This window comes from Astyanax mexicanus, chromosome 20, assembly GCF_023375975.1.
Source record: "Astyanax mexicanus isolate ESR-SI-001 chromosome 20, AstMex3_surface, whole genome shotgun sequence".
NCBI classification, from domain to species: Eukaryota; Metazoa; Chordata; class Actinopteri; order Characiformes; family Acestrorhamphidae; genus Astyanax; species Astyanax mexicanus.
This window is the reverse complement of record NC_064427.1, coordinates 14,225,285-14,369,463: the sequence shown is the minus strand read 5'-3', so window position 1 is coordinate 14,369,463 and position 144,179 is coordinate 14,225,285. Positions and strand designations below refer to the sequence as shown.

Genomic DNA, 144,179 nt, shown 5'->3' with positions numbered 1-144,179 from the left:
TAACCGCTTAGCTAGCTAGCTTTTTCACTGTTCAGAGATCAGTATTTTCTAAATTTAGCACTTTTAATACTGCTGGAGCAGTATTATTAGAGTTAGATGCTAATCGCTAAGCGTTCACCGTTCAGAGGTGAGTTATCGGCCTGTAAGTCTGTGCTGCTTTGCCTGGCTAGCATTAGCTAGATGCTAAGCGCTAACTCTCTCAGAGGTGAGTTTTATCAGCCTGTAATCTGCTTGTTTACCGTGTTAAAACAAGCTACGGGGGACGAATCGCTAGCTAATATCTCACTGTCTTACCAGAACACGCAGGATTACTCAGTGTAACGCTGTCGTTTAAGTTTGGGTTAACTTTACTAGTTTAGGTGACTAGCTAGCGTGCTAGCGGATAGCTATGCTAACGCTGGTGCAGCAAGCCTTAGTGGACATCTGGAAATCTAAGCTTACTGTAAATAAACTGAAGCACGTTACTCACCCAAATAAACAGTTTTCAGGAGAGGAATCTGTGTAGATTAATATCCAGCACTCGTTTGACTTTGAAAGAGCTAGATTTGTATACGGAGACGCTCCACCGGCAAGCGACCACCCCCGGTGGGGGAAGGGAAACATGGCGCCACCCCTGTTCACTTTGATATAGGCACCCTTTCTAGTGTCACTTAACGCGCCTTATAATGCGATGCGCCCTATGTATGGAAAAATAGCAGAAAATAGGCGTTCTTTGATAGTGCGTCTTATAATACGCGCCTTATAGTCCGAAAAATACGGTACTTAAAATGCCTCAAATCAGGTATAACACATCAATTCAGGGTGATTAAGAACATCTTTAAAGAAGATTTAGGTTTCTATGAACTTTTAGATAAAAAGAGCTCTCAGGGGCTTTTAAAATGAATTGCCTCCATTCATAACAGCTTTATTTCTGTTATGTTGGTGGGTTTCCTCCCATAAAGTGCTCCTTCAAGTCCTTTCACCACATTTCTACTGGATAAAGATCAGGACTCCCTATTCCCAGGCCCTATTCCAAAACCGTACCCATTTGTTTTCTTTTAACTATGCTTTGATAAAACCTCGTGTACCTAAGGTTATCGTCTTAAGGTATCGCAAAGTTAGCCGTCGTGAAAAAAAACAAACAAACAAAAAAAACATCTACCCGCATGTTTCACAAGGGGCATATGTTTTTTAAAGCTGAAATGCAGTGTTTTCGGTTTTCTGGCTTTCTGTGTGAGCACTACACTGTAAACCCATACGTTGTTGGAACTCAAATGATTTAAGTCTGTTTTAAAATTGGAGATTTCTAAACAATACTCAACCATTTTGAGTTAGTTGAACTTTTGTGGGCACACATACATTCAAACTAAGATCTGAGTTAAACCAACTTATAATAACTGAGTTATTAAGAAAGTTAAACTTAACTTATCCAGTCTTACAGTATAACAAAAATTTAAAAAGTTAAATCAACTTCTAATAACTTGATGTTTTAAGTTATGCTGATTTAAGTTTTCATTATCTTTTACTTAACTTTTTTTAAGGCAACAGGTTTTTAATTTTTTTAAGTAAATTCAACTTATCCGGGCTTACAGTGTAGCAATGCACACACGGACAGCAACTTCCTCCTAGCAACCCTGCCATGCACACTATTGATGTTCCGTGTTCTCCTGATGGTCAACTCTTGAACATGCATGAACATTAACCATCAGACAATGTGAGAAAGACCTTTAGTTGCTTAAAGGTTTGTGACATCTGAGACTATTAAACACCTTGACTCTTGGTGTGAGCTTTGTTGGTGGAAAAAAATGGGTGCACAAGCTTCAAGCACCACTGAATATCTGACAGGAAAATATCTCAGAACACTTAGAAACTAGCTGTTTTAACAAGTATGTTAACTGACAAAGTTGTAAATCACATCCAGGTCTCATCCGCTGTTGTTTCTTAATGACTTTATTATAGCCTTTCCCTGACTCGTGGGTACGGATCACTTGTGTTTTACAGTTGATCTTCAGACAGTTTCTAAAAGGAAGGCCATGTTTGATAGGAGCTTAATAAAAGCAGTCTTATTTCTTTTGTCCTCAGCCCGAGTGAAGCACCTCAGTAAGAAACTGATCCATTCACAAGAACACAAGACCAGTGACTCGGTGCTTTGTGAATAGAGTATGATTATTACAGTGTTCTCTTTGTGTAAGTGGGATGTCTGTGTGGGTGAACAGAAGGAGCTACGATTGCTAATATCAGTGGTGTGCAGTGAGGCCCTTCTAACCCTTCAGAGAAGGGTAGACAAAAAGTGCATGTAAATAATTACAGTAAGTATATAATATAATTATTGTAAATGTAAGCATTTATTTTATAAATGAACAAAAAACAACAACTAATTCAAAACATTAATCTGTGTTTTTCAGTTGCTACAGGACTCTTATTTGACTGACAGCAGTTAACCAATCAAAGCTTTTTAAAAAAGCTTCTGCCCCCGCGTGACTGCGTGCCTCTGTTATTGATTTTTTGAAGGGTGTAGTAATGAGTCTATTAGAAAAGTCACAGGACAATCTAACCAATCCGATTCATGATTTTCACTCCGGGGGGCGGGGCAATGGCTGCCTAGCCCCTTCTCTGCGCTCGGATGAAGGAGTTACGCTACGTGCATTGATTAGTCGTAAAACAGAGCGCTCATGCTGGATTAATTCAATACTTAGCTAACTATCATGGAAATAAGACTGATATTGTGTCATATTAAATTAAAATGTCTTTTTAAAGGCTGCCTTTCAACATGAAACTAAGTAATAGGCTGCCTGACTGGTGAGTTTTTCTGTGTACTTTTGGCATGTTTTGGCTGCTCTGGCGTCTTGTAGGCATACAAATGAGTGATATTTGTTGAGCGCCTGTACTTATAGGAAAATTAAGCATTGATTGTTGGGTCTATTATAAACTTTTTTGGTTTGTAGCTGTATTTTAGTGGGCTGTTTATGTGTATTAAGTTCATATAACTTAGTCAAGACAGAGAATAGTTATTGTAGTATTTATCAATGTGTCGGTCGGGCGGGGGGCGGGTGGTTGCAGAAGAGGTACCCACTATATTCACTGCACCCCACTGGCTAATATGCACCTCAGTTATTGGCACACTTGGTAAAGATGAACGAAAAAGGCTATAAAATTGCAGGTTTAAAACACAAATGAGGAAAGTCTAACCTTTCAGACAGAAAAAATATGAAACAACTATTCAGTGGTACCTGTTGGCAGGGGAATATAGATCCTCTTTTCCAATCTCCTCCTCAGTGCTTCATCAATATCCCATGGGAAGTTAGTTGCAGCCAGAACCATCACCATTTTAGAGGGGTCGTCATTTTCTAACGCACCTCCTACCCCTGCATAAATGTTCCTGAAGTTAGATTGCTCATAAAATGGCTGAATTTCAAAACTGTTTGACATTGCTCTTGACCAGTCTATTTCTTACCATCCATCTGTACCAGAAGCTCAGATTTCACTCGGCGACTTGCTTCATGTTCATCTGATGTGCCACGTCTTCCACAAATAGAGTCAATCTCATCAATAAAAATAGTGGTAGGGGCATAAAATCGAGCCTGTGAAACACAGGAAATCACCAGTAAGTATTTAGAAACATTAAACTGAAAATTAACTGACCTTTTCAGTCCCGCTTAAAGACATAATAAATAAGTGTATTTTTATTATTATTTTTTTTCGTAAAATAAATGTAAATAAATAAATAAATGTAAAATAAATAGTATACATTTAAAGTTAATGCAGATTCACAAACACTAAATATAAATCTGGCCAATTTACCCATTTTAATAATATTAATAATACACAGACAAAAACCCTAAAATCAATCAACCAAATAAAAAGAGAGAAAGATTGCCTTATACATCATGTTTTCATGATGCTCTCTTTTTTGTTATTTTAATTAACTGTTTTAAAATTATTCTTTACTGTTGTCCACAGACCTCCTTTATGACTGAAGTTTTATTCTCAAACCATTTCCCAACACAGTGCCATAAGTTCTTAACTTCCTGAACAACCTCACTTTTAAACAAACTTTTTCATATGATGAACCATGTGGCGTCTTGCCTTTTCTTTTTTTTTTGCCTTTGTTGTTTTTTTTTGAGGCCAACAACTATAAAAGGGAGAGAGTTCTTTAAGCACACCTGAAACTCTGACATTAGTGTATTACACATGTACATATAAACAGATATACATTTATATTTGCAGTTATATTTGACTGTAATAATAAAAAATAAACAGCTAAAATCATACACGAGAACTCCTATATAGCACAGATAAAATGTCACGGAAAAGAAATGTAGTTGTAGTTGTAAGAGTGAGCAAACCAAGAGAATACCATTTCAAAGAGCAGCCGCACAAGCTTCTCAGACTCTCCCCGATACTTGGATGTGAGTGTAGAAGATGATACATTGAAGAAGGTGGTGCCACACTCAGTGGCTACAGCTTTAGCCAGCATGGTCTTGCCTGTACCAGGGGGTCCCACCATCAGTACACCCTAAACCACAGTATAAAGGATGTGTTGTTAGAAATTCCCAAAATTGAGTACTTTTATACACACTGGGTGTGTGTCATATAACAATGTATATGTACAATTGGGTGAAAAAACATTACATTTAAGGTTATATTAATATTGGAAAATATATTATGACTATTTATATAAACAATAGCACTGTATTTTCTGTGTTGCTATTTAGTTGGATCTGCATGCTTCTCTTTTACACACACTGTTTTTTGACAAAGTACCTCTATTATAATTATTGCGATAATAAATTATGACACACTGCTAATAATTGTTATGCATATTCAACACATGATCTTATTACATTACTACTGATAATTCAATGTGTATCATACAGCCAGGATAGACTTGTGATATTCTTTTAAAGTTTTAAATGTATGGAATTAACAGCAAATATTCAATGGCCATTCTTTAAAAAAAAAACATTGTGATCATATGTGTGATTATATGAAAGCAAATATATATATATATATATATATATATATATATATATATATATATATATATATATATATATATATATATATATATATATATATATATATATTTGCTTTCATATAATCATTTGCACATATTAATCTTAATAACTGGGACAAACAATGATGATAATTATGGAACAGTGCCACCAAGAGGGCTGATTTAAATGTTGCATCTTTAGTACACATCTAAACAAAGTTTATTTCTTCGATTGACTGTGCATACATTGCTGTGTCTCTTAAATCCTTGTATCTCATTTTATGTATCTCACATTTTTGGCTAATTGTATTGTACGTACTTGAAACAGACAGCTGTAATTTTAATTCCCTGATGAATGGACAAGCAGAAATAGTACAACATTTTTGCCAGTGACCTGTATTGAAAGTTTTTCATCCTCCTATTTGCTATTTTGGAGAAATTATTTTCACTAGGAGACAGACTTTACGGAGAGGGAAAAAATGGTTTCCAATTTCCAATATCAAATTTTGGTTTAAAAAATTAAAATGGCAAACATTTAGTTATATTAAATGGATGAAATGTTTAACAACTAAAGCTCCTAATGTTTTTGTGAATAATCAAATATGTCACATATGGGTGTCTGAGCCCTGTTGGCAGGGTCTAACATATTAACCTTCCATGGGCGCCGGATGCCCTTGAAGAAATCTGGCATCCACATTGGCAGGACCACAGCCTCTCGCAGCAGCTTCTTGGCATCCTCCAGATCTGCTATATCATTCCTGCATGAATCATGATACAAAACAGCTTGTATGAGTCACAGTCCAGCACTGAGTCATTCACCACCACACTGACTGACAGCTGTCACTCACACTGCAGGAGTCCAGCACAGCAGAACAACACAGATCAACATGACATTTTAGTGATAAAAGTCTACATTTAAAGCAATCATCTCTTACTGCATGAGGAACAGTCTGCTAAAGTTAAAGAGTCAGAAACATTCTCTCGTGGTAGGGAAAGTTAAAGAGAAACCGAAATCAGTATTTACCAGTGGATATTGGGATTTCTTGACACAATGTCTCTCTCCAGTGCATCAACCAAGTCACTGTCGTAACCGGTACCATAAAATTTCTTCTGCTCTCCATCCCCGACCCCCTCCTGGGCTCCTTTTCTGCCCTGTAAAACAAAGTAATATTATTTTTGTTACAAAAAGACCTTGTAAAGATCTTTTAAGGTTTCTTTGCTCACGCAAAGTGCTGCGAGTAACAACCAACGCAGGTTATCTGTGTGTGTGTGTATAATGGACTATTTGGCTGTAACTGCAGCACTGATTTAAGACATATATCCCTAAACAGAATTTAAAGTATCTGCTTTTTTTCTGCATTGACTTGAGTTACTGACTTTGTCTTCTTTAGCTTTTGCAGTGCGGGCATCACGGGCACCAGGTCTGTCCTGTTTAGCATTGGGTTGGCCCTTCCCTGCTGGCCCACGGTGCTGCATTCCAGGTGAGTCCTTCCTCTGGGGCTTCATTCCAGTGTTTGGCCTCTTCACCTGGGCAGGTACCCTGAGAGACAAAAACTGTATGTATCTATTTTTAATCTATTTAAATTCAATTCAAATCAGTTCAGTACATTATTAAATTACACATACTGTAAAATCAATGGTGATAATTCATCAGCATTTTAAACTTCCACAAACATCACACTTTATATAAACAGCATGTAATATGGTTAAATAATGTATATATTAAGCATGTATGTGCGTACATACCACAACAAATCGGAGTGATCAGTGGCACAGGATGTCAGTGTGCACACATTCAGACCCATATGTGAGATCCAACATATTAACAGTATTGTTTCAATTATATGATTATTATGCTAGGTTATGCTGGTTAAATTCAATAGCACAAATCACATTTAAGTTGGGCACCCTTTAAATTTTCTCTTACTGTAATTAGTAACGAGTAAAGGGTAAATGACTCCAAAAAAGCACAAGGATAAACATTAAAAATACATTTTTAACATTACTAACAAGATTAGTGTATTAAAAAGTACACCTGGTAAGTATGGGGTGGATTGATCCTATTATGGGCTTTGGTTGCAGCCAATGGAACAGGGAACATTTTACTTGTAAGTAAAAGAATTGATTGGGCCAGTAACGATAATTACAATAAATGGACACAACCTCTATTAGATAATCATAGTCTATAGTGTTTATTTGTATGTTTGTTTACCTACATAACAGTAAACAATATTTTAAGCAGTCATGCAAAGAACAATGCATCAATAAATATATTTTAACAGAAATTTTAGCCAGGCATTCCCACATAGTTGTATGCTGCTGCTAAATGCTGTTACTACATGTTAAAAGAAGGTTTTACAAACCAGATGTACTGGGAATAAAGAGTTTCATATATTACAAAGGGAAATTACACGGAATTATAACGGTTATCCTACCAGACAAAAACCTGCTTATGTATTAATTTGTTAAATAAATTATAAGCAGCTTGTATAAAACAAATTAAGGCATTCATGACAAACACTGCAGGTACATTTCTGAAAGCAAATGATATAATTAAAATGATGAATATAAATAGTTTGGCAACAGTAAATGTAGGGTTTTGTAGGTTATTCTATTATATCATGAATAGAATATTTATTTTAGATCAAATTAATCATAATACATATCACTAATAACACACTGCTTAAGCACATCACAGTACACTGGTAACCATGACATATTTTAATTGCTTTTACATTACTTAGATATAAAGTGAGGCTGTGGCATGTGCTACATGTGCACAGTGTATACATGCGGCCAGCTATATCTATGTTCTGCAGGTGTATACATATGGCCAGCTTTACCTGTGTTCTTTGGGTGTATACGTATGACAAGCTGTACACGTGTTCTGCGGGTGTATACGTGCGGCCAGCTATACCTGTGCGGGTGTATACGTATGGCCAGCTATACCTGTGTTCTGCAGCGCAGATGTATACGTATGGCCAGCTATACCTGTGTTCTGCAGTGCAGATGTATATGTATGGCCAGCTATACCTGTGTTCTGCAGTTTTATACGTATAGCCAGCTATACCCGTGATCTACAGGTGTGTTCTGCGGGTGTATACGCACGGCCAACTATACCCGTGTTCTACAGATGTATACGTACGGCCAGCTATACCTGTGTTCTGCGGGTGTATACGTATGTCCAGCTGTACCTGTGTTCTGCGGGTGTATACGTATGTCCAGCTGTACCTGTGTTCTGCAGGTGTATACATATGGCCAGCTATACCTGTGTTCTGCGGGTGTATACGTATGGCCCACTGTACGTGTGCTGCGGGTGTATATGTATGGTCAGCTGTATCTGTGTTTTATGGATGTATGCGAATGGCCGGCTGTACACGTTTTCTGCGGGTGTATACATATGGCCTGTTGTACGTGTGCTGTGGGTGTATATGTATGGCCAGCTATACCTGTGTTCTTCGGGTGTATACATATAGCCAGCTATACCTGTGATTTGCAGGTGTATACGTACAGCCAGCTATACCTGTGATTTGCAGGTGTATACGTACAGCCAGCTATACCTGTGTTCTAGAGGTGTATACGTATGGCCCACTGTACGTGTGCCACGGGTGTATACGTATGACCAGCTATACCTGTGTTCTGCAGTGCAGATGTATACGTATGGCCAGCTGCACCTGTGTTCTGCGGGTGTCTATGTATGGCCTGCTGAACATGTGCTGCAGGTGTATACGTATGACCAGCTATACCTGTGTTCTGTGGGTGTATACGTACAGCCAGCTATATCTGTGTTCTGCGAGTAGATACGTACAACCAGCTATAGCTGTGTTCTAAGGGTGTATACATATGGCCCACTGTACGTGTGCTGCGGGTGTATACGTATGGCCAGCTACACCTGTGTTCTGCTGGTGTATACGTATGGCCAGCTGTACCTGTGTTCTGCGGTTGTATACGCATGGCTAGCTGTACCTGTGTTCTGCAGGTGTATAGGTATGGCCCGCTGTACCTGTGTTCTGCAGGTTTATACATGTCCCGCTGTACCTGTGTTCTGCGGGTGTATACTTATGGCCAGCTGTACTTGTGTTCCGTGGGGGTATATGTATGGCCCACTGTACCTGTCTTCTGCAGGTGTATCTGTACGGCCAGCTATACCTGTGTTCTGCGGGTGTATACATACGGCCAGCTGTACCTGTGTTCTGCAGGTGTATACAAATGGCCCGCTGTACGTGTGCTGTGGGCGTATAGGTATGGCCCGCTGTACCGGTGTTCTGCAGGTTTATACATATGTCCCGCTGTACCTGTGTTCTGCGGGTGTATACGTATGGCCAGCTGTACTTGTGTTCCGTGGGTGTATATGTATGGCCCACTGTACCTGTCTTCTGCAGGTGTATCTGTACGGCCAGCTATACCTGTGTTCTGCGGGTGTATACATACGGCCAGCTGTACCTGTGCTCTGCAGGTGTATACATATGGCCAGCTATACCTGTGTTCTGCGGATGTATACGTACGGCCAGCTTTACCTGTGTTTTGCAGGTGTATACATATGGCCAGCTATACCTGTCTACTGCAGGTGTATCTGTACGGCCAGCTATACCTGTGTTCTGCGGGTGTATACGTACGGCCAGTTGTACCTGTGTTTTGCAGGTGTATACATATGGCCAGCTATACCTGTGTTCTGCGGGTGTATACGTACGGCCAGCTGTACCGGTGTTCTGCAGGTGGATACGTATGGCCTGCTGTACCTGTGTTCCACGGGTGTATACGTATGACCAGCTATACCTGTGTTCTGCAGTGCAGATGTATACGTATGGCCAGCTGCACCTGTGTTCTGCGGGTGTATATGTATGGCCTGCTGTACGTGTGCTGCAGGTGTATACGTATGACCAGCTATATCTGTGTTCTGTGGGTAGATACGTACAACCAGCTATACCTGTGTTCTAAGGGTGTATACGTATGGCCCACTGTACGTGTGCTGCGGGTGTATACGTATGGCCAGCTATACCTGTGTTCTGCTGGTGTATGCGTATGGCCAGCTGTACCTGTGTTCTGCAGGTGGATACGCATGGCTAGCTGTACCTGTGTTCTGCAGGTGTAGGGGGTGGCCATACAGCAGGGTCCCTAGGGCATTCTTCTGGCTGGGGATTGGGAAAGTCAACTGGCTTATCCACCTTGAAACTCTCCAGAGTGTTAACGATACTGCTGACCTGCTCATATTCCTCCTCCAGCTCCTGTCGCACCTGCACTCACCAGATAAAGATATCAAAATTAAATCAAGTTAATTAGCTATATCAGATCAAACATTTAACAATCATTTGACAGATAAGGCTGTATAATTGTATTACGTTTTACATTTGTTTTATGGACCTGTTCTACATCATTTAACTTACAACAACATAGTTCACTGATACACAAACTGTGTGCTCACCTGCTGCCACTTAACTTTCAGTGCAGGATCTCGAAGAGAGTGACAGTGCTTGTGGATCTGCTGGAGAACACCCTGATAGTACACCATGGAGGAGTCATAGTTGCCAAGCAATGCATATTCTCTTCCCTTCTTAGCATTGTCACAGATCTCAGTCAGATTCATTTTGTAAAAATGTGTAAAGAATGTGAGGATCCAATCTGAGGGCTTGGGGTTGCTTGTGTTGAAGGTGCTTTTGTTGACGCGAGTCCCTTAAAATAAGCCACAGCAGTCAGAAAGGGGAGGACAATAATTAGGCCACAGAAAAGCTTCAGTTAGGAACTGTGAGTAAACATATTCAGCGCTGATTGACGCCAACAGGACTAAATTATTAAATACCCGCTTACAAAGAACCAAGCCGTATTTAATATTAATTTTTAAAATGTAGCTTAAATAACTAGTTAACCTAGCTAGCGTTTGGTGCATTCAAAACTAATATTTAAACCTGTGAACGCGCAAAACAATAAGAATATGCATCAAATCAATATAAACACAAAAATACGACCGAAATCAAACAGCACAATACAACGACACTTTCAAAACGAGCTAAATTTTGACTTGGGATTTGTAGTTTAATCGACGGAACTCTCTTTGACAATTGAGTGATTCTTTCAGTTAATGGACTACAATTCCCATCAGGCGCCCCCGGTTAGGCCAGCAAAAACACTATGAATACACATGGTAAAAAAAAGGCTTAAATTTGATTTAGGGTCAAGCACGCCTTAAAATCTCAGTTTAACCCTGTACTATACGATACATTTAAATAATGTAAAAGCTTTTACCTCAAATATAACCCATAATCTCTCTTACCCGCAGACCGTAGCGCCCTGTTGTTACCATGGCCGCGGAGAGACGCCGACTGAAAAACGTCGGAAGGCGGATAGAGAGGCGGAGCTTCAGAGAAACGAGGCCAAACCGCGGTGACCGCGAGGCCTTCAACTTAACAGTCCTTTATTGCTGCAAAAACTGGAAAATAACTATGTATCTATATATATATATATTTATCTGGAACCAGTTGTAAAATATCCTAAACCTGACTTATTTGGGAGAACAAGTAAATGCATGAACCCTAAATATCCCTAAAAACCCATATGACGTCATTCCACTGCGTTGTTACATACACAAACATGTTGAAAGACTTCAGAGAAGTCATTATCACAAAACTGAGGCGAATAGAACTACAACAGAACAGAACTTGCCACGAGAAGCAAATACAGTCTTTATATGTGGATAAAATGGACTTTTAATAATCATGTTGCCGAACTGTGATACATGAGATGAACCTATTATCCTCTTAAGTTGTGATGTTTGTGGTGCAAGGGATATGAAAAAAATAAATGCACAAATCACTAAAAATCTTAAATGTCTAACCATCAGTTTAAAGCTGAAAAGAGGATTTTACAACAGAATAATTAGACAGACAATAGGCTTATCTCAAAATACATAATAGACCACCTGAAGAGACACAAACAAGCTTCTGGTATGACCCTCAAGTTCCCCTGTCATTTTTTTATTAGAACTAGACAAGCTGTTCGTGCAATGCAACTTTAGAATATTCTAGAAGCTAAGGTCTTCTGCAAAGAAACATGGGGGAACCCAAGACTTGGGTAGTAAATGCAAGCTATAAACAGGGCATTCCTTAGTACATACTCTGTAACATATCAATACTTATCACATCAATCATTTATTTTATTATTTTGTTTTTTTTTGTAATTGGCACAGTCACTATAATCAAAGCACATCACACCATGAGATAAATAAAACCTGAGCTAGACTGAAACAAAATCCACTAAAACACTTGCTGTTTATTTAATTTTTGTTTTTTACTTAACGCATTGAAATATTTAAAAGTGTGATGTCTGTAATATGATTAATCAGGTCATTGTTATCCCTCATTTACAAAATAAGCAAGGTCAGAAAGCCTGACACTGTATGTGGTCTGGTTTGAAGAAGCCAACAGCGGGTTGCCGTTTATTCGGAATTAATACATATTTTCTTGCTTTTATAAACACATTTCAAGCCTTTCAGTAATATGAAGCAATATCTAGATTTAAACATATACACCACACACTAATACATTAGACTTATCTTTCACTTACCCTTACATTAATGCTCATGACAGTTATATATACACATAAATTTAAACTTAGATTATTCTGTGACCCATGAATTTACTATATAAAATGAATATTAAAAGTATTCTCATTCGCTTAAAAATAATTTAAAAGAAAAAAAAATTATTAAAAAAAAGGTTTATTGATGTCAGAAGCTTACCAGAATGTCAATGAAACAATTGCATTTTTTTCTTTTTTTTAATCATTGTGGCAATTACAGTGGTATTCAAAGTACAGTAAAATAACTGTATGATACGGTAATTTACTAATGATAGTGATGTGAAAAAAAAAGAAAAAATAAAGACATTAAAGATATGAACTACAACCTCACATTAAACTAGGTTGTGTGCTGCACACCTCTAAAATTCCATCAACGCCAAGCCATTTTTTTTCAACCCCCTTAGACTGTACTGGGCAAGGACAGTGGCATAACTACCGTTACATAAGGAACTTTATAAAAATAAAAAATAAAAAAAATAAAAATTTGTGTGTGTGTGTGTGCGCCATATATATATATATATATATATATATATATATATATATATATATATATATATATATATATATATATATATATATATATAACAGAGAGAGAGAGAGAGAGAGAGAGAGAGAAAGAGAAAAATCAGGGAAAAAAATACAAACAAACACAAATGACACTTTTGTAGTGTTACTATACAAAAAGGGGAAAAAAGAAAAACTGTACAGCTTAAAACCCATATCATATGCACAACCATAATTTTATTTTTTTCCCTTTAGTTTTACCTCATTTACCCATTTTATGGCCTCAGTTAAGTGTGTACAGGGGGGTTAAATGCTTTATAAACAAGAAGCTAAGCTCTAATTTGTAACCAATTTATTCATCATCATCATCCTCGTCATCATCATCATCGTCTTCCTCATCGTCGTCGTCATCATCGTCGTCGTCATTGGCTTTGTCCGGCTTACTGGGGGCTTTTGCAGCACCCCCCACAACTTTTCCCTTCCGATATGCAGCAATATCCTTAAAAATGTATTTAAAACTTGGGTCAATCTTAATTAAAAAAAAAAACTAAAATCTCAACGTCTGACGAACCATTTAGCATAGGCTAAAATAAAAATATTCTAATAGGATTATCAAAAAATACAACGCTTTCAAATATGTATTGTTTATGAGACAACAATAATACTGAAACGTCTAATCAATCTAATCAATAACTAGGTTATTTAGATTATTTAGTGATATTTACCTTCTCATATTTTTCCTTCAGCTTGGCTGCCTTTTTCTCATAAGGCTGCTTCTCTTCAGCAGAAGTCTTATTCCACATTTCTCCAAGCTTCTTGGCCACATCTCCAATAGACAGACCTGGGGTCTCTTCCTTTACCTTGGGCCGGTATTCCGCACAGAAAATGAAAAAGGCTGACCTAAAAATAGTCAAAAGTGCGACAAAATATGTTTAGCATAGTTCTGACAGTTGACATTGTGAACTGATGCATGTATGTCAGCCAAGACTAAAAACTAAAGTAATATAAGGTTCTTACGGGGGTCTCTTAGGGGCATTGGGGTCCTTAAACCTCTTCTTCTTCTCACCTCTGGGAGGAACATAGTTCTTCATCTCCCTCTCATAACGTGCCTTGTCAAGTCTAGCCATTTCCTCAAACTTGCCTTTTTCCTTGGCTGACATAGTCTGTGTAGGACACAATAAAGTTTTTTTTAATACTCATGCAGGTGAGAAATTAATTTTGCTTAGAGGTCATCACATACATAGCTTCACACATATAGCTCACCTTCCATCGCTCAGAGCACTTTTTAGAGAATTCTGAGAAGTTGACTGAAGTGTCAGGGTGCTTCTTCTTATGTTCCTCTCTACAGGTCTGAACAAAATAGGCATAAGAGGACATCTTTCCTCTTGGCTTCGTTGGGTCCTTCCCCATCTTCAATATATCCCTAAAACGGAAAAAGAGAGAATTCATATTTTGCATCATGTCATCCATCTGTACACGACCACAGACACAGACTCTTCACCTGAGACCTCCGTGCACCTAGTGCTTCACATTTCAGCAAAGTCTGTGTGTAGAGAGATCGCAAGATTTTTTCCGTTTCCTTGAATAAACATAAACTTGCAATGGCAACAGATCAGCTGTTTACCATCCCGATGTTGCGAAAAGCTTCATATTAATGTTTATAAAACACAAAAAGTTGCAATAAAAGCTAAAATTAAAGTAATGATAACATCGAATAAAACTAAGATCCGAAGTTGAAAATGGGTAATAAGAGTAAAAACAACCAAACTGATAAAAATATTGTGCGTGCTAATCTAGGCATAACATTGTACAAGTGGTAAAAAACTGTTAAAATGTTTTAAAAAAAATCCAATATACTGTCCACTGAAAAGAGCGATTTCTTCTATGTACTCATATATAGCAATGGCGCACAGGCTGTCTTGTTGAGGGAAAGGAGGTCAACAACGACAGCAATATTTCTCCTTCCATTTTGTGAGAAAGCCTTCTTCATGAAAGAAAGTCCTCCTAAAATGTCTCCACCCGCCTTCCTGTTCGCTTTTTAATTCGACAAATAACGGCGAAAGTCGGTGTTCTTGACAAAATTTCTCCTTCATAAAACCCTATGCACTCGCCCGGTGTATAGTAATACACTAGGTCTGTAGTAAGTCTATGTACGGGCTGTGTAGAGTTTGCTGTGGGCTCGGAATGGCCGCTTGTCTTCATCCACTAACACTGAGAATATGGCTCCTTCTCTTTGTGTCAATGCTCAGCCATTACACTGCATGCAATAGGGGGCAGAGCGACCGCGGTACCCACCTTATTTTAACTAAGATTTTAACAACGTCACTATACACGGAAAAATAAAAAAACGCATTCACTGCAACAACGAAAGATTGAATTTTTATTTTCTGGCGAAATATCTCTCGGTTAAATGCAGATACCAATAGAAAACACGGTTCGAAAAAGTTGAAGTGAACTGCGCTTGTGTCAGGCTCTGTGGCTTCGCCTTGTTTCCTATGCGAGTACAGTCAGCCATTACAGTAAAGCGCAGATCCTGAGGTAATTTTTTTCATCAATTTCTTCATCATTACACAAAAACCGATTACACGAACAAACAAGCACCCAGCGCACGATTCAGCTCATTTTTTACCTCAGTACGTTTTTTATTTCTGTTTATTTCCCACAGCCAACTCTCTTCACATGTTTGACATCTCCGGCTATGCACTGCAATGGCTAGCTAGCAGGCTAACGCTGACTTGCTAGCTTGCTAGCTGCCAGTAATACCTTCCATAGACCTTGTTTGTACGCAATTCACTCACCTAGCTTTGCACCGAACGTTAGTTTTAACGAACACATTTAATACATGTAGAAATCTGGCAGTCAAGGCTTTAAATATAATCAGAATTAGGCAAGACTGTTGTTTATTTTTTTTTACAGGAAAATGTAAATCTAGCAAAGATTACGCTTATTTCAATAAGATGATAATACACGGTCTAAATTCACGGAATTTTTTTTAACGTTTATAAAATTAAATATGCAGTTAATCTCGACATTAGATTTTGCTTAAAATTTACACAAGGTTTTCGTTATCCATACAATTCTGTACTTACCCACACTTCCAAATTTATATAGCTGACACTTTCCAAAGGCTGGTGCTGATTCTCAATGCACTGCAATGGCTGTGTGGAGGTAATAGCGATACGCAGTCTTCTCACTCAGCTCTTCGCTCTGTAACATTACTCTCAGTAGGGCTCGCATCCTATTGGCTACCGCCAAGCCGAACGTTCTGCCGATTGGTCGAAAACTTTCCATTGTCCTAATAACAGACCCACTCGGATTGGCCGTCTTTTGTGAAACGTCACGAGTGTTTTAAATGGCGGGTTAATACAAACTACGCTGTGTTTCTGTGCTGAACTTGAAGCAGTGTGTTGGTAGATACCGTGCACTGTGTAAGCTATAGCATTACTAGGTTCTGTGAGTGCCATACGGAACACTGAATCAACGGGTCTGTGTGGAGTGTGGTAGAGAGCGCTGTAATGTGATACAAAATACTGAATGAATGCGATCTGACTCCTCGCTGAACTCGCCCTCCATACACTGTTTAGTTCAAATTAACAGAGTATGTAACTGTATTAAAAAATATTTTTATATCACAGATTTCTATATTTTAGTGCCAACACGCCAAATGTGTTTTAAATAAAGTAGTATAAAAGATGCAGCCATTAACAGAACAGTTTCAATCAAATGCTTATGACTGTCCGACGTGATTAATAAACAAATGCAGAAAAATAAGATATACACCGATTATTCCTTTTTCTTTTCTTTTAAACATACTAGTTGAACTGAGTCAATGTATGGGCACTCAATACATTTACATAAAAATTAGTTTAGTTGCATTAGCATCTGACTGTTTTATTAGATTTATTAAATTCAACAAATGTTCAAAAGCATTGAGAAACCTACAATCTTTTACTGTAGAAATTTGACTGTAGGCCATTTTTGCTGAATGTGTGTAAACTAATGCACCTTTACTAAGAGAATTCACTAAATAAATTAAAAACTAAATGGTGAATTTTAAAGTTTAAGTGTACAATAATAACAAATATCAGTTAATATGTCAGGCTTCCTGTGTGCTGTCTGTCTAGCTATCTGTCTTTGTGTCAACCTGCACCTCACTGTCTGTCATCAGTTAATAGATTTTTGTTTACTGATTAATTTTAATTTCAAATTATATTAAAGCATTGTCTCTGGAAAAAAATATTATTTGTGATTATACACATGCATACAACTGTCATTGTAATGTACGTGATATCCATAGTAAATACTTTACAAATAGTTACATTTTGTTCATGTTTTCTTTGTAGAAAAAAAGTAATCTGAGTAATTTATCACAATAATTTAACACTATAGGCATACAAACAATAAATAAACAAGCTAAATAATCTGTAAAAGAAAAGAAAGGCTAGTGCATGTTAATTAAAATTTCTTGGGAAAATTATGCAAATGAATATTGTTAGGGACTACGGTGACAGCAGTATATAAGAAGCAGGGGGAGCCTGAAGGGGAGCAGTAGCCCCTCTGTGCTAATGTTTTTTTGATGAGCAGCTGCAGCAATCTGCTTGCCTTCAGAACAAACATATGCGCATGTACACACGAAGCACATGGTGTTATATATTGCAGACATTGTGTGTGTGTGTATCTGTGTGTGTGTGTGTGTGTGTGTGTTTGGGGTGCGTTGACAGCTTGATTAATGAAACACAAGTATTATACATTTTTTGTTAATTTAATTTCCTGATTGAATTGTGTTATTTGAGCAGTGTATGTATAATTAAAAAAAACGTTTATTTTTTATGTATGGGAATTGCAGTCACATTGAGGCTCTGGTCCTGAGGTTACAAAATAGAACATGAAAAATATAAAAAAACAACGAAAAATGTGTGTGTATTTTTTTGCTTGGTTTGTTTATGTAGATCCTCTTATTGCTGTGGGTTATCTGCAATACACATAAGTTACACGCGGTGGCGCTGAAGTAGCTTTTTGCTGTCGCATTGTAGATCCTGTGGTCTGCCGATTTGTAATATCTTGTCAAAATTCGCTACCATAAATTATTATGAGTAAAGCTGTCCTAATGCAATAGTGGGCGAAATATTTAATTTGGCTAAAAGCAGCATATGAGAAAATGCTCTTAGCAGAACAAAGGTAAGATATTTGGATGGCTTAAATCACCATATCAGATAGACAGGTTTATCCTGTTAATTAAACGAGGTGTGATAAAAGTTGTTTTTGTATTTTTAATTCTTCATTAATTATTTTGTAACGCACAAGAAAATTATAACAGTAAGTTTTGATTTAGTAACGCACCATTATCAAAACATCAAATTGGGGGTGCGCGCATGCGCAGAGCTGCGAAGTTGAACATGGTTGGGTAGCACATCTCGACAGAACACCGGATGTCGAACGCTGAAGTTACGTCGGGGAGCGCACACATGGCGGCTGTTCATACCGGTGTGCTGCTACTCTTAGACACGCTCATTTCTGACTCGCTCACTTTCCTGGTAAGTGCAGTAATTTAGTAATAGCTGTGTTTGATCTGCAGAACACAAACGGAATATTTATTCACCCGTTTAATATCGGCATATCTTAGATACTAACTCGTTAGCGTCCTGGTCAGCTTACCTTCTGTCTTCACTCTGTGCTGCAGCTGATACAGGTTAGGCTAGCTAGAAGCTCAGCCTTATTACCTAGTTTAATACATAACCTAAATAAATCTACAACGCTCAGAGTTTTAGGGACATTTCTGGTTATTAACTAATTGTCTTATCGATATAAATATAGTGTTATGTCCTATCGCTAACTGTTTTAGCCTTCCTGTGCTGTGTTAAACCCATAGCTAAGCTAACTAGCTAGGTTAGCTGACATTCGTGTTAAGAACAGGTTGTATTTGAAGTTTATTGACAGTAAAGCTGGGTTTTCACACACGGCAGAACCTGCAGCTCAGAACCTGCATTTCCCTGATTTTCTCCTAATATAAGATACAATTGTTTTGTATAACCTACGTTTTATTGACTTTAATCCCAGACTGATTAATCCCAGTTATTCCCCTGATAGCAAAGCTCATTGAATAACGTTAATATTCTGTCTCATTAACTACACTGATTTCCTTTAAATAATAATAATAATAAGTTAAGTTTTAAATGTTTCTTTACACACTGCAACAAGAAAGTACTAAATATAATAATGTCATAAAATAATACAACTAACACATGTAAACAGCAATGTTGAACTAGGGGTGGACGTTATGGCCTAAAATAATATCACGATGTTTCATGGTATTTTTGCAATAACGATATGACATTTAATTTAAAAAAAAAGGATTTCATAAATACAGTACTGCAACAAAACAAAATGTACATTTTACTATTGCATACGATATGAAACAGCACACCCCTAACCGAGACATTAAAAAAAATAAAAGAATTTTATCAGATTTGTAACAAAAGTCAATGATCCAGAATGTAATTATACTAATAATGCACTCCAAATATTTCCATATAATCCAGAATTAAAGTAAAATAAATTATACTGGACAGATATAATGTCTCTAGTAGATATATAATGGGAAATGAGAGCAGTGTGAATTTTTCTTTTGCTTAAAAACAGCAAAAAATAGTTCCCTGATGTGATAATTAGGGGTGGGTGATATGGCACGGTATTTCAGAGTATAATATTGTTCACAGTATAATAAAATGTTGGTGATATTTTTGTATACCATACGATATGGCACATCCCTATGTTGAACCAACATAAAATCCAAATGCACAAATAAATTGATTCTGATATCTGAGATCACTTTAGGTCAATAGAACAGGAAATATGAATGTTAATTCACATAGTATGTTATCTGGGTCTTGATTCAGATTTATTCTTGGCGTTTTCATTCTATTTTCAGTTGTATTCAGTTCTTTCAAGCAGTGCTGTTTGTCGTTACAGTGTCTGTGAACCAGCTGGTCGAGGCACATGCTTATGGAGGATTGCAGCCACATGCGGTGGATAAGGTGGTGACAGCGGCGCTCATGAACGGTGAAATCCACGGCGCGGGTTTGAAAAGCCCAGCGCTGGTGGGGTGTTTGGGAAAAGTCAGTTGTTACTCAGTTCTCCCTGTCTGTCACATGTGCAAAGCTATTTGCTCATTGCTCAAAGCTATTGGGGTGGGGGTCAAATTTCTGCAGCCCCTCAGCTGGTCAAAACAAATATATTAGTAAAAGGCGAAAGTGGTACTTTTTTGGATCTTGTGTAGCACTTTTCGGTAGTAATGAAAGTGCTTATTTTAAATGCACATCGATACTCTCTTTCTCTTGCCATGTGAGGCTTTTGAATGTTTTCCTTCAGTTTTTGTATTCTTTGGTAATTTTAACCCTGTCATCACATATTTTGTCCCTCAAGGCTGAAGAGAGAATAACTGAAGATTGCCCTTGGTGCTCTGCAAAAGGACAGAGAAGTGCTCTATGCTCATATGCCATCAACTTTAATGAATCCATCACTCTGTGCAGCAGTCCACTGGTAGGCCATGCCATGTTAACACTAGGTTTCTTTTATTGTGGTTTACATGACACACACACAAATAATATACATAATTTGTAGCTGTAATTTCATCTGAAGTATTGTATCATAGCGTTTCAACTATTCCGTTTTGGCACGCATAAGCTAACAATTAATGCTGTGTAAACAACATAAATGAAAGCTGTATTTGTGCAGTTGGTATCAGAACTAGAAGTATGTTAAGTTGCCCTTTTTGGATAATGGTGTGCTGGGTGTTTTCATATTGACCTTATTTCATTCTTCTTCCTGTGCAGTGCCTTTTTCCTCTTGTCAGCCGACCTTTGGAGGATATTCGTGCAAGTCTTTATTCAGCAGATGACAAAAAGGTGTGCAAGAGAAAGTCTCACATGTCCGAGTCTAAAGTTTCATCTCCCAAGCATCTGAAAAAAGAGGAGTCCTGCATTGTGCCTGAGGCCAGTGACTGCAGGGTGTCCAGTGAATTGTTAGAAGTGAAGCGGTTTCCTTATAGACAAGAGGAGCAGAATGTGGTTCAGAATAATATCCAGACATGCCCTGAGGCCCCCGCTGCCAACAATGAGGATCAGGTATTGTCAGATACAGCACAGACTGAGAATTGTGTATCCAGCACCCGGAAGGAGACAACTGAGACCACGTTGACAGATGGAGCTACGCAAGATTTGATCGAGATGATGCCCTACCAGCAACACTTATTCTGGAAAAATAAGGACAACCTTTGTTGGTTGGATTCGTTGCTTATTGCACTCGTACACTTTGGTGTATTTAGCGAAGTAAATTCTGGCAGTAACAGCTTTCTTAGCAAAAGTTGCCATGTGAGGAACTTGTGCACAAGATACAGGAAAACATGTACATATCTGAAATCCAAAGGGAAACAATGCCAAGGTAAGTGGGTGCATGTTACAGCATTTTTCACCTTTTGAATCATGTAAAAACATTTCTCATGTTTTCTGGTACCTCCTGTTCAAGGTTGCAGAGGGTCCAGAACTTGCACAGAACCACACGGTACCAATTAATTGTAGGAATTAGGACACCATATTAAATATTTTTTTATTTTTCAAATTTTTTAAAATCGCTTTTCATACTCTGCATCTACAACATTTTACTAAAGTGCTTGATTAACAATTGAGCAAAACAAACTTGCTTTCCCTGCTAAGATTAATTTGCTCTCATCCTGTTTGCAGGAAAAACTTTAAAAACACCTAAATGTGTCTAAACAATCCATATTAGAAGATTCACTTGGTCAGACCATTCTGGGGCCGAGCAAGACAATTAATACAGGAGGAAGGTCCTGTGTACTTGTGCTCGTAAACTGCACCATTTAGCCATTTTATTTAAACTTGCAGAAATGGCTTGGTCAAATTGAGGTCAGTTCCTTTCCCAACACAAACTGAACATGCCGGCCTGAGGCCACCTCCTTTCAAGGGTCTCAGTTCAGTTGTTTTGGTCTGCATTTCAGTGTGATTCCCCTATTCACCCCTGTTCAAGTTAACTGCACCAGGGAGAAAGATGGCAGATTTAACAGGACAAGCTCCATTTAAAATGCTGTGTAGTCCAAGGCCAAATGCCTCTCTGGAGAAACTGCCCTTAAATATAAGTTTAAATGAAATGGACTCCTCTTAAAATTCTACCTATCCTTAATTTTTGTAAAAAAAAAACAGCTGATGTTGTATACTTGTTTTTTTTATATTTTAGGCATGTTAAGTCTATATGAATGGAGGCATTTTTCCTCACTAAGAAAATATATTTTTTTAAATTTTATGACTCTAAAGCGTTGCGGGAAAAAACCCTGCATGTACAAATCTGCCAGTGTCTGTCTATGCCAATGTATGCATATATAACTTATAGAGACTAGACGTCCAGGTATATATTTATAACTAAAAAAACTAATAAAAATAAATGAGAAAATAGTTTAAATCATCAATGAATTTTAAAGTAGCACTGCCAGTCTTGGCCAATTGTAGTGGTGCGGCCAGCGGCACGTCGATCCTCTTCGGCATACAGTAAATATATCAGCAAATGTTGCTTTGAAATAGTGTCTCTGGATTTTACCATGAATTTAGCCTCAGTTGGTGGTATGGCATTAAACAATAATGTTGTTAAAAAGATCAGTATTCTTATTTGGGTTATAAACAGCATGGTTTTATGGTGTCCTAATTGTTTTACATGACTGTATTTGACAGGTGGCTTTTCCATTTTGGCAGTTTCATTATGAATAGACCAATGACCAAATATAACGTATCCAAAATGATTTGTAATGAAAGCTTTTGTTTTATAATAAAGATTAACCATGACCATAACTGTCATTTTGCCTTATGCTGTTTAATGAAATTTTGTGTGTTTTTGTTTGTATTTATTTTAGTGGAACGTGTTGTAAAAGTCCCTTCAGATGTCCTGCATGAAGCAGAGAAAGAGCTGGAATCCCTCCGAATGTGCATCTTCCAGCTCCTCCAGCCGAAACTCCAGTGTGAATTGGGTAAGATGTTTTACTCTTTAGTTAACCCTTTAGTTATGTAAATCCAGCAATGTAGGATTGGTACAGGAAACGGGGCAAAAGGCTTTGTTTTTTGTGTTTTAAACGTACTTTTTAATTAAATGAAATCGCTCTAGTTGCTCACTGGTGCAGTATTGGTGTATTGTGTTATTTTATTAAAAATACATTCAATATGCTTTAATATAATGAAGTAATTGCTTGAGAAGCAGTGTCGTCAAATACACTGCATGGCCACATATGTGAACATTTCTCATCAGTTGCCTGCCACACCACACAGATTTTCCCAGTTCACAAAAACTCTCAGTACCTGACAGGTGATCCAGGCACTGGAGCGAGTCTGATATGCATTATTATTAAGTGAGATCAGTGAAGATATATAAGATGGCAAATGCCCAAAGAGTGATTTTATAGATAAAAATTAGCCAATGAGATTCTCTTTGTGCAGCTAGCGAGAACCAACCAACTCTATCAGATAGTGTGCAGTGGTGAGTAGTGTAAGGGTCACCAGTAATAAATCTCAGAGCAGAATGGTAGATGGTTTGAGAGCACTGGCAGACGCTTTTGCTAGTATGGTTGCTTCCACTATTCTTTTTCTGGCGTGCACGGGTAAACAGGATTTATTCTGATAAAGGAATCCAAGCTTTTGTCTGCACTTAATGGCGAGTTTGTTAATGTGGGATTTAAAAGAGTTTTTTATCGAGCCAGATGCCAAGATATTAATATTCGCTAACTTGTTCAATGGTGGATCCGGTCAGAATAGTAATATTTCCAGAATTTAAAATATTTGGAAATCTGGAAAACAGCATGAATTTGGTTTTATTCGCATTTAAAACCAACTTGAGTTCAAATAGAGCAGTCTGTAGAGTGTTAAAAGAATGTTGAAGTTTTACTATTGCAGCATGTGCAGAGTCTGCTGAGCAGTATAAGATTGAATCATCTGCATAAAGATGTAATTTGCAGTCTAAGGTAGAGGTGGCAAGATCATTGATAAAAATATTAAATAAAACTGGACCCAGGATTGAGCCCTGGGGCACTGCATTTGTTATGGGCTGTAGCTCTGATTTATGGTAACCAATAGACACACATTGCTTCCTGCCAGAAATGTAATCCTGTGCCCACAGGGTTGCATTATTGCTAAAACCGATCTTATGTAAAGAACACAATAGTAGATCATGATCAACAGTATCAAAAGCTTTTGTGAGATGAATAAAAATGGCAGCACAGTACTTCTTGTCTAGGGCCATGTATAGATCATTTAAAACCAGAGTGGTTGCAGAGATGGTACTACGTCTTTCTCTAAATCCAGATTGATAGTTATACAGGATAGAGTTTTCATAGAGAAAAGACATGAGCTGGTTATTCACTAGGGATTCTAAAATTTTAGATAAACAAGACAGTTTTGAGATTGGTCTGTAATTATTTAGATCTGCCGCATCTCCCCCTTTATGCAGAGGAATAACATGAGCTGATTTCCAGATACTGGGAATTCTACAAGATAAAATAGAAAGATTAAAAATGTATGGAATATGTTCTAAAATAACTGGGGTTGTGAGACGAAGAAGGTAGGGGTCCAGACCGTCCTCACCTAGTGTTTTCCGAGGATTAATAGAAGAAAGTAAGAAGAATACTAAGTTGCACAATACCTACTGTGAAGCATGGGGTGGAAACATCATGCTTTAGGACTGTTTTTCTGCAAAGGGGACACAACAACTGATCCATGTTAAGGGGAAAATGAGTGAAGCTTTGTATCATTAGATTTTTAGACAAAACCTTCTTCCATCATTGAGTGCATTGAAGATGAAACGGCTGGGTCTTCCAGCATGACTATCCCGAACACACCACTCGGGCAATGAAGTAGTGGCTCTGCAAAAAGCATTTCAAGGTCCTGGAACGGCCTAGCCATTCTCCACACTTCAACCTCATAGACAATTTGTGAAGTGAGTTGAAAGTCTGTGTTGCCCAGCAACAGCCTCTAAACATCACTGCTCTAGAGGAGATCCAAATGGAGGAATGGGCCAAAATACCAGCTACAGTGTGTGCAAACCTGGTGAAGACTTACAGGAAATGTTTGACCTTTGTCATTGCTAAGAAAGGTTGTTACAAAGTATTGAACTTTGAAGAGTTGAACTTTTGTTATTGGCCAAAGGCTCATTTTTCACCATAACTCATAAATAAATACCTACCTCATAGTTGAATTTTACCTATGATAAAAATGACAGACTTCTCTGATCTTTCTAAGTAGTAGATTTGCACAATATGTTGCTGACTAAATTACTTTTTTGCCCCACTGAACTTTACTGTAAAAGTACCAAGTAGTCATGCAACGAGGAAAAATAAATCCTATGTAGAAGATGCATTGATGATAGTCTCATAATCGCATTGCAGATCTTTGAATCGTAATCAAATTGAACCATACCTTGCCTAGTGATTCCACCCTAATAAGTGGAATGCTGCATATAATCAAGTATATTTTTGGTGTTTGAGAACTTTGTTTTCTCAGAAAATGTATTCAAGTGTAAAAAAAAGGCCTGTGTATATATATTTTATAGTTAGTGAATGTATTGCTGACTGAGAGTCTCTGTATAGACTTAATGAGTTTCACATTTTAAACTGGATTACTGAAATAAAGTAACTTTTCAATGACCTTACAATTTAACAGCTTTAAACCTCTTTTTTCAATGAAAAATGACACAATAAATCAAGTGAAACAAAAAAAAAACTATTAGCTTAAATCAACTGTACAGCTCTGACTATTTAGTGTGGAACAAAAGTCCTTGTTAGTTGATGGATAATGTCTTTGTTTCTTTTAAACAGGTCAGAAAGAGACTCCTGTCTTTGCCCTTCCTCTACTGCTCAGGACGGATGAGTGGGCTTGTGGGCTTTTTGAGCATAGTGGGCAGTGGGAATTCTCATGTACATCTTGTGGTTATACTCTCAATACCAGGTACATGCCATTACTCTCGCTGCTGTGTGCATGCCACATTTTGTCTTTTTTTCCTTTACATACTGCTTATTTGTACCAGTTCATTTGTGCCAGTAAGTGAAACTTCATTTGATACTTCATGGATTAGTCAATGCACAGTAATGCAGAACTTTTCAGGACATAACCTGTAGGTTTATTTCCTCTAAAATTTATTTCAGTGGCAGGCCCACACTCTGGCCCCAGAAAAGGTCAAATACTGATTTGCGTGATGTCCATTCCAGATGCCTCTTTACCCTTTTTTTATTATATATTTAGGTCTCAATCCATCGTTATCTCTTTCATTTTAAAATGCCTAGTTGTGTTTCTAGTATAAATGAATGCCATGTGAGCTGGTCTTTGTGGGAAAAAACTGATCTGGTGATCCTGTTTAACGCTGCTTTAGTCCCATGGAGGAGTGGGTGGGGAAGAATGCCAGTTTCGCTCTTGCTCATGAATATTCATACAAGCAAACATATCTCCTCTGTTTGGCTAACAGCACTGTATGCCTCTCCAATGATCTGCAATAATGTTATTTGCAGAAATAACAGAGAAACTAACTTGTTCTTTGTTGTTGAATACTAATTCATTAGTTGATGTAGACACAAAGTTTTCCTTTTACTAGCTACCTTCTGTATTTCACAAAGAACAAGAAAAGTGGATTTTAATGGAAAGACACCCTTAAATATAAGGATCAAGTAATGCTTTTTTATTTAGTTTGTCACTTCCTAGTCTTCCTAAATATTTTGCTCTACTTTGCATTTATTCTTTTAATTCTTTTCAAATAAAAGTTTGAAAGAGATTACATGCATGTTTCCTTTTTGCAGTGTGGAGAAGACTGTAACAACATTTACACAGCTTGTGACTGACTGGCACCCACTCAAAGCAGTCCACCGAGCACAGTGCAGTAACTGCAATCATAAACATCAAAGAAGGAAACTGGTCTTTCAAAAGTAAGCCACTAGTTCTTTTTTTTTGGTTAGTTAAAGACTCTTTAGGTCTTTTTAGGGATTGTGGACGCCAAACCCCTTTTTTTTTCTATGTAATTCCATATGTGTTCCTTAATTGTTTTCATGTCTTTAATATGTAAAGAAATATGGTAAGTAAAGAAAAACATTAAATGAAAAGCTGTGTGCAAACCTTTAACTGGTACTCTATTTACCCCCTATTTTCTTTTTTCCCCTTCCTAGACTATCGTCAGTGCTTGCCCTGCACTTTGTGGAGGGACTGCCAAGGAGGGATGTCTCTAGATACTCTTTTGATTTCCAAGGCAATCACTACGACATTAGGACTATTATACAGTACAATGAGCAGCTTGAGCACTTTGTCACATGGATCCACCAAGCTGATGGTGAGTGTTTTAATATTGCTGGTAATAATAAATTGTATTTGTTGATATCTGCCGTATTCATCACAGTTCTCAGTTGTTTACTGTATCAACTTAACCTTGATTAGCTTTATTTGTTTATCCAATACAGGTGATTTGCCCTTTTTAATCAGTATTGACTTTCAGAATAATAATGTTATTTCATTTCATTTTTTCCTCAGGGTCATGGATAGAATTTGATGATTTAAAATACCCACACTACATAACTCATAAACGGTTTACACTACGTGCCAGTCAGTTCCACCTTGTCTTCTGGGAGGCGGAGTCCAGAGAAGATTCCCAGATTTTTATGTCGAACCCAGAAAAGGAGACACCTGTTGTGGAAAGGGGGAATGAGAGTGTCTGCTTTGAAGATGTGACCAATTCTGTAACCAGTGACACCTGTATTGTAGAGGCCTTAACTGAAAATGAAGACCTGAAGGAAGCTGCCATTAACCTGGATTCTTCTATAGGCAGTACAACCCTTCTTGATGCGTTTGAGGGGCTTTCTCATTCTGATATTGTCACTCTTACTCTGGTTGAGGTGAAAGAAGATGATCGGGCAAAACCTCTTCCAAATCCCCAGGAAACGGTAGAGCAGGCTGTTGAAACTAGTCTCAAGAAATTACCTGCTCCACAAACAAATACCTCTATTTTTCAAGTTCCATCAACTCCAAGAGACAAAATAAATGATGCAAAGAATGTGACCTCTTCACCTGGAGCTCCTGAAATTGTTCTTCCATCAGTATTGAAAACTTTACCTCTAGCCACAAACAAACTTCCAAAAGTGAGCCACCATCCACCTGCCTGTCTCCCTTCCAAACACAGTGTCTCCAACCTGTCATTCTTAGTGCAGCGGCACCCTTCCCTCAGTTCTACCCCACTGAGAGTAACATGCCCTACTTCGCAACCAAAGCCAGAACTTAGGTGTGAAGTTAACGATGCCCTTCCAGCCAAGCCTGCTGAGCATTTTGGTGGCTTCAGAACCAAGAATTCTCAGGATTCTGATCTTCCAGAAGTTCTAAGGCAACCTCTCGCAAAGCTACCAGCCTCTCAGCCCACTGTTCCACTTCCACAAAAGACTCTTCCCATTCAGGCATCTAAAATTCTGAAGTCGGCTGGTAAAAAAACCACACATCTGTCAGCAAGCCAGCCTGCCCTGTCCACTATTGACGCCCTCAGACTGAAACTGATGAAAAAATTAAAGGCTAAGAAGAAGAAGCTGGCAAAGCTAAATCAGCTGCTGGGCAGATCTGAAGGCCAATCCCCCGCTATACCAGACAGCACTGACCTCAACTCCCCATACTCTGTCACATCCAGCACATCGGTGTACAGCAGCACAGCATGTGATAATTTTTTTGCTGATCTACTATCTCCTGCCACAACCAGCAGCAATCATTCACCTGATAGCACAGGCCTCCTGGAAATGATGAACAACAGTCAGTGTGGTGAAACGTCAGACATCAGCCCTCCAGAGAAACTAGCACTATACAAGTCAGACTTTTCAGCCTCTTTGCATCCAGGGCCCCCAGTGAATGATCCTTCCTCTGCAAATGACAACTTTCTTGATGAATTCATCTCAGGATCAGAGGCACAACAGTCTGCGATCGAGAACACTGATTTTAATACACTTGAAATGTTCTTTTGATCATTGTGTATGGTCTTCTGATGCTCAGTCATGCTCTGCTTCTGTATCCATTAGGGTAGAAAGTGCTCAAACTCAGATTACAAGAGCGACTGATAAGAACCTTGCTAACCATATGTTTTATAAAAAGGGGTTTCACTGATAAAGTTGGTATGAAAGCAAGGTTCTGTGCATGTGCACTGTGGGCAAATTGATCACATTTCATCTGAAAGATTTGGGAGGGTAAATCAGATTATATATCAGCAAGTCATGGCTGAAACTTTTGTTTAATATCGTTTTAGGTAGGTTATGTTTTGAGATGCACAAGTTTGTTGTGGTTCAAAGTGCATAAATAATGTAATGTTTTGTATAGATTTGTAAAATGTGTACAGCATAATAAATTGTATAATTCCTGGAAGGCCTTTTCTGAGCAATTAATAACTAGAAATTAAAAATAATATAATTAGTAATACCTCTAGAGGGTGCTCTTTTACCATGTTGGTTTAAGTTTTATGTGGAATGCTGAGAGGTGAATTTTACTGTAAACACATCTGTTTACCTTTCTGAAAATATGGATAATGCATCCTTGTCAACATGGACATTCTTGAGTCTTTTTCTTTAAGTATAGGTGCTTACTCTACAACTTAGTTCATTAATCAAAGTGTTTCCCACTAATTTAATAAGTTGACAGGTAAGTAAGAGGTTAGGAAAGTAATGTAAAGGAGTTAATGATATAGAGCAGACCACAGCTAGTAACGCAAACGGTGAGTGGAGAGGCACTGTTTTCAGGTACTTTCATTACTTGCTTTTTTGGTAGGGTTAACTAGTACTTTGAAATAGATGGATGGTAGATAACCCTAGTTTTACGTTGAACCATAATTCTTCATTTAGTCCCTGAGAGAGTCTAAAATTTTATTTAGCCATGCATTCAGATTCCTGAGTTTTGAATGTCTGCTGCAGTGCTTATTGATAAATATGGCTTAAAGCAAATGAAACCCCCAAAATCAACATCTCAGAAAATTTGAGCATTATAAAAAGTCTTTTGGAAGTGTGGGCAGTGCACTGACTTTGGATTTGATATAACACAGTGGACCAACATCAGCAGATGAAATGTCTCTCCAAACCATCACTGATTGGTGGAAACTTCACACTAGACCTCGAGCAGCTTGGACTGTGTGTGTCTCCACTCTTCCTCCAGACTCTGGTCTCTTGGTTTTTCAAATGAAATGTAAAATGTACTGATGATCAGTGATTGTTTGGAGAGTGGCCAAACGTACCAATTGGTCTTATAATATTCTAATTTTCTGACATACTCATTTTTGGCCCGCTTAAAATAAGTCACTCTGTGTGTAATATATCTATGTAATATATGCGTTTCAAATTTTGAACTGAAATACAGTAACTTTTTAATGATATTCTAATTATTTTAAATGCACCTATATGTATGGGGCAGTTTCTCAACAGAAACTGTCCAAAAACTGAATAAATGTGCAAATTTTTGTTATGGAATTTTACAATGCATTTTGCAATGCAAACATTTTCAGTTCCTTGTTTTTTTTGGGGGGACTGTTTGCAAACAGTCTTGCCATTAATAAGTAAAGTGCATGACCAGCGTGGCACTGTGTGAGCAACAGTAATTGGCAGTAACAAATAAATTGTGATTTGTTATTGTACTTAATTAATGTGTTATTTAATGTAATTTAATGTGAACCTTTTACAGGGGACAGCACCTGTGAATTAGCTTTGACCAAATACAAAAATATATGGTTTAGTGGTTCAGTGCAGCAGAGTATAATTGTGGCAGTGCCCTTGTCTGCATAAAGTCTGAAATATATGGAATATAAAGATGCAGTATAGTAAAGAAGAAAGTTATTAAACTTGGGCTTGTACACAAATTGCAAGTGAACTGTTTACTTGATTCAACCTAATAGAAATTGTTTGCCATGAACATAGGGTTGCCACCTGTCCCGGTTTTCCCAGGACTGTCCCTCTTTATAATATTTGGTCCAAGGGAAAAAAAATCTCATTTAATGTCTCGTTTTTAATAGGTTACTTTATCTGACTATTTAGACTTTTTTTCCCTGTATTAAATCTCTTTTTTTCTCGCTGACGTGCACCATTGTGCCTCATTGGTGCTGTGGGATCATGTGACTTTACTATCCAATCTGTACAGGTGGCTCCTACGGATAGTAATTCAAATATTAAGGAGATTCGACATCACCACATTTAAAACAACCCTCTAGGCATTTACTGTGTATAATCCTAAAAGATAAAAGTGAAGATAAGAAAACGCACTTAAGCCTGAAACACACATTATAAGCATCTCCCTAGTTTTCCATCTGGTGTGCTCTCCCTCCTTAACCTTTTTGCCAAGAGGGTGCACAGCTCACACCAGTACTTAGATAAGCAGCTAAGCAGCGGTTCCTTCTCATAATTAATGTATTTGAAATATTCATAGCTTTAAACAACCCTACTATCCTGCTGCTAATAGTAGTCGTACTATTAAGAAAGACAAGTTAGACAATTTCACTGGTAGTAAAAGAGATTGGTGACACCGTTAATTTATTTTCCATCATATACAAAAGCTTATACAAGGTCATACAAAATGAGTTAATGAGATAAAATGAGTTAAAATTCTTGTCACATTAAATCTTTTTTCCTCTACACCAGTATGGTGAGAATCAAACTTTAAAATGTGCTCTTCCTGTATTTGCAGGCTTACCAGTAGTTTGCATCTTGTGGTAAACCATTTGAGATCTTGCTAGAGTGTTCTGCTCATAGATGTCTTTGACACATCTATGTATTCATCCTGGTTTGGCTTTTTTCTGTGACTGAAAAGCCTGTATTCTGTGTAACACTGTGCCATAACAACCATGCTTAGCAGTTTTGTCCGTGTTCTCGAGAATGAAAGCCTTGCCTTCACTCCTCTCAACATACCTTTGGTCACTGTGGTCAAACACCGTGGTTTTGGGTAATCTGATCATAAATCATTCCTCCAAGAAGGCTTTGTTTTTGCTGTAACATACTTCCCACAAGCTTCTGCATTAACATTTTTCCACAATCTTGTTGATGGAAGATGTGAAGGTTTCTCAGTTGGGTTCAGGTCTGAACTCTGGTGGCCAATACATTTGTGAAAGCCCATTGAATCCTGGCGTTGTCATCTTGGAATATGTCTTGGGTCATCAGGAAAGAAAAAATCCATTGATGGAATAACCTGACCTCATTCTTTCAGCACATACTGTTGCTGAACTTAAACCTGACCAATTGTAGCAACTCCAGATCATGGCACCGCCCCCACATGCCTAAACAGTAAGCACTTGGCAGGATGTGTGCGTCACTTCACCTGCTGCTCTTCTTACCGTCCAGGATAAATCTGGACTCCTCAGACCACATGATGATCTTACATTTCTCCACAAGTTCTATCTTAATACTCCCTAGCAAATTTAAGCATTTTCGTCTGGTTGACATTAACTGACCAGTGGCTTTCTTAAGGCTACGCAGCTGTTTAGTCCTAATCCCTTTAGTTCCCTTCACATTGTGCATGTGCAAATGCTCTTACTTTCAGTATTTAACATATCCCTGAGTTCTACTGTTGTTTTTCTACCATTTAATTTCACCAAACATTTATGTGATAGCCAAGCATGATCAATCAAGATTTTTTCTGACCACATTGCTTATGCAGAAATGATGTTTTCTCACTGTCCTGTGTTGGACAGTTCTTAGCCTGATTTTAGTCATTTCAACAATTTCCTTCATGTTTTTTTCCTTTTGATGCATGCCATAAATTTGACCCTCTGAAACCGATCTTTTCCTTTAACCACAGAATTTGTCTTTAGACATGATTGTTTAACAAATGAAAAGCTACTCACTGCATTAGTTATGGTTAAATAACTTGTGTAGTTATATATTTTTTATTCAATGGATTTAAAATTGAAAAAGGGTGCAGAAATTCTACAAAATGACTGTTGGTGACCTAAAATAGTATTATGAGCTTTTAGTAAAAAAAAAATATATATATATATATTTCCATCAGCAAATCCATTCTTCAATAAAGTATAGAAAACAGTAAGTTACATTGTTTTATATAACAATGTAAACAATTCACTTTTTACTAAATTCTTCTTTTAACTTTACCTTTTATGACGCAGTAAAACAACGTTTTGAAAGAAATATAAATAATTATTAGTCCTAACGGGCCTACACTATTAATATTTTTTCAAGGGTTACTCAAACTACCAACATAAATTATTGCACTAAATTCTGCTTAATCACAACAATCACATCCAGCTTCTAGCTAACTATTTAGCTAAATTAATTAGTTAATTAAAGCTTACAGTTAAAGTCCTGCAATCCTAAATTAATAAACACAAATGAAATAGATATTGGCTGATCAGGAACATCAGGGCAGGTTACACATTATATATATATATATATATATATATATATATATATATATATATATATATATATATATATATATGGGTCAATGACGTATAAGGATTTTCCACATGCCAATTTTAAAATACAAAAAATAAGAGTATCTGTTGCAATTGTTCAAAAATTTAAAATGTTGTGAACACATAAACTCATAGATTGAGTGATTTTAGTGTATTTTCATGTAGAAGAATTGGCCTTGGCCTTACAAAATGTCATGTGGTGCGACCGTGATTTATGTTAAAATTAATACATTTCCTTAATATACTTTATTTTTATTTTACAAATTCCCACTAATATAAAGTGTCTAGAAATAAAGTATTTGCATTATTTTTTAGTTTTTGTAAATAATGAGCTCAATTTTGTTCTATAGTGTCACAATCACTGGCTTTAAATGTAGTTAACTTCAGCATACAGTATCAATAGTTAATATTTTAACAACAGAAAATGGATACTTTATTTTATATTCAATACAGTTACTGTTATTATAGGTTGCACCACATGATGGTTGGTCGCTCCAAATTACATTAAGTATCGTATCATTACTATTTAACTATTTAAAGAGATCAATAAACAATAAATTCCATACAAAAATAGAATTAGAATTAGATTTTAATTTTCATTATTTAATTAGAATTCAATTTTTTCCCATTTTCTCCACAATTTACATGACCAATAACCCAACTCACTCATTAAGACTTCCCCTATCACTAGTGATACCCCAACACCAGTGTGAGTGAAGACTAGCACACGCCTCCTCCGACACATGTAAAGTCAGACTTTGCCTCTTTTTAAACTGCTGCTGATGTAGCATTGCCGAGTAGCATTACAGCGCTAATGCTCAGAGGAAAGCGCAGCGACTCGGTTCTGATACATCAGCTCACAGATGCCTTACGCTGATTAACATCATCCTAGGAGGGATAAGGGAAAAGAGCACCATCTACCCACCCAGAGAGAGCAAGACCAATTTTGCTCTCTCATGGCTCCAGCAGCTGATGGCAAGCTGCATTACTGGAATTTGAACTGATGATCTCCTGATCATAATGGCAGCGCTTAGCCTGATTTAAACCAGATTCAATTAAAATATCAAAGATTTGACATGAACACAAATGGTTCATAAAGTTTTTTTTTTTTTTTTTTTACAAAAATCTCATCACAATGTAATATGTGTAAAACATAAGTGTTATGATTTGTTGTAAGTGCAGCAAATATCATGGCTTTATTAAGGACATTTAATTCTAGAATTGAATAAACCAGGTTTGAGGGTGCATTGTGTCAGTACATAAACTATGTTGGAGAAAGCTTTTTAAAAGTTACTAAATGTTCTAAATGTTTGCAATTGTTTTTTGCATTTTCTAGTTGCACTTTACCACTATGGGGGAATTTAAGTAAAAACAATATAAATAAGAACTAGTTTTATCCATTTCTTTAATATCTGTAGTTTAATTTTTAGTTTTTAAAATCTAATAAAAACTTTTGGGGGGCCATATTGCCCAGCTCTACACCTCCCTATAACTAATTTGTGCATCATCTGAGGAAAAACCTGGTGAATTTTAAGATGCCTCTAACAATGGTTAATTTGCCTGGAATCATTACATCATATTTCTGAGCGCTCTCGATAGCAAGTAATAGTTGACTGATTTTTTGGCTAGCATCACATCTCAAGTCTAATTGCTGCGGGATTAAAATTAACACGCCTATGGCAAGTGGTTTTTACTTTGCTTGACAGTTGTAAAAAAAAATGCATAAAAGTTAAAAGACATGCTTGATTTTTTTTTTTTGCATTTTTATAATTATATTTTACAAAAAATTAAACATTATCTGTAATTTTGACTCAAAATCACTCAAATTGCATTAAAATATTTTACAAAAAATACTAAAATATAGTACTTTATGTGTACATGTCATCAATTAAATATAAAAGCACAAAAGGTGACAATCTAGCCCATATATCTATCATGGAAAACACTCTGCAATGGTCACACCATATGACATATTCAAGTCAAGTTCAACATTCAACATTCAACATTTCAGTTCAGCATTCAACACCATCATCCCTCAGCATCTGATGGGAAAACTGAGCTTGCTGGGCCTAAACTCCTCCCTCTGTAACTGGGTTTTAGACTTCCTGACTGAGAGACTACAATCAGTCAGGATTGGAAACAACACCTCCGGCACCACCATACTGAGCACCGGCGCCCCCCAGGGCTGTGTGCTCAGCCCACTGCTGTTTACTCTGCTGACTCATGACTGTACTGCAAAGTACAGCTCAAACCACATCATAAAGTTCACTGATGACACAACTGTAGTTGGCCTCATCAGCAAGAACGACGAGTCAGCATACAGAGAGGAGGTGCAGTGGCTGACGGACTGGTGCAGAACCAACAACCTATCTCTAAACGTGGATAAAACCAAGGAGATGGTTGTTGACTTCAGGAGAGCTCCAGGTGTCCACCACCCGCTGAACATCAACGGCTCTGCTGTGGAAATTGTGGATAACACCAAGTTCCTCGGTGTTCACATTGCAGAGAACCTCACCTGGTCCCTCAACACCAGCTCCATAACCAAGAAAGCCCAGCAGCGCCTCTACTTCCTGCAGAGACTGAGGAAAGCACATCTCCCACCTCCCATCCTCACCATGTTCTACAGAGGGACTGTAGAAAGCATTCTGAGCACCTGCTTTACCGTCTGCTTTGGGAACTGCAACACCTCAGACCGCAAGACCCTACAGCGGATAGTGAGGACAGCTGAGAAGATCATCGGAGTCCCTCTTCCCTCCATCACCGAGATCTACACCACATGCTGCACCCGCAAAGCCACCAGCATTGTGAATGACCCCACCCATCCCTCACACAGACTCTTCGCTCTGATGCCGTCCGGCAGAAGATACAGGAGCATCCAAGCCTCCACTACCAGACTCTGCAACAGCTTCATCCACCAGGCAGTCATACTCCTCAACACACAGAGACAGAGCTGAACCTCACCCCACCCACCACTCACCCAACACACTCACACAAAACTGAACTGAACACCCCACCCCCCCTTTACACTCACAAAGACTGAACTTCACCCACACACACACCCACTCAGCACACAGAGACTGACATGACTTTATTCCTTAAGCAATATTTGCTGCACTCTTAAAAACTATAAACTATCTACCTCAGTAACTGCTGTGATTATATATGTTCTATATGTCACAGTATGTCACACATCTCTGCACCTTATCCTCACTAAACCCTCTATTATACCGTATCGGTACTGCACTGTCCTGTCTTAAATTGTCTCGTCTTTTGTATTTATTGTATTTATTGTTATTTAGTGTTATAATTGTATATTTTATGTTGCACTGTCGTCACTCCTGCACTTTATGTTGTCTATTGCTTGTTGTTCTATGTTGCACCATGGTTCCGGAGGAACGTAATTTCATTACACTGTGTACCTGTACAATAAAAGCATTTGGTCGCACCACATGATGTTTTTAAGTTCAGTCAGAATTTACAGGCAGAGAATTGGCCACTTTAACAAAATTAGCTAACTTCCCACAAAATGTCACTATGAAATTTATAATCAAAATATGTATTTGTAGAAATAACTTAATATTCATTTTTTTTTGAGGTCATACCACATGATATCCAAACTACATACCAGCCGTTAAAAAGGTTATTTTTCATCAAATTTGAGAGAGAGTTACAAACATGCTTGCAGCTTCCACAGGTCCCTGGCAAACTGGTAAATTATGCAACTTCCTGTATTTAAATTGTTTTTTTACCTAAAGGTCCCAAAGTAGTAGTTTCTTGATGGTCGCCTGACATAATATTCTATAAAATGGAGATTATGGGACAAATTTTGCTTGTATATTACGATGGAAATAAAATTACAAATGTTTTGCAATTTTGTACAGGACTAAAAAACACTTTGAAAATCATGCTTAAAAGGGCAAAAAAAAATAAAATATATAGGTTAGGAGTAATTTTAAAGAAGTTTCCAAAACAGTAGTCATGGTGGGACGGTCGCACCACATGATATTTTGACACTTTAAATAACCAAAACTTTCTGATGAACAAATTAGTTAAAGTAAGTACAAATGTGAGAGAGAGACTAAATATCTATGACAACTTTTTATGCTTTTAAACCTTTTTGTAATTGAAAAAAAAATTAGTTGGACACAAAATTTAGGCATCACATCATTGACACACAATAATATATTTTTTTGACCATCTATCTAGCTAATTCCATAGTTAAGCTAACTGACTACTCACAAGCTGCATTTTATTAAGCACACAGTGGGTTTGATCTGTGTGTTTTGACTTGTGCCTTTCTAACCAGCTATCAGATACTGCAGCTTCCGAAACAATGTCATCACAGTTTACATGGTTAGCTACTGTTGCATTTGTTTAAAAAACACACATATGTATATCTCCCCCTTACCTTGAAGTAGCGCAACTGGGTGCCTATTTCCAGTCATGCAAGACCAGCCTTCCATCTGTTTGAATGGGGAGAGACCAAAATACTGGAAAGCGAGTGCTGGATTACCATTTCAGAAACATTTTAAATCGCTGATATAATCTGATAAAAAAAACTTGTTCAGTTTATAATGTTCGACTCAGTAATGCATAAAAAAGTAGTTTTTGTTTGAGTGCATCTGATTTTTAAATAATTATCAAAAAATCCCTATGATGGTTCATACTGTACATCATGTTGGTACTGTTTGACACTGTCTTAGCAGTCAAGCATTACCTTTTCAGTTTACAAACTTGATTCTGTTATCATCTTGTGAGTTTTCTAGTGAGATGTTCCACTTCGTTATTCACCAGTCTGCTTTACATTAGGGACGCCCCAACAGCCTTTTTAAAATAGCTTTTACTGGAAGCTCTTCTTCCACATGGAAGTTAATATAGCTGGTGTTGATACTGCAGAATTACAGTAACGAAGTTAAACAAATACTTTCACACCTATTAGTGATAAACGGCAGAGTTATACTGGGAAGTATACAAATCAGTGAAGAAGAGGAAAAAGGCTGTGTCAACACAACAGGAAATGCATCACTCAGAGTTTAAGAGATAAGAGACATACTGTCACCCACACTGACTGATCATCATCACTCTGACTCCCCATCAGCAACGAGAGACAGTCAGGCTGCATTCTCACTGAGAAAAAGATGGAGGAAATGGTGATGGAGAATATATTCCTGCTGGTGCTGGTCACTCTGCTCAGTGTTGTGCAAAATGGTAAGCTATTTAATCACATCTCCCAATATAATATATATATATATATATATATATATATATATATATATATATATATATATATATATATATATATATATATATATATATATATATATATATAAACAATTAAATACATAAATATGAAGATTTCCTTTAAACTCTTCTTTCATGTCTTCATGTATCAAAGCATTTTTTGCTCAGAAAGTTGAGAAGGAGTGTAAGGCACATGATGGCAAAACACCTGCATTTGAACGATTATCTTGCGCCAAGTGAGTATTGTTATTATGTACTTTTATTATTGTTGTTGTACTAATTTTAATCCCCAAACAGCAAAGACATCTTTAGACATTACTTGCTCAAACTTTTCTAATATACAAATACAAATACATCTGTTGTGTATAATATAATAATAATAAAGTGGTTTGTATTTGTGTGTGAGCTCTTTTGCATAATCCAATGTACTTTCCCTAGTCAGTGAGATCTTTCCATGTGATTTGCCTAAACATGTTTGTTGAAAACAGACAACATGAACTTCCCCTAAATGAGCACCAGACTCTCTAATCATGAGACATAGCTTAGTCGTTGCTTTTACAAATGACACATTTATATAAAATAATCCTTGTGTAATTGGCAGCTCTGCTAACTAATGAAAGTAGACCTGTAAGCTGTATCTGTATTTGTAATCTTTTCATCTTTACATCACAATCATGATCTAGCTGAAATGTTTCATAAACCAAAGAGGAAATTCTGCTTTCAACAATTTGAGGGGTTTCTCCACATCCTGTTCTGTTTCGCAGGCCTAGAGAATTTGGCAAATACATTTATTGATGAAAAATGAAAGGAATCTATTTAAGCTGTATATGTGTGAATACTTGTGATTATATATGTAAGTGATTACAAAATTAGAGCGAAAGGCCAAGATTTAATGTGGAAAACTGATTTAGTTTTCTGTTGGGTATAGTCACCTCTAGACTGGATGAGCTGGAGGAACACAAGTTCCGTATGGCATCCTGCTGCTTATTTGCCCACAGAATCTGTAAATACCGCACACAAAAATGTTGACAATGCTAACATCACCGCTGATCACATGAGTTCTTGATTGGTGATAAATCTGGCGATCTTGGGTAGGCCAAGTAGGGGTTGCAATCTAGCAGGCTCATTCCTGGGAAACTCTTTCTGTGTGTGAGTGAGCATTATCCTGATGTCAGCTAAAAGCCTTGCCATGTGAGGCAACACGTGTTGAGCTGTTAGTGTCCATCATATCGCTACTGGATGTGACTGACTGTCGTATGGATTAGCTACCCAGATCATCGGACCAGCAATTAGGGCGATGTATCATTTCTCAGCAAAGGCTTGCTGCATCCCAAACAGATAGAGCATCACTATTTGTGACGAGACCCTTTGTTTAATCAGATCCCACCTTTAATAACTACACACAGAGATTTAAAGCAATTTAGAGTGCATTTGTCAATTTATAATTAAAGTTATTATACCATAATTCTTATGCAGTGTGCATAAAAAATGACAGGGAGCTCAATTGTTCAAATGAACCTAAATTGATATAGTTGTGTACTGAACAGCATGTTAAAAGTTAAGATGTGCTCTGGTAAGTGAAGCACGTAGGACGTTTAGCGTAGCAATTTGGTAGACATAAGAAATATTATTAAATCATTTAAAGTCATATTATAATGATAATTATTTTAGAAAATTAACATTTATTTAAGCATTTATAGTTGCTTGTATTTGCCTAAGTACTTGAATTGCATTTAGGTGTTTAGGTGCTGATGAACAAAGATTTTATTCTTGTTCTTTAAATGAAGTTGTTGTTCCTCATCTCTTAGTCGAAACTGTATGGATGCCTACCCAACCTTCCTGGCAGTAATGTGGTGTGCTGGAATCTGTCTGAGTCAAGGTAAATGCCAATAAAATTAAATATTTATATTAAAAATATATACATTTTATATATATACTGTGTTATGAAAAGGTTTGGGTGCCCCTGACCTTTTTCATAATTTTCTTTTTATAAATAAGTTTAATATATAATATAGCAGATGAACACAGTGATATTTTAAAAGTGAAATAAAGTTTATAGGATAATATTCAGGTCTGGGGACTGAGATTATCATTCCAGAACAGTGTACTTGTTTCTCTGCATGAATGCTTTAGTAGATTTTAAGCAGTGTTTAGGGTCGTTGTCATGTTGAAGTATCCAGCCCTGGCTCAACTTCAACTTTCTCACTGATTCTTAAACATTGTTCTTAAGAATCTGCTGATATTGACTGAAATCCATGCGACCATGACAACTTTAACAAGATTCCCAGTACCTGCACTGGTCACACAGCCCCACAGCATGATAAACCAACACTAAATTTTACTGTGGGGAGCAGTAAAGTGTTTATCTTGGAATACTGTTATTTTTCCATCATGCATACCGCTCTCCACAAAACTCAATTTTAGCTTCATCAGTCCACAGCACCTTATTCCAAAATGAAGCTAGCTTGTTTAAATGGGCTTTAGCTTTAGCATACCTCAAGCGACTGTTTGTATCGAGTAAGCAGAAAAGGCTTCTTCTACATTAATATCCCACACAGCCTCTCCTTGTGTAAAGTACACTGAATAGTTGAATGATGCACAGTGACTCCATCTGCAGCAAGATGATGTTGTAGGTGCTGGAGGTCTGTGGGTTGACTATAACTGGTCTTACCATCCTTCTCTGCGTATCTGAGATTTTTCTTGGTCTGCCACTTCAGGTCTTAACTAAAACTGTGCCTGTGGTTCTTTCATTTTCTCAATATGTTCCTCACAGTGGAAACTGACAGCTGAAATCTCTGAGAGAGCTTTTTGTATCCGTCCTCTAAACCCTGATGTTGAACAATCTTTGTTTTCAGGTTATTTGAGAGATGTGTTTTGAGGCTCCCATGTTGCTACTCTTCAGAGAAGATTTAAAGAGGAGAAAAACTTGCATTTGGTCTCCTTAAAACCCTTCTAATATTGGATTCACCTGTGTATGTAGGTCAAGGGTCAGTGATCTTACAAAACACATTTGTGTTCCAATAATTAGCACTAAAGGTATTCAAATCAACAAAACGACAAGACTGAGCACATTTATGCACCTGCCTAATTTAGTTGAAAGAATTATTGCACACTTTCTGTACATCCCATAAACTTAATTTCACTTTTTAAATATCACTGTTTTCATATGTTATATGATATATTTAACTGAAATTGCTGATTCGAACAACCAGTGATTTATAAAATCAGGAAAGTCTTGAAAATGATTCATGCCACTGTATATAATATTATGTTTTAATGATGTAACATACTGCAGTACATTTCTCCACTATATTCCTGCTCAGCTCCAGCAGCATTTGCTGGGATTGTGTATCTTGTAGCCAGGCAGAAATACTTTGTTGGATATATGGGACAGACGTGTCAAAGGTAATAATCAGAACTTCTTATTTTTAAGTGTTCAATATAGATATGGATAATATATAAATACACCACAGCAATGTTTTATTGTATGTTGTTTTGAGTATAATTATTCACATTTCTGCATTTTATTCCCCACACTTCAACAGTACTCTTAGCACACTTTGCAAAACTACTGCCAGTAATGACTCAATAACTTTTGCTCAACTACCTCAAAGCTGCTCCTGTTCATGGTATATACTTATTTGGTGTTGTTTCAGCACTCCAGGTTTCCTGTTTGGAAAGCGTGTGCTGTTCTTCCTGTCCCTGATGTGTGTGGTGGGTATTCTGAACTACCTGCTGGTGATGTATGGGAGCAGTGACTATAAAGAGTATATCCAGACCATCACAAAGGCTGCTTCCACTCTCCTGCTCATTCCTTAGCCAATGCCAAAACTGTACATTCACATGCAGTTATATTATATACATTACTGGTGAAAAGTTATTAAACACTCACCATGTAATCAACCAAAATTTTTTTCAATATCTTAGAAATCATGCAAACAATAGAGTGTAAACACCTATTTAAACAAATTGCACTGTCAAGTATGGTCTGTTTGCTATTATTGCAATCAATAATCCATTTAATCTATGGCTCCATTGTTAATTACATTATATTAAAATGTCTCTTTGACCCTGTCTATTATTCTGTTGGATTGTTTATTTTGTACTAAAGATGTTGACATGTGAGTGTGATTTGCGGAAAATTATTGACATTTGATTCATATTCTTCTTATTATTATTTCTTAAAAGAGTTATCATACAGGCTTTACTGCGAAGTTAAGGCTGCGGGTCCACTGTAGAACTGTCCAATAAGATTCCTTTCCAGCAGCCTATATTGTTCATACATATATGAATAGTCTCGTGGTGACAGCCTCCTATGACAGAGAAATGCAGCCCACCTCCGCTGCAGCCTGGACTTTGGAACACAGCTACAGTGTTTTGGTCCTCATTATTACTGTATTACATTAAGCAAGTAAAGTTATCCATTTCACCTTTTTAATGTTTGTAATGTAAGGTCATTTGTTATAGCTGGTCAGTGTATATGTATTTAGGACAAATTTCTAATGAGCCAACATACTTTTGAAATTATTGCATGTTTATTGTGTATTAAAATATACAATATAAATGATGAATTATATCAAATGAATAAACAGAATATGATTTATTTTTTAGAGTTGTCATTGTGAATTCTAAACTAATGTTTAATTTCTTGAGATATTTGTGTAAGTAGACACATGGTACATCATTAGGGTCACCACCATGGGGGTCCTACAAAAACATTTTTTGTATTTTGTTTTTTACTAATTAATCAAAAGTAAATTAGTTATTTATATGGGATATTTAAATATTGCTCATGTATAAATATATCTCCACAATAATAACTTTATATAAGTTGTGAATGTTAGAGCATTTAAAATTCTTAAGCCATCTCAATTATTCTGCTAGTCATTCAATTTAAGCTTAAAAAAGATTTAAAAAAATAAACAGTAAATAAAACTGTGCTAAAAACATATTCTTCTAAATGCTATTATGTCACTTTTGACATAATAACATGTTACATTTAACAAGAGGTAATTGTTGTTTTATTTTGTGTTGTTTTTACTTTACACATTCAGTGGTTGGATCTTTACACTTGAAGCTTGACAGTGCGCAGACAAAGGAATATCTTTTCAAAACCTTTGATCTAGAGAATAATAAAACAAACCAGCAGACTCATATTAACAGTGAGTGCAGCATTCTTTAATAACAGTGGGTGTGGTCTAGTCCAGACTCTTCCTAATTTCCATTCAGGACAACCGATGTATTTCACATAGGAAATATAAATATAAAGCATGATATAAGAAAAGTGTAAATGCAAAATGAGTCTAAATTACATGAAAACAACCTGTTAGAGTCTTTGTACTTGGGTGTACAGATTGATCGATGTATCAGTAGTATCGATAACAATGTTTTATTGAAGTAGTATCAATAGATGTTTTAGTTTACAGCTGTAAAATAAAACCTTGTAAACTAGAATGTATGTTTTACATCAATCATTGTTCTCCCATATTCTTTTTACAATTACAGAGTTCAGTTATTGAACGATCAATCTTAGCGATTACCGAACTAACTAACAAATGACATGAGTAAAGAACGAGCCAGTTCTACGAGTGTTTCCCAAATATATATATATATTTGTACACAGACAGGTACACACAAAATGATTTTGTAAACAAAAAAAGGTTTAAACTAACCAGAATATACTTTATACATTTATCTTTGAGGACAGATCTGCACACTGGTATTTTAATCTCAGTGTCTTTATGAGGTAGATTCACTTGGAATAGTTTTCTCCAGCTTATACCAATCTCATTTGGGTTTAGGTCAGAGGATTGTGGAAAATAAATTAAACAAAACAAAAAAAAAAACACTGACTGAGACTGTACTCTATATATGTTTGCAAGTTGACACACCCCAGAGTTTGTCCAGATAAACAGCCACAATGTTGGTTAGAAGCACCTCAATTTTACCTGCACATTCACCGCAGAGTAATCTTTACCATACGTGTAGGTGTGATTAAAGACACCACAAGTGTCCTGTGCACCAGTTCTACAACACCAGGGATTTTCCCAATAGCATGGAAATATATTGTGTGGTGCTGTTATCCTGGCCTGGTGGGAATTGTGTTTAGGTGCGTGTATGCCACAGTAACAGCCTGGTTACCGAATGCACAGACATGGAGACAGCAAATTTGCTTGGACCGTGAGCATCATATGCAGGAATTCATTTATTGTATTCATTGCAACATTAATGTCAAGAGCTTTACAATGCTTATCTGGATTTTAATGATTTATTCGTGGGTTTGATTGGTTAAAAATGCCCAGTTAGACTTCAAGCTACATTCAAAGTTGGCATTATGATATAATATAATATAATATAATATAATATAATTTAATATAATATTTCAACCACAGAAAAATATATATTTGAATGATGAATGATGTTTTTCCACTGGATTTCCAGTTTGTCCACTAAGTGTACTGTTTCAACAGTAAAAGTGCAGTTTGTGTATTTATTAATAAATTATTTACATTTCCATCAAATAACAGCAACATAGTTTAGTTATTTTAGCTATTGTTCACTTTAGCAAAAGTAATGTGATATAATATTCAGGATGAGAGTATGAATGAATAATAAACAGTTCTGTGGTAAATAAAAGCAGTTGTTTTCTATGTTCTGTGTTTAATATATTCGGTGCTAATTCTTGTTTTTTGTATGTTTGGGGCATTATATTAGAGTATTTCTCTGATTAAAACCCTGCTGTTGGGGGTTTACGTATAGATTTATTGAGAGGTTAAGTTTTATTTCTCTACAGTAGCGGCCGCGTGGCCTGTAGAAGGAAAGTGACGTCACCGAGAAGCTGCGCACCACAGGATCTAGAAGTGTGTCGGCGCGGCAGGAGTTAACCCACATGTTGATGGACGGAGAGCGCGGTGAGTGTGTTATTAGAGTCTCGGGCCGGCTGATGGCTCTGGGCTCTGTGCTGAGAGAGACACAGTAACAGCAGCAAGAAGCAGGAGTGGTTTTAGCTGCTGAAATGCGGCAGCACGGCGGGCCGCGCAGTTAACGCCGTTGTGCGCAGTGTTGTCCAGGGTTGTAGCTAATTAGTTAGCTTAGCTTCATAGTCCGCTGCTAGCCAGTTTATAGCCTGTATTTCGTGTTGTGCTCATTAGATAAGTAACGGCTGGTTATTAATTACAGAACTGTTAGTTAGTTTCTGTGTAAAGGCTCGGTTTCGCTTACTGCTGTTGTGTAGATATATTACCCTAGTGTTCTCTGATTGGCCGCTCTGGTTAGTGTTGAATATGTAGCGTAGACTAGTTTCACTGAACTGAGTTAATGAAGTTTTTCTCTCAGAATAAAGGTATTGTTAAGTAACAGGACTGCGAGCTGCTGTGTAATGTGAGCACCGTTAGCTTCTGGCTAATTGCCCGGGTTTAGTGGGGCTGATGAAGCTGAGCGCGCCATTATCTGAACTCTCCCGCCGATCTGCCGCCGCTGCTGCTGCCTCCTCGGTTTAAGGGCGGTCAGCTCGGTTATCGGCGGATTTGCAGGTTGTTTTGGGGTTAGGATTTCCACCAGTTGATACGTTTCAGACTAGAGACCAGGACGGATGCTTTTGAAATAAGCTTTTTCCCATATTGTAGTCCTCGTGCACTCCTTTTCCTTACATTCCTCTTTTTCAGTGAGAGAAGAGAGCTTTAGTTTGTCCTGACAGGATTTTAGGTGGACTGAAACGGTGTCTGGGCCATTTCCATACACCTGTGAATATGCTTGTTGGTCAGTTCAGATTTAAGTGGGTTTGTCTGTTAGATTTGTTTTGTGTTGTTGTGGTGCTTAGCGCTGCAAACAACGGAGAACAGTTGGTTTAGAACTGCATTTAGGAAGAATTAACACACATGACTGTCCATTCCTGGTTTAAAAGTTAGTTTTAGTTTTTCCTTTTTAACAGCACACAATCTGGATCAGCATTTGCTGGCTTTCTTCTCTGATTGCTGTTTCACACTTTGTATCACCCCTGTATGAGCACCTCTTACATAGGTCTGATTGACTGCAGAGCGTCTGTCTTTGGTAATATTTGCAATGCATCTGATTTGATCTGTGAGTTTTTTGGGAGCACAAATCCTTTACTGGCTAGAGAAGTGACACCTAAATGGTCAGGATCAACAAAGGAGTCTACAAATCTATAAATGTCAAGTATAGAGTTCTTCAACCCTAGGTTACTGAATAACATGACTGACTACCTTAGGGATCTGGAACACAATTTACTATTAGTTAGACATTACAGAAGATTATTCTGCTGTGATATTTTTAATTATCCGATTTGTGCCATTAACAGAATTTGGACCGGATTTTCAGCCCTGCAGCTAACAATGAAGAAAGAAATTGCGGCAGTGGTGTTTTTCTTAAAGCGGTTGATCAAGAAGGCTGAGAAGCTGGATGTGGAGAAAGTGGATCTGTTTGTGGAGCGGTTGACTGTGGCTCTGCAGGAAAAGTTCAGAGGTCACTGGTATCCAGACAACCCTAACAAAGGCCAGGCTTTCAGGTACAATGTATGGAATGGATGCAATGGGAACAGTTTAAGACTGGGTTGGGTTCTTGAGAAAATGTTTGCACCACCAAATTAATGTGGTTTACCTTGTTTAAATTGAGGTTACTGCGTTCTTCAGGTGTATTCGCGTAAACCGGTTCCTTAAAGAAGACCCAGAGCTACTGAGAGCCTGTGCTGAAAGCGGTGTGCAGTATAAGGACCTTGGTCTTCCCAAAGAGCTCACATTGTGGGTAGATCCAGGAGAGGTGTGCTGCAGGTGAGTAAACACTGAATAATATACCTATTCCTGGTCCAGGAAATCTACCATTTTGCGGCAATCAGATCAGCACACTATATTCAGCTAGCCCTGATAACCCTCAGTACCGTAATCAGATAAGTTAAAGTTGAATCTGAAGGGTGGTAAGTCATGAGAAGCACTATTGGACACCTTTACCATATGCTTCTTATGGTCAAAGTATGATTATTAAAATACCTCTATATATATATATATATATATATATATATATATATATATATATATATATATAATGTGTGTTTATACATTTTTTTTTTTTTTTTTTACGGGTTCTGTATAAAGTGTCTGATCCTAATGATGTTCAATGTAAAGGTTAAATGTACAATTTATATAAAACAACATTTGGAGCAGAATTGATTCTAAACTATTAATTTTAGCTATTTCTTATTACTGACTTTTATTTTTGTAATACTCAGATATGGTGAGAGGAACCTTGCCTTCACTGTTGCCAGTTTTTCAAGTGAGGGTGATGATGATGACAAAGAGGATGTGACGAAGAAGGTAACCAGTGCTGTAGAGAGAGTGACCTCAGATTATCATTCAGGATCTTCTTCAGATGAGGACAGTGGCTGCAGAGAGTCCTGTTTCACTCCAAGTTTCACTCATAATTGTCCCCCTTACCAGGTACTAACTGTTGGTCAACACATTTACATTTGCATGCAACTTAAATTAACTGAAAATGTCCTCATTAATGTGAGATACGCACTGTTACACAGTTAAAGAACTGTAAATTAAAATTAAATGATAAAAGCTTTTTTTCTTTTCTTCCTTAAAGTTCATCTACCCCGGTGCTCCTGTGTGGCATCCTGTATCCAGAAAGAAGCTTGGACCAGGGAAAGGACATGGCCCGCCACGGCCAAACCATTTTTTCCACCCTCCTGGGAGACACAGCCACTCCTTTAAACCAAACAGCTGGGTACCGAATAGCTACCGAAGCAAACATGGTTACTGGGTCAACATGCCCAACATGGTCCACCAACATTAGTTACTAGTGTAGCACTGGTAGTTTATGGTTCTGTGAAGGTGGAGGTTTTTGAATATACCACTAAGATTACTGACCAAATTTTTAAAGTATTTTTGTAGTTCAGTTGTCACTTTTCAAATTTGTGACCTTGTATATTTTTAAAGAAATATAACAGTAAGTCTTTTGCACTTTAGAGGGTTTGTAATCAAGTGTTTATAACATAATCTATATGTATTGGATTAGAAGTATTTGGACATTTTTATAGGAATTGTACTGTTTGTTACGTGGGATCAATATTTGATTATACTTTACCCTAGTGTTTGTCAGTTGTGTTTCAATGACCATATGTTTTATTTATTCACATTAAAGTATCGTTGAGAACAATTAAGTTATAAATTCCATTAAAACACATATTTTCTAATCAAAATGATTTAAATGTTTTTTTTGGAGAAATAAATGTTAATTGAAATAGAAACAGCCACTAGGTGGCAGCAAATGTAAACATGTTTGCTAAATTAAGTCTCAACTCCTGTACCAGTTTGATATTTTACTTACTTAAGAATAGTCCAGATTGAGGTTTGATTCAGGTTGATGCATGTTAACATATATATTTAAATACTAGTAAGTAAAAACTAATTATGAGCACTAGATTGAGGGCAGGTGGCAATTTGGGATTCAGTCTTGTTCTTATTGCTTTTCCAGGCAATTAGTAACAAAGAAATATTTCCTTTTTTTACATTTATGATTAAGAGCCCCCTTTTCTATTTTTATACTCCACCCACCCAGTCACCTCCCTCAATCCTACACAGTAGTACCTCTTGACAGGTGCCCACCCCACTCAACCCCACCCCAGCATTTAATGGCTTCTTAATTCAATAGGAAAAAAATAAATAAATAAGGGGGAAAAAAGATATGGGTGGATTTTTTAGTGTCTGTTATAGATATATTGTTGTCTATATAGGTTCAAATTTGTGCCCAAGTAGCCCCTAAGGGTATTTTTTTTTCCCAACAGAATAAATTGCATCAAGTCTCTAAGCCACACAGAAGCTTTTGGAGGGTATTTTGATTTCCAGTGTAATAAAATTCTCCTACGAGCAAGAAGGGTTGTAAAGGCAATGATTGTTCTTTGACTTTTGTTCTTTAAAGAAAGTAAAACATCTGCTAAAAACACTATTTAACTGCCATTTGGCAGTAGCAGATGTTTTACTATTGTATTTAGTAAACAAAATTGAAATAGATGTGTGCAATGCTCAATCTCAAGGTAGAATAAGGCTCACCCGCAAGATTAACTGTTGAGAACTCTTTGGTAATGCTGCTACATCCAAGTTTTGAGCTAAGCAAAATTATGCCAATGTCCAGGCTAAGGAGGAAATGATTGTTTCATTAAGACACCCACCCAAAACAAACCATAATCTCAATTAGTAAAATGGGGACCGCCTCAGGGCAGTGAATGTGTTTCAAGGGAAATCAGTATATATTTGCTATATTTATGTCAGGTGCATGTCTCCACAAACAACTTCCCTACTATAAAGCATGGTGGTAGCAGCGTCATAGTGTGGGGATGATTTCTCATCAACAATGCTAGAGAGAGAAAATGAACACTGCTAATTATGCAGAGGAAATCCTTAAGGATTCATTTCATTCAGTCTAAAAAAGTTGGAAGATTTGTTTTCCAACAAGAAATTGACCCAAATTGCAAATAGAAAGCTACACAGAAACATTTAAACAATAAGGTAAATATGCTGGTGTCACTTTATCAATCCCAGACCTCAGTTCAATAAAGAATTTGTGAATTGATCTTAAAGGTTCACTCCTAATACCTGAGCAACCTTAGTTTTGATGATTGGGCCAAAGGTGCAGCTATAAGATTTTTACTTGGTGATTATTATTAACATTAATGTGGCCGTTTCTTGTATTTTTTATATACACTGCTCAAAAAAATAAAGGGAGCATCAAAAAAACATTCTACATCTCAATGAATAAAATATTTCAGTTGAAAATATTTATTACATTGTGGGATGCGCTGAAAACAAAATAACAAAAATGATTCATGTAAATCAAAATTATTATCCCATGAAGGTCTGCCTTTGGAATCATACTGAAAATCAAATTGGAAAATTAAATGAAAGGCTGATTTAACTTCAGTGGAAATTCCACAAGAAAAATTAAAATGAGGTTCAGTAGTGTGTGTGGCCTCCATGTGCCTGTATGACCTCCCTACAACGCCTGGGCTGCTCCTGATGAGGTGGCGGATGTTGTCCTAAGGAATCTCCTCCCAGACCTGGACTAAAGCATCAGTCAACTCCTGGTCTGTGGTGCAGTGTGGGGTTGGTGGATGGAGCGAGACATGATTTTCCAGAAAAGGGCAGGACAGCCCATAGCATCACTTCCTTCATCATGCACGAACTGCTGACACACTTCAGCCACATGAGGTATAGCACTGTCCTGCATCAGAAGGAACCCAGGGCCCACTGCACCAGCATATGGTCTCACAATGGGTCTGAGGATCTCATCCCGGTACCTAATGGCAGTCAGGGTACCTCTGGCGAACACATGGAGGTCTGTGTGACCCTCCAAAGAAATGCCTCCCCACATCATTACTGACCCACTACCAAACCGGTCATGCTGAAGGATGTTGCAGCAGCAGAATGTTCTCCATGGCGTCTCCAGACTCTGTCACGTCTGTCACATGTGCTTAGTGAAAACCTGTTTTCATCTGGGAATAGCACAGGGCGCCATTGGTGAATCTGCCAACCTTGGTGTTCTCTGACAAATGCCAATTGCTCTGCACAGTGTTGGGCTGTAAGCACCAGCCCCACTTGTGAACGTCGGGCCCTCATACCATCCTCATGGAGACTGACAGTTTGAGCTAAAACATGGATATTAGTGGCCTGCTGGAGGCCATTTTGCAGGGCTCTTGCACTGCTCCTCCTGTTTCTCCTTGCATAAAGAAAAAGGTAGGGGTCCTGCTGCTAGGTTGTTGCCCTCCTACGCCCCCCTCCATGTCTCCTGGTATCTGCTCCATGCTCTGGACACTGTGCTGACAGACACAGCAAACTGACACAGCTCGCATTGATGTTCCGTCCTGGATGAGCTGCACTAGTTTAATTCTGTGGTGAGAGAACTGACAAAATGCAAAAGTGATCAAAACATCAGCCAGAAAGGATAAGAATAGAGAAAGGGGTTGTCTTGCTAATTGCCTCTTATTTTTACCTGTTGTCTGTTCCGTTTGCACAACAGCAGGTGAAATTGATTCACAATCAGTGTTGCTTCCTAACTGGACAGGTTGAATTCACAGAAGTGTGGTTGACTTGGAGTTACATTGTGTTGTTTAAGTGTTTCCGTTATTTGTTTGAGCAGTGTATATATATTTAATTTGTGTTACGTTCTAAAAATCTGTTTTATCCTTCACATTAAAAAAGTATAATTGTTTTGCAAATTATTAACTTATGACTGATTCCTTTTATAAAAGCAATAAAAGAACATCCAACTGTATATCACTATTCTGACACTGATTAGCAGCAGTACTTTGTTCAGTTTTAACTGTTTATGAATTGTACACAGCTGAGAGTGCAAAAAATGGCAAGTGTTCCAGTATATGGATCACGCACATTATCTGGAATGGCACAGGAAGGAGAGTTGCTGACTACTGAAAAAATGGTTCTCTGGTTGCAGAAGAACTAAGCTGATGCTATCTACTATTGCACAAATACTTTCCTGGTACAGCAATAGACAGTCATGCATCATCAAATGCACTTTCAACATACTGTACTCCTTGACAAAAAAAATGCACCAAGAAGGAGTTGGAATCGAACGTCACATGTTTAAAAGTAATTGTGATACATCCAAAAACAGAATGAATATGTGTATTGTGGGGAAAAATAATTAAAAGAAGGCCTTAGTACTGTGTTGGGCTGCGTCTAGCTTGGATACAAGATGGGATGTGGTTAGGCATGGGATTACATCTGGGCCTAATGGTCCTTCACACTGGTAGACTGTTGAAGCAGATGTCAAAGCTGGTCCCATAAACTTTACATTGTTGATAAATTTGGTGTCCTGTTGGCCTAAGTGTTCAAGTTTGCTGGAGACATTCCTGGGAAACCCTTGCTGTGAGTGGGTAAGCATTATCGTGCTAAAAATGCTATTTGAAGCCAAGGCATCACACCAGCAGCTGGGGCAGTGTCTCAAATGCATTGTAGACGCATATCTATCACCAAGAGGTAATGTTACAAAAAACTCTGATCTCTAACCAAGAGGTACACAAAATAGCTTCTGACAGCCTTTTCATATAGCAGCACAGGTAGCATTTTTACTCCCTTTTGTGGCAAGACCCAGTGTCGAATTAGACCACACTTGTAATCATTTATATATCTACCTTAGAGATAACTCCATGATTTAAAGTTTTGCAGCAATCAGGAATGTCTTTTTGGTTTCACTCGGTTTCAACGAGTGTAGTTGACATATGTTGAGCCTATGGGTGGTCTGCTGTTCTACACAGCCTGGTGTGATGAATAGCAGTGCTGTTATAAATAAACTGAACTGTATTTTAAACGTGTTAAAGGGTGTAGACTGTGTGTGAGGTAAAGGAAGTGTGATGAATACTGAACTCCAGCTCTTATTTCCCTCTCACTTCAGATTCCTGCCCTGAAAAAAAATCATGTCGGAAGTGACGTCAATTCACGAGGACGCATGATGTGGCAAAAAGCAAAGGGCGAATTGTAAAGAAGTAGTGCCTAATAAAAGTTTCCACTGCATAATTTGTGAAATTGTCGTTTATTAAAATCGTTTGTATATATAATATAAATATATTTAATCGCTTCACTTCAAAGTGATTTACGAAGCGACACGTTTATACCTAACAAAAAAGCAGTTTTAGTATCCATCCGCGTCGTGAAATTCCGGACCCGCTTCCGGAGCGCTTTCACCCCGGAGAGATTCCGCCGCCATTGCAGCTTCCGAGAGTTACAGAGCAGCAGCGGCCGCCTCTCGGCGATCTGGAGCACAAGCGCCTGTTCTTCACCCGTTGGGCGAGCAGAGCATCAAGCGCGTCCTTCGGCTTCACACCACACAGCTCCCCTGTCGGTTCGGTGGGACTCACGGCTAGCCGTCCTCGGAGAGCCCGGCTAGGACCTGAGAGAGAAGCTGCAGCGGGTTAGCGGTTAGCGGACAGAGGGAAACGGAGGAGAGGGACGAGGAGCGACCATGGCTCAGATTCTGCCGATCAGATTTCAGGAGCACCTGCAGGTACGGATTAAATACCCCAGAAACGGCCCGGACTGCTGTTTTAGTGATTAGAGAGCTTTTTATTAATCCACGTGTAATTCTGTCCAACCTGTTCGGTGTCTACTAAGCTAGCGTTAGCGTAACTCACTCCCAAAGAGAAAATGACCTCCTATCAGCGGCGGGCCAGCTCACCAGCTAAACTACCTAACCTAACTATCCTTCGCTCACCGCCATGTACAGATTCGGCCCAGTCTCGCTAGAGCAGCTGATTTAGTATATTAGCTAACGCTGTCTAACCCAGCACACTGTGGCCTTTAAGTGTATCTTGTTTATTTAGCTGTAAATTGTTTGTTTAGCTCCGTGTCACCGGTGCGGTTTTCACTGGTATCTGCTGTTAGCTGTTATCAGTAAAGACTACAGTGGTCAGGCTCATTGATTTATTGGTCGACAGATTCCCTCAGCAGCCTGATGTCTTCCTCTGTCAGCTGGGAGAGCAGTGGTGCAGCAACCTCGACAAAAATCTTGACTTCAGATTAGACATTTCACTGCAAAATGATTATGAAGAGCTTTCTGACATCCTTTTGTAGAGAAATCTCGTCCTCTGTAACCCAGGCAGGACCTGTAATAGCCAGTTTTGTTTTTGAGGCAGTGCCTGGGTGGAGAGGGAGGCAGCAGGTACATTACACTGCCTGCCACACCTCTGGACTTATGGCCTCAACTAAACACACAACCATTCTGACTGATTATACAAACTGCTGTATGATTTGTTTGATTAATTAACAGTTGCCTGACTTTAATTGTTAAGTGTTCATCTTTATTAGACCAGTTTTTGTTTATGAATGAATAATAGTTGAGAAGTTACCTTTTAGCTGGGTCACACTGGTGTAATGTACTACAGTTTTGTTAAGCAGAATATTAAATAATTTTATAGAAATGAGTGACTTGTATAATAGCTGGCTTATTCCACTATTAGGGTAGTTTAATGCTGCTTTTTTAGTTATTAGTTATTTTAGATATTTTGAATCAAATGTTTTTTTTAACATTTTGCCACATAATCAAACACCTTATTGTTGGGTTTACATCATTCTTTTTTGTCACTTCACCTGTTGTTCAACATTAAGTGCATCGCTAATATTTTTAGGTTGTTAATACATTTTGTGTTTGTTTACCTCAGAATGATCTGTGTATCAGTAGTATGGCATTGGAACATTGGTGTGTAAATAAATGGTCTGTTCTTTTTTTAAGTTTACAGTACACACCGATAAATTGCTTGGCATTTGGTAGAACTTTTATTTGATAAATATTGCATTTTTTCTTTAAAAGCTTGATGATTGTGCTGCTAATTGTGATTTGTACATCTTTTGTAAATGCATTATTTATAGACCTTTTTAAGTGAGAAGTACCCCCCCAACAACATTTAGACATACTGAAGTTAATCAAATTTTGTGCAACTGACACTAATTAATCCATAATTCCTGGTATTTGCATATTTAGCTGTATTTTATCCTCCATGGTAAAAATTGAGGGCATGAAGGATCATAGAGTATTGTCTTGCGATTTATTGAGTATTAGAGGTGTGCCAAAAAATCGATTCACATAAGAATCTTGATTCTCATTTACTACGATTCAGAATCGATTTAAAATGTCCCAAAATCGATTCTGAGGGGCGGGTTTTAGACTGATTTTGGGCTGGGTATTTTTGTTGGACCTGGCAACCCTGGGGATAGCGCTTGTCCCTTCAAACTGAGATCTTCCAGACACACACAGAGCGTAGGTGTTTGAGAATCACCGGTAAGATGGCAGAACAAGCACTATATTACCTTAGATTAACGTGTAGTTTTAATGTTTTATGGCAGAATGCTTCATAACAAGCATAAAAAAGATCGCTAGTAGTTAGTTTCAGTAACTGTTAGCTAGCTAACTAGCTAACTTTCCAGTTCCACCTTAAATAACGCTACAGGTGGCAGCGGGCTGCAGCATTTAAGGCGGAACGGAAAAATAACAATAAGCTAATCAGAGCTAATTTCAGCTCCTCATCACAGAGGAATTAAGGAATGGACAATATGAATTAATTTCTCCACCTCCTGCTCCCTTTCTGAAGAAATACAACGACCTTAAATTAACTAGTTAATCAGCAGCTGCTCCTGAACTTTAGCGCTCCAGTGCTATCATCACATCAGCCCAGCAGCGTCACCTACACACCACCGCTAGTAGCCTGGTAATAAAGCAGTGTTATTTATTATTTATTTATTGTTCATTAACGTCATTGTGATATCCCAGTGATTCCTCTGTCACTGAGGACCCACATTCCTGCACATTTTATTGTTTTTGTAACACATTACCTGCTTCAGGATCAGTGTATATTTTGGAGGCTTTTTTCAATAAGATTCATAAGCCAGAAGCAGAAATTTTTATAAATCAAATCGTTTTGAATCAAAAATCGATTTTGAATCGAATCGTGGCCCCCAAAATCGGAATCGAATCGAATCGTGAGATAGTAAACGATTCCCACCCCTATTGAGTATGACAGAATCACAGTACTGATGATGTTGTTACTGTTGCTAGTGCATTGTGATGTGACATCGTAAGATGCCTTCCTGATTCCCACCTATTTCTCAATTAGTTCTATAAAGGAATAGAGTGTGTATCACTTGGTTGTCTGCAATAATTATTTGTAAAATCCTGGGCCTGTGTCCTTGCCTCGTCAAGGTCATTTTATATGACAAACAAGCACTCCGAGGCTGGACGCTGCTCTTGATATTTACGTAGTCTGGAACATTCCCTTTCTCCTGACTGTATTGATACTGACCTGTCTTTGTTCACGCAGCAGCAATATAAATATTATCACTGCTGCCCTTTATCACTATTGTTTACTATTTAGAATAAATATGTAATAGTAAAATTGGATTAATGGTAACGCACTATACAAACAGCCTTACTGTAAAATGCCTAGCTCTTATGTAGCTGACATTACTTAATGTTCAGATTGTTATAATGGTTTGGCTTAGGAATGTAGAGTTGCGCTTGAATATTCAGGGATGGGGGCAAACTATTAAAGGCAAACTTTATTTCAGTTTGGTATATTTAAATATTGGTTTAACTACTATGTGATAAATGTTATATGTTTAATATATATGTAAATCTCTGCTTATGCTTGTCTAGCTTGTCCTTTCATACAGAATTGATATGTAGAGCTAACTGTGAACAGATTTGGTTAATCAAAATGGAACCATCTTCGTCTGAGCATGTGGTCCTGTAATGCTTCACATTAAAACATGCCATAGATGCTTTGTTTTTTGAAACAGAAGCAATTTATCAGACAAACACACTCATATATGCCCAAACATGAATACAATTGCAGTGCTAATGCATCATGTGATTTTGGTGGAGACACAAATTGAAAGACCCCAATGAATCCTTTCACTTGGGGTCAGGCTAATGCGTGAAGAAATGGAGCTTACTGAAGCTTCAGGATAACTCAATAGCCATTGTATATAGTAGTAGGATGAATGAGAAGATTTCCACAAAGATGCGGTCACTGAACTAGTATAAAGTTATAATTTTGACTAGATGGATGCTTCTTGACCTTGTAGATGATAGATGTAGATGATAATGACAGAAAATGTAGTGAAAGGCATTTTTGTGGTAACAGTATTTATCATGATGCAGTGTTCTTTAAGCACTAACGACATTTGCGATATATGAAGCCTTCTTTAGGTAGCTGCACATTAAACAGAGTCTTTTCAGTCAGGAGAATGTCATGTGGCTGTGAGGCGAGTAGTGAATATTTAATGTTTTACAGCAGTAGTATGGGGTTTAATACTTCACTTTAAAGCACTAGAGTGCATTTGATCTTTAAACTCTCACCTGCTAACCTGCTGACAACTCATGACTGCCTCATGTGGATGTAGCCTGGCGATTCTCATTGGTCTCCCCAGCAGCATTAACCTATGTCAGGGAAGCTCTTTGAAAGCGTTTGGGGATGACAGACGCTGTGTATGTATATGTGCATTCCAGCTTTTCCTTTCCCCTTCCCTTAACTCTGTCTTATCCTCTGCTGCTCAACTAGTCACATGTCCCCACCGGTCCCCTGGTCACCGTGGCGACTGCTGGGGATGTGTTGTTTCAGCTCAGTAGACAATAGATGGCCGCTTCCTGTTGTGGAGCAATCGTGGCAAAGCGCTGCAAGCCTCAGCACATTGCATATCCTTCCCTGCCCTTCCTTGATCTGTAGCTGGTGCAGGACGCAAGGTTATGTGCTGAGCAAGGTGCCATTTTTCCCTCGACAGCCTTAGAAAGGGGCAGAAAACAGCCGCTGGATTTCCTGTGGGATATTGGTAGTGGTGAAGAGGATGTGCACTCAGCGCTTTACAAGCCATGAATTTAAATGATGCACCTACTTATCTGTCCAAGATTAGGAGGCTTCTGAGTGCCACGGTGCTTCTCTCCAAAGGCTTTATGATTAGACTAAGTTTTCCTTTGTCTTCAGCTGACCTTTCCACGTAAACTGATTTCTGGGTGTGGAGGTGTAAAACGTGCTAACTCAGCTAGAGTTGAGTGGTTAACCCTGGCACACACTTGCTTTGCTTCATCTGTAGTGAAAACTCTCACAACGTGGTAAAAATGAAGGGATTATAAAGTGTATGTGGACAGGCAAGCTCTACACCCTGTACAGTGCAAGTGAGATTCCGCAGGCACAGCCTTATGTAACTGATGTGCGTATTTGAAAGGAAGCACCCTTTTCCAGGGTGTCTGTCTCCTTACCAGTGAGGATTTATTTTATGGATTGACACTTCATTTGAATGTGTTATTTAGTATATTAAGGCGTTATGTGAAAACCAAAGATGTAATCCCACCCAAAGATGACTCTCCAGCGTACTAAGAACAAAGTGATTCCACTATACGTCTTATTACTGCTGTACTAAATTGAACACAGACCTAGCTGACAGCTTCAGTTGAGTGTAAATAGTTAAACCTTAGTTAACGCGTTACTAGCCCAGTCACATTTTATTTTACCTTTCAGATTTTGGCTTGATAACAGGGGATTTGTTACCCCCTTAACAGGCCAGCATTTCTATCTATTTTCTGCTTGATATTACATACCTTAATCTTAAAGATTTATGTTCAAGGATAAATACCTAAAAATGTTTCATGTTTGATAATGTTACTACAAATCCTAATTGTAATTGTAATAGAAATTATTAAAAAAAGGAAGTAAATCTGCAACTTTAAAAAAATTATAAATAACTATCATATACAATTTTCACTTTCCTAAACTTCATTTTAAAACCAGTATTTTGATTTGTCTAGTTTTAATGTCTTATTTTCAAACCTGCAGAATTTGGGTCTGTTTCCTGTTACTGATATGAAATTATTACGTGGTGTAGAGAGTGAACAGCCAGCTTCTCCAAGTTACCTGTAAGATTCTTTAAAGAATGTGAATAAGTCATTTTGCCCAGTTGACAGGCGTTTAGAGAGGGCACATGATTGGACTGAGGGAAGCAGGATGAACGTGGCAGGGCACTTATATCCCCTCATGCAAAACCAGCGTGCTATGTTTGAATGGAGAGAGACCAAAACACTCTAAAACTAAGATATAATTAGCATTAAACAACATATTTCACATCACATTACATATGTCTGACCTCAGGAACAGTTGGGAATGTTTGGCTCAAACAAACCAAAAAATGGGCTTCCTCTCCTGCTACAACACTGACTCTCCTCTGCTCTCCACACAGCAGCAAGCTAACATAAACAGGGCCATGATTAACATTGAGAGATCCCATTCATACAGCAGTCAATGGACTGTCTCTGCCATCACATACAAACAGGCCGTCACCGCTAGTGGTGAAAAGAGGGACACTAACAGCTCACTGATGTGTGCGGCCACCTGTGTTGCCTCTCATGGCAGGGCTTCTAACTGGCATTTTTCAGCAGGATAATGCTCACAACAAGGATTTCTCAGGCCTGCTCAGTTGCTAGATTTATTGCCAACTAAGCTTTTTTGGCAGCCCGTGAGTGTGCAGGATGTACAGGCCCATCTGCTACATCTGTTGGCAAATATGCCACAGGACGATTCGTCAGTTCTGACTAAAATACTTTACTCTCCTCTCAGCCCTTTATTCTGTACTATTCTGTAAACAGTTATTGTTAAGCTGATTGATGAATCACTATACCACACAAGTTTCCGTTTCAAAGTGTTTCTGTCTTGATATTTTTCTTGTTTATGTGCATTCCGTTTTAGCACTCAACTCTGATGTGGAAGGGTCAGGAGAAGAACACAAGCAGTTTTAATGTGTCAGTAACTTGCAGTAATCTGTACTGGGTGATTGAGGCTTGAGAATAGGTGCTCTCTCTTTAAAATACAGTAGGTTAGCTTTAGGATCAGCATCCATAACCTGTTAGTCAGTGTAAAGCAAACAGTTGTTCCTCTGGTCCCTTTTTGTTACTGCATAATTTAAATTCCTACCTGGAATTGACACATGCCTTAGTTGAAGAGTTTCAGGGGGATATCGGTATTGGCCAGTAATTTTTTTTAGTTTTAAGAAGCAACAGGAGTATTTCAAATCGAAACTTGCTGACATATTTATTGTATGCTGGTCATGCTACTACAACTGACCAATTACACTGACCACGCTACTTTAAAATGCATTGATTAAAGCTAAGATTATTTAAGCTACAATTAAAAAGGTTTTCCGAGGTGTCTAAAATTAATAAATATGTATGTTGGCATGAGCATTGTACACTGTATATGTGTGTAATATCTGATATTGCCATCAGCCTGGAATTCCCTCATCAGTGTATTCCTAGTTAATATCCCATTTTAACATATTCTAATGGTTAACGTTACCGAATAGTCTTCCTGCTCAGTTGCTCAGTGAGGCTTTAGCAGTGTAAAGGTGGAACTTCTTGCTCCTGGTGACGGTGGAATTTGGGTGTGTATTTTGGGTGTGTCCTTCTGCTTTCTTATATTGATAGTGTTCAGTTCTGTTGAGCTCTTCTGAGGAACTAGGTCCTGTTCTCTGAGTTGTAAACTTAATCCAGAGAGTAAAAGTCTTAAAATGCAGTCTTTATAAGGATGTGTTTGCAGCCTTAGGTCACTACTTTATCTATTGAACTCTAAAAGGCAAAACTTTCAGGACTTCTATTTGATATATTCCAGTGTATTATAGGCCTGTCTTACCAACTATTCTAATTCAAACATTATTTTGCATTTTTTTAAGTGTTCTGCTACTGCTACAATCATATAAAAGCAAAATAATTAAGTTACAACATTTAAAAGAGCCGTACACTTTTAAATTAAGAAAATTCAGACATTGGAGTTTAGAATATTAAATAAAATGTTTAGATATCGTAAATAAATTCAAATTCAATTGTAATTCATGTATTGTAAAATAAGTTGATAATGTGATTATTGTGACAGGCCTAGTATTGTTCACATCCTCTGTGAATACATTCCACACTGTAAAATAAAATAGCTATTAACATGTACTTATGTCTGTATTACAGTACATGTGCTTGTGGGTAATACCATGTATTTTTAAAAAGCAAGCACTTATTAGACTGAAGAAAAAAAAAATAATAATAATAATAATAATAATTTATTATTATTATATTCTAATAATAAAGCGATTGACTGTAATGTTATTATTTGGATAGTATAAAGACAAACACAAATTTTAGTCCCAACTAATGTTGAAGTGTAATCAAAAATGTGTTTTATATCTCAGGATCCAGTGTTATCTATACTCTTTACTGTTACTAAATCAGGGAATTACCGCTCTAATGCCATTCCCCTGAAAAGTGCAAGCGTCTTTCTAGAACTTTCCCCACATCTGCCATGGTGTGTACTGGGGTGGTACACATCAGCTCCTCTCCTTGTACTTGGTAATCTGTTTGACCTAAGATATAGAAGGCGTGGCTTTGGCTGCCTTTCAGTTTTGAGAGCCACTCCCTCTCAGCCCTTTATTCTATAAAAGCCCTCTGTGCAGTAATAGCCTACGTTGTAAGTTAATTCTGATAATTGTCACACAATTCTCTGTGATTCTCAATGCAGAAGACATGTTCACACTTCTGTGCCTGAACTCCTTCTTTAGATTAGGGAAGCTTTGGCCCAAAGCACATACCTCCACATTAAACACTGTTGCGTCAGTAAAGAAGAGACCTTTGGGATGCAGCCATTCTGCCAAAGCTCTCAAACATTTTACAGCTGAAGTGGTCCAATGTCTTTGAGGGAAAAAAGTAACAAGCAAATACATAATTTGTCATCTTTCAGAGTGCTAGAGAATAGTATTTTGCCCTTATTTTAGATGCTCACATTTTAAAGGTATAAAATAATAAACTTGTGATTTACCGGTTTTCAGTACTAGTATTAGAAAAGCAAGAGATCATGCTTTTCCAGCTTGATATGTGTTGAGGTGTCTGTTTAAAATGCCTTATACCATAATCCTGACCAGGAGGCCCATAAGACCGATGGAATTTCAGAAGGACTGCATGATATTGGGGTAAAAACTGCCATACTTTGCTGTTCTGTGATTGTATTGCGATAGTAAAAAAATACAGGGATTTCATCAAAAGTCAATTATGCAACGTAAAATTAATAACATCCTCTGTGTGTCCACAATTGGAGTAAAATGTAAAATAAATTAAAATACCAATGATATATTGAAAAAATAGGGGACGAGATTAGTTTCTCAGGGGGAAGTCTGTGAAAAATATCACACTTTTACTCTGTGATAAAACTCTTGCATCCGGACTGCAATTGAACAAACAGGAGGAAGAGTGAGATTTTATTTTATTATTTTTTTATTTTGCCTTTCTTGGTCTCACTCCATTTCCACTCGATGTTGTGTTTACATTGATCTCTGTGGAAACACGCACCCAAAGTGTAATTACAGTGCGTGGCCTATTTTATTAAACGTGAGGGATGAAACTCAGAGATGTGCATCCGGTCGGGATTAAAATTACCGGAGGACCACGGAGTTCAGAGAAAAACAGTAGATAATTCAGCCTGTAATTTTCTCAGAGGACGTCTGAGAAAAACACGTACATGGTCCATCCGGACGGGAATAAAATCACAGTATCACAGCTGCAGTATGTTCTTGCAGACTGCCTCAGGCTTTGTAGAGGCTGTACACTGCGTGGCCTTGAGTTCAAGGGTGAGTGCTAACAATGATCTGTTCTCTTACTAGATGGTTTAGCAACTAACAGTTTACCAAATGCACTGATGCTCATCATTTGTCTACTGATATTGCCTAATTGTAACTTTTAAAAAGAATTATTTATCTTGACAAGTCATTCTATTGTTTTTTTTTTCTCCTCACAGCTCCAAAACTTGGGCATTAACCCAGCTAACATCGGGTTCAGCACCCTGACGATGGAGTCTGATAAATTCATCTGCATCCGGGAGAAGGTTGGAGAGCAGGCGCAGGTGGTGATTATTGATATGGCCGACCCAAACAGCCCTATCCGTCGACCCATCTCTGCAGACAGCGCCATCATGAACCCAGCCAGCAAAGTCATCGCCCTGAAAGGTACCGTTGTCTTATTTTTATTTTGTACAGTTCTTTGGGTTTTGACTATTAATGAAAGGTTTTGTAAGTAGAAATGTGCTGTACAGTGGTGTTTTATTCGGTATCATTGTTTCAGAACTTTTTTTTAGTCTCGCTAAGCCTCATAGTCTCATTCATGCTTGCGTATGTAGTTATTATGTTTTTTATTTTTCCCTTCATACTATTTGTAAACAAATCTTTATACAGTACTTTGCTAGTCAACATTTAGGTTAACAGTTATTATTGATAGTTTGATTTTTGTCCTGCAGTCATAATTGCTTTGTCTGTTTGTTTTTTTGTCTGTTTTTGTTTGTTCTTGTTTTATTACTGCTTTCTTATGTGTATGCAGACGGTGAGTCAATATTTAAGTACTATATCTTGTGGAAGTTACAATCCTGTTTTTAAAATTGCTAATTAATTTACTTCCTGTGTACATATTTTGGACAAATGTTATTTTACACAAATGATTTACCTAGGTTGAAAATTAGTGCTAAAGTGCTTACACTGACATGCAATAAGTGATGGGACAGCAGTGAATAAATTGATAATTACCTCAGGGGGATGCTTGAGAAAGCCCTCATCTGTTTAAGTTTTGATGGCTTATCTTGTGATTGGGATTAAACACTGGCCCGCATGCTCTTATATTGGAGGAAGAGTGAGGTCTGATAGTGTGTGCAGATCAATGGGACATTCCATTGCTGAAGATATGCAGGCATTTACCATTCCTTTATCAATGTCACCTGTGTAAAGAGAATATGTCACAGAGGGCATAACCACCCACAGTGGACAGCTCAGTGGGTCATAATGATGGTGTCAGTGTTCTTTAGCTTCCATAGAACATGACAAAAATCAGGAGTACTGGTTCCTGTCCCGTGATGTGGCATGTCAGTGTATGTTGTTTATATAGTTTTATTTGGATTAAAAAATATATTAATTGAACAGAATGTGATGGTTATTATTCAGAAAGTAATGATTATGTTCTGAAATTACACAAAATGTAAGAATTGGACAAGAAAATGAATATTTTCACATATACTTGTTGGACTTATGTGACATTTATTTTTGTTTTCCATTTCTCGTTTTCTGTAATAGTCCTGTTATTTATTAATTAATTGTTATTATTTAATTAGAATGTAGATAGATGTGTTTGGTCTGCTTGAGCTAAACAGGATTTGACTTTCACAATTTTCACATCGTGAATGTGCGCATCATATTGATTTCCTTAGACATGTAATTAATGCTACATCGGTTGGGCCGTTAATGTGTCGTCCGTTTTCTTCTTTCTTTGTTTAATTAAAGTTTTCATTTTACAAATTTATTTTGCTTGCCATTTTAAAACCTGTCTCTCACCTTCTGAGTGTGACTGTCTGAACAAGCATAAACGTGTATGTGTTTTACAGTAGTTTCATAGATATATAGAAGGGTTTATGATTTTATGGTTCTAGTTCATAGTCCTCATAAGCAATGGCTTGTAGCTCGTCAGTAGTTCTTTGCTTGTGGTAATGATTGGTGCTCATTAAAGGGACAGTATGTGTTTAATGGCTGCCACAGTCCAATTTCAAAACCATGGAGAATTGTCTATCCTGCTCCCTCCTCCTTAAAGCTCCCAACTCCTAGCTTACATGGGTTGCCAAGTTAAGGACACTGCATCTACACAAAAGAGATGAGTTCAGGTATGTTATCTGTTGCAGTGTATAATTTTATTCTTGGCTAAATTGAGTCAGTGGTTTTTGTCGCATATTGCTGTTGCGCTGGTTGCAGCCAAAGCAATAAACAGTTTTGGCCCAACTGCTCCTCCGTTGTGACTATTAGCAGTATATGTTTGCATGCTGTAGCCTAACAACGCTAGCCAACACTAATCTGGATTACTTTACCTATCTCAAAATAACCCAAATGCACACGGACGACCGAGCACGCGAATGTAGAATTCTGCACTATATATCGCTTGAGCATCATCACTGCAGTGTGCACAAGCGCAACAGTCACATTGCAGGGCATGAAGTGTGTAGGGACCTATGATAAATAAATATTACATTTTCTATTAATAAATATATACATTTTTAATTCTGAATCATTCTTAAAACATATTTGAGGAAAAAATAATATTTATAGGGTCCTAGCAAGATCTCAATTCTCATTTTACCTTATATTTCATGCCACAACTTGCCAATGTAAAAGAAACATGAATATTTTTCATGACCTCTACCAAAGGCAGGTTATATTTGATTAGTCCAATCTTTGATACATGGGGCGCATTTTTAATATCATGACTGGGAATCATTAACGTTTGGAGAAATCTGGTGAAAATGATTTTTAATATTGCAATATATGTTGCATTGTCAATGTTTTTCCAGAATTGTAGCACTACTTAAAATGCCCAATACTAGTGATTTATACTAGTATAAAAAAGCTAGCTAAGGTTAGGTAACCGTAGATAAAAGCTCAGTGCAGTTTGCCAGCTCAGCTCAGTTTTGGAGACAGTTAGACAGCTCAGCATCTGTTTTGTGGTATTTCTGAGCTCTAAGCTTTTACTGGCTTTCAAACACATTGTCTACTTACTTACTTTTTTCTCACTGAGCTTGCTAGAAGGATGCAGAGGCAGCAACATCTTGTGATGTCCTGCTTGTGTTCTATACCTGGCAACCTGGAGCGTGGAAATAGGACTGGGGAATGGGCAGTGGGTGAGATCAGAGATTTCAGTTGAGTTGGCAGTTTTAAACTTAGCGTATTTCCCTAATATCTGAGGACACATCCTGATCATTTTGAGTTCTGGGGTTCTTTTTTTCTCTGCAGTTAAGTGTTTGAGGAGAATTTTACACCTTTAGTACACCTTTTAAAGTTCTTCTGAAAGGCACACAGTGTGGTTGTTGTGTTTGTGCAGAAGCAGAATAATCCTTTGAACAGTTGTGGGTAAAAGTTCAAAACTATCCTGCATTTTAAACTGCGTTCAGAGGATGTTGATTGGGGACAGAGCTACTAGTGATTAGTCCCTCTCTGTAGTGATTATTTCTTGTTCTTTGTGCTTGAGGAGGCATGTCATGTGATCATTGGGTGATGCTGAAATCATATACTCACATGCCTTAAACATGTTAATCTGCTTCAGTCAGTCTGTCCAATCATGACTAAAATGTTGCCTGTTAATGCTTCGGTTTACCCTACTCTGCAATGATTTTTTATGATCTTAAACCGAACAACCTGGCCTGAAATGAAACGCCACCTTTGCATAAAACAATTCTTGCTGCTAATATAAATACATTTGCAGTCTTGTGGCTCTGCGTCCCCTTTGTACGTTTGAATACAAGCTTTTAAAAAATCTGAATCGGATGACTTGTAAGTGTAAATGTGTGTTGGAACTAAGACAGGTGAGTGGAATAATTTGCATTGTTTCTCTTACTTTAACACAATTGATACAACTGCTGTATCACTGTATGTGGCAATATATTAAGATAAAATTGGCAAACAGTGTCTCTAAGACATCCTTGTTTGTTCTTGTAAAATGTCTTCTACCTGAATGCAGATTTATATATTTTTTCTTTTCTCTATCCATTGCTTTGTTACTTTTCATTCTTTGCCTTGTTTCTATCAACTAGGGTTGCAACGGTATGAGATTTTCACAGTATGATAACCGTCTCAGAAAATACCACGGTTATCACGGTATCACAGTTTGTTACATATATTATTAAACTGACCCTTAAAGAAATTACAACAAAGGTTTTTTGTTCAATTAACTATTTATTGTAGAAACCTGGAACAATTATATAGATATTGTCTCCTTAAAAAAAATAAGGTGTACACCATCAGGTGAAGGAAACCAGGATTTTCCACTACTCTTAAGGGCATTAAGAGTGTATATAAAAAAATATATATATATATATATATATATATATATATATATATATATATATATATATATATATATATACACACACACACACACACACGTTATACACATTACATGTACTCTAAGAAGTAAAGATCCTGTATTTAAAATATTCAGTACAGTTATTTAAGTTTAAATTATTTAATATCTGATAAACTGAGCCTGGGTCAGTGTCTTTTCAACAACTGTTGTAAACGTCCGTTTTACTGCCAAGTTGGTATATAAGCAGATACTGCAGAAAGAGGGGATTTATTTCTGACATGATCCTCACAATAGAGATTTCTATTTTAAGGCTTTCACACGGAGTCTGGTTTTAACATATGAAAAACAGGCACGTCAGAATTTGAAAATAAACGCATGTAAATGAATGGCGTCTTTCACATCCAGTCCGGCCAGGACCTTTACACGGACACGTAAATCCATCGTAGCACGCACTTCACTCCTGTACCTGCGTGCCCAAATTTCGGATAACTCAGCGCTTTTGCGGGCGCTTACCGCATGGGTTGTGCACGACTACAAAGAGGTGTTATTTAGGTTCAGATTAAAATTATAAACTAAACACATACTTTGCGCTGCACAGCGGGGTGGTGTTCTCGGAGATGGGAGAACAGGTTTGATGTATGTCCACCTTTAGCTGCGACTTTACGGCCACATTGATTACAAATCGGATACCCATCCTCGGGTGCGTTCGGCGGGTATCCGAAATAGTCCCACACTGCTGATTTTAGTTTAGCCTTTTTTTAGGCGGATGGAGATTTGTTTAGTCTGATGCACTTTCTGCTGTTCTCACCGCTGTGTGCTGAGTAGCTGAAGCGGAGCAGAGTTGCGCATGCGCGGGTGAGTTTCTCCGCTGGCTTTCCTGTTACCGGTATGATAACCGTGCATTTTAATACCATGGTATACCGTGAAACCGGTTACCGCTGCAACCCTACTATCAACCCACTGTCCCAAATCCTTCTGGTCATGGTATGCTTGCCTGATGCCATAGCTGTCAGTTTGTTCTACCTTAATTTGGTGCTTTGTGGAATTTGTGTCTTATTTTTTAGTTGCTGTTGAGGTCTGTCAGACTCCCTTCAACTTCTGTGTTCTGAATTTCCTCCTTTATAGCTGCCAAAACCCTTCAAATTTTTAACATTGAGATGAAGAGCAAGATGAAGGCCCACACCATGACAGATGATGTGACTTTCTGGAAGTGGATCTCTCTGAATACCGTAGCCCTTGTGACTGATAACGCTGTCTACCATTGGAGCATGGAGGGAGACTCACAGCCGGTCAAAGTCTTTGATCGTCACTCCAGTCTGGCAGGCTGCCAAATCATTAACTACCGCACCGATGCCAAGCAGAAATGGCTCCTCCTTATTGGCATCTCGGCTCAGGTACCTTGTTTCTGCAGTCGTTTTTTATGTCATGGAACGTTTCTGTAAAGCTGCTCTGCAACGATATCAGTTGTAAAAGGACTACATAAATAAACATCTTGTTTAGTGTATTTAGGAACCAAATTGTTAACTTGCAGAACAAATGTAACATTTAAAAAAACTATTTTGTTGCAGCAAAACCGTGTTGTGGGGGCAATGCAGCTGTACTCTGTAGACAGGAAGGTGTCTCAGCCCATTGAGGGCCATGCTGCCAGCTTTGCTCAGTTCAAAATGGAAGGAAACACAGAAGAGTCAACTCTGTTCTGCTTTGCTGTCAGGGGCCAGGCTGGTGGAAAGGCATGTCTGTTATCTTTTATTTTAATTCAATGATGACACTGGCACACTGTTTTATTGCAGTTTATTTATTTAGAGGTTTAAGCATGAGCAGTTTACAGCCATTGTAGTCCAAATGTTTTGCGACATGTTCAGAAAATACTTAAAGTTTATGTATAGTTATTTGGGTAACAGTAGCATGTAATAATGACCTATATATAGATTTGAGAGTTAAGCACTTTGTAAGCTTACTCTTAACAAATGTATAAAAATGAATACTAAATGAATAGTAGGAAATTGGTGTAACTACAGCTGTAAAGATGTTCTGAAGAACACAGATCTAAACAATGAATTATGCTCTTGTCTTTTGTGATTTAGCTTCATATAATTGAAGTAGGAACACCACCGACTGGCAATCAGCCTTTTCCAAAGAAAGCCGTGGACGTGTTCTTCCCTCCTGAGGCTCAGAATGACTTTCCAGTGGCCATGCAGGTATGTAGATAGTGTGTAATATGTAGCTGTAGGTTGGCTGTTTATTAGCAAATACAGTAAAGTAGGAGTGTCACAAATGCTGTTACCATATTTTTCGCACTATACGTCTATTTTCTGGTCTATTTTTAAAACAAGATACCTATATATAGAACAATGAACTTTAATAATTATTAAATGTGTAAATATCCTGCATAAATACAACAAAGCCACCGGTTTTAATGCCAGCATACCAGTTATTTCTTATTAATGTGGTCTTCTCAGTAAATACTAAGCACAATAGACAATATTGATTGCTTAAAAATGATTGAGGTTCAATAATGTAATTATTGTGACATGCCCACAATGAATTGTTATGATCTATAGTAGTTTTGATATTGTCTATCATTTTAAACAGATCAGCCCCAAACAGGACGTAGTGTTCCTCATCACCAAGTATGGCTACATCCACCTCTATGACCTGGAGACGGGCACCTGCATCTACATGAACAGAATTAGTGGCGAGACCATTTTTGTTACGGCTCCTTATGAGGCCACTTCTGGGATCATAGGCGTCAACAGGAAAGGACAGGTATGCATATGAATCATGAAATGCTTGCCAGTATGTATATTACTCTCTCTTGCACAAATCTATAATGATGCCATTTCGGTTTACATTTCATAGATTTTTTTTGTGGTTGTGTTGTAGTTAGATTTTGGTAAAAATGATTGGATAAGCTGTAATAATACTATTACAGTGTTCCACATGTTTTTTTCCCCTCGTGACTGAATAAAAAAAGAAACAGAACTTTCTGAGAAATGTTTGCATTCCTGTAACTGCTGTATCTGAAAATGTGAATAAAGAAAACAAACACTATTTATTTTATCTACCAGTGAACACACACACACACATACACTCACACACACACAGAGCCTTCAGGTGCGAGGGAGGTGAAGGTAGAATCCAAGTTCGTAATAATTACTCGTATTAACATTTTTTTGACAGACCTGAACATCTGAACATGCCATTAACAGGGAGATGGTCAGGTGTTGTGGTTTTCAGGTGAAGCAGCAGCAGGACCCTTCTCATGCTGAATGCCGGTATGGGAGAAATCTTTCTGTAGCTGGTCTGCTCAGGCTTGGCCATGAATAATTTAGTGCTATCAGAGCTCCCAAACTCCAGTGTTGTCAGAGGGTATTGTTTCCCTGCTCAATAATACACACATTCTGTCTGAGACAACTAGTCGTTCCACTCCAAGCCACAGCCAGAGCCACAGAGTGTGGGTATTGTTAGTAGCTGTGTGTGTGTGTGTGTGTGTGTACAAGTGTGCGTGCGCGTGAGAGTGTGCGTGCGCGTGAGAGTGTGCGTGCGCGTGAGAGTGTGCGTGCGCGTGAGAGTGTGCGTGCGCGTGAGAGTGTGCGTGCGCGTGAGAGTGTGTGAGTGTGAGTGCGTGTGTGTGAGAGTAAATATAGTTAATTGGTGGTTTAGCATATTTAATAACTGTTTGGGTTCAAGGTTTAGTTATGGAGCTTAATCTGTCAGACTGAGCTTGTGACATGACAAAGGCTTGTGATGTGCTTTAATCTGTGTTTATTATTATTATTATTATTAATATTATTATTGCTGAGTTCACTCCATCACAATAACAGTCAGGGCTTGTAAGGGGAAGTTCCAGAGAGAGGTGTGTGTGTGTGTGTGTGTGTGTGTGTGTGTGTCATGTGATCTTGCCGTGGGTGGCATTGACTTGCAGCCCCAGTTCTTTCAGTTTGAGCAGAGGGAGGAGCCTGATAGTGAACCTCCACCAATCACATTACATGGAGACTAGAGCACGTCACTCAGCACGGAGGTATCATCCTCCACCCCGTCTCCACTCTGCCAGGATTACTACAGTGTGTGTGATTCCCAGCCTGTGTTACACACTCTTTCAGTAATGTGATCTGTTGAATTCTTGGCCCTTGTTTATTGTAGCTATAGTGTGTGTGTCCTTAAAGAAAACACTGATCACCCAGGCACCAAAATAATCATTAGTTGTTGTATAATAAAGTGAGTTCTCCCTGTAGAGCTGTAAATCATGTCTGCCTGGGAAAGTTGATGAAGTGTAACGTTGTAACTGGTTGTTACTCGGGGTGACTCACAGCTCTGCCCAATCATTCTCTCTATGCCTGAAGCTTAAATTGACGTCACCGATCCTTCCCCGTTGCCTACTGCTCTACTACCATTTCCCCCTACTCTCATTCTATTTTCTTTTCTTTCCTTTCCTTTTTTTTTTTTTTTTTTTTAAACTGCCCTCTCACATTCACACGGGCACCTATTTCCCTCTCCTTTTCTATTCCTTTTCTGTGGCTTTTCCTTTTGTACTGGAAAAGCCATTGTGCTATATTTACTCCTCTTTTCTCTCTCTGGCTATGAGTTGACCCATATTGTTGGGGATGGGTGGGTGAGTGGGCTGCGGTGGGTTGGGAGTGCCGAGCGCAGTGTATTCACGCGGAATAACAGCTGTAAATGTGACCCTGCTGAGGGTGATCTAGGTGAGCCACTGACTGTTTGTTTGAACATTAGCTGTACACGTTCTGCGGGCTCTGTCTCAGTACTGGTTTAGCTGTTGGAGCTGCTATTTAGTGTCGCCTGAATGCTGCTATTAAGAGCAGAACTCCCAGTGGGAATAATTTTTTCCAAGTCTATTTTAAGACCAATGCTGGGTTTTGCATGGGTGATAAAACTGCTCTTGATTATAAACGTAGCATAGCCAGAGCTCTGTTAAAAGAAATCAGTGTTATGTAAAATTTTTACCTTAAAATAGCAGCTTTAAAATCATGGAGTGTAATTGGCAATAAATAATTCAACACCCTCTTAAAGCCTAATTAAATTTTGCTAATTAAATTTTTTCAGACACATAATTAAAATACAAAAAAGTACAAGACATGTTCATAAATTAAATAAAAACTCTGTTTTTGAGCAAAGTAGACATAGCGGCTTGTTTGTGTTAATTTGCTCTACTCATCGATCCAGTCCCAGTGTTCCTGCAGTGGAGCTGCAGAGTGCACTTTAATCTGTATATTATTTGTTCATTTTATATTCAGTTGAGAACCAAAATCGGAAAATAAAAAAACAATTCATTATTTTGTTTTCGTTTTTAAATGTAATACCAAAAAAAATAAAAATAAATAACGGCTAGTATTTTCATATTTTTTTATATGATTCAAACAAAAATGGGAAGTTAAAAAAATGTATCAGAAGCCGGACTTGATTTAGATTACATCCAAGCCATTAGTGGCGCTATTATACTCTTGAATATATAAAACCTATGTGAATGTATAAAATACTTTTTTTAAATTAATTTAAAAGCCATTTGACCAGTGGTAGGATGGTCCCCCCTTAAATGTGAGTCTTGGTCCTCCCAAGGTTTGTTCCTCCTCCTGCAGCTCTGAGGGAGTTTTTCCTTGCCTCCGCACTCACTGGGGGTTCTGTTTTCTGTATTTTCTATGTTTAATCTTTTGCCTGATTCTTTTTCCTGTGATCATGTTTCTTTACAGCTGCTATGTGCCAACACCAGTTAAAAAGCGCTATACAAATACATTTGATTAGATTTTTCAACAGCATTTATTCGGATTACTGTTCCACCTTAAATTCTTACTGCAGTAATACAACAACAGTCATCCCTCATCAGTAAAAGCTTTATTTACTTTATTCATGACCGGGATTTACTGTATTTATGTTCCTTTCTTTGCAAATATATATCTTCACGTTCTTTTATATTCTTTCTCATCTGAGCTTGTGTTTGTGTTCTCGAGGTCTTGTCAGTGTGTGTCGAGGAGGAGAACATCATCCCCTACATCACCAACGTTCTGCAGAACCCGGACCTGGCCCTGAGGATGGCTGTAAGGAACAACCTGGCCGGAGCTGAGGAGCTATTCGCCCGCAAGTTCAACAACCTGTTTGCTGGGGGCAACTACTCTGAAGCTGCCAAAGTGGCTGCCAATGCTCCAAAGGTGTGGAGGGTGGGGGGCTGTTTCAGAATGGAAACAAGTTAGACCAATTTATAAGAGAGTTTTACTGACTACTGCTGATGCTGTTTGTTTATGAATGAGTATTATTTGATTTATTAGATTTATTGGTATCTAAATTGTTAATATACAAACTGGCATGCCAGACGTCGTGTGCCATAAAGAATGTTGTGCTGACCTGCGTGATATGCGTGAAGCCTTCAGGATTGAATGTGTGTGATTTCTGCCAGAGTCAATTGTCTGTTGGCACAGGCGGTTCTGGGCAGATTCTGTCCACTGTGGGTGTTAATGCCACACAGCTTCAAAAACTATCCATCTGCACCCTTACTCGATCTCCAGTAATTTACGTCGTCTTGCCATGAACACACTGTCCAGTGTTTAATCTCACCTGTAAGATGGCCTCTCGCAACTCATACACATGTTGCCATCCCCTGAGGTGATCAATTTACATACTGCAATCACATAACTTTTGGAAAGTAAATTGTCACAACTGGAGAGGAGGGGAAAACACTCACAGTGGAGAGGCTTTATTCCGGGGTGAGTGTGGAGCCTTTCTCTTGTTCCATTTCTAATGGAATTCTGGGTTGAACACAATGTAGAGAACTACTGCCAGATTCCAGATGTCAATGCTAAGAAATTGCAAAAATAGTGATTTTGCGTGACAGTAATGAGAGAAGTTACTGTGTTTTGTATGTAAAAGTCTGACCCACTTTTCTCTGTGCTGCGTGTTTGTTTGGATCAGGGGATTCTGCGTACTCCGGACACCATCCGGCGCTTTCAGAGCGTGCCGGCTCAGCCAGGCCAGACCTCTCCTCTGCTGCAGTATTTTGGAATCTTACTGGACCAGGGCCAGCTCAACAAGTTTGAGTCACTGGAGCTCTGCAGGCCCGTCCTGCAGCAGGGCCGCAAACAGCTGTTGGAGAAATGGCTCAAAGAGGACAAGGTATGCAAATGGGGGGGAGAGAGAGGGGAGATTAGAATCAGAACACACACCCTACCGGAAAGCTCTTCCTGTGGGAGTGCATCTGTATGACTGGGCGTATACTTGTGTATTTGAGAGGGTGAGAGAGGATGTTATCTAAGATGTTTGTGCTGTTTTACGTGTGAGGTAATGTGTTTGTTTGAGGGTTGTTTGGGTTTTTTCGTTTATTGGAAAGAAAATATCTACACTTCTCAAAACCTGGCCAGTAAATGGGACAGTTAATTGATTCTGGTCCTGTTAGATTGATCTGCAAACACAAATGGAAAGCACTGATCCATTTAGTTCAAGCCTGTCTTCTTTATCCTGCTCTATTTATTAGTAAACAAGCAATTATACAATCAGAATTGGTTAAAGTGTGTGATTGTGTGCGTGTGATTGTGTGCGTGTGATTGTGTGCGTGTGATTGTGTGCGTGTGATTGTGTGCGTGTGATTGTGTGCGTGTGATTGTGTGCGTGAGATTGTGTGCGTGAGATTGTGTGCGTGAGATTGTGTGCGTGAGAATGTGTGCGTGAGAATGTGTGCGTGTGATTGTGATTGCGTGCGATTGCGTGCGCGTGCGATTGCGTGCGCGTGTGATTGCCTGTGATTGCGATTGTGTGTGTGTGATTGCGTGTGTGTGTGTGTGTGATTGCGTGTGATTTTTGATTGTGTGTTTGTGTGATTGTGTGCGATTGCCTGTGATTGTGTGATTGCCTGTGATTGTGTGATTGCCTGTGTGTGTGATTGTGATTGTGTGTGATTGTGATTGAGTGTGATTGTGATTGCGTGTGATTGTGATTGCGTGTGATTGTGATTGTGTGTGTGATTGTGATTGTGTGTGATTGTGATTGTGTGTGATTGTGATTGTGTGTGTGATTGTGATTGCGTGTGAGATTGTGATTGTGTGTGATTGTGATTGTGTGTGTGATTGTGATTGCGTGTGTGAGATTGTGATTGTGTGTGATTGTGTGTGATTGTGTGTGTGATTGTGATTGCGTGATTGTGTGTGATTGTGTGTGATTGTGTGTGAGTGTGATTGTGTGTGTGTGATTGTGATTGCGTCTGATTGTGATTGTGATTGCGTCTGATTGTGTGATTGTGATTGTGTGTGATTGTGTGTGTGTGATTGTGATTGCGTGTGATTCTGTGTGATTGTGATTGTGTGTGTGTGATTGTGATTGCGTCTGATTGTGATTGTGATTGCGTCTGATTGTGTGATTGTGATTGTGTGTGATTGTGTGTGTGTGATTGTGATTGCGTGTGATTGTGTGTGTGATTGTGATTGTGATTGTGTGTGTGATTGTGATTGTTTGATTGTGATTGTGTGTGATTGTGATTGTGATTGCGTGTGATTCTGTGTGATTGTGATTGTGTGATTGTGTGTGTGTGATTGCGATTGCGTCTGATTGTGATTGCGTCTGATTGTGATTGTGATTGCGTCTGATTGTGATTGTGATTGCGTCTGATTGTGTGTGATTGTGTGTGTGTGATTGTGATGGTTTGTGATTGTGTGTGTGTGATTGTGATTGCGTGTGATTGTGTGATTATGTGTGTGATTGTGTGTGTGTGATTGTGTGTGTGTGATTGTGTGTGTGTGATTGTGTGTGTGTGATTGTGTGTGTGTGATTGTGTGTGTGTGATTGTGTGTGTGTGATTGTGATTGTGTGTGTGTGATTGTGATTGTGTGTGTGTGATTGTGTGTGTGTGATTGTGATTGTGTGTGTGATTGTGATTGTGTGTGTGATTGTGATTGTGTGTGTGATTGTGTGATTGTGTGTGATTGTGATTGTGTGTGTGTGATTGTGATTGTGTGTGTGTGATTGTGATTGTGTGATTGTGTGTGATTGTGATTGTGTGATTGTGATTGTGTGATTGTGATTGTGTGATTGTGATTGTGTGTGTGATTGTGTGTGTGATTGTGTGTGTGATTGTGTGTGTGATTGTGTGTGTGATTGTGTGTGCGATTGTGTGCGATTGCATGTGTGTGTGATTGCCTGTGTGTGTGATTGCCTGTGTGTGTGATTGCCTGTGTGTGTGATTGCCTGTGTGTGTGATTGTGTGTGTGTGTGATTGTGTGTGTGTGTGATTGTGTGTGTGTGTGATTGTGTGTGTGTGATTGTGTGTGTGTGTGATTGTGTGTGTGATTGTGTGTGTGATTGTGTGTGTGATTGTGTGTGTGATTGTGTGTGTGATTGTGATTGGATTGTTTGTGATTGTGTGTGTGTGATTGTGTATTGTGATTGTGTGTGTGTGATTGTGTATTGTGATTGTGTGTGTGTGATTGTGTATTGTGATTGTGTGTGATTATGGTTGTGTGATTATGGTTGTGTGATTGTGTGTGATTGTGATTGTGTGTGATTGTGATTGTGTGTGTTTGTGTGATTGTGTATTGTGATGGGTATTGTGATTGTGATTGTTTGTGATTGTGATTGTTTGTGATTGTGATTGTTTGTGATTGTGTGTGATTGTGATTGTGTGTGTGATTGTGTGTGTGATTGTGTGTGTGATTGTGTGTGTGATTGTGTGTGTGATTGTGATTGTTTGATTGTGATTGTGTGTGTGATTGTGATTGTGTGTGTGATTGTGTGTGATTGTGTGTGATTGTGATTGTGTGTGATTGTGTGTGATTGTGTGTGATTGTGTGTGTGTGATTGTGTGTGATTGTGTGTGATTGTGATTGTGTGTGATTGTGTGTGATTGTGTGTGATTGTGTGTGTGTGATTGTGTGTGTGTGATTGTGTGTGTGTGATTGTGTGTGATTGTGTGTGATTGTGTGTGATTGTGATTGTGATTGTGATTGTGATTGTGTGTGTGTGATTGTGTATTGTGATTGTGATTGTGTATTGTGATTGTGTATTGTGATTGTGTGATTGTGATTGTGTGTGTGATTGTGTGTGTGATTGTGTGTGCGATTGTGTGCGATTGCATGTGTGTGTGATTGCCTGTGTGTGTGATTGCCTGTGTGTGTGATTGCCTGTGTGTGTGATTGCCTGTGTGTGTGATTGTGATTGTGTGTGATTGTGTGTGTGTGTGATTGTGTGTCTGTGTGTGATTGTGTGTGTGTGTGTGATTGTGTGTGTGTGTGTGATTGTGTGTGTGTGTGTGATTGTGTGTGTGATTGTGTGTGTGATTGTGTGTGTGATTGTGTGTGTGATTGTGTGTGTGATTGTGATTGTGTGTGATTGTGATTGTGTGTGATTGTGATTGTGTGTGATTGTGATTGTTTGTGATTGTGATTGTTTGTGATTGTGATTGTTTGTGATTGTGTATTGTGATTGTGTATTGTGATTGTGTGTGATTATGGTTGTGTGATTGTGATTGTGTGTGATTGTGATTGTGTGTGATTGTGATTGTGTGTGTTTGTGTGATTGTGTATTGTGATTGTGAGTGATTGTGATTGTGAGTGATTGTGATTGTGATTGTTTGTGATTGTGTGTGATTGTGATTGTGATTGTGTGTGATTGTGATTGTGTGTGATTGTGATTGTGTGTGTGTGATTGTGTGTGTGTGATTGTGTTTGTGTGTGTGTGATTGTGTGTGATTGTGATTGTTTGATTGTGATTGTGTGTGTGATTGTGATTGTGTGTGATTGTGATTGTGTGTGTGTGATTGTGTGATTGTGATTGTGTGTGTGTGATTGTGATTGTGTGATTGTGATTGTGTGTGTGATTGTGTGTGTGATTGTGTGTGTGATTGTGTGCGATTGCATGTGTGTGTGATTGCCTGTGTGTGTGATTGCCTGTGTGTGTGATTGTCTGTGTGTGTGATTGCCTGTGTGTGTGATTGCCTGTGTGTGTGTGATTGTGTGTGTGTGTGATTGTGTGTGTGTGTGTGATTGTGTGTGTGTGTGTGATTGTGTGTGTGTGTGTGATTGTGTGTGTGTGTGTGATTGTGTGTGTGATTGTGATTGTGATTGTGATTGTGTGTGATTGTGATTGTTTGTGATTGTGTGTGTGTGATTGTGTGTGTGTGATTGTGATTGTGATTGTGTGTGATTGTGATTGTTTGTGATTGTGTGTGTGTGATTGTGTATTGTGATTGTGTGTGATTATGGTTGTGTGATTGTGATTGTGTGTGATTGTGATTGTGTGTGATTGTGTGTGTTTGTGTGATTGTGTATTGTGATTGTGTATTGTGATTGTGAGTGATTGTGATTGTGATTGTGTGTGATTGTGTGTGATTGTGATTGTGTGTGATTGTGATTGTGTGTGTGTGATTGTGTGTGATTGTGTGTGTGTGATTGTGTGTGTGTGATTGTGTGTGATTGTGATTGTGTGTGATTGTGATTGTGTGTGTGTGATTGTGTGTGATTGTGATTGTGTGTGATTGTGATTGTGTGTGATTGTGATTGTGTGTGTGTGATTGTGTATTGTGATTGTGTATTGTGATTGTGTGTGATTGTGTGTGATTGTGTATTGTGATTGTGTGTGTGTGTGTGTGATTGTGTATTGTGATTGTGTGTGGTTGTGATTGTGATTGTGTGTGATTGTGATTGTGTGTGATTGTGATTGTGTGTGATTGTGTATTGTGATTGTGTATTGTGATTGTGTGTGATTGTGTATTGTGATTGTGTGTGATTGTGTGTGTGATTGTGTGTGTGTGATTGTGTGTGTGTGATTGTGTGTGTGTGATTGTGATTGTGTGATTGTGATTGTGTGTGTGTGATTGTGTATTGTGATTGTGTATTGTGATTGTGTATTGTGATTGTGTGTGATTGTGTATTGTGATTGTGTGTGTGTGTGATTGTGTATTGTGATTGTGTGTGATTGTGATTGTGTATTGTGATTGTGTATTGTGATTGTGTGTGTGTGTGATTGTGTGTGTGTGTGTGTGTGATTGTGTGTGTGTGTGATTGTGTGTGTGTGTGTGTGATTGTGTATTGTGATTGTGATTGTGTGTGATTGTGATTGTGTGTGTGTGTGTGATTGTGTGTGATTGTGTATTGTGATTGTGTGTGTGTGTGTGTGTGATTGTGTATTGTGATTGTGTGTGATTGTGATTGTGTATTGTGATTGTGTATTGTGATTGTGTGTGTGTGTGTGATTGTGTGTGTGTGTGTGTGATTGTGTATTGTGATTGTGTGTGATTGTGATTGTGTATTGTGATTGTGTATTGTGATTGTGTGTGTGTGTGTGATTGTGTGTGTGTGTGTGTGATTGTGTATTGTGATTGTGATTGTGTGTGATTGTGATTGTGTGTGTGTGTGTGATCTGTTGTAGCTGGAGTGTTCAGAGGAGCTCGGAGACCTTGTGAAATCTGTAGATCCCACCCTGGCACTCAGCGTCTACTTGAGGGCCAATGTCCCCAACAAAGTCATCCAGTGCTTTGCTGAAACTGGCCAGTTCCCCAAGATTGTTTTGTATGCCAAAAAGGTAAGACAAGTTATTGTGAAAGACTATAGTTTGTAAATAGTTTGGTGTTTTGTTTGGATTCTTTTTTAATGCCTTGTTTATTGCCTCATCTTAAACCCTAAAATCCTGTATGTGAACCCATATAATATATCAACCTTAATCACAACTTAAATGTATGTTTTTATTTTATTGCAGAATAAGCAATCAATTTTGAATAATCATAGATAGCTGTGTAACTGTAAATTACACACAGATGCTCTAGGGTTAAGTGCCTGTCTAAAATTATACAAATTAAACTAATATATATATATATATATTAGTTTTTTTTTCCTCTTACAACTGATGACTTGTTGGTGGTTTTTCCTGTTTTGTTTAGGTGGGCTACACTCCAGACTGGATCTTCCTGTTGAGGAATGTAATGCGAATCAGTCCAGATCAAGGCCTTCAGTTTGCGCAGATGCTGGTGCAAGACGAGGAGCCACTGGCTGATATCACACAGGTGAGAAGAATACCTGTGCAGTGGGGAAAGTGAATGATTAGTTGGTCTTTTTTAATGTTATCAACAAAATACCATCATTAGTCTGTGAATAACTAAATATTTGAGTATTGTATGTATAAGTATTGTCCTTTAGCATAAAGCCATTCTTGGGGGAAACACTTAAGAAAAGTTATACCATATTTTTCGCTCTACAAAGCGCACTAAAATTTAACAAAAACAACAGAAATTGACAGTGAACCTTATAATCCATTGCGATTCATGTATGCATTTATCCAGGTATTAAGGGTATTGTAACAGATCTACACTGTTCATGAAAATACTTCTTGCATTTTCATCCAACTACTTGAATAGAGGTATATTGCTTTATTGCTTTTTTCTGACTTATACTGTGCCCCCTCTACTGTATATCTTTGCTTTAGATCGTGGATGTGTTTATGGAGTATAACCTGATTCAGCAGTGCACCTCATTCCTTTTGGATGCTCTCAAAAACAACCGTCCCTCAGAAGGCCCTCTCCAGACACGTCTCCTCGAGATGAACCTTATGCATGCACCTCAGGTCTGGACACTCCCACACTGATGATCATGCATTGTCTAATTGCACTACAAAAACAAAACAGCATATTTTCATATATTTGTATATATATATATTTTTTAAAATATATAAACACACACTACCTGCATCTTCCTTACCTGTGGTGTTTAGTAAAGTTGTGTAGTTCTAAGTGTTTGGTGCCCCCTGTAGGTCGCTGATGCAATCTTGGGAAATCAGATGTTCACGAATTATGACCGTGCCCACATTGCCCAGCTGTGTGAGAAAGCAGGACTGCTGCAGAGAGCCCTGGAGCACTACACAGACTTGTATGACATCAAACGCGCGGTTGTACACACGCATCTGCTCAACCCCGAGGTACTCACTTTTTCACAGACCCATAGGCCTGCACCAAAACACTGTTTGTGTACTGTGTGCTGTATATATCGAGTATTATATGAATACTAGTACAAAAGTTTTAACTTAAACCAGTGGTGTAAAAGTGAGTCCAGCAGCATTACACTGCCTTACAATAGAATCCATTTTAAGCAACTAACACGACTTATCTCAAAACACTGTTCTTCACAGCTATCCAGTAAAATTGAATTCTATATTATAATTGTTTTTACTTCCAGAGTTGTGTTAAATATGAGAATCAGAGAAATGGAAATGGAACATTTTTAAATGTGAAATATGTATTTTTTTTTTTTTGTTTATACAAAAATCTTCTTCGGGTCGGGTCTGGTCGAGCTAAAAAAAATGTAGATGTGATGTAGATGTCTGTTTCCTAATGCTATTTTTATTTTATATAAAGCTATGGTGCGATATTGACATCTCAAAATAATAAATTAAAGTGTTTTGGTTTTTTTTGAAAGTTGCACAAGTTAGAATGTTCTCGCAGCTCTGGGGCGCACACGTTTGGGCTTATAAAGACTAATGTAACTGGTTTTGTCAGTGGTGGGTGGCTGCCAGAGATCCTGGTGCTGGAGGAGGACAGTTGTCTCCTGGGAAGATATAGCCTTAAAGAGGACATGAAACATTTCAGTTAATTTGTACAAGTTTTCTAAGGGATTAAGTATAATGGAATTTATTTGGGGGGGAATTTTTTATATAAAATGTTTACACACTAAATTATAATATAATTATGTTTGCTACGTTTGCGCTAGGGTGCCGCCATGTTGCCCATGCAGCACTGGTGACGTCACGAGGTTGGTTGGTAGAAGAGTCCAGGTTCATAACTAGCGTAAAAGAGCTTATTGTTTGTGGAGATTATGGATGAAGACGAAGCTGAACTAGGCTAACGTGGACCATTTGCTCAGAGATCTTTACTGCAGAAACCTGAGCAGAACTTTTTAGATGCTTTTCTGAGAGTGAGGGGTTTTGGAGGATTCTATTCTCTCTCTACGTGGAGCCGTGCAGAAACCCTGCAGCGCGTCCACAGCAGGTTAACTAGCTTGTTTATATACATTTAGCTATTTAACATGTGAAGTTCAGAGTCCATTAAGACTGAATGAAACATACATGATTTAAGTGGATATTGAAACACCCAGGCGCTGTTTGGTTGATAAACCCTTCAGTTTGGGAGTTAGAAGGCTTACTGGGTACTTAGCTTCATCTAGTTAGTGTTAGTTAGTTAGCTAGCGTTGGCTAGCTATGGTAAGATAGCTAGATAAGTAGCTATGTTATCTTTTAACTGTCAGCTTATCTAGACTTCCGGTAAGTTACCTCTCGCTGCTCTGCTGGGTGAGCGCGTTGTTTGGCTCGTTACAGCTAACCGGAGGATTCTCGCACTTCAGCGCCGCTAGCCACCGCTGAAGATCAGCTGTCCGAAGCGAGGTATGAAAGTGAAAATAAACCTTTTTCTCATTCTTCACCCTATAAAAGTATACTACACCCAGTATTACTACACCCAGGGGCAATACAAAAGTGCCCCCAGCTTTGCATTGATTTTTGGTTCGGGTTTTATTATCTATTGAGGAACTAAATTACTGTAGACTCATAGTTTATGTTAGTGAGGCGTTCAGGAACCAACCTTGTGACATCACTTTCAGCGCTGGGACAAGATGGCGCTGCGTTTACTTAAGAAAATTACATTTAGATTACATATTACTTTAATTCAGTTTCACTGACAACTGGTAAACTTTGTTAGAGTGAAAATACATCTTGTGAATTATACTAAATACTTGAAGTGTTTCATGTCCCTTTTAATGACATTCCATGCAGTGCTACTGAAACTTGATATTCAAATTTCAGTGTGTTTTGGCACCGCAGAGATTCGTCTACTGCCAATCACCATCCTTGGGTGCTTATGGCTACATATTTGACCTTAGATTCATCTCTTACTAATTTTTATCTTAGTTGCTTGGTTGTCTTATTGTGACACATTCAGTCATGTACACTATTTTTTTAAATCATTATATTTGGAACTGGACAACTATTTAATATTAATATTTATTGTGATAGAAAATATTTGACTTTTTTTTTGTTCAGCGTCAATCAGAATCCTGCCTAAACCTGCATTCAGCCAGAAACTCCATACTGGTGTTTGTCCATACTTTTGAAACTGAAGATCTGAATATTGTACAGAGATTGAACTGGATTAACCAGTAGTCAGCGATTTAAAATTACCACAGGAAAACACACAGCATCAGGGCTAATGCGCTCCAAGGCTGAGCGTAATTCATATCTAATTGCATTACAGAATGTACCCAATTTAACCAGAAATCAGGAATTTAACCAAAATGTATCTGTTTGGTGTTCAGACGTTCAGATTTATTCAGATTGTTCAGATTATTATTGTTTTCCACAGTTAATTATGGATCCTCATTTGAGAGTGACGACGCGGCTGTTTTTAAAAACGGTAGAATTTATTTCTAGATATATTCTTTATCCCACCGTGTGCTCAGAGCTGAGCTGAATGAAAATATGCGTGGGAGGCGATGGGAACCAGGGTAAGACGGATGAACACTTCATAAATGAGGAACGTTTTTAAATATTTTAGATTAAAAAGATAAAAGTCTGTATTGTGATGGCGCCCCTGCAGGTGGGCGTGGCCACCGTGACCCGGCAGTCAGGAGACACACACATACACAGGGCTGCCGTGAACTTTAAACGTACCTTTATGTAGGTTCAAATGCCCTCCACCAACACCCAAAACAACTCAAAACGTAACTATGCTTGCCCAGTGGGGCTCTAGTCGCTTAACTTGTGACTTTCAGTCTTTTAATAGTCTGTTCTGACTGTCTTCCTATCACCTGTATTGTCTCTAAGTGAGGCCTGAGGCTGAGTCTTTATACCGGTTTAAGCATTTTAAACAGGACAGCGCAGGTCTTTTATTATTACAGAGCAACACATTTCAGCTATTAATGTAAAAAAAAAGTCTAAGTGTAATTACTCTTAAAAACATATTTGAGTATTCTAGAATCTTCTGAAAATCTAGCGGTATGTGTGACCCTATCCTTTAAATTATTTTAGGCAAAAAAAAAGGTATACCCACTATAAAAACTGGCTTAGAGAAAGAATTCCCAGTGGTTGATGTTTATGTGCTCCTGTAAGCAAGCTAAGAACAAAGGGCAATGTCAGTGTGTGATGATGCTGTTCATATTGATATCAGAATTATATCTTATTGACCGAAAATAGGAAATATATTGTATTATAAAATTAGTCCTTCTTGAAAAGAGTATTAATCTAACCTTGTCTCTGTCTTTCTGTGTCTATCTGTTTCAAGTGGTTGGTAAACTTCTTTGGCTCTCTGTCGGTGGAGGATTCGCTGGAATGTCTGAGAGCCATGCTGTCCGCAAACATCAGACAAAATCTTCAGATTTGTGTTCAGGTGGCCTCCAAATACCATGAGCAGCTCTCCACCCAGTCGCTCACCGAGCTATTTGAGTCCTTTAAGAGCTTTGAGGGTAAGAGAATGGTGCTCTCACGTGAGTGGTCACGTGAACCATACATTTGAAATATTTGCTTAATAAGGTTAAATGGCCATTTTCCTTTATTTTTAATTTATTGAAAAACATGTTCTGGTCTTTACACTGGGAATCAGCACTGTTACTGTTAGTTGCTTCTAGCTGAGTTGACTAAGCATTTTTTGTCCTGTCATGTATTGGCAGATCTACAGTGACAAAGACCTTCAGCATTTACTAAACACAGAGCTTCCTCATGTACAATTCTTTACTAACAAATCAGTTATTTAAATGTGATCATAATTTGGACACACAGCTTGATCACATGCGCTAACAGAAAATAGTCATTAAAATGGAGATTACAGAAAATATCTGCTCAATTTCTAAAGTAAACTTTTTAATCAATTTTAAATGTAACCTTCATTTAGTGCAGGCATATAAATGATAAACAATTTTCAAAAATTGTGCATCTATACTGACGATTGTCTCATAATTTAATATTGTGTATGATATAATATGGAACACGCCTACTATGTACTGCTTCCTTTATTGTTAGAATTCTTTTTTGATAACCTCCCCTCATTTTGCCAGTGAGCTTCTGAACGTGAACAGGTTTGGTGGCAGTAATTCACATGTTGTCTTTACTCATCATACTTTGCTCATCTACATAACCTGAGATAAGATTAAAGTGTCTGCAGACCTATGATTTCAGAGTTTGATTTTTAAAGTGCTCTCTATGGAATTACAATGCATTAAAAGTGTCTCCCTCCTCTGGGCCCAAACTCTGTTTGTTCTATGTTCTATTGTTGTAAGGGTAAGCATGGTAGTGTTATTGTAGGGGAAAAATATTCTTCTGTCATATTTGTGGAAGTATGGAGATGTAGCCAACGACATAGAATCGCAGCATTGTTGGTCCACCCGCTGGAAATGTAACTACGCGACGCAGAAGGCTGCAGCTGCGATTGGTCCGCGGGGCCTTGTGTCCCAGCCCACACATTTCTGCTTTTGCGGTTTAAACTGTAGAGCAACACAGAGCCGCTGATGCGCACATGCAAAAGTAAAAACACGCTCTGTCGCATAGAGTGCACTCGCTAGATACGCATAGGCTTTGGAATAGGTAAATTGGCCTTTACCCTCTGGCACTCATTTTAAAAAGTTTGACCTCGTGCTCTGTGTTTCATGGCTCCTCAGGTCTCTTCTACTTCCTCGGCTCGATTGTGAATTTCAGTCAGGACCCAGAGGTTCATTTCAAATACATCCAGGCTGCCTGCAAGACGGGTCAGATCAAGGAGGTGGAGCGAATCTGCAGAGAGAGCAACTGCTACGATCCTGAACGCGTCAAGAACTTCCTTAAGGTACTGCAAGGATTGTGTCAGCCCCACATAATGTGATCTTCTGCCAACCACAAAAACACATGGAATCCCATTTGTTTTTCAGTGACTCTTTTTTCGTCTTTTTGATTTTCATATTTATTGCCTTCTTGGGTTATAACTTCCTTGGGTTGGTTCTGGACTCCTCTGTGTATGCGTGTATGCTCAGAGCTCCAAGATGGACTTCTCAGCCTTATGATTTTTTTTGTTTGAGTCTGTTGTGCTTTTCTTGTAGATTTTGTTCAGGAATTTGACCGCATCCAATGTTTCATTTGAAGATGAAAATCATTCAAATCTTGAAATAATTATTTTTAATGCATCAGTGATCACTGAAATTGCCATGAAATTATGTATTAAATATTGTAATGGCATAATATCACTGGTTCAGTTTATCTGTATTCAATACTTCACATACCCCAGTGGGCTAGGCAGTGTTTAGTTTGGTAGGAAAGCAACATAAATTTCTTTCCTGATTATAATTATTATCTCTTATGCTTGTCACATGTATCTTTGGATTGGGCAGGACATGAACCAGGTAACACACCCCCCCCCCCCCCCCCCTCCACAGTACAGGACTTCCTTTGTTTCCTCTTCTTCTTTTCTTTAGTCATCTCTCCCTTGCTTCCAGTGGTTAGTTAGAGGATTAATACTGGGATTGTTGTGTGTGTTTTTTCAGTGTGAATGCAGTTTTTTGCAAAATTCTGTTGTTGATGGCGGTCACTGAGTGGCAGGATAAGTTTGTTTTTTGGCACATCTGATGAAGCAGAGAGAGAGCCAACAGAGGGAGCTCTCACACTGACAACTTTTAAACCCAGCTGTTTAATGGTTTTAATTTAGTTTGTTTGTTCTAATTTATTTCTGTACTTCTCTGTCCACTCAGTAGATATCAGGACAGACAACTCAACCATTTGTTCTGACCTCTTATAAAATGCAACATTGTTTGTCCCATTGGTTGTTTTTCTTTTTTTCTTGATATTGTGCCATTATTAATCATGCTTGTAAGTTTTATGCAATTATAATATAATGCTGCTGTCTTATTTTTTAGTGATTTTAGATTTGTTTTTGCATTTTCTTTTGAGAAGAATGAATATTATAGAAATTAATAGTAATAGTAAATGAATAAATAGAAGGTGGTTATTTCTCTTGGATGTCTGTTGTGCATGTTTTTTATATATACAATATTTATATATCAAGAGTTAACCTTATTTATCTTTGTCACCTCCCCCTGTTTGATGGACAGGAAGCTAAACTCACTGACCAGCTGCCCCTCATCATTGTGTGTGACCGTTTTGACTTCGTCCATGATTTGGTGCTCTACCTGTATCGCAACAGCCTCCAGAAGTACATTGAGATCTACGTGCAGAAGGTAAGCAGGTTTGGCATTACTGCTGTTCCTAAAAAGGAATGATAATCTGGTGCATTTAAGACACAGCTACTGGGACAGGTTTGTCTGAATCTGTTATGTATTTTTGTTTGTTTGTTACATTTATATTTATTTTATCTTAGGTGAACCCCAGTCGTCTGCCAGTTGTGATTGGTGGTCTGTTGGATGTGGACTGTTCTGAGGATGTGATTAAGAACCTGATCCTCGTGGTGAGGGGCCAGTTCTCCACTGACGAGCTGGTGGCTGAGGTGGAGAAGAGAAACAGGTACTGACTGAAGGATCAGAATGAGGTGGAAAAGATCCAGATCACTGATTTATTAAAAATGTTACATTACGTTGTTGCACACATTGAGAGTGCTCATGCTGACAAATTGCTCACGCTGTCAAACTCTCTCAGATGCTCCATCTGATTTTTACTGTCTCCCTTCCAACTATGCAGAAGTATCAGCATTTCAAAATGAATCACAATCACAAAATTGTTATATGGCATTGTTTGGTTTGTTTATTTAAGAAGATGCCTATTTAAATGGAAATCAGATTCATGGTCATTTAGTACTTATTACTAAATAGCCATATATACTTTATTTTTGTGCTGGTGTTTTGATACCGTAAGGTACAACTTGGATTTGTTTTTTATTTGTTTATTTATTTATTGATTTACTTCATTCCCAAACTATCATATCGGTGGTCTGTATCAGCAGACACTTTTTCAAATGACTCCGACTTGAACTTCGATCAGGACATCCCTAGTTTTTATTTAATTAAGTAAACTGATTTCTCTGTGAAAGAAATACAAGCAGCCGCACACAATAAAATGTGCATAATACACACACACACACACACACACACACACACACACACACACAATAATCATGCTTGCATCTTTTTGTCACCAGACTGAAACTGCTGCTGCCCTGGCTGGAGGCTCGCATCCACGAAGGCTGTGAGGAGCCCGCTACCCACAATGCCTTGGCTAAGATTTACATCGACAGCAACAATAACCCAGAGCGCTTCTTGCGGGAGAACCCATACTACGACAGCCGTGTTGTGGGAAAATACTGCGAGAAGAGGGACCCCCATCTGGCCTGCGTAGCTTACGAGAGAGGCCAGTGTGACCAGGAGCTGATAAATGTGAGTATTTATAGTGCTAGAGGGCTAACACACAGACATGTCAGTACTTACAGGCTTTGCTGATTTTATCATTTTTAGCAATCATTATTCCCTGGTGTTTTCATAATCTGAAAATTTGATGTGTATTTGTTTGTTTGCAGGTGTGTAATGAGAACTCCTTATTTAAGAGTTTGTCTCGTTATCTGGTTCGCCGCCGGGATCCTGAGCTATGGGCTAGCGTGCTGCTCGAAACCAACCCATATAGGAGGCCTCTGATTGACCAGGTAAGAAGACTTAACTATAAGCTGACTGACACAAACGCAGGCTGTGTTTTAATATAAATCTTTGACATCTTTTTTAGATTCTTGATATATTTACAACTTTGGAAACTTTTTCTGTCTGATATTCAAACATTATTTCTCTTCCTTTCTGCTTTTTGTCCAGTTCTGGGGATTTCTGTCAGTATCATATACAAGCATTCTTAGTAAACTGTTTTGTTGAAACTTAAAACGTGTGTATATGTACATATTTTGATTGTGAGTCCTCTTGTTCTTCCTCTGCTCTGTGACAGGTGGTGCAGACCGCCCTGTCAGAGACTCAGGACCCAGAGGAGGTGTCTGTCACAGTGAAGGCCTTCATGACAGCTGACTTGCCAAATGAACTCATAGAACTTCTCGAAAAGATTGTTTTGGACAACTCTGTATTCAGTGAACACAGGTAGAGTCTTCAAGTACTAGTACCAGTTCCATCCAGATATTGATTTCTCCACTGTCAGTCAGGTAGCAATCAGTGCATTTTCCTGTTTTTAGAAACCTCCAGAACTTGCTGATTTTGACAGCCATCAAAGCCGACCGCACCCGTGTCATGGAGTATATTAACCGCTTGGACAACTACGATGCTCCTGATATTGCCAACATCGCTATCAGCAGCGAACTCTTTGAGGAGGCCTTTGCGATCTTCAGGAAATTTGATGTCAACACTTCAGCAGTGCAGGTACGCAGTCTAATAAAGCAAGTTTTTATTTCTCTAAAACACAAGAAGAACTTGATTTACTTTAATGAGACTTTAATTGTTCTTTTTGATCCATTTGATGCTACCTACATTAGTTACTTAATACAGCATTTGCACATTTTGCTGCACAATGAGGCCGGCCATGACTAGAGCACAGAACATTGCAGTGCATATCACTTCCTCAGGCTTTGTGCAAATTGTGACTTGACAGGCTGACTGGAGAGCGAGATGGTGCATCAAAGCCACATTAGAAGCTTCAAATCTGAGAGCTCCGTTGTTAGGATTGTGATGTTCAGACACGCAAATCTGATCTGATCACTTGCAGTTAACACCAGACAATTGTTTCAACAGATCTGATTTGGGAAACATTTGAATTGCTTGCACTCATAGTCACATAGCCTAAGAGACTTAGAGCAAGACTCCCAACAGTACATTTAATTAATTGCTCTACATAGAGTGTATGGAGTGTAATGTCATAAATGACCAGCCACTTTTATGACTTTGCAGTGATGGCCAAGTTGCATACTTCAAAATCAAGTAATCCATTAAGTAACTAAGTTACATGTGTGTTGTGTCAAGAAGACAATACAAATAGATAGATAGATAGATAGATAGATAGATAGATAGATAGATAGATAGATAGATAGATACTTTATTGATCCCGAAGGAAATTTAGCAGCCAGTAGCAGTTACACAACACAGTAGAAACAAACAAACAATAAGTCTAGTACAATAAGAGAGCACAGTGAGGGATATAAGACTCTAAACTATGAAATAAAAATTCTAAAACTGTGACTTTAAAATATATACATAATTATATAAATACAAAAAGCTTTACAAAGTGTGGAAGTAAGTAGTCATAGATATGAAGTAGTGCAGTAAAAGAATAATTTAAGTATAGGAGATAGCAGGTATCAGCAGATATGACAATATTAAACATAAACCGGTGCAAATGTTGTATTTAAGTTAGGTGCGTAGTGTAGTGATCATGGGTGCAAATGTACAGGATGTACAGTAAAGTGACAAAGTGTCCAGGGGTGCAAAAGAACAGTATATACAATAAAAAGGCAAAAGAGTCACAGGGTGTAGATGTGTAGGGTGTTATTCCAGTACAGATAAAAAGGCTGTGATTTAAGAGAGCACATATGAGACTCGTTCCTCATCTGTCCTCTCTCTTCCGGCTCCACTGGGAGGAGTTGAAGAGTCTGATGGCTCTTTGAACAAACAATCTTCTCAGTCTGTCTGTAGAGCAGCTCTGTGACAAGAACCTGCCACTGAAACTGCTCCTTTGGTCCATGATGATGGAATGCAATGGGTGACCAGCATTATCCATGATGGAGAGTAGTTTGTGCAGTGTCCTCCTTTCTGCCACCGTTACTAGCTCCACACCAACCACGGACCCTGCACGTCTGACCAGCTTGTCCAGACACATCTCGTCCCTCTTTTTCATGCGTCCTCCCCAGCACACCACAGCATAGAAAAGACAGCTGGACACCACAGTCTGATAAAACATTAGCAGGAGCTTCCAACAAATGTTAAAAGACCCCAGCCTCCTCAGGAAGTAGAGCCTGAGCGAGTACTTCAGCAAATCTACAATAATGTTCTGTGTTTACTGACTTTTGAAATATGCACTGTTGGGAGGGAGGGAGGGTGCGTGTGTGAGAGACACTAATGCAGAGTGACTTGGATAAATAACTTGGGTTACTCGTTACTGAAAAAAATGGTCAGATTAGAGTAACGTGTTACTGTAATCAAGTGATGTCACTTAACAAGTAAGCGTTAGTTCATAAACACTGCGTTATTCCCATTCTACAGGTTCTGATCGAACACATTGGTAACCTGGACCGAGCGTACGAGTTTGCGGAGCGCTGCAACGAGCCAGCTGTGTGGAGCCAGTTGGCTAAGGCTCAGCTCCAGAAAGGCCTGGTCAAAGAGGCCATCGATTCCTACATTAAGGCTGATGACCCCTCTGCTTATATGGAGGTGGTGCAGGCAGCTGATCAGAGTGGTAAGGAGAAGTAGAGGACTATTCACTCCTGTGTGAATAAACAGGCTCTTATTCTTTTTACTGTGCGTATTTGCTATGCTTTGAGTGGAAAGTCAGAAAGAATTGTTTCTTTTGTCAGGTAACTGGGAGGACTTGGTGAAGTTCCTGCAGATGGCTCGTAAAAAGGCGAGAGAGTCCTATGTGGAGACGGAGCTGATCTTTGCTCTTGCCAAAACCAACCGACTGGCTGAGCTGGAAGAGTTCATTAATGGTCCTAACAATGCCCACATCCAGCAGGTAACGTATTTGAAGTTATAAAAAAAGACTTTAAGCATCTTTAAGCATTTTAAGCATTTAAGCATTTTAAGCATCTTTTTGTTTGATATATTTTTTTTAGGTTGGTGATCGTTGTTATGATGAGAAGATGTACGAGGCTGCAAAGTTACTCTACAACAATGTGTCGAACTTTGGCCGCCTGGCTTCCACTTTGGTTCACCTCGGAGAATACCAGGCTGCGGTGGATGGAGCTCGCAAAGCTAATAGCACACGTACATGGAAGGAGGTAAGCCAGTGAGATCTCATTATTTCATTACTGATTTACATTTTGAAATGAATTGGTACTGTATAAGAGTGTTGTAAATGAGCTGTATGAATTTTCTTCTAGTAACACAATGTCTTTGGTATTGATGTCTTGGTTTAGGTGTGCTTTGCCTGTGTAGACGGCAAGGAGTTCAGACTGGCTCAGATGTGCGGCCTTCATATCGTGGTCCATGCAGATGAACTGGAAGAGCTGATCAACTACTACCAGGCAAGCATGACCTGTTGAAAGTTAGAATTCTAATTCTCTCAGACACATTAAGTTTTTTTTATACAGGTTGATTATTAGTGATTATGGATGTTTCAGTTTAGATGAATAAATATAATCTGTTGTGTGGATAAGAAGCTTTCCTTCCATTCAAATTGTTCTTTGCACAGTCTCCAGAGTGGTATTGTTTAATGATTTGCGTGAAGGTTGTATTTGAGATTTGTTGCTTCATATATTTCAGTGTTTTTTATTATTATTTTATATGTTTGCTTAATTTTAGGACCGTGGTTACTTTGAAGAACTGATCACCATGCTGGAGGCGGCTCTGGGACTGGAGCGGGCTCACATGGGCATGTTCACAGAGCTGGCCATTCTGTACTCTAAATTTAAGCCTCAGAAGATGAGGGAACACCTGGAGCTCTTTTGGTCCAGGGTCAACATCCCAAAGGTACATGATAATGACTGTACATGGTTCTTAGAGGAAGGCACTTTCTGTAGTAATCAGGCTAGAGAAAACGTATCAGTGTACGATCAAATGCGTGTTTTTTTAGGTGCTGCGGGCAGCAGAGCAGGCTCATCTGTGGGCGGAACTGGTCTTCCTGTATGACAAGTACGAGGAATACGACAATGCCATCATCACCATGATGAACCACCCCACAGATGCCTGGAAAGAAAGCCAGTTCAAGGACATCATCACCAAGGTGCAGCTTGCTGATATGTACAGAATGTCTTTTATGTCTGTCAACTTGATCTTCAGTATCTTGGCTTTGATCATTACAGCGGTGGTACAGCTTGTCGAGCAGCAGCATTAAAACCATGCTTTGCTTGTGTTGAATAGCTGGTGCATGAGTGAAGTGGTTTGTGGCACATATCCAAGGAGCTTTTGACCTCTTTTTGGTCTGGAGGCCGTGTTTATATCTCTTCGTTGTTGGTGTTTGTTCTGTCTTTGTGCAGGTGGCCAATGTGGAACTGTATTACAAAGCAGTCCAGTTTTATCTTGAGTTCAAGCCCTTGTTACTGAATGACCTTCTCATAGTGCTCTCACCCAGACTGGACCACTCTCGCGCAGTCAACTTCTTCAGCAAGGTAGGATTTAACCCCAGTCTAACTTAAAAAGGGTTGCTTTACATTTATCCTTAGTGCTAATAAATATTGTACACACACGCTTATTGTTTTGTTTGCTTGTTTGTTGTTTTTCTCTTATTATAAAAATATTCAGGTTAAGCAGCTCCCTCTGGTCAAACCCTACTTGCGATCTGTACAGAACCACAACAACAAGTCTGTCAACGAAGCACTTAATAACCTCTTCATTACAGAAGAAGACTACCAGGTCAGGAGCCAATATTCATTTCTAATTTATAGAAATAATTTGGGCTTTTATTCAGAAGTGGGCTATTTTTTTTTATTATTTTTTTTTTTCTGAAATGTGTGGCCCCTTCTTATTAGTGTGAAATTGTATTGTCATTAGAAGCTAATGTCTTGTAGATAAAAAGGTCATTAAATTGTAGTATTCTGTTTTTTTCTTTTTGCTCGTATAGGCACTTAGGACGTCCATAGATGCGTATGATAACTTTGACAACATTGCTCTGGCTCAGCGACTGGAAAAACACGAGCTCATTGAGTTCAGAAGAATCGCGGCCTACCTCTTCAAAGGCAACAACCGCTGGAAACAGAGTGTGGAGCTCTGCAAAAAGGACAAACTCTACAAGGTATGTTTTGTAATCAGACAGACTACACAAGGAATCTAATGGGGAGAAGCAAAAACCTTAATGTAATCTATGTAGGTCTGGAGGGTAATTCAATATCAATATTTTTTGAAATAAAATATACTGAAGCTCACATTAAGCCAGTAAGTACGTATTAGTAAAGACACATCATATCAAACAGCAGAACCATATTTAACCAGCACAGTGACGTCAATCTGTTATCAAACATGAGTGATTAATTCAGCTCAAAAAACAGGTTAGCTTTGGGGATAACAAGCCCGCTGAGACTGGGTGCACCGTGTATAAACCGCCTCAAACACTGTCAAAAACGACAGGCTGTTAGCTTTGCAGGTTAAACCTAGCCGAGTGTGGGTGTTTGCTGTTGAGCTCAAAATACTACAAAATCTATATAGGCTCAATGCTAGCAACAAACATGAGGGAACTATAACATTAACTATAGCATAACACACTTATCTAACCAGCACAGCTACATCCATCTGTTATCAAACCCTAGTCATTAATTAAGTTTGGAAAACAGTTATTGTTTTTGTTGATAAAAACATGTATACTAACAACAATTAGGAACATCCAGGATTTTTATTTTATTTAGCCTCCTCCAAATTCTGTTAATATTTTCATATCATGTTTAAGTGTTTTAAGTAGAGTAGGTATGTTCTTTATTATTACAGAACAAACTTAATTTTTGTAGAGAAACTGCAGGAAGATGGAATCCAATGATTTGCAAATCCTTTTATTCAGTTGACTGCACTACAAATACAAGATATTAAACTTTTGTTTTTTGCAAATATTCAGTTATTTTAAATTTGATGCTGCTACACATTCTAAAGAGGTTGGAACAGGGGCGTATTTACCACTCTGTTATCACCTTTGCTTTTAACAACACTCAGTAAGTGTTTGGGAACTGATGAGATTAATTGTTAAAGCTTTGTGGGTAGAATTTTTCGCATTTTTGCTCACCGGTCCATTGTCGCTTTTCGGCTTTACAATGTGCCACACATTTTCAATTTGTTTGGATGAAGCCACGCTGTTGTAACCGTGCAGGGTGTGGCTTGGCATTCTCTTGCTGAAATAAGCAGGATAAGAGTTGCTTGATGGCAGAATACGTTAGTCCAAAACCTGTATGTACCTTTCAGCATTAATGGAGCTTCACAGATGTGCAAGTTAATGATGCCATAGACACTAACACACCCCCATACCATCAGAGATGATGCTTTTAATCTAATCGCTGAGACCAAGCTGGAAAGTCCTTTTTTCTCTTTGGCTCGGAGGACACAACGTCCATGATTCCCAAAAACAATTTTTCGTCAGACCACAGGACACTTTTCCACTTTGCGTCGATCCATGATCTCTGGCTCAGAGAAGACGGCAGTGTTTCTGGGTGTTGTTGATATATGTTTACTGTCCGACTACTTCTGCATACGACTGCATTTGTGATCACTTAAAACAGCACTTGCTCTGTACTTCTGCTGCATGGCCAGCATCGTGACAGTTTGAGGACAAAATGGTAGTAGAACATCTGTAATAGGAGAATGTTTTGCAACTTTGGTCCATAGTGTGTGTCCCGGTCAGTGATGGTATAGTTACTTTGAAAAGGTAATCCGATTACTGATTACTGATTACTCCTTTAAAAAGTAACTTAGTTACTTTATGGATTACTTGATTTTAAAAGTAACTAAGTTACTTTACAAGTTACTTTATTAGTTACTTTCAGCAGCTGCAGACACCACCTCCCGCCGCCTTAACATAAACATTATAACCAGTTTTGCCAATACTCCCTTTATTGAAAAATGCATTTTTAACAGCAACAATGTATCTCTAGACATTTAAAGTTACACTATTTCCTGAAAAAATATATTTTTTAATAAAAATAAAATATGGTCTTTCTTGATTTTACTAAACATAAATACTTGTTTTTATAAAAAATATATCAAATAAAGAAAGTATTTCTTGACCTGACATATTTAACACTGTAAAACTGAACATTGAACTTGTTGTTCTCTGCAGGGCAGCAAGGAGTGGTTTTATAAAACAAAACCGTGTATATGGTCTAGGTATCACATATATGCAGACTGTGGTCCGGGTCCGGACCCAGACGTTGTCCAATACGGACCCAAACCGATAAACTACTGAAAAGAATTTAGTTCTGACAGCGTTCATTTTAAGCACCGGAACTTTTCTTGTCTTTACGGTTTACGCACTCTGCGGCACAGTTAACTTACAGACCAATCACGCGTAGTGTAAAATCTTTAAAGGCACAGTGATTTGGATAAGTAACTTTAATCTAATTAGTGGATTGGAAATAGTAACGCCATAGATTACTCGTTACTAAAAAAAAGGGTCAGATTAGAGTAACGCATTACTGACATCACTGGTCCCGGTTTATGTGTACATACATAATCTTTCTCTCCATTTTCCAGGATGCTATGCAGTATGCATCAGAGTCAAAGGAGACAGAGCTTGCAGAGGAGTTGCTGCAGTGGTTCTTGTTGGAGGACAAGAAGGAATGCTTTGCTGCCTGCCTCTTCACCTGCTACGACCTTCTTCGACCCGATGTGGTACTGGAGACTGCCTGGAGGCACAACATCATGGACTTCTCAATGCCATACTTCATTCAGGTTATGCGGGAGTATCTGAGCAAGGTAAGGATGCGTCTTCAGGCTTTTTCATGGGTACTGTCACTTCTTGTGTATACTTTTACTGAGGTTCAGGTTTAAATAATAACATGCTATAAAATATATATTACTGTATTTTCCGCACTATAAGGCGCACCGGATTACAAAGCACACTATTAATAAACGTTTATTTTCTGGTCTAGTTTCATACATAAGGCGCACAGGATCAAAGGCGCATAATGTGACCCTAGCGAGAAACAGGGGTGTTGCCATGTTTTTCTTCGAATTGGGTGGCAAGACCTGTAAAGCTAAGTTAAGTAAACAAAACTGTAATTCTTTTAACTGTTCTTTTAAAGTCAAACGAGCGCTGGATGTTAATCTATGCAGATTTCTTTCCTGAAAACCATTTGTTTGGGTGAGTAATGCGCTTCCGTTTATTTACAGTAAGCTTAGATTTCCAGAGTGCAGTGACATTAGCTAACGCTAGCTGTGGTTAGTAGCTAATATTTTGTTGTTTTAACACGACACGCAAACTCCAGTCCGATATACTCCTTTTTAAACAACAAAAGAGCTAGCGCTGAGGAAGGGGCTTTCAGATAACTGTATCATTCCATGCAAGTGTGGAACGTGTTTGTGTACGAGTTCTACAAGTTCAATAGAGGCAGAAACATGTTTTAGCCATTACTTTGTAAGATTGATAGTTAGGAAGTAGGGGTGTGACGAGATCTCGTGAGATTAAAATGTGACGATATTTCTCGTCAAGCTTAAACCTGTCTCGCGTGAAGAAAAAACAGTTTAGTGTGGACTTTTTAGAGGAATCTGGCAACACAGTAGCAGCGAGTGTGGTGAGAGCAGCTTTCAGCAGAAGAGGAGAATTCGGGCATTTGCATAGAGCAGTGGTCACTAATGGGTGGACCGCGGTCCGGGTCCGGACCCAAACCTACTGAGAAGGATTTAATTGTATACGTGCTTTGCGGTGCAGTAAACTCACAGACCAATCACGTGTGGGATCACCAAACGCTCTCTTTAGACAATCAGATCTGTGCAGATGCGGTAAGAAAATAAATAAATAAATAAACACACCGCTCCTCACGCGGGATCGAAGCTGTGTTGTCAGGGTCGCGGTACCGCTGCTCCGGCTGTTGAATTGGGACGCGGCCATGAAAAAACGCCTTTATAAGGAGATAGGGAGAACGAGAACGGGCGGAAACTACCCGCCGAGCGCGCTGTGCGTGACTAAAGCATGACATAGCACTTAATTATAACACAAGTTAACAATCGGTCCGGACCTTGGCCTGTCGAAATTTTCTCTAACTGGACCATACTGAATTCTAATTAAATACCCCTGGCATAGAAGATGCTTCTGCTACTTTTAAGTTGTATATCTGGCTGCACTTTGGCTCCAGTGGAAAAAATAAATAGTAACAGAGTGACCAACAAGACACAAACCATATATAAATACTGTAAGTAAATCCTACTCGTGACTGTTTCATAGGCAGCTGTATTAATCCCTTAACTCTGTACTGTATTAAAAAAATAAATGTTCTGTCTCTGTTTGCACTTTAAGCAGAGTCTTAATATGACTGGTTATGGTTATGCATAGTTAAATTACAAGAACACAAACCAACATAGGTTTGCACTTATTGTGTTAGCACTATATAAGACCTAGAAAAGTTTTATTTTTACTTATTTCTTATTTCTATTTCTTATAGAATGAATGTGAGAGAAACCAGTCTGTTAAGTTTGCGTTTTATGATTTTGTCAAATAGAACTCATTTTTGACGTTTTCTTTAAAATTTTATTTTTAAATCTCGTCTCGTCTCGTTCTCGTTAACCCAGTATCGTGTCGTCTCGTGATATTAGTGTCTCGTCACACCCCTATTAAGAAGTAGTCGCACAGATGAAAGGAGCAAGTTAAACTAAACAAGAGAAACTGTAAGTATGGGGAACAATGATTTAAAAAGATTTCTGTAAAATACACTTCAACCAAATCATTAAATGAGCCATACCGATAAATAAACATGTATATATATTAACCATTTCTTCCTGTTGGGAAAAATCTGTTATTCTTTTATCCTATTCAATGTTTAATTTGGACAAATGTTTTATTTAGACCTGTCCATTAATGACATTTACATATCTGATTTGTTCCAGAAGAGAGAAATAGCTAATATATGGATATCAGTTGTAAAACAATGTTTTATAGCAGTGCCCTGTTAACATTGCATGGTTCAGTTCATTTAATTTGCTTTTTACCCTTCCACTCCCCACAAAATAGGTTGACGATAGCCTCCATGTGTTCCAGGTATCAATTTCATAGACTTAAATTGTCATTAAAAAAAAGAACTGAATCACTCAAACAAGTCACATTTCACTTGGATTCAATCAACACCACTGAAAGGGAATTGGGTTCAAATCGCTGTTAGTCACTCTCATACTAAATAGCACCTCAGCTAAATAGCTGTCACCATATGATCCAGTACATTTTCAGATGTAGCATTGTCTTCATGAAATAATACAAAATATTTTTTTATTAGTAGCTTGTTAGGAGTTTGATAATATATTTTGTAAGCTTTTGTTCTGTATTGACAGTTTGGTTTTTACACAAACAAAAATGTGTAAAATGTAAAATGTGTTGTTTGTTTTCAAGTAGTATAATATTTACAAAATACGTTTTCTTTATTTTTCATAGTTTTGGCACTAATTTAGCTCCATACCAAACAGTGTGTGACGAAATTTGAGCCAGAAGAATATTTTTGTTTTAAAGCTGTATTTAAACCGTCTGCCTTTGATTACTGCGTTCTCACACAAAGTGAATGAAATCTGTCGGCCAATCAGGTGGCGCATTATGCAGATAGAGGTAGGACGTAGGGCTGTCGCGATACCCGCAGTATAGCAATATTGCGCTATTGACAAGAAAAGTGCAGTGTGTGGGACATAACCGCGACCGCGATATTGGCGTTTTTCCCACAGGAGGACCTTATTATATAATAAATTATCTACATTTATAACCTGATGCTTTTTAATACTCTATTGTTATAGTTAAATAATAGAGTGTCTAATTTTTGTGAGGCGCCACTACCCGCAGTCTCTCCTATATCGCAATCCGCGATTCTGCTTTACTTTAGTTATTGCGATCCAAGGAATGTAAATACAGTCAGTTCCAGTCATGAATAAAGGAAATAAACCTCAGCAGGAGGACTGCCTCTGTGTATCACATGTACTGTAAAGCATGTTATACGTGTCAAACTGGAGCTGTGTTTATTGACTTAGTTCCAACTGTACAATGTAAAAATGAGAAAAGAAAAATAATAGAAAAATGTATACAGTTTTAAAATGGCTCATATGAGACCTGCTTTAAATCTGTAACACTATTAAATTATAATTGCTGGCCTAAAATAAAAATAATACTCTGTTTTTAGGATGTTAATTTGAGTGGGGAATTTATATTGCAATTTTAATGAATCTGAACATTTATTCCAGTATTTTAAATGTGTTTTAGATGTGACCAAATGTAATTGTAAGATGTAGGACAAATTATATCATCATATTACACTAAAAAACTTTTATCCTTTTATATAATTAATTTATAAGCCTAATATAAATTAATGGGAGAGTAAAACTGGTGTTGTTAAAAGTAATTTCTTTAAAACCAGTTATAAGGAAAATATAAGGTAACTGCTGAGCACCGTGCGCTCTCCCGGCTGGACGCTTCTCGCGGCGGGGGTGATGAAGGCTAGACTGTACCAGTAGCTACATCTCCACGGCAAAATCTGGACACTGTATAATTTAACTAACACTAGAGCAAGTAATAAATGTAAATAACTAATAATAATAATCCCAGCAGCCCTGTTACAGATCATGAACTCCTTAAACTGGCCACCCTGTTAGCCTTCTTTTCCTATTTAATATTATAGTTTTTTTTACAGTGCTCCTGCATACTTTCAGTGTCACTTTCGTCTCCAGGCATATTCCCATTTGAGCTAGTGCTGTTATTTTTGTCTTGAAGGGTGCTGAGATCAGAGGGGTATCATTTCGGCAGATGTAAATATCAGGTATTCAGATTTGAACTTGGTTATCTTCCCAGACGTTAGGATTAAAGCTGTGCTTAACGTGTCCTATCATTATGGCTCTGCAATACCCTTCTTTCTTTCGTTATATACAACTAAACTAGCACAAGAGTCTTTGTTTGGCTTTATATATTGCTGTGTTCTAAGTGAAATATAAATATAAATCGTAATGTACACTCAAAAAATAACAGACAGCGCAAGAGTAACCTCTAGCGGCCACGTTTACCAGATGCGCGTGCACACGAAGGAGAGTCGGATTCTGCCAGGGAGTAAAAATTCGGCACACCTGTTATTTATATTATTAGTTAAATACATTTAATCAAATGATATCTCGCACTTTTCATCCAAGCCGTCCAATCAGCTCAGAACGCCACTTTAAATGCGCGATTCTTTCTGATATCCAGCTGCTCCAAATATTTCCTTGTCATAAGGAGCCCTGGATTAAGCTTTAAGTTTAATGCTCGTTAGCCCGGAAACAAAAAATATATTAGCTGCAAAAAAACACATGAAAAAGTATTTATAAAAAACATTTATATAGCTCTACAATGAAGGCATATGGCTTCATACCGCATATCGCGGTGTTAAGCCACCATATATAACTGCAGGGGAAATTATTTAACCGCGACAGCCCTAGTTGGACGAGGTCTGTAACCCGAGACTTTGAGAGAAACACTTTAAGAAAAATCTTAAACACTGCACAATATCTTCAAATAAAAAATAGAAATAGAAAATCTGAAAAAAAAAAATCTTTTTTTGATTTTGATCATTACATGTCCAATTGTATAATTTTAAGTCGACAATAGAAGCTCCTTGTCAAGCATTATCTACTGCAGCCAATCATCTTAACAGATATTTTAAAATAAGGCGGAAACTGGGGAGCAACCAATCAGGTTATTATATCTTATTCAGGATAAGACAGTCGGTGTCAGTTTATGCAGATACCATGAAAAGCTGGTATTGTTATCGATATGGAAAAAGTGGTATCGGTGCATCCCTAGTTTAGATAAATGAGTTTCTGTGATTATTTTACTTCCAGGCCATATGGGTTATGAAAATTGTGTAATTTATTTGTTTTATTTCATTTTTAAGTTTTAACTCTTAAATATTCTTTCAGGTTGGTGCAATTAAAGAGAAGGTGAAGATTCTTTTTCATCATTCTGAAGTTTTGCTTTGTTTTGTTTTGTTTTTTCAGCCTGGTGACATGAGTTTTTGAGACGCTGCATGATTTTCTGTTGTTGCTAATAAAACGATTCACAGTTGGGTATGGGAGGTTTTCAGTAATAGAATAGTGAGGCAACAGGCCTCATAATTATTTTGGGTGATGTTTTTGTTTAGGCATAATTTACCTGCAGTTTGATGTCAAATAAAAGCCAGTGAGCTTGACTTGTCTCTGATAAGCTCAGTTGTCAGCCAGTGGAACATGATCATGATCTGTTCAGACCAATGTTCAAAAAACGATATGGGTCATGTGTTTGTGTTTTGTGTTTTTTTTTACATTGTAAATTTAATATTGAAGACATTAAAGCAAAACAGGAACAAGCGCATAATTATTTTGTAAACAAAGTATTAAACAAACCAGAATATGTTATATACTTTATCTTTGAGGACACATCTGTACAATATTGGTGTTTTAATCTCAGTGTCTTCATGATGGAAAGACACCTGGAATAGTTTTCTCAGTATTTTGATTAAAGGAGTTTCTGGAGGTGCTGAACAATAGTTGCTGCTTTACTTTCACACTGTGAAGATCCAGCTCATCTCAAATCACCTCAAATCACCATCTCAGGTTTAGGTCAGGCGATTGTGAAGAAGAAACACTTTTTGAAGTGTCAAAACATGGTGGTGGTAGTGTGATGGTCTGGGGCAGCTGGAAAATTTGATGTAATGGATGCAACCAGGAATATTTACCAGACAATCCTGAAGGAAAATATCCGTCCATCTGTTTGTGACCTCAATATTTTCGATTGGTGTTTTTTTTGGCTTTAGTAAATAAAATGAAGTTTAATCATATCACAAGTGTTTCAATAGGTAAGCTCTTTTCAGCACCAGACATATCAGCTATTTATTTTATTCATATAGTGCTTTTTACAACAAAAGTTGTCGAAAAGCAGCTTTACAGAGAAAAACAGCTCTATGTATCTTATGAGCAGCACCACAGAGATGCCAATTATTGTGTGGACAACAGTGGCAAAGAAAAACTCCCTTATATTAAGTGAAAGAAACCTTAGGAGGCATCTTGATGCATGTAAATGAGATGGATAAAGAAAAGAGAAAGGAAAGAAAGAGAAAAAAGCAAGAGTTAGAAAGGTTGTGTAATAATTCTGCTGAGTAGAAGGACAGGGCTGATTCTGAAAAGCACATGAGAGAGAGAGAGAGAGAGAGAGAGAGAGAGAGAGAGAGAGAGAGAGAGAGAGAATATTGACATTTCCATTCCAATCTGGTGTAAAGTATTCGACAGTGTGATCCAGCCCATTGCGCTGTACGGGAGTGAGGTCTGGGGTCCACTCAGTGAACTCAACTACACTAGATGGGACAAGCATCCAACAGAAGCCCTGCATGCAGGGCAGAATTAGGCCGATTCCCTTTAATAATAAACATCCAAAAACGATCCCTAAATTTTTGGATGCACTTGAAGACGAGTCCCAGTGACACGCTGCATTTTAAGGCGCTACAGAGCCAAGAACTGAACCCTGAAAAGAGCTCCCTCAGTCAGCTGGTCTTGAGGCTTATTAACCCTCTAACAAATCCTAACAATCAGCAGCCTCAGCCCAGCACTGCTTCATCCCCCAAACCCAACATCAGGCACATCACCAAAAACACTCAGAGTGATTATCTGGAACATTGGAGAAAACAAATCCAAACCCAAAACAAGCTAGAATGCTATCGGGCCCTAAAAACAGAGTATGAATTAGAAGAGTATCTCTTGACTGTCCGAGATACGAAGCAGAGACAGATCCTGACCAGGTACAGACTCAGTGACCACAGCCTGGCTATAGAGAGGGGCAGGTATAAACGCTCCTGGCTGCCCAGAGAGGAGAGGAGGTGTGGTCACTGTGAGACAGGTGAGGTCGAGACAGAGCTCCACTTTCTTCTTAAATGTGAAAAATTTAAAGAAACAAGAGAATTATTCATGGACAGATTTAAAGATCTGATTCCAAATTTTGAAAAATTTACAGAAACTGAAAAATTAGGAATAATTCTGGGAGAGGGTAACACCGCCCCCCTCGCTGCAAAATATGTAGCAACACTTGACAGCCTGAGAGACAGTGAGTAACATGTGCACAACAGCAACATGTTGTGAATTGAATGTGCTTTGGCATTAACCTGTTTATTAATAGCTGCACAGTGGCTGTGCAAGACAACTGTGAGGGGGGACTTGACTTGCTTCTTTTATTGTATGTATTTATTGTTGAAGAACAGTTAAATTCGTAATGTAACTGGCCATTTTTGGTTTGCATCAGTAAAGTCATTTAATGACAGTGTATCTGTGTTTTTCCCTCTGAAACACTGTGGTGCCAGTAAACCTGCAACGAATGACACCTTTACTGACTGCAGCCCAGGTGTTGCTTTGCCAGTTATGCGCTCTTCCAACCATCAGTGAAGAGGGATCCCAGTTGAGGCTGGAAGGGGCTTGTGTTGGCTTGTGTTGTGGCTGGTAGCTAGTGCATGTATATGAGAGGGGAGCCTAACAGAATGAGTTGTAACTGTAGGTACAGATTGGGTGACCTATTAATATGGATTGTGTATGAATACCTGGTAATGCAACATTTATTTATTTGAATAATTATTTATTAATTTTGCACCTTGGTAAGGTCTTACTCTGTGAGACTCGTGCCTGCTCTTCTGTGCTTTGGGACTGTTTTTGATTTTTCATGCAAATGATCACTCTAGGATTATCAGGCTTGTTACAGAGTGCTATCATGAATAAACTCACGACTTATTCCAATGTTTGTAGCAAACTGAACCTACAAACATGCTTAAAAATCATAAAATTCATAAAATCACTTGCTTTTTACTATTGTTTTTATTACTACTATTCTTTTTCAATAGAAACTATTTCTACCATTTATCACGAACCAGAAATATTATTGCATTGTTGCTCTTAAACTAAATTAATTGTTGTACCACAGAACAATCACAGTAGACGTGCCTGTGCTACTTCTTTTAGCTTGCATGCTAACAGATATGCAGATCATGCAGTGACTCATAACTGGTCGCGAAAATAGTGAAAGCATCGTCCAGTTACTTTTGGCTTGGGGGAAAAAAAAAAAAAAAAGACAGACGAGAGGTCATGAAAATTGCACTTCACAGCTTTACGATCATTTCAAATGCAATTTTCAACAGTGAAAGAACATCACAAACTGTCATTCAAATTACTGTGATGATTACACATTAATCACAATTCAATTAAATTTAAAGTAGATCTACTTTTTAGTATTTATTTTGCATTGATTGCCTGATGGGTTTGGTTCTCTACATACTGAATCTGTAGAGTGTAGTTAGAGAGATGGGACTCTGGTCTGCAGCCCTGCTGATCTGAATGCATGTTTTTTTGCTAAATTATTTGAAAATATTATTAGGATTGCACCTAATAAGTTGTTGCTGGGCGTGGCCCCACTAATCAGTTGTTGCATTTAGTATTAATCACATCATTAATAAGAATAGAATTCCTGTTTTAGCATAATTATATGAACTATTAACAGATTAAGATTCATTAGATTCTCTTTTCTCGTTATTCAAAGGTGGACAAGCTGGAGACTTCGGAGTCTTTAAGGAAACAGGAGGAGCAGGCAACAGAGACGCAGCCCATTGTTTATGGTAAAAAGCTGCTACTTTAATTATATTTACTCGTATTTGGCCTTAATATAACAGTCAGCAAGGCATGTACCTCATGTACCACATGTGATGTGAAGTGAATGACAGAGTCTTAAATCCATTGTTTTGTTTGTCTCCCCCCCCCCCCCCCCCCCCCCCCCCCCCCACAGGCACACCCCAGCTGATGCTGACTGCAGGCCCCAGTGTACCTGTTCCCCCACAGCAGGCTTATGGCTACGGTTACACAGCACCAGCCAGTTATGGCCAGGCTCCTCAAGCTCAGCCTGGCTTTGGTTACGGCATGTAAAGACCACCCCTGCACCCCTTGAAAATGCTGATGCTTGGTTCAGCCCCAGCCCAACCCCCTTCATCCATTTCCCACAAAGTTCTTCACCAGCCCTCCTCACCACCTCTACTCCCTGCAGGATATATGAGCAAAGTTATTGTTATACTTTTTAATTTAGTTTTTTTTTTTTTAATTTCCCTTTACACTGTCATGAAGGACTTGTTTTATTTCTGTACTTTCAAAGAAAATGAAATGTTTAAATCACCAGAAATATGTTTTTCCCCACATTCCATGTATGTCTTTTTGATTTTCCAACATTTCCATTTAATTTGAAGGGAAATGGTTAATGTCCATCGTGAGAACGCTATGGGAAGAGCAACTCGTCTATTGAATAAAAGTCTTTTTGTGAAGTGTCTGATTTGCACTCTGTAGTCAAAAGATGATAACTAATATAGTATCTCGTTTTGGTGTGTGAGCAGCTTGTTCAGTTTGTTTGTAAAATGCATTTAAGCGTTGTTTATTCTGAGAACAGTGAAGTGTTCCAAAGTATTTGACTGCCACTTCCATGAATGAACACTACTTAAAAATAGTATAATACTATGAGCTACACGGGAGCGTGGCGATCTCCTTATATAAAAAAATATTTTAATGCCTTTAAATAATGATTTATAAAGTGATTAAATTCCCACCGTATGCAGATTACTACAGAGAAGTCAGCAAGCCCCATTGCTATTTACAGACAATCTGATCGTCAATTATATCTGCAGTTATTTAAGTGGTAAAAGCATACTCTAAGTACGTAGATTGGCATGCAGTTGTAACTGGATGAGACAGATGATCATTCAGCAAAAAGCTGTTCTCCGTCTTTGCAGCAATACAGAGAAAAATGTGTGAAGGGCATCTATTAGAAACCATGAAAATAAATAAATACTGTATTTGCCAGTAAAGTGGGTTCATGATTACAGAAGCTGTGGTGTGACAGTAATGTTTGATTGTTGGCTGATTGCAGAGTAAAATCCAGTGATTGCCTGAATCATGTAAACACAAGTGAATGTAAATACGTTGACTGGATTACTGACTAAATCAGATTTTCTGCGCATTACAGACAGATAACCTTATCATGTGCAGTGAGTGGTGCTCTTCATGTGGTACCATTCCATTTAGAGGGATAATTAAAGAGAATTATTATACAGACCTGTGTGTGTTACTAATGTCCCCCTCCTTATATTGCTGTGGGTGGGTGGGTGGGTGTGTTTGTGTGGATGGGCTGGCCATCATGTGGTTTTAAGCACCTCTTTAAAGTGTACAGAGAGAATCTAAAAAGTATAAATCATGCAATTCTTTCAGTTTTACCTTATAGTTTAAAGAAATGTTAGACATATTGGGTAAACGACATTTTCCAAAAAAAAATTGCTTTACTTTCTATACATCATGCACATATTACACATGTGCATAAAATAAATAACTACAAATTACTTTTACTCCGGCTTGTGTAAACTGCACTAAGTGGCTTCTGTTACTCCAGTCACTCATCCTGGTTTTGATTCAGACAATTACTCTGGCTTTGTCCTCACAAATCATATATTTTATTTGACCTCGATTCTATACCCAGTGGACAGCATTTTAGTTACTTATGCACTTCTGAGCATAGAAAGTTTAAGAAGGTGTTGATTAGGGTATCCATTTCACTGGTTTTGGGGAAAGCATGCTTGAAATGCTTGCAGTATTGTAGAGGTGATGGCCATTAAAGTGGTCACAAGTAATTGGACTTTAGCAAAGCTGCAGTCAAACAAGTACTCATCCAGGGCTCTGCTAACTATGTACGTTTTAACATTTTTGATGCTAAGACTCATAGTTGTACATACACATTTACAATGCAAACAAAAATGTATTAATGGAAACAGTGATTACATGCTTCTTAAAATAAATAGTCAAACTGAAAAAAATCTTGTGTTACAATGCCGTTTTAATATATATTGCATTTGATCTAAAAACACAATAGAACTTGAACTAGAACAATCTTGCATATCACATCTCTTATCAATTAGGTGTCTAGAATAGTTTCAAGTGTCCTGTTACTTTGTCCACAAGATCTGCAGGTCCTGGTCCAACGCCAAGAACTGTCCTTGAACCTGGAGCAATTTGGGTCCTTCCAGCATCTTGAATAAGGCTGACGGGCAGCCCAACCTCTTTAGCGTGGGTCAATAGTTCTAAAAGGCACTCTTCATCCGGAGCCTTGACGACTACTTTGGGCTGACCACAGTATTCCCACTGCTTCAGAAGGTCAGGGTTTCGGCGCTGGACCTGCTTGTATGCGGACACTGCAGCGTGAGAGCACTGAGCAGCCACTTTGCCTTTGCCCATTTTTAGGTCAGTTCGGACGACTAAGATCATTTTGAATTCTCCATTTTCACCCATGATGCAGTTTTCACTGGCATTTCCACAAGCTGCCATCAGGTCACGAGCGGGTCTGCTGATCCGGCCTCGAAGGTACCATCCAAGGCAGAGTCCACAACCAACCCCAGCTAGTATGCCCAAGGCCAATGGGCTGTAAGAGTCCATCCTGATGCCTAGCAGAATTAAAAACAGATGTAGTATCAGGTATTAGAACATTAGACACATTGCCTATACAAGAAAATAAAGCCATGACCTAACAAGTATGACTGGGCGATATATATCGAGTTTTAAAAAATATCGATATATTTTCATATGCGATAGAAGTCCAGACAATATTGTGTATATAGATATAGACTACGCCGCGTTACAGTGAGCCCCGTCAATTCTCCCGCTGGGTCTCTCTGTACAGCCTCACCTAGCCCCGCCTCCCTCCCTCACTAAACACACTACCCCTCCCCCACCGCAGTCAGGCAGAGGGAAACCTAACATTACAGCTAATTTCCAGATGGTTTGGATTGAGCAAGTCAGATGCGCAGCAGAGTAAGGTATTTTGTAGAGCGGGGGTTAGTAATAGGCGGACCTGGTCAACTATTGAGAACTAGTATTTTTCGACAGGGTTCATTTTGAACTTTACTAGCTGTTAACGGAGGTTTTGCAGTGCAGGAATCTCAAAGACCAATCGCCTGCGTTCTAAATAAAGTGTGGCGCGCACAGAGGAGAGATACGGAGCTCATTCAGATGCTGTTCTCTGTAAAAACGCACAGTGACAGCAGAACACGACTTTTCAGCCAAACAGCAGCACGTCTGATGTTCTGAAGCATCACCACTAAACTAAACACTGATCTTTAGAGCAGACACACTCTCTCTAACCTGAACTGACCAATCAGCTGCTTCACATGGGTATGAGAATAGACCTGACACCGTTTCAGTCCAGATTTACAGAAAACTTTAGGTTACTTGCGTAACTCCGGTTCTCTGATAGCATGAGTGAGGTGTCTCACTATGGGATACGCCCCCTCCGCGTATGCCTCAGAAGCTCTATTCCACTACAGCTGTGACGCTTGTGCTCCCACCCCCCGTATATAATACACTGGCACAGCGTCACCTCCTCATTCAAAAACAGGCACACCTCTTTCTCGCTTCACGCTGCAAGGAGGGTGGTCTGGTGAGACACCTCACTCATGCTATCAGAGAACCGGGGTTACACAAGTAACCTTAAGTTCTCTTTCAAGCATTCGTTTCAGTGTCTCACTATGGGATATCTTAACTCCCGTATTGTCAGACAAGCCTGCCTGAACACACTGTCAACCAGCTAAGCCTCACAGTGGAGACTGAGTGTTCCCCGAGCCGGCGCTCAGCACCGCATGTGCTATAGTAGGTGCTGTTATGTCCAGATTATAAAATCTGGTGAATGTATGAGGCAAGGACCAGCTCGCCGCTGCACACACCTCCTGAATAGAAAGGCCACTAAAGACCGCCCATGAGGTCGCTATGCCTCTCGTGGAGTGTGCCCTGATGCCAGGCAGGACTGCTAGCCCCTTACTGGTGTATGCCAAAGCGATTGCTTCTGAAATCCAGTGCGATAGTCTTTATTTAGTAATAGCTCGCCCTGTGTACGGCTTAGCCCAAGACACAAAAAGCTGATCACTCTTCCTAAAGCTTTTAGATTTATCCACATAGATACGCAGCGCTCGCACAGGACATAGTGCATTTAACCACTGCTGGTTATGTGAGGTAAAAGGCGGTGGATAAAATGTCTGCAGCTCCAAAGGGAGACAAGGCTGAATGATGTTGGGAATAAAAGCAGGGTTTGGATGCAACATATCTTTGTATCCCCCTGCAAAAACTGCATACATGTGCAGTGCACAGAAAATGCATGTATCTCACTCACGCGTTTAGCTGAGGCCAAGGCTAACAAGAGTGCTGTCTTAAAAGACAGGATCTTAAAGTCTACCTGGTCCAGAGGTCCAAAAGGTGCTGCTGACAAGGCTTCAAGCACCAAGGACAAACCCCAAGATGGAGACAAGGGTTTGGAGACTGGTAGCAACCGCCGTGCCCCCTTCATTAAAGCGGCACACTAAAGGATGCTGTCTACTGTTTTCCCTTCAAATCCCACATGGCACAAAGCAAAAGCTGCGAGGTAAATCTTAACTGTGGAGAAAGGCCTGCCTTTATCAATCAGGTCCTGGAGGAAAGACAGTATAACTCCCACAGACCATTGAAACAGAGTTTCAAGTTTATCTGAACACCACTGTTCAAACACCCCCCATTTGTTTCCATAGAGGGACCTAGTGGAGGGGGCCCTCACACTCTGAATGATTTTAATAACATTAGGCGGTAAGCCTGTTACACTTAAGTTAAACCACTCACGTGTCAGACCTAAGGAACTAGGCGCTCCGGGTGTGGATGAAACATCCCCCCCCCCCCCCCCCGCCTAAGTCAGTGGGAGGGGCCAGTTGTTGCCCTGGAGAAGCTGTGTGACTGCCGTCAGCCAATGCTTGTCTGGCCAATGTGGAACCCTTAAGATAACAGTCAGACCTCTCTCTCTTATTCTGGCTAGAGTCAGGGAGATTAATGTTATCGGGGGACACGCGTACAACAGTGTGTGCATCCATTCGCGTGGATAAGCACCGACCCCCAGAATGGCACTCTGATTGTGCGGCGAGTGAAACAGCAGTACGCATTCACTAGTGACGCAAACAGGTCCAGCGTTACTGTCCCGTAACGCTCCCAAATCTGTTAGACACTGCTCCATAAAATCAGTCTGCGGTCCAGAGGGACAACGTCTATAGCTGAGGCCATCATGCCCGGGAGTAGAACATGCCCCAATCTTGTCTGGGTGATGCTACTCTCATTGCTCTTTTCTTCAGGAATGGGGAAATTTCCCCCTAAAGAACGTGAGCCGATTCCCCTGGGGCTGGAGAATGAACAATACCCCTGAAACGGGGAGGCTGAGTGTTGAACTGCAGACATTTCGCTTTGCTCTGAGCACCTGGCGAGATAAGACGGATGTGCTCCCTTTGTTCAGCTATGGGGCGCTCGCGGCCTCTAGCGGAAGCGGAGTGCAACTGCAAATGCCGTGCACTGTGCATGCGCAACACGGCCGCATCAAGATAGCGTGTGTGATGCTTATTAGCCCAGAAAGCAGGGAAACAGAACATACGGGAGCACTTGAACTGCGTTCCGTCTGAACATTGGGGAGGGGAGCCAGCTAAACGGGGGGTAGATTGGCTCAATCCTGGCGCCAGATACCCATCAGGCTGACTTCTTCTGCCTCCTCACTATCCGCATAGGTGGGTTGGAGGGCGGCTGGGCAGCTTGTGGGGGTGGCTGGGGCTTCCTAGACTTACTTTCAGCGCTTCTGCTTTGACCCAGCTTGTCCAGCTGGGGTTTCGGCCGTTTGGGGATGCGAAAGCTGACAGTCTGACGGGCCGCCACCTGCGTGAAAGTAGAGTGAGGGCCAGGCTGTGATTTCCTGGGTAGGCACAGCTGGAGCGCTTCATCATCCCTTTTCTTTTCTTTGCACCGCTTCTGCATCAGCGCGAGAGCGGAGCAAAAGATGCCCCTGGGCAAACTGATGCATCCAGAATGGCCGATTTCTCCCTGTCTGAAAGGTTCACTAAGGTTAGCCACCTGCCCCTTTCCTGGACAACCATAGTGGCCATGGCTTTGCCTGCCGCTTGGACCGCACATCTCTGAAGACGGAGGAAGAGATCCGTGATCACACAAATCTCCTCCCACTGAGGTGAGCCTGGCGTGGGTGACATGTCTTCCTGCAGCTCAGCCTGGTAGACTGTAAGCATGGAGATGGCATTAAGGGCTCTCACAGACAGGGCGACCGCTTTATAAGCCCTATCGGTCATGCTGGACTGAAAGCGGTCTGCTTTGGAGAGCAGCGTGGGGCTGGAGACTGCTGAGTGGCTGGGGTGCAGGTGTGCTGCTACCAGGGGCTCCATGGGAGGCATGCGAAGAAGGCCTTCTTTCTCCATACCCTCCAGATTACTTTTTCTTAAGCTCTTTTTTTTCTTAAGCTCTTTTTTTTACATATCCCTTGTTTTCAGGTTACTTTAAGTGGAAAAACAGATTTAATTTGAGGAACTGTTAAAAAAATAAAATAATAGTAATAAATATATATATATGTGTGTGTGTGTGTTTATATTAGTATAATTTGAAATGACTTTCAGTTGTTGATTATATAAAATGCTTCTAGAACTGCTAGGCTAATATACAGGATACGGCACTTAATTATAAAAGTACCTATATGAAATTTGAAACATGTAGCTTTGTAAGCATCTTTTTGATATTACCTTATGGGATGAACAAAATTGAGATATATATATCATATATAGCAATTCAGAAAAAAATATTGAGATGTAGTTTTTGATCCATATCGCCCAGCCCTACTAACAAGTACATTTAAATAAATGCACCTGCTCTAGAGATGTACTACACTGCTCAATATAATAAAGGGAACACTTAAACAACACAATGTAACTCCAAGTCAACCACACTTCTGTGAAAATCAACCTGTCCAGTTAGGAAGCAATACTGATTGTGAATCAATTTCACTGGCTGTTGTGCAAACGGAACAGACAACAGGTAAAAATAAGAGGCACTGTATTCTTTCTGGCTGATGTTTTGGTCACTTTTGCATTTAGTCAGTTCTCTCACCACAGATGTAGCATGAGGTAGAGTCTACAACCCAGAGAATTTGCTAAACTAGTGCAGCTCATCCAGGACGGAACATCAATGAAAGCTGTGTCACAGAGGTTTGCTGTGTCTGTCAGCACAGTGTTCAGAGCATGGAGCAGATACCAGGAGACATGGAGGGGGGCGTAGGAGGGCAACAACCTAGCAGCAGGACCACTACCTTTTTCTTTATGCAAGGAGAAACAGGAGAAGCAGTGCAAGAGCCCTGCAAAATGGCCTCCAGCAGGCCACTAATATCGATGTTTTAGCTCAAACTGTCAGTCTCCATGAGGATGGTATGAGGGCCCGACGTCCACAAGCGGGGCTGGTGCTTACAGCCCAACACTGTGCAGAGCAATTGTCATTTGTCAGAGAACACCAAGGTTGGCAGCTTCACCAATGGCACCCTGTGCTATTCCCAGATGAAAACAGGTTTTCACTGAGCACATGTGACAGACATGACAGAGTCTGGAGACGCCATGGAGAACATTCTGCTGCTGCAACGTCCTCCAGCATGACCGGTTTGGTAGTGGGTCAGTAATGATGTGGGGAGGCATTTCTTTGGAGGGTCACACAGACCTCCATGTGCTCGCCAGAGGTACCCTGACTGCCATTAGGTGCCGGGATGAGATCCTCAGACCCATTGTGAGACCATATGCTGGAGCAGTGGGCCCTGGGTTCCTTCTGATGCAGGACAGTGCTATACCTCATGTGGCTGAAGTGTGTCAGCAGTTCGTGCATGATGAAGGAAGTGATGCTATGGGCTGTCCTGCTGTTATATATACTAAAGAAAGATGATTGGCCCTCATTACTTTAAGAAATAAAGGTCAGTCAGTCCGGAAAATGGCAAAAACTTTAAATGTGTCCCCAAGTGGAGTCTGATGATGGCTTCCTTTTCAATTAGTTGTTGGAATATTCAAGGTTCTTTCTCGTCAACATTTGGTCTAAAGTTTACAAATCCAGATTTTATAAATAATATATATAATAGAGATTTAATTATTCTACAAGAAACATGGGATAACCATCCAAATTCTTCCTGTCCGAATAATTACATAGAACTATATCTACCCCCCACAAAACATGCCCATATTAAAAATGGTAGAAACTCAGGTGGTATACTTGTGTGGTATAAAGAAGAATATAGATCATTCATAACTCTTCTAAAAAATAATAAAAATTATCTATGGATTAAATTAAACAAGAACTTATTAGGAAATGATAGAGATATATATTTATGCACTATTTATATACCTCCTCAAAATTCGCCTTATTACACAGAAGACATTTTTGAAAATCTTCAAAGTGAAATAAATAATTACCAGACATTAGGTTATATTTTACTATGTGGAGATTTCAATGCCAGAACTGCAAGAGAAAATGACTTTATTGATATAGATAAAACAACAAATATACATAAACAAACCCTATACTGCCACACAAGCATAACCACTCAGAGACAAAGTTATGATAGTGTAATTAATAAACACGGAAAACACGTCCTCCAGCTGTGTAAAGGCTTGGGTCTGTACATCCTTAACGGCAGAACCAGAGGAGACTCGCTGGGCAGATTCACCTACAGCTCTGCACTGGGCAGCAGTGTGGTAGATTACGCCATCACAGACATCAATCCAGGACATATCAGTGCATTCGTAGTCTTACCACAATTATATCTTTCAGATCACTGCCAAACCGTCCTGTACCTGAAAAAATCAACAACTAACACCAACACACACGACCCAGACACCGACACTTACCCTCTCCCTAAACCATACAAATGGACAGAAGAAAGTACCACAAATTACACAACAGCACTGGACTCTGAAAATATTAAACAAATGTTAGATACATTTATTCAAACACACTATCAAGCTACCAAAAAAGACATAAATCTGGCAACTGATTACCTAAATAAAATTTTTTACCAACTAACTAAAAAGTCAAATCTAAAGACATTAATAACCAAAACATTGAAACAAAAACCAAAAGAAAAATGGTTCGACAAGGAATGTTTAACATCCAAAAAACAATTACGAAATTTAGCCAACAGGAAACACAGGAACCCAAATGACCAACAATTGCGACTAGAATATTTTCAAACATTACGACAATACAAACGATTAATTAGAACTAAAAAATATCAATACACAGAAACCCAATGTAGTAAAATGGAAAAAGCTATTAAAGAAAATTATTTTTGGGATTTATGGAAAAAAAATATTACAACAACCAATCTTAAAAATACCTCAATTAAAAATAGCAAAATATGGAAAATGTTTTTTGAAGACATTTATAAAACTCCAGATGAATCAAACAAAAATACCATCACTGAAAAACTCAGTACATTAGAATCAGCTATAAAAGACAATCAGTCTCCATTAGACTACCCCATATCCATACAGGAATTAAAGGAAAAACTTAAATTACTAAAACAAGGAAAAGCCTGCGGAATTGATAATATAAAAAACGAAATGTTAAAACACAGCAGTCCCAAATTACAATTGGCCATACTAAAACTTTTTAATCTAGTACTTAATTGTGGATTTTTTCCTGTAATCTGGAATAGAGGTCTAATTACTCCAATTTATAAAAATGGTGATAAATTTGACCCAAATAACTACAGGGGTATCTGTGTAAACAGTAATTTAGGCAAAGTCTTCTGCAGTATACTAAACACCAGGCTATTAAAATATTTAACAGAACATAATACCCTATCAAAATGTCAAATTGGATTTCTACCTAAACACCGAACCACAGACCATATTTACACCTTAGATGCACTCATTCAAAAACACGTCCATCAAAAAACCAAAGGGAAGATATTTGCTTGTTTCGTAGACTTTAAAAAAGCATTCGACTCAATTTGGCACAATGGACTATTTCTCCAATTACTTGAATCTGGTATAGGGGGGAAGGTTTATGATTTAATTAAATCCAAATATAATGATAATAAATGTGCAGTAAAAATTGAGAACAGAAGAACAGATTTTTTTAAACAAGGACGTGGAGTGCATCAAGGATGTAATCAATCTCCAACTTTATTTAACATATACATCAACAAATTGGCTACAACCCTTGAAAATTATCCAAACTTAGGTCTTGAATTAAATGATAAAGAAATAAAACTCCTATTATATGCAGATGATTTACTTTTATTAGCTCCAACAGCAGAAGCCTTACAACAACATTTAAATATATTAGAAGAATTTTGTCAAGATTGGGCCCTAGACATTAATATCAACAAAACCAAAATAATGATTTTCCAAAAAAAAGCCAGATCACAAAAATCTAAATTCCACTTTACATTCAGAGGAATAACTCTACAGCACTGTATGGACTACAATTACCTGGGCCTGGTAATAAGTGCATCTGGCAGGTTTAATAAGACTACGAATGCACTGGTAGAGAAAGCAAGAAAAGCATTTTTTACCATCAAAAGATCCCTAAACAAATTTAATCTTCCAATACAAATCTGGCAAAAAATATTTAATTATATTATTAAACCCATACTTTTATATGGCAGTGAAGTTTGGGGACCTAAAATTTATCAAGGACACGCATCATGGGACAAGAATCCAATAGAAAAATTTCACCTGGAATTCTGCAAAGAAATTTTAAAAGTCCATCGCAGCACGGTGAACCTGGCGTGCAGAGCAGAGCTCGGCCAGTTTCCTCTCTCCCTATCCATCATAACCAGAGCTTTAAAATTCCACTCTCACCTGTCCCAATCCCACCCAGACTCATACCACCACACAGCATACCTCAATACCTGCACACACCCAGAAACAGACCCTCTCACACACATTAAACACCACCACCACCTTCACACCACCACCTGCTACACCCTCAAACACACACACCTCCAAACCATCCACAAAACACAGCAATCAGACTATATTAATCACTGGCTTCATGAAATTTCCTCCATTAATAAATTAGAATGTTACAGATCATTAAATAGAGAATACACCCTCGCAGATTACCTGACTAAAATTAAAAAACCCAGAGAAAGACACACGCTGACGATGTACAGACTCAGTGCCCACAGCCTGGAGATAGAGAGCGGGAGACAGAGGAAACACTGGAGACCCAGAGCAGAGCGAGTGTGTGATCACTGCAGCTCCGGGCAGGTAGAAACCGAGCAGCACTTCCTCTCCTTCTGCTCTAAATACACCCAGCTCAGACTCCAGTTCCTACAGAACATCACATCCACCATCCCATCGCTCAGATTAATAACAGAGGAAGATCTGATCAGACTGTATTTAGGAGAGATTCCAGAATGTGTTGGATTATCTGCTAAATATGTACACAACTGCCACACCCTGAGAAACCAGAGCCCCACCCTACACTAAACAACCCTGCTTATATAATTATATATATATTATTGCATAAACTATATGTACATTTATTTCTTATTATAATTATTTTTTTTTTTTCTCACATATTGTAATTTATTTATTATCCTTCAATTTTGTCATAATTTGATTATTATTTTTGTATTTGTTGAATTGTTTGCTTTGGCAACAGTTGTTGTTTACAATTCATGCCAATAAAGCCATTTGAATTTGAATTTGAGAGAGAGAGAGAGAGAGAGAGAGAGAGAGAGAGATCCAGCACTGAGAGAGAGATCCAGCACTGAAAGAGAGAGATCCAGTACTGAGAGAGAGAGATCCAGCACTAAGAGTGAGAGAGAGATCCAGCACTAAGAGTGAGAGAGAGATCCAGCACTAAGAGAGAGAGAGATCCAGCACTAAGAGAGAGAGAGATCCAGCACTGAGAGAGAGATCAAGCACTAAGAGAGAGAGAGAGATCCATCACTCAGAGAGAGAGAGAGATAGATCCAGAACAGAGAGAGAGAGAGAGATCCAGCACTGAGAGAGAGAACCAGCACTCAGAGAGAGAACCAGCACTCAGAGAGAGAGACAGAACCAGCACTCAGAGAGAGAGACAGATCCAGCACTGAGAGAGAGATCCAGCACTGAGAGAGAGAGAGATCCAGCACTGAGAGAGAGAGAGATTCAGCACTGAGAGAGTGAGATTCAGCACTGAGAGAGAGAGATTCAGCACTGAGAGAGAGAGATTCAGCACTGAGAGAGAGAGATTCAGCACTGAGAGAGAGAGCTTCAGCACTGAGAGAGATCCAGCACTAAGAGAGAGAGAGAGATCCATCACTAAGAGAGAGAGATCCAGCACTGAGAGAGAGCTCAGCACCAGATCAGCAGACCTGATTCATAAAAGTGAATGCACGAAGAAGGGTTTATAATGAGTAGTGGAACACATTAAATACGCATCATGTTAAATTCCTGTGTAATGGTTTCTGCAGATCAGGAAGTCAGTATACATCGCTGTAATCATCCTTTCTGAAAGATTGTGTATTTAATGCGGTCCAGGTGCTTCTATAGGAGGGTTTTACAAACTTCCAGTCAGCAACACGAGCACTGTGATACTTCCAACACTTGGCCAGAGTCCAAAACAATTTTCTGTCAAAGTAAAAGTCCCCGTCATACTATGAACTAATATAATGATTATATACTCGAAAATATAGTTTAAAACTAACTCATAGCTTTTTGAAACAGATAAACGCATTACGCATTAATTAGTACAGATAGTAAAAATAGTAATACATTGTATTAACAAAGGCTGCTGGCTAACAGTGTTGCTGGGAAGTCCAGTTTGCGCTCTTTATTCTGACTTAGGACACAGAACTCTTTAACAAAAGCAGCATTATAAAACAACATATACATCCGCAGCAGATTTTATAACAGGCTTATAAACAATATCAGTGAGTTTCATCCGTGACGGTTCTGTCTGTAGCTACTAAAACTAGAAATCCGTCATTCTCGCCGCTGGAGTTAACTGGCGATAGCGGACACGTGTCCCCGTAAATCCAGCTCCAGACCGCGGGTTCCTCTCAGCGCTCTTCCAGACCCAGTTTAATTAAGAGACTGTAAAGCTTAACTCGCCTGTTCTTTAGTGAATCCGCTCACCGCGCGCAGTCTCTCTCTCTCTCTCTTTCTTTCTCTCTCTCGCTCTCTCTCTCTCTCTCTCCGCTCCACACCTCTCCTCTCCTTCACTTCCTTCCCTCTCTGACTGATGACATCACCAACAACAGGCTCCGTAAAGCGCGGTAAATCCTGCGATCTACAAATCATACACACCACGGGGTTAACCCCCCGGTCTATGTCAACACACTGGGGTTTTGTAAATCCTTATAGTTTTATTAAACCTTCACGTAACAAATTGTGTTCAGATGTAAACTAAACCTCTACATACACACGACTTTGAAAAGACTCTGAAAAGACTTTTAACAGACTAAAGTCTGACACCCTCTCACATCTAAAGACTCGTCACAGACTTTTTACTCACAGATTATTTCCCATCATGGTTCTGGTGGAGTCTACGTACAATATTACATATTAAATTACAAATAATTAAATTACAGTCAGTACTGTGATTTAACAGAGACTCATTTGCTCTCATCAACAGTTTATTTTTTCTTCCACACTGTTAGCTCTTGATCTTTTTTAATAGAATACATTTTGTGTTCAGCTCTGATTATAAGATCCCCCCCCCCCTTTTTGCTACAACCTTGTATAGCAAAGAATCACAGCTTTGCTGCTATACATTTGTCTTTGTTTGTTTTAGAATGAATGCAATAAAGAACATAATTCTTGCAAAATGTGTATTTATTAAACATGTTTATTAAAAGTACCACCGCACAATAAAACAAAGTAGTGCAAAAATAAAATGACTATAAATATAATGACTTTAAAGTGCTGCCTGTGTTTAAAATACTGTACATATTAAGGTAAGAACAAATAAGTCCTATTAACTGCAAAATGTGCTCTTTTTAAAATCTTTTTAAAACATTCATGTGAAATAAATTCTGGCCTCTTCCTGTAGCCCTCTATTGGTTGTTGACATTGTTCACGTCACTATTTGCGTGAGTAAGTCTCCAGACTTGCAATAATATTAAACACGGTTGACTTTATCAGAGCGCCAGGACGTAAACCCGACTGACTAAAACTTTCAGTCCTAATCACCTTACACTGAACGATCGAGATGATGTGAAAACGACTCGACTGCAGCTCAACTCTAGCCAGACTCTCGTGATTTTATCCCGACTCTGGAAATTTGTCTGCGACTGTGAAATCGTTTGAAAATCGTTAGATGTAAGGCCGGCTTGATCTACAAATCATAAACATAAAGTAAGAATATTATATTTACATGATATAGTTAATAATTATAGGAAGAAAATTGTCTATACATTTTTTATCCAGAACGGGATGTAGGATGGAAATATTGGTTAGTTTTTCACAATAAACACATCAAAGAAGCTGCAAAAAATGAATAAGAGCATACTCAAACTGCATTACCTTCTTGCATCAACAAAGGGAGAGGGAGCTCTTTCTGCAGCAGACTATAATCACATGATGTAACCAGACTGGAGGTAGAGTGAGGTAAAGCTGCACTGTGAATGCAATACACACACTAAACTAATTTACTAGTTTACTGAAATGGGTCACTCAGTTCAGGCCACTCCCTAAGTTTGCGCCCAAAATAATCAAACATTTGTTTTGGTTACCTGTGCATTAATCTCGCAAAACACTTTTTTTGATGTCAACCTTCTTTTTTAAAGTTCAGGCCTGTGTTTTCCACTGTCGATGGCTAAAAAGTTCAGTTACCTGTTATTTGGGTAATGTTTTTTTTTTTCTAAATTAGGAGCAGATTAAAACCCAACATTGTTTTGGTAAGTAGAGAGCTGTGCAGGCCTGTGTTACATGGTTTAAACATTCTAACTTGCAACTTTTTACAATTTCTGTGTATGTTACTTATTATTATCTATGGTGATTATCTACACCATAGCTTAATATAAAATAAAAGATAACATTAAAAAGGTAGGCCTATTTCACAGAATATTTTCTTGAAATACATTCCTGCATTAGGACCTGGCTACCTGCCTGCTGCAGCTAACCAAGCAGCCCTCTGCTGCAGAACACTGGCACTGTACCGCCTATGTTCACTGACAACAACTGAAGCTGGGAGATGTTTCTCACATTTAAACAGAAAACATTCAGTTGCACTGGCCATGCTTTCAGTAAACAGTAAACAAAGTCATTTTAAAAGTTTGAGGTATGTAAGTATGTGAGGTATGTGATATCTTTTTTTGGTATTTTTAAACACGTGCTAGTAATAACCAGATTCTTGTGTGTTAGATTTCCTGTTTATTATCCCCAGGCCCCTTGGATGTGTGGATTAGTGCAGTGTTGTTCTGCTTAATGAGGAGTGCTGTGTTTTAATGGAAGATTTGTATTATTGATTTGGTGATAATCTTTTAATTACATTTTTTTTTCTTTGTGTGTGGAAATTAAATTTCTTGTTTTGAAGACCTGTCTGTCTCTGCTCACAAGTGAATTCTTTTAGTGTAGCAGTGTACTTTGCTGGGTTATTTTTATAGCTAAGGCCAAGTGACTTACCTTTTAGGGGTAGCACTTGTATTACCGTTTCTGAATAGTCAGAAGAGATTCAGACCATTTCTCACATATGTAATTTGTTTCCCCAAGATAAGACACATTTTCTTTATGATCATTTGGATGGAGAAGCATGTGCAGAGATAAAATATAGATCACAGAAGAAAAAGAAAGATCCTGATAGGATTATTGCTATATTGCAAGAGTTGTATGGATGTTCAAAATCTTATATTATTTTGCAGGAGAACTTCTTTTCCAGATACCAACTAGAGAGAATCTTTGCTGGACTTTCTCAAGCTCTTTTACACTTAAAGGAGAGTGTAATAAGGTGCGCAACTAGCTCTGAAACCCTACTGAGGGACCAATTTGTTGAGTTTTTCCGAGATCCCACCCTTCGTCAGGAGTTAAAGCAGTTGGTGCGCAGACAACCTAACCTTACTTTTTGGAGGTAAGGGGGAAAGCTATTAGGTGGGAACGGGAAGATATGCCAGAGAGTAGTCGGGCATGGAGTCATTCCATTGCTTCAGCTTATGGGTTGCCAAATGAGGTTAAGTGAGCCCAAGGACCATTGGGGAGAGGACACCTAGCAGACCTTCGGGAACAGTTAAAACTGCTACAAGAACAAACTGTTACCAAAAGTGAGCCACAGTTCAGGAACGGTTTGCTACTGGCTCTGGTCATACTACTTTATCTCTTTGCCCTTATGTAACTGTAAGTGTGGGTGGTATACCAGTAAGGTGCCTTCTGGATACTGGTTCAATGGTAACCAAGGTCCCTGAAAGTTCATCAGCATTTTGCAACTTGCTATATGCTTGTCAGTGGCTGCAACTTAAGGCAGCTAATGGATTAGATATTCCATTTTTTGTTTATTTGGAACTGATTCCCTGTCGAGTGCTCGAGCTGTTCTAGGTATGAACATCATTCGAGAGTGCTACAATGAGCTTTTTGGAGAGCATGGTTCCTCGTTGTTTGCAAGTACAGCAGTTCAGCATGCCCCTTGTTCCTTGCAATATGCATAACAAAAATGCCATCAAGCTTAAACCCGTGCTCTTTCCCTACATCACTTCAAGGGTGATGTCGGTCAGCAGAAGGGGTGAGCTGACGTATCGGAACCGAGTCGCTGTGCTTTCCTCCAAGAAATAAGGTGGTGTCTGACCTCAAATGTGTCGAAGTCTTAATCCTTCTGGTGTTGGGGCATCACCAGTGATAGTTATAGAGGGAGTACTGCGGAACAGCCGTGAGTGGGTGAAATAACTGGCAGAATAAAAATAATATAAAACATGCATTTAGATTTAAAAAATGCAAATGTAACTCAAGAATGAATATATACAGACAATTATAAAACAAACTAATTACATAAAAAATATATTATCCTTTTGGGGTTATTTACACTGTGGCTATACTGGTTTGCACTGCATACTTTTAACCTGAGTGGCAGTTTTTAAATGACTTTTAAATTAAATGTAATGAACAACAGCATGCTGCTGCTTTAATGATGTGTAGACATGAGCGTGCAGTGGGCACTGCATCATATGAAGGCTACAGTAAAGGGCTGCTTTACCTGATTGGACACTCTAAAATCTGTGGTATAATTGCTATGGCGGGCCTTTGGGACTAAGTCTAATTTAAGTCACACAGTGAGAGGAAGGTTGAAATGAAATGTCCTGCTGCTCCAGCAGCTATAAACCTGAAAAGTGAAACAGTCACCAAGCTTTATAAACCCCCTGATGACACTGTAGCTTTCTTCTGAACTTTGCTACAGATTCTTACATTTCTTTGAATCCAAAATTTCAACCATTAATAGCTCTCTGACAACTGCTACTGCTGCTATCCCTCTTCAGTCTTCTCCTTCTATTCTTCCTTCTGGCTCTAAATCATTCACTTCCTCTCTTTCTGCCTTTAGCACTGTCGACTCTTCCTTACTAATATCATAACTACTTCCAAGAACACAACCCGTTCTCTTGATCCACTTCCTACATCCTTAACTATAGCCAGTCTACCTGTCCTGGTCCCTCACCTCACCATTCTTATTAATCAATCTCTGCTCCTCGGCCAGGTTCCTTCAATCTATAAGATTGCCGTCCTTAAAAAAACGGGCCTCGACCCATCTGATCTAAATAATTATTGTCCTTTCTCTAACCTTCCCTTTCTGTCTAAAGTTCTTGAACGTACTGTTGCCAGCCAGCTACAGGAGTACATTTCTCTTAATAATCTTTTTGAACCCTGCCTGTCTGGTTTTTGTCCATTCCACAGCACAGAACAGCTCTAATTAAGGTCACTAATGATCTCCTTGTGTCTGCAGATGCTGGTGCTTTAAAAATTCTGTTACTTTTTAACTTAAGTGCCGCTTTTGACACAGTGAGTCATTCCATTCTCCTGTCTAGGCTGCATTAACTGGGAATTGATGGTACTGCCCTCAATTGGTTTACATCCTACCTGACCAATAGGCAGCAGTTTATCACCCTCTCTGGTCACACTTCCTCTACCTCTGTGGTCTCTCAAGGGGTCCCTCAAAGATCTGTCCTTGGACCTCTCCTCTTCATTGTTTATATCCTTCCCCTTGGGCACATACTACGTCGTTACAACCTGCATTTTCACTGCTATGCTGATGACACACAGATTTACCTTAACACCAAATCACTTAAAAATCCACCCCTGTCTCACTTAGAGGCCTGCCTGTCTGAAATCAAGAGTTGGATGAAACAGAACTTTCTTATGTTAAAAAGCTTCAAAACAGAACTCATTCTTATTGGATCCAAATCTACCCTTAAGAAAACTCCCACTCTTACTCTTTTTATTGATGGTGTAGCCATATCTCCCTCCCCACTTGATTCAACTCTCTCGTTCACTGCTCATATTAACTCCATTGTCAAAATTTCATTTTTCCACCTGCGCAATATTGCTAAAATCAGATCATCACTTTCTCAGTCAGCTGCTGAAATCCTTATTCATGCTTACATTTTCAGCCGTCTAGACTACTTAAAAAGAACTCCAATCCCTTTCCTACCAGGGCTTTAGTGGATGATCAGCTGATCTCAGATCAGAAGGAACTCTGTCAGGTTTTTAACTCTCACTTTGCTGCAGCTGGTCACATATTTGATAACACTAATACAAATCCATTATTAAATTAAACTGATCTCAACCCTATTGTTTTTAAAAGCCATGGTCTCTTCTCACTCCAGCCCTTCTCTCCATACATAGTTGCTAATGTCCTGCTGAAAATTAATCCACGAAAAGCTACTGGAGAAGATGGACTGGACCCCTTTTTCCTGCGTCTTGCAGCTCCAGTTATTTTAGACTATATTTTATATATTTTTAATCTCTCAGTTTTATCTTGCAGAATTCCCAGGGTCTGGAAAACAGCTCATGTGATTCCTCTGCATAAAGGTGGTGAGGCAACAGAGTTGAACAATTATAGGCCAATTTCAAAATTATCATGTCTAGCAAAAATTTTGGAATCTCTAGTGAACAGCCAACTGAAATCATTTCTTAATGAAAATTCTATTTTATCCAATTATCAGTCTGGTTTTAGAGAAGGACACAGCAATATCTCGGCTGTAACACTGGTTTTAAATGATCTGTATTCAGACTTAGACAGGAAGAAACACTGTGCAGCTGTTTTTATTGATTTAACGAAAGCTTTTGATACAGTTGATCCCACTCTTCTTTTAAGAAATTTAAAAAAGATTGGCTTTGATGCAAAAGCTCTTGAATGGTCCCAAAACTACCTCACAGACAGACAACAATGCACAGCATTCAATAATTATAAATCAGATTTCCTAGCTATTTCTAAGGGCGTCCCCCAAGGTTCCATTCTGGGTCCAGTTTTATTTAATATATACATTAATGATATTGCTGCCTCTGTTTCTTCCTTAGATTGCAAAATACACCTTTATGCAGATGACACAATCTTATATTGCTCAGCTGATTCTATACATGCTGCAGTAATAAAACTACAGCACTCTTTTAATGCTCTACAGATTGCGCTAAATAATCACAAACTAGTTTTAAATGCTAAGAAAACTAAGTTAATGCTGTTTTCCAGATCTCTTAATAGTGATGTTAATTGTGTAAATTTTACTACCCTGGCAGGATCCACCATTGAAAGAGCTACAGAATATAAATATCTTGGCATATGGCTGGATGAGAAACTCAACTTTAAACCTCACATTAATAAACTAGTCAGTAAATGTAGACAGAAGCTGGGTTATTTATATAGAAATAAAGCTTGTTTCCCCATGCACGCTAGGAAAACAATTGTTGAGGCAACCCTTTTATCTGTTCTAGACTATGGTGATGTCATTTATAAATATGCCTCCGCCAGTTCCCTCAAATTATTGGATCCAGTATATCACTCTGCTCTAAGGTTCATCATTGGCGACCCTTATAGAACTCATCACTGTGATCTGTACAGAAAAGCTGGTTGGCCTCCATTAGCTGCATGAAGGGAAATGCACTGGTTAATTTTAATTTATAAAACACTCTCCGGTCATATGCCAGAATACATCACTTCATTGATTAATTTTAATAACAGTAATTATCAGACTCGCTCCAGTGGTTGGATCAGCTGCCAGGTACCGAGAGTTTTTACTGAACTGGGAAAATCTGCTTTTAGCTACAGTGCACCTGCAAGCTGGAATTCACTACAGGCCACTCTAAAACTCAGCTCACTGGTGTCACTCAATCATTTTAAACTTTTAATATCTAACCACCTTCAGACAGCCTGTACCTGTTTTACTCAATCTTAATTATTTATTTTACTTCATGTTTTAGTTCATGTTTTTTTATTTTATTTTTTTATATATTTATATTCCTTTGATTTATTTTATATAATTTATATATTTATTTATATATTTATTTATTTTTATTTATTTTATTATTTTTGTTTTTGTATTTACTTTCTTATAATTATTTTATTTTAATATTTTATTTTTTTTAATTATGTTTTATCAGTAATACTGTTATTATATATTTTTACTTTTTACTTTTTTTTATTTTATTCTTATTACTAAATAGTTTTATTTTTTAGTTTCAGTTTTATTCTTCTGTTTCATAAATATTAAATATTTGCTTTTAATTTTGCTTTTTCAATCACTATTGTATTTGCTCGGCTACATTGAAAATGAGGGTCACCCTCAATGTACTTCCGAGTTTAAAATAAAGGTTGATTGATTGATTGAATAACCTCACCCCTTCTTACCTGTCTGATCTTCTTTCTCTCTATACACCTTCTCGCTCTCTCAGGTCTTTCTCAGCTGGACTTCTCACCATCCCTCCATCTACCCTCCGAGGTTTTGGTGACAGAGCCTTCTCAACATCTGCCCCGAGACTTTGGAACTCTCTCCCATTGCTGGTTAAACAAACCAATTTACTCTCCATATTCAAATCTAATCTGAAATCTTATTTTTTCTCACTTGCCTACAACCTCCCTCACTCTTTCAGTGACTGACTCTGCCATTGTAGTGTTCACTCTGTAAATCGCTCCGTTTCACCTCAGCCTGTTTGTTCTCCTATTTGATCTGTCTGCGTACTCCCTTGTCTTCCTGTAGTATTGTTGCTCTTGTTGATTGTGCTAAGTGTGTCTTCTATGTACCCCATACTGTAAGCGTCTTTGGGTCCTTGATAAAGTGCTATATAAAAATAAAGAATTATTATTATTTTGAGCTTATGGATAGATGATGGGAAACACAGAAAGTAAGCGCAGGTGTTAGCTGGAGTTAGTGTATTTGAGAAAGACCACAGACACAAAAGGTCTACATTATAAGCTGAAAGAGAGCCTGAGTTTGAAAGTCCTGAAACCAGTTACAACATGCTGTCTGCTCCTTAATAGTCACTTTCACTCACTTACACATACAATTTTTAATTTACCAGATCTTCCTATTTTCAATAAGGGCAAAGACAAAAGACGTAATACAGAAAAATGGGTCATAACAAAAGGGCAGTCAGGGGGAGCGTAACGCGATTGGGCAAAGGTGAGCGGCTGACGGACCTCCCCCGAGGAGTCCGAAAGAACCGAAGGAGGAGGACGACACAAAGGAAGGCCCGACAGAGGCGAGGACCCGAATCGGGGATAGCCTGGAGAGGAACCCTGGTCCTGGGACGACCCCTCCTGAAGCCACGACCGGAACTGAGAGATCGAGTAGCAGCTGACCCATAGCTCCTACCCATTCCAGGGTCAGGAGACCTCCTCCTCAGACGACCCCTAGGTGGTGGACAAGACGGGTGAGAACGGTGGAACTCCTCCACCAATAACGGGTCAAGGACGTCAGCTGCAGTAACCCAGCTTCTCTCCTCAGGTCCGTAGCCTTCCCAGTACATCAGGTACTCCAGGGCTCCCCTTCTCCTTCTGGAGTCCAACAGGAGTTCCAAAGCGTAGACAGGTCTACCATCCATGAGCACAGGCAGAGGAGGCAGCACCCCATGCGAGGTCTCATCCAGCGGACCAGGGATAACCGGCTTAAGTAGAGAAACATGAAAGGAGGGACAGACATGAAAATTAGATGGTAGTTCAAGGCGATAAGTAACTTCACTGATTCTTCTGATGATTTTAAAAGGGTCGAGCTGGGACTGGTAAAGGCACTAATTTACCAGCAGGTAGAGCACGGGGGGGTTTTACATTGAGCGCAAATAGTACAGGATGATATAAACTCATGAATATCAGAGCGCATAGTTTCCCAACAAAACCCACCCTCCAATAATTGGTAGGTGCGATTCTCACCCGGATGTCCAATAATTAGGGAAGTATGAGCCCATGTAATTAATTTATCTCTACACTGAGCAGGTACGTAAGTTTTGTCAGATGGACATTCTACAGCAGGGGGTGTGGTTTGATTAATCTGATTGATCTCCTTCGAGATCTCCCATCTGATAGGAGACAGAACAACCTCTGGTTTAAGATTAGAGGTGGGTTCAGAAATAACCAAATTATTTTCATCAAAAATACGTGAGAGCGCATCTGCTTTGGTGTTTCGGGATCCTGGTCGGTATGTTACATTGAAATTAAAACGCGCAAAATACAAAGACCATCGTTTCTGACATGAATTCATGCATTTCATAGATTTAAAAATTTTTAATTCTTGTGGTCTGTAATAACTATGAAGGGATGTAAAGCACCCTCCAACCAATGCCTCCATTCTTCTAGGGCTAATTTGATGGCTAAAAGTTTGCGGTCTCCAATTGTGCTCTGCTGGAGTAAGTTTAGAAATAGGCCACTGGATGCAATTTACTGGGTGAATCTGCGAATCTGACATTCTCGCAGCATATGACCAGCTCCACCGCAAGCCAGCCTGTAGTCATCGTAGACGCTCCTCAAGAGGTGGAAATCTTGGCAGTAAATCTAGAAGCGCGAGGAGTATCCAGGTGAGCAGCTGTAGCAGTGTTCCTACGACCCATTGCCGAATTACGTCTTAACTGATCCAGTCTGATTTCCAGAGAAATCAAGTCATTTAAAGGAAGACCATCATCCTTGCATGCTAACTCAGCTAAAATAACCGATTGTAAACCATTACAGAACATAACGCGCAGAGTTGGTTCATTCCATCCGCTACCTGCTGCTAGCGTTCGGAATTCCAGCACGTAATCCGCAACAGAATGGTTCCCCTGGTGTAAACGGACCAATAACTCCACCGAGATTGTCCCTGATGGGGATGATCGAAAACGAGTTGAAATTCGTCCAGGAACTGTTCATAGGTGCCGTTTTCCACCATAGGCCAGATAGCAGTAGCCCAATCCAAAGAGAAACAAAAAACGTCGGTGCTTATTGGCATGTTAGCAAAATATAACAACAACTGAAAGGGGAACCCTCTACACAGATCGGGATTAGGGTTGTCACAATACCAAAATTTTGACTTCGATACCGATACCAACTGTAGTATCACGATTCTCGATACCAAAACGATACTTGGAAGAAAAAAAACAATAAAAATATCTGAACATAAAATGTTTATTTTTGACTGAACTGGATTGAACACTGAACAATCGGTGCAAAGGTTTTTATTCTAAAATGAAACATTTGAACAAAAAACAAGTTTCGTTATTATAACCTTAACTATAACATAATTATCTAAACACTTCCTAAAAACTAAAACCAGAGGTAATGGTAGCCTGACTATGTGAACCTGACGGGCAGGCAGAAGTTAAGTTCTGAATAAGGAAAATAAAGAGACAGAAGAACATTACAATGTTATGTTCATTTTAACACTCACTGCTCCGTTTTATTAATCAACCGTTTACCGTTTTTAATAAGCCCATGTTCAGTGTAACGATCAAGCAGGTTATGTGCCTGACCACAGATTTGCGATGGAAACGCGAAAACGTGAACATCCTGGCTGTTTTCGGGCTGTTTGAATGAGCGAAATATGATCAGAATTATGTTAAATAATACTGTAACATAGAAGCATAGAACTATTATTTAATTAAAATGATTTTTAAGAACAGCTAAACACAGTGCTGCAGGTCAAACGCGGAGGCGTTCACGTGCGAGAGAGAGAGACAGAGAGAGACACAGAGAGAGAGAGACACAGCAAGAGTGAGAGAGAGAGATTTGCGTGTTCTGATGTGAACTACTCACAGGTAAAGATTCTCTTTTATTTCCTCTTGCTCATATTCTAGTCCCACACATAATTCTGCAGCTCCCTCAGTGTTTTCTGTCGTATTTTGCGGCTAGCGCAAGCGCTTACAACTAACACCGCGGGCCGTGAGGTGCCGCCACGCTTGTGCCGAATCCGCTACTGAATCCGACTCCCGCTTCGCGGACAGAATCGGCACAACACCCCCGCTGTGCAACTGCGGGAGTGAAAACAGCGCTAATAAAGTAGTTTAGTTTCACTTTCAGTTTTCGTTATTTTATTTAAAAATAAAAATATAAATAAAAAACAGATGCCTACATCTCAGACTATTTTCTGGAGCCCGAACCCGACCCGGCCCGAGGAATGTGGTGGGAAATCTCGGCCCGAACGTGCCTCGGGTCAGTTCGGGTTCGGGCAGAGAATCTAAGCTCTACTCCTCTGCACTGGATAGACTTATAACACCGTTTACAAACTGGGTTTGTGGTGTTGGTCGGATGCCCTTCTTCATCAGCGATGTAAGCAAAATTTGCCCACACTTCACTCCTCGCGCCCGTTTTGTCCAAGTCGCGGACGAGAGACATCTGTTATTTTAGCTGTCGCCATTCTACACTCGCTGCTGCTCTGCTGGCTTGCGCGTGCGTGTGTCGCTCTCAACCGAGTCAAATGTATCGATTCACACGTGAATCGATTCATTTGTTCAGAACACTAAGTTTATCTGAATCCTGCCACACCGACTGCTGCGGTGTGAATCAGTTTTCTTATGAACTGAATCAAATCGCGCCTACTAATTTGACTCATTTGAAGCTAGTGACTGGGCTATGTACAGTATCGAAAGCATCGAACGCTAAAGAACCGAATCGTTTGTGATGACGTAGTATCGAAAAAGAATCGAACCTTCGGTACACCGTGCAACTCTAATCGGGATTGCAGTCATAATTGTCAGGCTTGCTTACTGAGAAGGTAGCAGCTGCCGGGGCTGGATAAACAAAGCTAGCCGGAGACTGGCTAGCTGGAACTAAGCTAGCTGAGTGGAGATACCCTGAAGGCTAGCGGTTATCTGGACTAGCTGAGCAGAGATACCCTGGAGGCTAGCAGTTATCTGGGCTAGCTGGGAGTGTTGCTCAGTTTGCTGGGCGTTGAGAGAGTTAACAGTGTGAGTGAGATCCTCGAACAGCTGACTATGCTGTCCGAGCATTCTCCTCTGGTTATCTATAGCTTGCTGTAAATCCTCAAACTCAAACCTCACTTTTATCTGCGAGGTATTATGTAACGCCAGACAGATAGGAGTGACGCTTGCAGAGTAAAAGGTAAAGACTACTTTATTTACAGAGTCGTAAACAGGATAAAACAGCCAGATAACAGGTTAAACAACACTCACACCGAATACAGGAGATGTAGTAGTGAAAACAGTCCAAGATCCGAAGCCAGAGAGACAGTCTGATAATGCTATAAATCCGATGAGGGCAAAGACAAAAGGCAAAATCCGTAATACAGAAAAATGGGTCATAACAAAAGGGCAGACAGAAAAAAGTTGACAATACCTCGCAAAGTACAGACGCTAACTAAAAGCTTATATACAAAACAGAGAATTAAATTGAACCAGAACTTCCTAGAATACAGGTGACTCTGAACGGGGGAGCGTAACGCGATTGGGCGAAGGTGATCGGCTGATGGTGACGTCATCGCTAGTGGGGTTTAGTGTGGAAGGAGAGCATTGTGGCGTAACATTTTTTAAATGTTTTTTTTTTTTCTTTTTTACGTATATATTTTATTAATCTATAATAAATGTTGGTTTATTATAGCTTTTACATGAACAATAAACAGAATAAAGAATAAAATAACATTGCTCTTCCCTTATATGATCTGCTGGTGAATCTTTAAAGCGTGATGCTCAGTCAGTCTCCTCTGCTGAGACGCACAAAGGGCAGCGGTTTTAAAATACCAATGCTCAAAAGTCAGCACGCACCTGACTCTTAAAGGGAATGACTGCTGACTAGAGGTGTGCCAAAAAATCGATTCACATAAGAATCTTGATTCTCATTTACTACGATTCAGAATCGATTTAAAATGTCCCAAAATCGATTCTGAGGGGCGGGTTTTAGACTGATTTTGGGCTGGGTATTTTTGTTGGACCTGGCAACCCTGGGGATAGCGCTTGTCCCTTCAAACTGAGATCTTCCAGACACACACAGAGCGTAGGTGTTTGAGAATCACCGGTAAGATGGCAGAACAAGCATTATATTACCTTAGACTAACGTGTAGTTTTAATGTTTTATGGCAGAATGCTTCATAACAAGCATAAAAAAGATCGCTAGTAGTTAGTTTCAGTAACTGTTAGCTAGCTAACTAGCTAACTTTCCAGTTCCACCTTAAATAACGCTACAGGTGGCAGCGGGCTGCAGCATTTAAGGCGGAACGGAAAAATAACAATAAGCTAATCAGAGCTAATTTCAGCTCCTCATCACAGAGGAATTAAGGAATGGACAATATGAATTAATTTCTCCACCTCCTGCTCCCTTTCTGAAGAAATACAACGACCTTAAATTAACTAGTTAATCAGCAGCTGCTCCTGAACTTTAGCGCTCCAGTGCTATCATCACATCAGCCCAGCAGCGTCACCTACACACCACCGCTAGTAGCCTGGTAATAAAGCAGTGTTATTTATTATTTATTTATTGTTCATTAACGTCATTGTGATATCCCAGTGATTCCTCTGTCACTGAGGACCCACATTCCTGCACATTTTATTGTTTTTGTAACACATTACCTGCTTCAGGACCAGTGTATATTTTGGAGGCTTTTTTCAATAAGATTCATAAGCCAGAAGCAGAAATTTTTATAAATCAAATCGTTTTGAATCAAAAATCGATTTTGAATCGAATCGTGGCCCCCAAAATCGGAATCGAATCGAATCGTGAGATAGTAAACGATTCCCACCCCTACTGCTGACACACTGATTCGTTTATTTTATGTTACACCCAAACCACAGTCATGATTAATTAAGAGAATTAGTACACACTTTTTGTGCATTTTCAAGCTGCGCAAAGCATATTATAAAGCACAAGACATGCCCCTAAAACTAGCAACGCACAGCGCAATTAAATAGTACGCTAGCACTCTTATATCACCATTTTCAGGTTATTTTAAGCAACACCGCTGGTGAAAGAGTGTGGTCTTTGGTCATTTAAGATCAGAAAAGGAACACATAGATATGGTTAATGACCAAAATGAAAACTGAAACTGTTCCGAAAAAATTGGAAAAAGTTAACAACCTACAACTGGTCTGTAAGTCTTAATTTATAAACATGTATATAAAACATGTATATAAAAACTAAAATGTATATACAGTTTTAATTTATAAAACTGTAAGTTTTATAAATTATAATTATAAGTTTTAATTTATAAAACTGTATAAAACTAAAAATTGAAAGAAAACTCAAGAGGCCTGTCACTCTTAAATCCACAACAGCACCAGATTACAAGATTCTGACTGAAAAACTAAGGGGTCTTCTGAAAGAAGATATTATTTTTTCTGAAAGAAGAATATTTTATTTTTTATAAAAAAAATCATTTATGTTACGTTAATTCAAGAGAAATTGTCTTTTATTTTTATAAAAAAACGTATTTTTTCAGGAAATAGTTCAACTTTAAATGTCTAGAGATACATTGTTGCTGTTAAAAAATGCATTTTCCAATAAAGGGAGTATTGGCAAAACTGGTTATAGTTTTTATGTTAAGGCGGCGCCGGGCGGAAGGTGGTGTCTGCAGCTGCTGAAATGAACTAATAAAGTAACTTGTACAGTAACTTAGTTACTTTTAAAATCAAGTAATCCATAAAGTAACTAAGTTACTTTTTAAAGGAGTAATCAGTAATCGGATTACTTTTTCAAAGTAACTACACCATCACTGGAAATGTGTTACATTTACAGGTGGTTCAAAGCACTGTTTACACGTGCCTAATGTAGAGGAGGCCCAGGTGTTAACATATGGGGGGTGGAAGTGGACCTGACTACCCAGGGCCCGAGTAGGGAGAGGGGCCCATGGAAATCCTGATTTGTCTTTTTACTCTTGTTCCTTGTGTACTGGCATATGGGCCAGTGTACAGGGCCCAGAATTTGCTGCTACACCCCTGATCAACCTATAAGCAGCTCCTTAAGTAGTGGAAAATTAAGCAAATTGATGGCCATAAAGCAGAGGAATCTGCAAAACAGAATGAGAGCTTACACTCTCTGAAATATTATTAAAAATGGCCCGTCAAGGATAACTGTGAAGTGCAGACAGGATTCCCTGTGCATATGGTGGTAAAAAGCAAATCAAACCACATTGTTAGATAGTTTGTTTTGTGAGTAATTGAACAGTTAATCTCAAATGTATGTGAACCTCTAGGATTAGCAGTTTAAAGGTGAAATTAGTCAGGTGTTTTCTATCAATGTGATGGCAGATGTGAGTTAGCACCCTGGTTTATTTAAAGAACAGGTATCTATAAAAGTCTGCTTCTCACAACACATGATTGTGGAAAGTGTATCATGGCATGAAAAGGGAATTTGTTGATGCTCATCAGGCTGGAAAAGGTTACAAATCCAGCCATAAAGAGTTTGGACTCTCAAGACCATCGTTACCCTCCTCAGGATTGGTTGACCAACAAAAAACACTTCAAGAGCAAGGTGTATATTTGGCATGGTCTTAAATGATCCCAGAGAGGCAACTGAATGCCTCTCTCACAGTGGCTAATATTAATTTTCACGAGTCCACCATCAGGAAAACACTAAAAAACATTGGTGTGCATTTAAGGGTTGCAAAGAGAAAGCCACTGCTATCTCTAAAAAGAACATTGCTGCTCATCTGCCGTTTGCTAAAGATCACATGGATAAGACAGAAGGCTACTGGATAAATGTTTTGTGGACTTTTTGGTTTAAATGAAAAGCGTCATGTTTGAAGAATGCAAAACACTGCATTTCAGCATATGAGCCGTATTCCATCTGGAAACATGAGGGTGGTAGTAACATGGTTTGGGTCTGTTTTGCTGCATCTGGGCCAGAACAGCTTGCCTTCATTGATGTAATTATGAATTATGAATTACATCAGGGAATTCCAAAAGAAAATATCAGAATATCTGTCCGTGAACTAATTTCTTAAGAGAATATGGGTCATGCAGGAGGAAACAGTCACACCAGGTACCGTAAGCAGAGGTTCACATACTCACAAATTAGCAATATTGGATAATTTTCCTCAATAAATAATAAATGATCAAGTATAATATTTTTGTTTCATTTGTTGAACTGAATTTTCTTTATCTACTTGTAGGACTTAAAATCTGATGTCTTAAGTTATATTTTTGCAAAAAATATTGAAAATATTTTATTGAAAAAAAGGGTTTACAAACGTTCAAGCACCACTGTATTTCCATATCCCATTGCCCAAATGTTGCATGCAATATATAATTATTAAATTATTTAAAATCTAGTAGGATTTTATGTGTGACTGTCTAATGCATGTACAGATGTGGACGCTAACAAAAAAAGCACACAATGGTTACAGAAATAGCTTGAATCTGACAAAAGTAATAAATAAAAATGTTATGAAAATGAACAAATGAAAGTCAGACATTGCTTTTCAACCATGCTTCAACAGAGCTATTTAAAAAAACACACAGAACAGACATAGTAAATGTGTCTCAGCAGGTATTTTGACCAATTCCTCATGAGCAAACTGCTCCATTTGTCTCAGGTTTGAAGGTACCTTCCAGACGGCATGGTTCAGCTCCTTCCAAAGATGCTCAATAGGATTTAGGTCAGGGGTCATAGAAGAACACTTCAGCATAGTCCAATGTTTTCCTCTTAGCCATTCTTGGGTGTTTTTAGATGATGTTATGTAATAACAAAAGTTTGGGAGAAGGACCACGCCCGAACTCTACATTCTAACTTCACCCCGTATCAATCAACCGTCCTATAAATACCTGCCCTAACTAACTACCTCTCGTGACAAAAGTTCGCAACCCACCTCCTCCCCAACAACCCCCTTTTTTCTACTCTTCCACTTTTTATTAAATGAAAAAAGGGGGGACATAGCTGCACGCTTCTTTAAGCACGCAGTTCAGAACTCCAGCCTCCCCTTTTCCTTCTACTTTCTCTACTTCTTTAGGCGTGGTCCGCACTTAGCAAACTGTGTGTTTTGGGTCATTATCCTGTTGCAAGACCCATGATCTGCGACTGAAGCTAAGCTTTCTGACACTGGGCAGCACATTTCTCTCTAGAATCCCTTGATAGTCTTGAAATGTCATTGTACATATTAAAGACACCCTGTACCAGATGCATCAAAGCAGCCCCAGAACATAACAGAGCCTCTTTCATGTTTCACAGTAAGGATGGTTTTCTTTTCTTGATATGCTTCATATGGCAAAACATTCAATTTTTGTCTCATCTCTCATAGGACAATCTCCCAAAAGCTTTGTGGCTTGCCGACATGTAGTTTGGCAAATTCCAGTCTGGCTTTTTTTATATTTTGTTTTCAATAATGCTGTACTCCTTGGTCGTCTACCATTAAGTACACTTTGGCTCAAATGACACTGATGTTGAACTTATGAACTAATGTTGAGCTTATTGTCTCTAATTTCCTTTCTGTCCGATTCACTATGTTATTGACTATGTACAAAGTACCACAAAATTGAATACGCCCCTCACATTTCTGCAGATATTTGAGCATATCTTTTAATGGGACAACACTGACAAAATGACACTTACACAATGAAAAGTAGTCTGTGTGCTTCCATATTTCTAAGCACCGACAGGCTGACCCCTTACCTCTTTAATCTCTGCAGCAATGCTGACAGCACTCCTTCCAAAGACAGCATTTGGACATGAAGCTGAGCACCTGCAATCAGTTTCTTTCGACGACTGTTCTGAGTGGATCCTTCTCTTTTAAAACACTGGATGGCCACTGTTTTAGTTTCAGGGTGTTGGCAATCTTCTTATAGCCTTGTCCATCTTCATGTAGCATAACAATTCGTATTTTATATCCTACCAGTATGAGAGAGTGTGAGAGCTGTACTAATTTTACACACCTGCTCCCAACGCACACCTGAGACCTAGTAACACTAACATGATACTTGAAGGGAAAAATGACAAGCAGTGCTGAATTTGGACATTAAGGAGTGTAGTCTCTTAGGGGTATACTCACTTTTGTTGCTGGTGGTTTAGACATGAATGACTGTATATTGAGTTATTTTGAGGGAAGAATAAATTTACACTGTTATATAAGCTGCACACAGACTACTTCTCATTTTGTTAGTGTCATGTTGTTTCCCATTTAAAGGCATACTTAAATATCTGCAGAAATGTGAGGGGTGTACTCACTTTTGTGATACACTAAATATTATTGACAGACTATTTTATTGTACCCATTATTTAAACTTACTGAAAATGAATAGCTAGTTACATATATACTCATGACAAAAAAACAATGCATCCCAAATTGAAAAACTGAAAAACTTTACATACTGATACATAAATGATTCAAATGATTACAGGTGTGCTCTGTTTGAACACTGGGCCTTGCAAAGAGAAGCTGCAAAAATGTACATCTTGCTATGTGGCCTGCAATGCTGTCTTGGCTGTCTTGGTGTAGTATATTTGATGTGATCATTAATATTTTTTTAAATATTAAAAACATGTTATGTCTTTTGGCTACAGGAATGTGAAAACCCTGTTTTTATGAAGAAAAAAACATTTCATGAGAGAATATTGTTAGGTGTTATTTCATGGCTTACAAATATGGATCTTGCCCAAGCTTATCCTTTTCTTAAGATCATCCAAATACACCATTTAGCCTTAGTTCTGTGCTTGTCCTAAGCTGTAAAGTCTGCTTTCAGGGCCTGAAGCTGAAGCTTTAAGTCTTTTACAAAAATAAACACTTTTAAGAACTGTGGCATAAAGAATTGTGTTCTCTGTAATAATGGTGCTCCATTCAATACTTTGAGATGAGTTTGGGGTGAGGTGGGGTGGTGGTCATCCAACATAGAAGGCTCTCCCTTGACAGTGGAGACAGTTTCTTCAACAATATCTTTTTTTCTATTAAATCTTTTTTAAGACTTCTGATAGAAACACTGATTTAAGCAGGTGCCTCTATATCTTTTATATATTCAATACTTCAAAAAGTGCATTGCAACTATAATATTAAATATATTGCTCCTCACAATTCTCTTTCTTCACCTCTTTTATGTTTTTTATGTTTTTTATGTTTTTCTCCCTAGACATTGGTTAGAAACTGAAACATCACCCATTTTCATTGGCTTTGTGTAGTGTGTACAGACTGGACAGGGCATTGGACTTCCAGAAGCTATATGTATGCAGAGGAGGGTGGGTAGTGTCATTCCCTGATGTCATATTATAACTTTGATAAGATGAAAAAACTGTTTTCAGGAAACTTGAGCCCCTTTTTGGCATTCAGGGTAAGTGGTATATTTTACTCATAGCACTCTGAGAATGACGTGGCTGTGTCTTTTTTATGACTAACTGTAGCTTGCTCGGCCCACAGAACAAACTGCCGGACTATTCCCCGATATTGCTCTCCACTGACGCAAATGCCTGTGGAAAATAGGTCACCTGATCCTCAGTTAGCTAATGTGGGAGTTTTTTTAATAACAATTATGTTTCAACATGAACATAGAATATGGTGCAACACAGTAGCTGCTACCAGGAAAGTGTCTGTATTTGTTTATGAACATGCACATCAAGCATACAAAGAATCAAAGTTGTTGTAAAAAGTTGAGTACTATAAAATGTATCATTACATTACATTTGGCAGCTGCTTTTGTCCAAAGCGACTTACAATAGTGAAGTACAAAAATATTAGAAGTCAATGGTAAAAACATCTTTATATAGGGCCTAAAGGAGGTCAAAGGGAATAATGGGATAGAGAAGTGAAGGAGGGGAAGAAGGAAATGAGGTTAGAAGTAGTTAGTGTGTTAGAGGTGTTAAGAGAGTAAGTGCTCTTTAAAGAGTTTCTTAAAGATAGCCAGGGACGCCTCTGATCTGGTAGTGGAAGGTAGTTTGTTCCACCATTGGGGAACTCTGTATGAGAACAGTCTGGATTGCTTCGTGTGAATGTTTGTTTGGTAAAGTGAGGCGACGTTCATTGGAGGAGCGCAGCGGCCGGGAGGTAGCGTAAGCCTTCAGGAGTGATCAGTGCAGGTAGGAAGGAGCCTGTTCTGTCATCACCTTGTAGGTGGTTGTTAGAGCTTTAAATTTGATACAAGCAGCAACTGGTAGCCAATGGAGCTCAATGAGCAGTGGGGTGATGTGCTGCTGCGTTCTGTATTATCTAGAGTGTTTTTATTACACAGTTAAACATTTAGGTCTGGAGACATGCTTGGCCAGTCCATCACCTTTACCATGCAGCCTCTTCAATAAAGCAGTCTTAGAGGTGTGTTTGGGGTCATTATCATGCTGGAACACTGCCCTGGGACCCAGTTTCCAGAGGGAGGGGATCATGCTCTACTCCAGTATTTCACAGAACAAATTTGAAGTTCCTGTGTCCCTCAATACAATGTAACTTTACTGTAGGCATGACACACTTATCTTTGTACTCCTCTCCTGATTGCCGCCACACATGCTTGAGATCACCTGAACCAAACAAATGAATCTTGGTCTCATCAGACCACAGAACATGGTTTTAGCAATCCATTTCCTTTGTCTTCAGCATACTGTTTGCGGGCTTTCTTGTGTATAGTGTGATAGGCCCCTGGGGTTAGGGGCGTGACCACTGTGACCCGGAAGGAGGAAGCTCACAGAGATACACAGACACGGGGAGTAAATTAACTCAAAACGTACCTTTATTGGCTTTTAACGCCCTCCACCACACCCAAAATAACTCCAAAGGACATACTACGGCCCAGTGGGGCTCTAGAGTCTGTAGAATTACTTAGTTTAGCTATTAGGTCCGTGCGACCTCAGCTCTCCAGTCAAAGTCCTCCCTCGTGAGTGAGCTGAGGCTGAATTTTTAAACCTGTCCCAGCTGGCGGCTCAATCAGTCCGGATGCGGGCCAGCTGGGTCAGATTGGGCTGTGCGCTCCGGCGTGGGGCGGACCCACAATTCCCCCGCCTCCTCACGCCACAATAGATTTCAGAAGAGGCTTCCTTCTGGAGTGAGACCCATGCAGACCAATTTGATGTGTGTAGTGTATGGTCTGAGCGCTGACAGACTGAACCCTCACCTCTTCCCTCTCTGCAGCAATGCTGACAGCACTCCTCTGTCTATCTTTCATTTGGACGTGATGCTGAGCATGTGCACTTAGCGTCTTTGGACCTGCTCTTTTTAAATGCTGCATGATCTTGGCCACTGTGCTGCAGATCAGTTTGAGGGTGTTGGCAATCTTCTTGTAGCATTGGCCCTCTTCATGTAGCATAACAATTCATCTTTTAAGATCCTCAGAGAGTTTTTTGCCATGAGGTGCCATGTTGTAACTTTTAGTGACCAGTATGAGAGAGTGCGAGAGCTGTACAACAAAATTTAACACACCTGCTCCCTATGCACACCTGAGACCTAGTAACACTAACGAGTCACCTGGCCTTTTGGGGGGGAAAATGACAAGTAGTCTCAATTTGGATGTGGATGTTGTCTCTTAGGGGTGTACTAATTTTTGTTTGCGGTGGTTTAGACATTAATGGCTGTATATTGAGTTATTTTGAGGGAAGAATAAAGTTACTCTGTTATATGAGCGGCACACACACTACTTTTCATTTTGTCAGGGTTGTCCCATGAAAATATATACTTAAATATCTGCAGAAATGTGAGGGGTGTACTCACTTTTGTGATACACTGTATGTGCTCAGTCCATGTCTGTGACGCTTATTGTGTACCATTAGGGTCTGTTCCTGAGAGTAGAGAAGTAATTACTTCCAACGTCTTCCTGATGGTCTGGGGTGCAACATGGATATACAGAGTGGATAGGTCAAATGGAGCACTGCCCTCACCCAGGCCCAAATATGCAGTCCCATTCAAAAGTATTGGAAGAGTGAGACCAATCATTTTTTCTTTTTTTTTTTGGATCTGATACACAGTTCAGAAGATTTACTTTATTTCAGAACATTTATCTGAACCCAAACATGTTTCGTTTGAGTAAAATTACTGGAACAGATCAACTTAAAATAAATTAAAGCAAATAAAACTTCATGTTTAGTTGCAAATCCTTACAAAAACTGCATCACGTCTGTGACGTATTGACATCACTGAACGTTTGCATGCAGGCAGTGTGTTTTGTCATTGCCATTATCTTGCTGCATGATGAAGGTTCTCCAAATCAGTTTTGTTGCATCTTTCTTTAAATTGATAGACAATCTGTAGACTTGAAACTAAAAACAGACATTCAGAACTAGTTATTTTTTTTATGATCAGTTTATCAGGACAACAAAACATACCTGATAGTAACATATTCCAGTACTTTTGTTTACAAGAAAAAATGCATAACTTAAAAAAAATGTGCATCAGATCCAGACGTAAATATCTGGAAATAAAAGCTGAAATTATGATATTTTGTCCAATATTCATTTCAAACACAAATGTTTTAAGTCTACAATGGAAATAAAGGGTATGCTCTCACTGTGCCAATATTTTTGTATCTGTTTGAACTAAAACATTGTTCTATTTAATTTATGCCCGTATTCACTTGGACCTATCACAATTTTTAGATATAGTATTATTTACCAAGGCAGGGCTCTGTCTTCCTGGCTCTAAAGGTTATACATCCTCCCTTAAAATGGGCCCTTCTCAGATATCTATCGCTGTAGACAATGTATTTATTGTTGAAACATCACCTCCACCCTGCAAATGGACCATTTGGCCCTTGTCTTGGAGAGCAAACCTTTGTTCAAGTTAGAAGGACAAATGTGGTGTCTGAATTCAGAGGGCCTTCAACCTGGGTCCTGTGTTAATCCTCTCATGTGCACAGTGGATATGCTAATGATAATTCATAGACTACTACTAGTGTACGCTAATCGATTTGTATTGGTGCTGTACTTTCTTTTGGGCCTGCTGCACGCTCCTTCACTATTCCCTCAACTGGTGATTTCCCTCCACTATTAAGTACACACTGCGGCTTTCTCCACGTACCACACAGTCATTAATGGTGCCCCCTCTGGTTACTGGTTATCTGATTTGTTGATTTTTTAGAGGAGTGTTTCAGCTCTGACCCCTCTGCTCCCCCAGGGACGTGGTGTCCCATGTGACCTTGTTGGTATTCAGAGCTTAAAGCATGCCAAGGAGAGGGATTGTCATCCACAGTCATTCGGCATCATAGAACCACAGAGGATTTAAAGAGATTTTATTGTCATTCGCATCACATGTGGTACATGAGGTGGATGGAATTTGTGATCTCACAATCCAGTTTACACCCAGGAGCTGTTATTAAAATAAATATATAAATAAAATAAGATAACAAAATAAAAGAATACAATAAAAATAGAACATAACAAAATAGATAAAGATAAATACCCCAAAAACAAAAAAATAGTAGGCAGAGTAGACAGGTAGCAGCAACATAAAGTCCAGAGTGCATGTTTGCTATAGCAGCATGATAATGGAATTAGAGCAGTAAAAGATAAATGGTCTCAGTGCGGGTAAAATGACAGTGTTTGTAAACAGTAATTTGTCCTTGTGTGTCAGTGCAGTGTGTTGTTTAGGTGGAGTTTAAGAACCTTACAGCTTCTGGAATGAGCTGGAATGTTTCAGAGTCTGGTTGTTTTGCACTTGATGCTCCTCAGCCTCCGGCCTGAGGGGAGTGGGACAAAAAGTGCGTGTGCTGGGTGGGTGGGATCCTTTCTGATGCAGGTGGCCCTTTTCCTGCATCTGGAGGTGTAGATGTCCGTTGTGCGTTCATCCCCATCTGCAGAGCTTTCCTGTCTGTAGCAGAGCAGCTTCCATGCCACAGGTTGATGCTGGAGCACACGACGCTCTCCACCACACATCTGTAGAAGGAGGTGAGGACTGTGCTCCCGAGTCCTGCTTGTCTCAGCCTCCTGAGGATGTAGAGCCGCTGATGTGCCTTCCTGACCAGAGTGGAAGTGTTGTTGCTCCAGGTGAGGTTGCTGCTCAGGTGCACACCCATGTACCTGTAGCTGTCAACCACTTCCACCGCAGATCCTCCAATGTGCAGGGGGAGGTGGGCATGCTGGCCCCTTCTGAAGTCCACAATCATCTCCTTCGTCTTCTTTACATTGATGCAGAGGTTGTTCTCTCTGCACCAATCCTCCAGGTGTTCCACCTCCTGCCTGTAGCTAGATGTAAGGTCCTGGCCCTGTTTCCTGTCTGTCCTCGTGCCTGTGTTGTCCCACGTGACCCGTGACCCTGTGTTCTACCTGTGTTTTTCCTCTCACCTGTGTCTTTTGTAACTCCGCCCCTTCGTCCCAGGTGTTTCATGTTTCCTGTGTGTGTGCACCTCTATTTAAGGTCCGTGTTCCATTTCCCCGGTGTCGATCCTTGTACGTTTAACGTCTGTCAGTGTTCATTGTTTCCCGAGTTTCCTCAGTCTTGTTTTCAGTTTATCCCAGTGTATTGTGTATCCTGTTTTCGTTTAATAAATCCCCTGTTGGTTTGCATTTGCGTCCGCCTCCTCGTCCTCCCTGCACCCCCGCCCTGACACTAGACTCATCTTTGTTGGTGATACATCCAACCACTGCCATGTTGTCCGCAAACTTCATAATATGACAAAGACACACATAATTAGCATTTTCTTGTAATCTGTGTCAAACCATGTTACAGATGTAAAGAAGACTATAAAGACTTGTTTTCAGTTCCAGGTTCAGTCCAGTTTTACAACAGACATTGGTACAAAGAAACCATACAGAAATTAGTTTACTTTTGGAGATATTGTAGAAGCTTATTTTTTTAAATATGTAAAGATCCTTTAGAATTTTCTTCATAGAAAATTGTGCATATTTCTGCATAGATTTGGCACACATTTTCAGCAGATTTCAAACGCAAAAGTCCTAAAAGTAGTTAAGAAGAAAAATTAAACAAAAGAGAATAATTTTTCACATATATATACTTGTTCATTTATGTATTAAAGGAAAATGTTTTATGTGAGTATGTGCACCTTTTTTCAGTATCTGGTGTGAACCTCTTGTGCTGGAATAACTGCAACTAAATGTTTCTATTGATTAGTCTGGCCTATTGCTCCATTCAAAACAGCTTCAGCTCTGGTAAATTTCCTCCCATTAACTGCTGCTCCTTCCACAACATGTCTACTATATTAAGGTCAGGCCTTTGACTTGGCCATTCCAACACAATCACT

At 38.8% G+C, this 144,179-nt stretch overlaps 7 protein-coding genes and 1 long non-coding RNA gene across 21 annotated transcripts in view; 4 read left to right on the top strand and 4 right to left on the bottom strand.

The window, feature by feature from the left end:
* Positions 1–11,355, bottom strand: part of katnal1 (katanin p60 subunit A-like 1) — a 15,053-nt gene extending 3,698 nt beyond the window's left edge. Inside the window, exons 1-9 of one of the 6 annotated variants that reach the window (XM_049468676.1) lie at positions 11,244–11,355; positions 10,398–10,645; positions 10,049–10,209; positions 6,353–6,515; positions 6,000–6,127; positions 5,628–5,733; positions 4,337–4,495; positions 3,434–3,560; positions 3,210–3,344 (exon numbers count right to left, since the gene is read on the bottom strand). In XM_049468676.1, coding sequence (XP_049324633.1) covers positions 3,210–3,344; positions 3,434–3,560; positions 4,337–4,495; positions 5,628–5,733; positions 6,000–6,127; positions 6,353–6,515; positions 10,049–10,209; positions 10,398–10,559 — 1,141 coding nt within the window. In that variant the 5' untranslated portion in view covers positions 10,560–10,645; positions 11,244–11,355. Of the gene's footprint in view, positions 1–3,209; positions 3,345–3,433; positions 3,561–4,336; positions 4,496–5,627; positions 5,734–5,999; positions 6,128–6,352; positions 6,530–9,161; positions 9,567–9,640; positions 9,746–10,011; positions 10,210–10,397; positions 10,646–11,215 lie in introns of those variants that run through there. The other 5 variants (XM_007235408.4, XM_049468672.1, XM_049468673.1 and 2 more) reach the window with 5 other exon arrangements.
* LOC125784843 (uncharacterized) lies at positions 6,537–8,598 on the bottom strand. 2 transcript variants are annotated; one of them, XR_007427437.1, is made up of 4 exons: positions 8,536–8,598; positions 8,244–8,498; positions 7,967–8,206; positions 6,537–7,924 (listed from the first exon to the last, which is right to left on the bottom strand). It is a non-coding gene; the product is annotated as an uncharacterized LOC125784843 (long non-coding RNA). The 2 variants fall into 2 exon arrangements; XR_007427438.1 differs by having other exon boundaries at positions 7,967–8,169.
* A 1,913-nt stretch (positions 11,356–13,268) lies between the features above and the next one.
* hmgb1a (high mobility group box 1a) lies at positions 13,269–16,283 on the bottom strand. 2 transcript variants are annotated; one of them, XM_007235407.3, is made up of 5 exons: positions 16,141–16,283; positions 14,315–14,474; positions 14,069–14,214; positions 13,777–13,951; positions 13,269–13,550 (listed from the first exon to the last, which is right to left on the bottom strand). In XM_007235407.3, the coding sequence occupies exons 2-5, from the start codon at positions 14,459–14,461 to the stop codon at positions 13,404–13,406; spliced, it is 615 nt and encodes a 204-aa protein (XP_007235469.2). In that variant the 5' UTR covers positions 14,462–14,474; positions 16,141–16,283; the 3' UTR covers positions 13,269–13,403. The 2 variants fall into 2 exon arrangements, with proteins under 2 accessions (XP_007235469.2, XP_049324552.1); XM_049468595.1 differs by lacking the exon at positions 16,141–16,283 and adding an exon at positions 15,681–15,701.
* Positions 16,284–18,476: 2,193 nt separating this feature from the next.
* Positions 18,477–29,466, top strand: uspl1 (ubiquitin specific peptidase like 1). Of its 3 annotated transcripts, none has more exons than XM_049468594.1 (9): positions 18,477–18,585; positions 20,021–20,085; positions 20,474–20,590; positions 20,884–21,490; positions 22,968–23,081; positions 25,914–26,043; positions 26,886–27,011; positions 27,249–27,409; positions 27,607–29,466. In XM_049468594.1, exons 4-9 carry the CDS (start codon positions 20,977–20,979, stop codon positions 29,070–29,072), a joined length of 2,511 nt encoding a protein of 836 aa, XP_049324551.1. In that variant the 5' UTR covers positions 18,477–18,585; positions 20,021–20,085; positions 20,474–20,590; positions 20,884–20,976; the 3' UTR covers positions 29,073–29,466. The 3 variants fall into 3 exon arrangements, with proteins under 3 accessions (XP_049324551.1, XP_015457416.3, XP_007235466.3); XM_015601930.3 differs by having other exon boundaries at positions 20,021–20,110; XM_007235404.4 differs by having other exon boundaries at positions 20,021–20,166.
* Positions 29,467–38,562: 9,096 nt separating this feature from the next.
* On the top strand, positions 38,563–43,350 carry LOC103039025 (arachidonate 5-lipoxygenase-activating protein). The gene is made up of 5 exons (XM_007235405.4): positions 38,563–38,713; positions 38,901–38,982; positions 40,555–40,625; positions 42,070–42,151; positions 42,403–43,350. The coding sequence occupies exons 1-5, from the start codon at positions 38,644–38,646 to the stop codon at positions 42,563–42,565; spliced, it is 468 nt and encodes a 155-aa protein (XP_007235467.1). The 5' UTR covers positions 38,563–38,643; the 3' UTR covers positions 42,566–43,350.
* A 2,199-nt stretch (positions 43,351–45,549) lies between these two features.
* On the top strand, positions 45,550–48,965 carry btg3 (B-cell translocation gene 3). Of its 3 annotated transcripts, none has more exons than XM_007235403.4 (5): positions 45,550–45,657; positions 47,064–47,270; positions 47,395–47,532; positions 47,988–48,195; positions 48,347–48,965. In XM_007235403.4, exons 2-5 carry the CDS (start codon positions 47,098–47,100, stop codon positions 48,554–48,556), a joined length of 729 nt encoding a protein of 242 aa, XP_007235465.1. In that variant the 5' UTR covers positions 45,550–45,657; positions 47,064–47,097; the 3' UTR covers positions 48,557–48,965. The 3 variants fall into 3 exon arrangements, with proteins under 3 accessions (XP_007235465.1, XP_049324998.1, XP_007235464.3); XM_049469041.1 differs by having other exon boundaries at positions 45,572–45,657; positions 47,084–47,270; XM_007235402.4 differs by lacking the exon at positions 45,550–45,657 and adding an exon at positions 45,692–46,943.
* A 4,482-nt stretch (positions 48,966–53,447) lies between these two features.
* cltca (clathrin, heavy chain a (Hc)) lies at positions 53,448–106,968 on the top strand. 3 transcript variants are annotated; one of them, XM_049469052.1, is made up of 33 exons: positions 53,448–53,779; positions 63,084–63,291; positions 68,297–68,565; positions 68,740–68,901; positions 69,256–69,369; positions 69,764–69,937; positions 73,138–73,335; positions 74,093–74,293; positions 79,532–79,684; positions 80,040–80,162; positions 80,582–80,719; positions 80,906–81,070; positions 84,420–84,600; positions 85,789–85,952; positions 87,208–87,333; positions 87,474–87,616; positions 88,248–88,482; positions 88,623–88,745; positions 89,033–89,178; positions 89,271–89,454; positions 91,288–91,480; positions 91,599–91,756; positions 91,857–92,021; positions 92,160–92,267; positions 92,545–92,712; positions 92,816–92,965; positions 93,219–93,350; positions 93,484–93,594; positions 93,803–93,973; positions 96,409–96,630; positions 101,788–101,808; positions 105,416–105,491; positions 105,659–106,968. In XM_049469052.1, exons 1-33 carry the CDS (start codon positions 53,738–53,740, stop codon positions 105,793–105,795), a joined length of 5,061 nt encoding a protein of 1,686 aa, XP_049325009.1. In that variant the 5' UTR covers positions 53,448–53,737; the 3' UTR covers positions 105,796–106,968. The 3 variants fall into 3 exon arrangements, with proteins under 3 accessions (XP_049325009.1, XP_049325008.1, XP_049325010.1); XM_049469051.1 differs by lacking the exon at positions 101,788–101,808 and adding an exon at positions 98,882–98,908; XM_049469053.1 differs by lacking the exon at positions 101,788–101,808 and having other exon boundaries at positions 53,449–53,779.
* A 752-nt stretch (positions 106,969–107,720) lies between these two features.
* On the bottom strand, positions 107,721–118,970 carry ptrh2 (peptidyl-tRNA hydrolase 2). Its single transcript, XM_022681073.2, has 2 exons — positions 118,821–118,970; positions 107,721–108,344 (listed from the first exon to the last, which is right to left on the bottom strand). Exon 2 carries the CDS (start codon positions 108,334–108,336, stop codon positions 107,827–107,829), a length of 510 nt encoding a protein of 169 aa, XP_022536794.1. The 5' UTR covers positions 108,337–108,344; positions 118,821–118,970; the 3' UTR covers positions 107,721–107,826.
* Between the last annotated feature and the right edge of the window lie 25,209 nt (positions 118,971–144,179).

Coding starts and splice junctions, on each gene's coding strand:
- hmgb1a (XM_007235407.3), bottom strand. CDS start 14,461: ATGGGGAAGGACCCAACGAAGCCAAGAGGAAAGATGTCCTCTTATGCC. Junction 14,215..14,314: donor AGTGCTCTGAGCGATGGAAG/GTGAGCTATATG, acceptor TGTCCTACACAG/ACTATGTCAGCCAAGGAAAA. Junction 13,952..14,068: donor AATGCCCCTAAGAGACCCCC/GTAAGAACCTTA, acceptor GACTATTTTTAG/GTCAGCCTTTTTCATTTTCT.
- uspl1 (XM_007235404.4), top strand. CDS start 20,104: ATGAACGGTGAAATCCACGGCGCGGGTTTGAAAAGCCCAGCGCTGGTG. Junction 26,044..26,885: donor GGTTATACTCTCAATACCAG/GTACATGCCATT, acceptor TCCTTTTTGCAG/TGTGGAGAAGACTGTAACAA. Junction 27,012..27,248: donor AGGAAACTGGTCTTTCAAAA/GTAAGCCACTAG, acceptor TCCCCTTCCTAG/ACTATCGTCAGTGCTTGCCC.
- LOC103039025 (XM_007235405.4), top strand. CDS start 38,644: ATGGAGGAAATGGTGATGGAGAATATATTCCTGCTGGTGCTGGTCACT. Junction 38,983..40,554: donor GAACGATTATCTTGCGCCAA/GTGAGTATTGTT, acceptor CTCATCTCTTAG/TCGAAACTGTATGGATGCCT. Junction 42,152..42,402: donor ATGGGACAGACGTGTCAAAG/GTAATAATCAGA, acceptor GTGTTGTTTCAG/CACTCCAGGTTTCCTGTTTG.
- btg3 (XM_007235402.4), top strand. CDS start 46,915: ATGTCAAGTATAGAGTTCTTCAACCCTAG. Junction 46,944..47,063: donor ATAGAGTTCTTCAACCCTAG/GTTACTGAATAA, acceptor TGCCATTAACAG/AATTTGGACCGGATTTTCAG. Junction 47,533..47,987: donor CCAGGAGAGGTGTGCTGCAG/GTGAGTAAACAC, acceptor TGTAATACTCAG/ATATGGTGAGAGGAACCTTG.
- cltca (XM_049469051.1), top strand. CDS start 53,738: ATGGCTCAGATTCTGCCGATCAGATTTCAGGAGCACCTGCAG. Junction 68,566..68,739: donor TTATTGGCATCTCGGCTCAG/GTACCTTGTTTC, acceptor ATTTTGTTGCAG/CAAAACCGTGTTGTGGGGGC. Junction 74,294..79,531: donor AATGGCTCAAAGAGGACAAG/GTATGCAAATGG, acceptor GATCTGTTGTAG/CTGGAGTGTTCAGAGGAGCT.
- ptrh2 (XM_022681073.2), bottom strand. CDS start 108,336: ATGGACTCTTACAGCCCATTGGCCTTGGGCATACTAGCTGGGGTTGGT.